Here is a 144,179-nt window from a genome sequence, read left to right as displayed (position 1 = left end):
GCACATATGTGGCCTCACACCCTTTGCGTATTCCCAGTGCCTATTGTCTAGTATTGTTGATAGGTAATGTTTAATCTTTGGCTCACCTTATTCCCCTCGTGTTACACATTTGTATATTTATGTCATCTATGTTTCTTTAACCTCTTCCAGCCCTGACGAAGTTCATTCCTTGAACGAAATGCATTGGCTGATGTATTTTAATAACCACATGGATTATCAAAAATAAATATTGATACAACGAAGATACTGATCAAGCTTCTTTATTGACGAAACACCTTCCAGGGAGTGCACCGCTCCACTCTCCTCACAGTTCTATTTTCCTGCTTGGCAGGTGGCATCCCACAACGGTGGGTGCAGGAGCTTATTGTGCACACCAACTACCATCTGATATTTGAAATACTACCTGGGGGAACAAAGAGAGGAATTGCAGCACTTGGAGTCCGCCGTTGCCTCTTTGAACACAAATAAGTATATTCTCTCAAGTTGAGATTGCAAAGTCCCCAAGCATTAATAAGCTTACATTGTTAAATAGTTTGAACAAAAAAGTTATGAACTTTGTGTGGTATAAAAGAGACTGACTTAATACATCTATAAAAGGATCAATAACTTGATTACAATCACCCACTAAGATGAAATTATCCTCCATATATCGTGTCATTTGCTGAGTAAGATGAGACCAAAAAGATGGATCTTCAACAGTGGGAGCAGAAATATTAAACAAAGTAATTGGAGCTTCCTAAATCATCAATGTATTATATAACAATCTCCCATCATCATCTGAATCCTGAGAGAGCAATTTAACAGAAAGTGATTTGTGACAAAGAGTTGTAACCCCTTTTAGTTTTCCATCTCCTGGTGAGTAAAATACTTCACCTACCCATCCCATTCTCAACTTTAAGGATTTGTTTACTGTAAGATGTGATTCCTGTAAAAGAACTATATCTACCGCAAGCTTTAACAAATGCATTAAAACACCTTCTCTCTCTTTATGAGAGAATTTAAACTTCTGACATTCCAAGAAAAAAATTTCAGACACAAAAATGTTACAGAAAAATAGAAAAAACATAATCTAGACAACCATGAAAGAAGCAAAATAAACTACACAACAACCAAAATGTTCACAGAAATAGTAATACATAGCTTGTACAGTAAGAAAAGTGAATATGGGTAAATAGATAGAAAAGTATAAAAACAAAAAAAAGTAGAGCAACAAAAGAAAAAGAAAGAGAAAAGACTGAAAATAAGAGGGAAAAACAAAAAGGAGAGAAGAAAAAAGGGCAAAACCTATCAGAAAATTCCAGAAAAAGATGGGGGGATGAGACCACATGGAACAGATGACACGTCCAAGCCCTATGGAACTGAGGGTGAGGAGGGACCGCAGCACATAGGATGAGGAAAAAAGGCAGGCACAATCATAAAAATCCTGTAAAGGAGGAACAAAGGCAGTTAGTAAAAAAGGAACTGCATCAATATATTCAGAAATAACATAACAAACAATTCTAAAATAGTCGTCATCACACTAAAGTTGAAAAGAAATCTAAGAAGCCAAGAACGGCTGTGAAAGTCCAATGAGAATAAATGGCCTGAGATGGAGATGCTCCAGAAGTTTCCATAGACTCTAATTTACAGGAATTGATGAAGCTCTTCAACCGGATCGGGTCATCATAAGTTGTGGTTTAATTTTTAAAAGTAATATTAAATAGGCAAGGATGAAAAAGACCATAAGGGGCTGCAAGAGATTTAAGATGAATGTTAAGAAATTCCTTTCATTTATTTGCTTTCCTTTTGGCATAGTCTTGGGAAAAATACAAAGTGTTACCCAACCATGAGATATGTTGAGTTGGGTTAACCGCTGCAAGAATTTTAAGCAAGTCAGTGTACTCCAGAAAGTACAATATAATTCCTCTTGGTCTCCCTGAATTAGAAGCAACAACAGGTTGGCAACCTATTCTATGAGCATTCTGGATATTAAGAGCTGTTTCTTCTGGTGAATTCAGCAACCAAGGGAGGAAGGATTTCAAGAAAGGGAGGGTCTCAGTGCCCTCTGTGACTGCAGGTAGTCTATAGATGTGAAGATTGTTTTTTATGTTTATATTTTCAAGATCCTCAACCTGTTTATGAAGTGAGGAGACTTGAGATTGAACTGTTTTGCCCTTGCCATCAGTAAGCCCAAGGGATGATACAATTTGCTCTACCACAGTTCGTATTTCATCTAGTGAAAATCAATTATTCGTAAGAAACTGCGGCTTAGTGTTGGTTTTTTCCATGTAGGGACGCAGAGCACATATCTACTCCAACAACAAATCCAAGGAGAAGTACTCTTTGGCGGGAAGGTGGATGTTTTTCCAGACAAATTGTGTAGGCCTTCCTTGTATCAAGAGGGACAGAACCCGAGCGAGAAGAGCTCTAGGACAAAAAGCTGAGGAGATTTCCATTTTTGAAAATTGTGAGTAAATAGCAGAATTTTTAATGAAGGAGTGCATAGAGTGTGATACAGGATCACCCTCTTTTTTCAGTCTACCCATTGAAAATGGAGCCAGGCAAGAGTGGAAACCCAAAGGCTGCAGCAAAACATAAGTAAATACTTCCAAATAAGAAAACCTTTGTAATGGTCAGCCAGCAGTATCACAAAATATAATTAGCTAGTTTTATTAGTTGTGGGGAACACATTGAAAAGCCAGGAAGAACCGCCAAGCCTGTAGGATATGCCATTAAGAAAAAAGAAGCAGCCAACTCTGCAAATTAGAGCAGAAGAAAACAATATTTGGCATGTAAATGGTCAAACTACCATTAGCACCTCCTCAGAGTTACCACTCCTCTATGAGCAGCTGTTTCATCCAAAAATAGCAGCCAGCAAGGAGGAAACTTGGTTCGCCAGTGCAAAGCAGGCTGCAGGCCAAGGTTTGCAGCCACAGAAAAAAATAGAGCTATGTCCTAGGGCACCAAGATATCTGCAAGTGAGGGCGCCTCTATGAAAGTGAAGAAAATTATGTTAGGCAGCCATTTGTCCGCGCCGTTCCGAGGAGAGTTACTCGAACACTACCATCTTCTGTGGGCATCAAGCCACTCCCCCACAGATATTCATTCTAAAGTAAGATAACAGTAATCTTTTTCTAAGCAATATTCGTCTGCCTTTTAGAGAACCTTGGTAAGTATCTTGGAATGAACTGTATTGTGGGGAAGTGATGGGGTTTATTGAAGAAAACATCTGAAATAAGAATATTCTCTGCAAGACTGTGGGCTCTGAAACCCTTGTAATACTTTACTCTGTCCTCGAGAAACAATACAATAAAAAAGTACTTCCTCCATAGATGACAAAACATAAAACCAAAGTACATCTCCACTTTGACCTATAAGGTGTAGTTCCATCCTAATTAATTTTGTTGCTCAACAGACGAGTGGCTTACCTGACAGTTAAAGATTACAATGACTACCACAGGGCCTCACATCCCCTGTTTTTTTATTCTCCTCACTCATTACAGTCCATATCTTCTTGACAAAGCAGCTTGGGGATGCAGCAGGCCGCTTTTCTATCACAGTGCTCAGCAGTACTGATAAACAAGCAAAAACACACATGCTTTGTTCTCATTACTAGGGGTGAGTGTAACTGGAATGATTCTCTCTAGAGTAGGTACTAATAATTATTGCTAAATTAATCTTAATTATACCTAATCATATGAGAAGCATAATCCAGCATTCAGCGCTATTTTCTTTGTACAAAGTGCACCTTTGCAGCCAAAATTGGCCTGAAGATATCTTTTGAGCTTAGAAAATAGCACTAAATGCTATAGGACATGAACGATTCAGAAAAGGGGGTGGTGATGAACAGAGTGTCTGAATTAAGCAGACCACTCTTACCCAGTCCAAAGATCAGGGCTTGATCCATCACCGTTTTTTAGCTCACTGCACCATCCCAGCTCAGAACCTGGCTATATGCAAATTAGTCTGTCCCTGGTCCAGTGAATCATGGGAACAGGGCAGACCAAACTACCAAGCCAATTCTTGTACTGGGAAGGAAACAAGCTTCCGGGGATCAGGATTCAAGCAAGCCGGGCCAAAGACGGCTGAAATGCCAGAAACTGGTCCCCGGTAACTTGTCTCCTTTCTGGTGAAGAATTGGCTTGGTAGTTTAGTCTGCCCTGTTCCCATGATGCACTGGGCCAGGGACAGACTGATTTGCATATAGCCAAGTTCTGAGCTGGGATGGTGCAGTGAGATGAATAACGGTGATGGATCAAGCCCTGATCTTTGGACTGGGTAAGAGTGGTCTGCTTAATTCAGACACTCTGTTCATCACCACCCCCTTTTCTGAATCGTTTTTGGCCACTATAGGTGTGGCAGGGTATACTCAGACATGAGTCCCTTTCTCACTGCACCATCAGGATTCAAGCAAGCCGGGCCGAAGACGGCTGAAATGCCAGAAACTGTCCCCGGTAGCTTGTCTCCTTTCTGGTGAAGAATTGGCTTGGTAGTTTAGTCTGCCCTGTTCCCATGATGCACTGGGCCAGGGACAGACTGATTTGCATATAGCCAAGTTCTGAGCAGGGATGGTGCAGTGAGATGAATAACGGTGATGGATCAAGCCCTGATCTTTGGACTCGGTAAGAGTGGTCTGCTTAATTCAGACACTCTGTTCATCACCACCCCCTTTTCTGAATCGTTTTTGGCCACTATAGGTGTGGCAGAGTATACTCAGACATGAGTCCCTTTCTCACTGCACCATCAGGATTCAAGCAAGCTGTGCCGAAGACGGCTGAAATGCCAGAAACCGATCCCCGGTAGCTTGTCTCCTTTCTGGTGAAGAATTGGCTTGGTAGTTTAGTCTGCCCTGTTCCCATGATGCACTGGGCCAGGGACAGACTGATTTGCATATAGCCAAGTTCTGAGCTGGGATGGTGCAGTGAGATAAATAACTTTGATGGATCAAGCCCTGATCTTTGGACTGGGTAAGAGTGGTCTGCTTAATTCAGACACTCTGTTCATCACCACCCCCTTTTCTGAATCGTTTTTGGCCACTATAGGTGTGGCAGGGTATACTCAGACATGAGTCGCTTTCTCACTGCACCATCAGGATTCAAGCAAGCCGGGCCGAAGGCGGCTGAAATGCCAGAAACCGGTCCCCTGTAGCTTGTCTCCTTTCTGGTGAAGAATTGGCTTGGTAGTTTAGTCTGCCCTGTTCCCATGATACACTGGGCCAGGGACAGACTGATTTGCATATAGCCAAGTTCTGAGCTGGGATGGTGCAGTGAGATAAATAACGGTGATGGATCAAGCCCTGATCTTTGGACTGGGTAAGAGTGGTCTGCTTAATTCAGACACTCTGTTCATCACCACCCCCTTTTCTGAATCGTTTTTGGCCACTATAGGTGTGGCAGGGTATACTCAGACATGAGTCCCTTTCTCACTGCACCATCAGGATTCAAGCAAGCCGGGCCGAAGACGGCTGAAATGCCAGAAACCAGTCCCCGGTAGCTTGTCTCCTTTCTGGTGAAGAATTGGCTTGGTAGTTTAGTCTGCCCTGTTCCCATGATGCACTGGGCCAGGGACAGACTGATTTGCATATAGCCACGTTCTGAGCTGGGATGGTGCAGTGAGATAAATAACGGTGATGGATCAAGCCCTGATCTTTGGACTGGGTAAGAGTGGTCTGCTTAATTCAGACACTCTGTTCATCACCACCCCCTTTTCTGAATCGTTTTTGGCCACTATAGGTGTGGCAGGGTATACTCAGACATGAGTCCCTTTCTCACTGCACCATCAGGATTCAAGCAAGCCGGGCCGAAGACGGCTGAAATGCCAGAAACCGGTCCCCGGTAGCTTGTCTCCTTTCTGGTGAAGAATTGGCTTGGTAGTTTAGTCTCCCCTGTTCCCATGATGCACTGGGCCAGGGACAGACTGATTTGCATATAGCCAAGTTCTGAGCTGGGATGGTGCAGTGAGATAAATAACGGTGATGGATCAAGCCCTGATCTTTGGACTGGGTAAGAGTGGTCTGCTTAATTCAGACACTCTGTTCATCACCACCCCCTTTTCTGAATAGGACATGAACAGCAGTAAGCAGCATCCTCTGGCTTTCTCTTACTTCATTGTTCCATTGCTCCTGTGGTAGCATTTTTTACCCAAATTACTCTTAAACATTCAAGCTAGCATAATGTCGTAATTTCCATAATTACTGAAATTACTCTGATTACCATGACATAATTAAAATTTCACCCAGGACTACTCCTTACTGGGTGTGAGATTGTGTGCATCAAAGCACCACCAGGTCAAGTGACATTTGGTTGTGCGTACAGCCACTTTCCGAAAAATGTATGCTAAATTGCTGCTTTATCTAAGATGCATCTATTACAGTGTTCTGTTTCTCCATCATTAACACGTTAATAGCTATTTTTTACAGTTTATGGTTCTCATCACTCATAGTTTATTATTAGAATATACATTTGAAAAATTGAAAAAGTATTGTAAATATTGAAAAGATAAGAGGTTTTCCATACTGTTGAACAGTGATCAAGGGCTGCTTCCCCATTTACATATTCTAAAGGCTCTTCTGCAAATATAAAGGGTTGCTACTGTTTTAATTAACTGGCATATCTTGAATTCAAATGTATCTTGCTGGTAGGGAGAACTTCGTTTCCAGTCAAAAAGGTATTGTTATGAGTCGGATATATCCAGTGAATTATATGTCACATTACTCCTTAAATTGAATACACAGAGTAGATTAAGTTATGCAGGGACAGACCTTGACCTATTTTTTTTACCAATCATGCAAATTGTAGTTTAGCCAGACATTGATTAAACTTTGCATTCCACAAATAAAGTCATTAAAATCTCCATTGCTGCTTCTTGTAAGCAGCTTATTGTGTATTGAGTTGGGGCCAATTGGTAAAGAAGAATTCCATTCTGCTCATGATTCAGAAGGTAACCATCTTTGTTCAAGAGTAGGAGAAGAATTCAATAAAGGATAAATACCTATCTAAGCAACTTCCGTTTTCCTCTATAGATTTCAATATAGATTTCAATTAGATAATGAATAGCAATATGGCAGAATATTTTGCATTGAACTAGGGCTCAAATATCAGTAGCATTTACATTTTCTCCCAAATGTAAAAAGATTTCTCAGTTGTTCCTGTTGCAGGTAATGCACTTGGGGCCTGATTGCAAGTTTAGATGCTATTTACCGCACCTGATAGATAAAAATACTACAATGTATGTTATTTTTTGGGTGCAATAAATGACACTTATTATGAGCTATTGATACAGACCAGGAATATAGTTCCTGCAGAAGTCTGGATCACACAGGGGATGATTCACAGATCAAATCTGAGATAAAATCCTAAATTTACTAATTTTGGTATTTACAGAAGGCATTTAGTAGTAGTAAAGTTAGGACTCCTAATTTTACTACTACTAAACTGAGACAAAATCCTAAACTTACTACTTTTCGTATTCACAGAAGGAATTTAGTAGTAGTAAAGTTAGGACTACTCTGGTCATTGTATTGCTTGAAGAAGTCGGTGAAATCTGGCTCTGGTTTGAGGTTTCTGTAACCTTCAGCGATCTTTTCGTAGAAGCAATTTGCAAGGTTGTTACAGAGATCCTGTGAAGGGGTAATGTTGTTGGTTTCAGCTCAAGGGTTGGAGAATTCTTTGAAGATGTTGAAGAGTGGTGTTTTTGGAGCTTGGTTTGATGCATGAGGCAAAGGACTTGTTTTTTATTTCTCTCAACTGTCTGTGGTACGGTTTGAGGGCTGTCTTGAAGGTGATCTTTTCGGTTGTGTCCTTGCTGGTGCAACATCTCTTTTCCAGTTGTTTACAGTGCGTTTTAGCAGATCTGAGGTCTTCAATGTATCAGCTAGCCTGTTTGGTGGGCCTTCTATGGGTGTAGCTGCTGATGGGAGTGACGCAGTTGTAGAATTTTCTGACGTTTTCGCTAGACCGTTGGATGCGATGGGGTGGGTGGTGTTGAAGGCATTGATCTATGTGTCTTAGAAGGCATTGTTCCAGATGCGGTGGGGGCATTGGCAGACTGAGTGAAGATTTGGTAATGTTGAAGTGATGTTGAAGTGGACAATGAAGTGGTCTGTCCTGTTAAGTTCTGTGGCGTGGCTGTACCTGATGCGGTCATTGGAATAGAAATAGGGTCTGGCATATGGCCTGCAAGGTGCATGGGGTTGTGGACAATTTGAGTGAGACTGATGTTGTTCAAGCTTTTGAGGAGGTTAGTATTGTTGATGTCATTGTGGTCATTCAGATGGAAGTTGAGGTAGCAGAGGAAAATTTAGTTGCTGGAGTGTGTGGCGAGGGGGTAACAAAATTGGCAATGAAGGTGCAAAAGTCTGGACGTGGTCCTGAAGGATGGCAGGTGAGGTTGCCCCTGATTGTGGTTTTGATGTCTGTTTGGAGTCGGAAGATGATATTTTCCATGGCTAGGGTGATGCTGTACTTTGTGGTGGTGCATTGGATGGATTCCTTGTGCATGATGGTGCAGACATGAGTCCCTTTCTCACTGCACCATCAGGATTCAAGCAAGCCGGGCCGAAGACGGCTGAAATGCCAGAAACCGGTCCCCAGTAGCTTGTCTACTTTCTGGTGAAGAATTGGCTTGGTAGTTTAGTCTCCCCTGTTCCCATGATGCACTGGGCCAGGGACAGACTGATTTGCATATAGCCAAGTTCTGAGCTGGGATGGTGCAGTGAGATAAATAACGGTGATGGATCAAGCCCTGATCTTTGGACTGGGTAAGAGTGGTCTGCTTAATTCAGACACTCTGTTCATCACCACCCCCTTTTCTGAATAGGACATGAACAGCAGTAAGCAGCATCCTCTGGCTTTCTCTTACTTCATTGTTCCATTGCTCCTGTGGTAGCATTTTTTACCCAAATTACTCTTAAACATTCAAGCTAGCATAATGTCGTAATTTCCATAATTACTGAAATTACTCTGATTACCATGACATAATTAAAATTTCACCCAGGACTACTCCTTACTGGGTGTGAGATTGTGTGCATCAAAGCACCACCAGGTCAAGTGACATTTGGTTGTGCGTACAGCCACTTTCCGAAAAATGTATGCTAAATTGCTGCTTTATCTAAGATGCATCTATTACAGTGTTCTGTTTCTCCATCATTAACACGTTAATAGCTATTTTTGACAGTTTATGGTTCTCATCACTCATAGTTTATTATTAGAATATACATTTGAAAAATTGAAAAAGTATTGTAAATATTGAAAAGATAAGAGGTTTTCCATACTGTTGAACAGTGATCAAGAGCTGCTTCCCCATTTACATATTCTAAAGGCTCTTCTGCAAATATAAAGGGTTGCTACTGTTTTAATTAACTGGCATATCTTGAATTCAAATGTATCTTGCTGATAGGGAGAACTTCGTTTCCAGTCAAAAAGGTATTGTTAAGAGTCGGATATATCCAGTGAATTATATGTCAGATTACTCCTTAAATTGAATACACAGAGTAGATTAAGTTATGCAGGGACAGACCTTGACCTATTTTTTTACCAATCATGCAAATTGTAGTTTAGCCAGCCATTGATTCAACTTTGCATTCCACAAATAAAGTCATTAAAATCTCCATTGCTGCTTCTTGTAAGCAGCTTATTGTGTATTGAGTTGGGGCCAATTGGTAAAGAAGAATTCCATTCTGCTCATGATTCAGAAGGTAACCATCTTTGTTCAAGAGTAGGAGAAGAATTCAATAAAGGATAAATACCTATCTAAGCAACTTCCGTTTTCCTCTATAGATTTCAATATAGATTTCAATTAGATAATGAATAGCAATATGGCAGAATATTTTGCATTGAACTAGGGCTCAAATATCAGTAGCATTTACATTTTCTCCCAAATGTAAAAAGATTTCTCAGTTGTTCCTGTTGCAGGTAATGCACTTGGGGCCTGATTGCAAGTTTAGATGCTATTTACCGCACCTGATAGATAAAAATACTACAATGTATGTTATTTTTTGGGTGCAATAAATGACACTTATTAGGAGCTATTGATACAGACCAGGAATATAGTTCCCGCAGAAGTCTGGATCACACAGGGGATGATTCACAGATCAAATCTGAGATAAAATCCTAAATTTACTAATTTTGGTATTTACAGAAGGCATTTAGTAGTAGTAAAGTTAGGACTCCTAATTTTACTACTACTAAACTGAGACAAAATCCTAAACTTACTACTTTTCGTATTCACAGAAGGAATTTAGTAGTAGTAAAGTTAGGACTACTCTGGTCATTGTATTGCTTGAAGAAGTCGGTGAAATCTGGCTCTGGTTTGAGGTTTCTGTAACCTTCAGCGATCTTTTCGTAGAAGCAATTTGCAAGGTTGTTACAGAGATCCTGTGAAGGGGTAATGTTGTTGGTTTCAGCTCAAGGGTTGGAGAATTCTTTGAAGATGTTGAAGAGTGGTGTTTTTGGAGCTTGGTTTGATGCATGAGGCAAAGGACTTGTTTTTTATTTCTCTCAACTGTCTGTGGTACGGTTTGAGGGCTGTCTTGAAGGTGATCTTTTCGGTTGTGTCCTTGCTGGTGCAACATCTCTTTTCCAGTTGTTTACAGTGCGTTTTAGCAGATCTGAGGTCTTCAATGTATCAGCTAGCCTGTTTGGTGGGCCTTCTATGGGTGTAGCTGCTGATGGGAGTGACGCAGTTGTAGAATTTTCTGACGTTTTCGCTAGACCGTTGGATGCGATGGGGTGGGTGGTGTTGAAGGCATTGATCTATGTGTCTTAGAAGGCATTGTTCCAGATGCGGTGGGGGCATTGGCAGACTGAGTGAAGATTTGGTAATGTTGAAGTGATGTTGAAGTGGACAATGAAGTGGTCTGTCCTGTTAAGTTCTGTGGCGTGGCTGTACCTGATGCAGTCATTGGAATAGAAATAGGGTCTGGCATATGGCCTGCAAGGTGCATGGGGTTGTGGACAATTTGAGTGAGACTGATGTTGTTCAAGCTTTTGAGGAGGTTAGTATTGTTGATGTCATTGTGGTCATTCAGATGGAAGTTGAGGTAGCAGAGGAAAATTTAGTTGCTGGAGTGTGTGGCGAGGGGGTAACAAAATTGGCAATGAAGGTGCAAAAGTCTGGACGTGGTCCTGAAGGATGGCAGGTGAGGTTGCCCCTGATTGTGGTTTTGATATCTGTTTGGAGTCGGAAGATGATATTTTCCATGGCTAGGGTGATGCTGTACTTTGTGGTGGTGCATTGGATGGATTCCTTGTGCATGATGGTGATCCCCTGCCAGGGTTGATGATGTGATTGTGGTGAGTGATCTTGTATCCTTCAGCTATGGCAGTGGCGATGTCAGGCACAGAAGTGAGCTTGAGCCAGGTTCTATTGTTGGAGAGAACGTCGAGGGTGTGAGGGTAGAGATGAGGTCACAAATCTTGATGGTGTGTTTGCATGGTGAACGTGTGTTGGGAAGGGTGTATGCAAGTTAGTGTTTTTGTTCAGGTGGTGTCTTGAATATGTTCCGGGTGGGGCTAGTAGGAGGCCTGGTGTATGAGCAGAGGCAGGGGATGTGGCAATGGGTGCAGTTTTGTCTTTGGTGCACCTTTGGTACACTAGCTGGATCCGACTGGAACAAGCAGGAACTGGAGATCAGGTCAAACAGCAAGCTAGATAACCAGGTGCCTACTAGTGCGGCCATGATGAAGCCTGCATTAAGTAGATCCTTGGGTGGGTAGTGCTTCTGTTGGCGAGAAGAACAGAGAGTGGGGAAGCCCAAGTGGCAAAACCAAAACCAGGCCGCATCAGTTTCACTGGATCAAGCTTGAACAAGCAGGAACTGGAGGCCACAGGCAAGTGGCAGACTAGTCATCCAGGTGATAATGTATTCTACAGGCCTCCATTATGCTGTTTCACTTTCCCACATGTAAAACACAAGTTACAAACATGCATCACTTACACCTGGGATGTTAGCACTAATAGTTGGATAAACACATAGAAGCAGAACTTCACATGAATGGTCCAATAGGCCACCACTCCAGTGACACAGACAAAAAGGTCTGAAACAGCTTTGGATTCACAACTAATCCCTTGACAAGGACAGTAGTCCACTGTCTATCAAAGAGTTTAAATTTGGATTGCCTCTCCAGGTCCCTGGACAGGTCCATGACCATTGTCATGTCAACAAAAGACCTAAACGTCTGCATGCACAGTAGATTAGTGTGACACCAAGACCAAAATCAGAGTATAAGATGCACGCTATTGGGCACTCAGGAATCATGACTGAACACCATAGCGGGAATATTTTAATCCCTTACACCATATGTTGCATCATTTTTGCTAATAGGGAGCAAGCATGTGCATACATCTTTGATCTATACAATGCATTTATGACTATTTTCAAAAGGGAGAGTGGAGCAAAATAGGAGTTACCTCCATTAATATTTTTAAACCCTGTTAAACCTTTGACACATCCAAATACTTCTTAAATAAAACGTTTCTTGAATTCTTTTGAAACCCTCCTGTATTAGGAAGCCATGTCTAATGGTGGACACACTAACCTTCATGCTTCTTCCATAGTCCACCTTCTGGTATCACCGATAACATAACATGTATCATCCACGTAGTGGCCCCATTCTATTATTTCCCACACTGGATAGATATATATTTGTTCCATCAAGCACTTTCATTGGCAAATCAGTGATCGGATATTATATACAATGTTACTAGAAGAGCTAGTAAAGGATTTTTAGTCCAAATTACCGAGATTATGAGTTTTAAGGAGATTATCGTCAGGTCAAACCTGATATTTGTCAAGTAAAAATGTCCACTATTACCACATACAAATTGACATGTTACCCCCTCAAACTTGTGCTCTGGTGATCTGTGCTGTACCTGATAAATTTCGACTCTGCAGGCGAGGATTTATCTGCTGCAATAAATATTACAATGCAAACAAAGGGGGAGAGAGAGGTCAGGTTCAATGTGTACTCCTGTCTTGTGTAAATAACCAAAAGAATTCCACTTGTGATTAGAGTGACTGTCCTATCGATGGTATAAATGATGATTTAGAGAAAACAATGAGTTTTCTTAAAATAATCCTCACCCACCAAAGTGCCCCATGGTGGCATGCTTCATCATCGGGTTCTTCCCGCCTCGCTGCGGGACAGGGCATCCTACAACCGACGGAGACATGGGAGCAGTTTTTAGGGTGTTGACTATGAGGGGATAGGAGTGGGAGGGGCAAGCAAGTGTGTATTTTTACAAAGTACCTGGCTTTGTGGAGTCTAAATTTGATTAAGTCCTGTAGCTAGTACTATTAAAAAGGGGTGAATGGAGACTCACACTATGATGGTTGTTATCTCCTGGTCTACATGTTTGAAGCCTAACCCCTAAGGCTTATGGCTTATGGCAAGGTGAAGGTCACAGAGGTCACAGAGGTCGAAAGCCCGCCTAATCCCAGTGGCAAAAGAAGTACTGTCTTCTGTTGCTGAGACAGGGGGAGAAACCAACCCAGTATCTGGTGAGGTGTATGGCCCACTTGTAAGTCCATGTATCAGTTGTCATGATCATAGGGTAAGACAAACTCTACCCCATCCCCAACATTGTCATCTACATTATGGTTTGTTTTGGGCTGAGTCAAAAAAACTGATGTAGATTTGTGGAATAGGGTCTGAGTTTGGTGGATTGAGTATAGGGTGAGGCATATCAAGATCTTGATGTAGTCTTGATCAAAACAAAACCAGCTCAGAGTAGGATACCACTATGGGTTGCAGTTCCTCCTCTGGTGTTGGTGGTATTTTGTGCTGGAGACAACATTTAAGGGGCTAGCACACCTTTTTTGCGCGAAGACCGGCCACCAACCGCCCAGAGGGGGCCAGTGGAGTGAGCAGCCATCTTGCGGGTAGAAAAGGGTGTCTGGCTAGTTGTGGGAGCATTTCGGATGACAAAAAAGAGTGTGTCAGTGTGCTTGTGCAGTACTAGAAATCTCCTGAGGCGGAAAGTTTGGAGCTGTGTATTTTAAATCTTGGTATTGCCTAATTTGCACTGTTTGCACTATATTTTTTTTTAAATCGTCACTTTTTTAAAACATCTAGATTTGTCAGTCGGGTCAAAGTTTCCCCCCCCACTTATCATACTCAGCCGATCGAGGCGCTGGGCGGTGAGAAGACACGATTACCCCAGAGGCGTCAGGTGGAGCGAGCAGCCATCTTGCGGGTAGAGAAGGGTGTCAGGCTAGTTGTGGGAGCATTTCGGATGACATAAAGTGAGAGTGTCAGTCCCCACATTCAGCCAATGCACACAGCAGGCGTGCCGAAGGCGTGCCAAAAGCAAGCCAAAGGCAAGCCCGTCTGCGCCCGTCCGCGCCCAACCGACCCCAGAGGCCACAAACCCTGCCCAAATTGAGGTAAATATTCCCCTTACCTCCCGTATATCTTACTCAGGCAATGCCTTACGGAGGTTCCATAAGAGGAAGTCAGATAATCAACAAAACCACCTGTGTTGTCAGCAGAAATTCCCTAGTATACTTGAGGGCCCAGTGCCTTGCAGTTATTGTCAATTTCAAGGTGGTCTGATGATAGCAGATCCTGAGATTAGGGATAACTTAATAGTGCAAGACATTACTGAAGTGCATATTATGTAATGTGAAATACCTAGCGAAGCATCCCTTTGAAATCTGAGAAATGATCTTATCACACACCCCGGACATATGCTTTTTTACTGAAACATGGTTAAATCCCACTAACTATCCAATGATTGAGATGGCTATTCCCGAGAAGTACACCTTTTTACATCTGGATAGGGAGGGTAAGACAGGTGGCGGAATAGCGATAGCTTTTAAAAATCATCTTTCAATAAATTGGATTACCACACTAAGAAATGAAAGTATGGAACTAGGAATCTTTAAGATTACAACGTCATCTACAGACACTTGGAATGGAGCTTTACTCTATCGCCCCCCGTGTTTAAAGACCGATTTTGCAGACAAATTGACAGAATTAATTGCCATGTACGTTCTTGCTGCAAATAAATTCCTCCTATTGGGGTATTTTAACTTTCACAGGGAAAACCTAATGAGCCAAGAGGTGAATAAACTCATGTTCACTTTTGATATGATTGGCCTGACCCAAAGAGTGACTGGTCCAACTCATCTCACTGGGCATATGTTAGATCTAATCTTTTCTAACATCGACCATTGAACCTGCAACCCGCCAGAGCTTCTCACATGGTTAGACCATGCTATGATTAGGTTTGTCATCAAATTGCCTTGCCCTAAGACCTCAATCTTAAGTTCAGGAAAGAAACAAATAATGCATAGGCCCTGGCGCAATCTTTCAGTCGAAGCCTTTGAAGAGGTTTTTCAATCAAAATTGGGGAAAATGAAGATGAGAAACGATTTGACGCTGGAGGTTTTTAACAAAGCGTTCGTCACCGGCTTGGATGCGGTGATCCCAAAAAGAAGTTTAGTTCTGTCCCAAAGCCGTCCATCTGCCCCCTGATATACCAGCGATCTTAGGACGGAAAAGTCCAAATGCAGGAGACTGGAGAGAGTTTGGCGCGACAGTAAAGAGCCTCAAGATAGAATGCAGTATAAACAAACGCTGGCCACTTATCATCTAAACCTAAAATCGGCAAGACGCCAATTTATCATTAACCAAATCAGAGATGCCACTAATGCCCCGAAAGCCCTTTTCAACAAAGTAAAATAATTTGTTTCTCCCCAAGCTTGCAGGCAATCTCCCATTGAAACGAAAGACTTTTGTAACCAGCTAGCGAGTTACTTCCAAGAAATGATCATTAGAAACTACGCTAACTTTCCATCTAAAATTGCGCAAGATCTTGATATCTCCAGCAGAAAAATGGATCTTGAAAAAATGTCAGGAAGTACTTTGGACTGTTTTGAACCAATTACCCTTGAGGAAGTCTGTAAAGCACTTGCCTCAGCAAAATCAGGCTCACCTACTGATCTCTGTCAACCTAAGACAATGGCTCTCTTAGCTACCTGTTGTGTACCAGCTATTCTCCAATTGTATAACTCATCTATAAAATCTGGGAATATTCCAAGAATATGGAAGGAAGCTTTTGTGCGTCCTTTTCTTAAGAAACTAACAGCAGACCCACGAGAACTCGATAACTATCGTCCTATTTCCTTATTTCCTCTATTGGGCAAGGTGCTGGAAATCATAATCAATAAACAACTAAGTCAATATCTGGACCTAAATTAAATTCTTGATCTATCTCAATCAGGGTTCCGACAGGGTTATGGTACTGAGACTGCTATTTTAGCAGTTACAGACTCACTCATGCAGGAAATAGATAAAGGGGGATCAGTAATATTGATATTGCTAGATCTCTCCTCAGCATTTGATACCATCTCACATGAAGAGCTAGCGGAGAGACTTGACTCCTGTGGTATCCAGGGAACAGCCTTGAAATGGTTGCAAAACTTTATGTCTGGTAGAACACAAACAATCATACTTGGACCACACCGGTCAGATTCAATCAGCTTAGACAGAGGCGTGCCTCGGGGTTCCTGCATAAGCCCGACACTTTTAATATTTATATGGCTCCATTAGCAAGGATAGTGGAACAGTTAGGCTTCAAGATCATCCCATATGCTGATGATACTCAGCTTATGTTCTCGGTTGATACTGATTTAGTAGCAGAGAAAGCACAGTTTGCCATAGGAATGCTTGAGATCTCCAGTTGGATGACACAGAATTGTCTCCAGCTGAATCCCAGCAAAGCCGAGTTAATGCTAATGGGAAAAGCCACAACTAGCTGGTCTGATGACTGGTGGCCCGCCCAATTGGGACTAGCCCCTGTTCCAACTCAATGTTTCAAACATTTAGGTCTAAAAGAGAACCAGTCTCTATCTATGAAAGACCACATTCCCACCACGACTATCTCCTGCTATTGTAGCCTGCGCGTGCTTCGCAAAATCCTCCCCTTTATGCCTAACATCCATCGCAAAACCCTAGTCCAGGCTATGGTTATCATCCGCCAGGACTTTGACAATGCCCTGTTGGCAGGTGTAGAGAGAGACCCTGCTAAGAAAACTACAGAAGATTCAAAATACTGCGGCTAGGATTGTATTGAATCGCCCAGTGGGTGCGTCATCGGCCACCTTATTGTGAGAGCTCCATTGGTTATCAGTGAAAAAGAGATCGTTCTTCAAGATTTGTTGTCTCACATATATTGCGCTTAATGGAGGAGGTCTCAAATACCTGCAAAAGAGACTCATTAAACACGTACCAAACAGAAACCTTAGGTCGGGGGCTCAGGGTCTTTTACAAGTACCGCGTATAAGGTTGAGTCGCACTGGAGGAAAATCTTTCTCATATCTAGCGCCAAGATATTGAATGAGCTGCCAGATGCCCTTCATAAAATCGCTATTTATAGCACATTTAGGAAACAGCTAAAGGCCTTCCTATTCTAGTCTCTCTTGTTTTTTCTAATTTCAGGAAAATTTCTAGTCAAGCGCCAAGATGCCCCCGGGTGAGTCGTGTGCTATAGCAATACCTATACCATAACATAACATAACAAGACCAAAGTGGTTTCATGGGACACGGATGGTACCAAGTGTACCAAGGGTGAACCAACTGAAGGCTCTTGTGGATCCTTGGGGCCCAAACAAATGCAAGACAATCCAGAAGCATGCCAAAGATGTGCAGTGTGGCTTCTTGAAAGGCTTTGACTTTTTGCAAAGTTCCTGATAGTCCCAAGAACTTGGGGTGCATCAGGTCCAATGATGGAACTGGTTCCTCTCTGTAAATAGAGCGAGACATAGAGCAACAGTGCTATCCTTGGGCCTTTTCTAAAGGGTGAGGGTGGCAGGAAGGGGCTGTGTCCCACTTGTGTTTCTTCTTTGACTTACCCGAAGACCTTGTTCATGAGGAAAACGTGTGGTGAAAATGACTTTGGGAGCGTGAGTTGGTCCACGTTCTCGAATTTGTCTTGTTGCTGGAACAGCAAGGAACCATCTTGTGTCTTGCCACAGAGAGCTATTGACTTTTGAATTCAGAAGCCTTGGAGTTGTGGGTAAAACTTGCACATTAGATGCACACCTCATGGGTTATCTGTCACAGACATCTGCCTGCAACAGTTCTTAAAAGACATAAACAGCTCATTGAGGGGGAGCATGTCCCTTCTGTACTCAAAAATTTGCAAGAACATCTCTTTATAGAGTGAAAAAAGAAGGACCAGAGCTCTGCATCTGTGTCTAAAGGACTAGAAAGAATGGAACTGATATCAGCAGCATCTACTGGCACGAAGGAGTGTTGCTTTTGCATTTCGCATCCGATTTAGGGATATTCACAAGGGGAGGAAACTGTGGTTAACAGTATTAATCAGAAGCTCTTCTTTTCAAAATAACTTTATGTGATGCAACAAGGAAAGATCATGCTATAAAACATGATGTGATGTTGTAAGGTCAAAGATCATCAACATATAATTTATGTCCCTTCTGCTACTCTGAACATTATGAGTATTTTTTGTCTTTGAGTAAAGCAGGCCTAAAAACAGCTGAAGTATTATTTAGTGCGCGTAATAAAGACAGTACTCTGAATCATCTGAAATAATAAATCTGGTGCAAATAAGTTTAAACGTTTTTCTGAAATTCATATAATATAAAGACAAATTAATTAGTCCTGGCTCGATACTTAATGCCAGACAACGAATTTGCAATGGCATTCACTCTCTAACTTCTAATGGGAGTTCATAGAATTTTCTAAATGAAACAAGCACGCGCCAAATAATAGGTCTCAGGTGTAAAAGGTGTCGGTAGCAGCTTTGCCATTGATTTTTGCCTATTGCAAATAAAAGCATGACACTCATGTGTAGCTGGTAATCTTGCAATGGTTTTTATTTTACATAAAAAAAAATCAAAATGATCACTGATGCATGACAGACATTTAAATTACTGGTCTAACATGGTGGATAGGTATCTTAGAACAGGTAATGAAAATGTTAAAAACTGCATGTAAAGGGGCAAAAGGAGGAAGCAAGCAGTTGTTAGCATGTGCAACATTCGGGCTGTAAGAAATTGGGTTCCTGGGTGAGGGAGGTGAAACGCTACTCACAATCCTTTTCATGGTAAAGTCACAATCAAATCTCAAGTTAACCTCTGCTCAATCCATTGGAGCCTGGTACAGAGCAAATAGGCGTAACTCAGAGGCAAAGTGGAAAGTATTTATGCAGCTCTTCAAACAGTTCTAAAGGGAAAACACAACAAAAGAAACATTCCACATCAAATAGACTATTGGTTAATAAATAATTTAAGACCAAAACACCAAAAACCAACCAGTAGATTCAGAGATGTCCAATTTTTAAGATTTAAGTGAAAATAGTGTGAAAAGGCCCAAAGTGCAAACTGTGAATACGTGGTCCTTCTTGACCAGGACAAAGTCTCAAATTCAGATCAGCTGACTATAGGGCCCCAATTTAGGCTAGCTTAATCCTTGTTTGCAAAGAGTTGTGGAGTTGCACGTTGAGGATACACCGCAAAGCCAAGGCAATAGAAGTCGCGGGTCGGAGATGCGTTGCACAACTTTGGTTCCGAGGGGCTGCAAAGCTGCACCACAAATACCTGCATTGTTGTCCAGGAGGCTATCGGCGAGGGCCTGAGTCAGGGATGTGTCACACACTGCGGGATTTGATGAGGCTGCAGGCTGCAAGGGTGATACAAAGTCCTTGTGCTGGGAAAGTTTGTGCAGCAGAGGCGATGAGTCGGTTCTGCATGAGGCTGCACCGCGCTGCAGGGAAAATGCATCACTTCTACTGATAGGCTGGTAAGGCACCTTCAGGCTCACTTGCAAGGGTCTAGGACTGGGGTGGCACTACTTGGCAGGGTAGTACTCATTGATGGTAGAGTCTAGGTGATGAGTTCAAGGTTGTGGGAAGCCTATGTCTCTGAGACTTCTGATCAGGAGGCCTGCCAATTTGCCCTTGGAGTCACTCTGGAGTACTGTGTTTAGAGAAGCAAGTCCAGTTCTTCCCACGTAGGCAAGAGGACAGCAGGGCAGCAGGGCATCATGTCCTTCAGAAAAGCAGCCCAGCTGAGTGGTAGTCCTTTCAGAAAAACAGTAGTCCTTCTTCCTGGCAGAGTCCGTGGGTCAAGGAGAACACTGAAGTGTTGGTGTCTGATGTCAAAAACTTCCAGGAGTTTCTATCACACAGATGTGCTTAGAACTTCCTACTTTTCTGCCCTGGCCCTAGATTGTCTGGCTAACAATAAACGAATGCCAAACTCTTTGTTAGTGTTCAAGCAGGGCCTTTGTGATGTGTAAGTATGTTGGATGACAGCTATTTCCCTTGTTAACTCAGAGTGGCCCAGTATTGAGCATAAAATCAAACTTTTCTATTAACGAGGGGTTTTCATTACAATCCTTTAGACACCAAACTCGCCCTGTCTACCTACTCCAATTGGAAGTTACAGCCTAATAAATGAAATAAGATAACATCAATGTTATCCTGTGTGAGAGATAGGAATTGGAATAGTAAAAAAACAAATGTAGGTGTTTTTCACTACCAGATCTTTTAAAATGTAATGCATCCTGCCATTGGGATGTGCAGGCCCCACCTTAGGAGGGACGTATATGTATTAAAAAGGAAGATTTGAGCCTGGAAAGAGGGATATCATGCCAGGTCCAGATGGCATTTTAAAACTGCACACACAGGCTACAATGACAGTCCTGAGACTTGTTAAAAATGGCTACTTAAGGGGGTGGCGTAATCAGTGCTTGCAGGCCCACTAGTATCATTTACAAGGGGTACCTCTCTAGTAGGGAGTTATAAATAGATGCAATATGCCAATTGGGTATAAGCTAATACCGCCATGTTTTAAGGAGAGAACATAAACACTTAAGCACTGGTTAGCAGTGGTAAAGTGAGCAGTCCTAAGACCAGCAAAATTAAAATGAGCAAAATAGGAGGGATGAAGGCAAAAAGATTGGAGGAAGACAACCCTCCAACTGACAGGTCTAAAACTTGCCCCCAGCAGGAGTTGGACAGGGGGCCGGGCAGGGAGGATCAAGCAGCTGAGGGGGAGTGAAAAGAGAGTGCGTAGAGAAGGCAGAGGAAAAAGCAGGGGGAGACAAAGAAAACACATGCATTCAAAGAAGTGCAAATACAAAATAAGTATTGGATAGAATTAAACAGCTCTTCTAATAAGAACTCTATGAGGCCAATATGAGTTTACACTATAGAAACACAAAATATGGATGAAAGCCATCAAACCAAAAGCGGATAATTATGTTAGACAAAAAAGCCTAATCTAACCCTGAGCAAGGGCCTGACCAAAAGCCCACTATAAGTATATGCTTTGTACTAGAAACAATTGTTCTTCTAAAACTGACTGTAGCTGAGATCCAAAAAGGTCATACAAAAAATCACACTATCGTATGTACGGTGCAGAGTAGTAATATCGACATAGAATTATCGTCTGACATTAATATCTCCGCAGAAATATAGAGTGGAACAAATATCGACAACAAAAATATAGTTTCACCAGAATATCGACAGACAGGTAAGTAATATCGATAACAATAATATAGTTGTAATAAATATTGTTTACAAAAATATAGTTTACAAAAATATCGATTTATTAATAATGTTATGTATTTTAGTGTTTTAAATGAGAATTGTAAGTTATTTTATTATATTTTTTGGAATTGTATTAGTTATCAATGTTTATTATGTTTAATTTTGTGTTATTACTTCCGTAGCGGGTTGTGGGTTTATAGGGGAATAGGGTGGGAAGTAATTTAATTATATAAAATTAATTGAATAATTCAAGTGTTAAGTAATTAATAAAAGTGTAATAATTAGTTGTTAATTAATTTCAATTAGTCCATTATTAATTATTAATGTTAGTTGTTTAATTAATTTTAGGTGTATGTTGGTGAGTTGATATGTGTAAATGGTGTGAAGGGTGGTAAATAATTAATGTATTATTGATTAATTAATAAATATTTTTTTATTAATTACCATTAATTAATTAGTAAATATTATTTGTAAATGTGTTATTAAATGTAGGTGCATGTTGTGGTGTTTTTAAGTGTATATGGTTGAAAGCTGGTAATTAATTAATTAATTAATAATAAAAAATAATAATTTTATTTAATGAATTAGTAAATATTAAATGTAATTGTGTAATTAATTTTAGGTGTGTGTGGTGGATGTTATGGTATTAATAATTCTGTAATTGATTAATTTTTATTATCTTTGTTAATAATAATATATTTAAATGTATATAATATTTATGTTTATATTGGAAATAAAATTTACCGAAAATGATGGTAGTTAGTTTTTTTATTGTTTTGTGTTCCAGCGCTTTCCTTACTATTGTGCTCACTTTAGTGGAAATAGTCTTTTTTACCCCTACACTATCCAGAGCTTTCCCTACTGTTGCACCCTTTGGAGTGGGAATAGTAATTTTTACCCCTACGCTATCCAACGTTTTCCCTACTGTTGCACTCTCTGGAGTAGGAATAGTAATTTTTACTCCTACGCTATCCAACGCTTTCACTACTGGTGCACTCACTGGAGTGGGAATAGTAATTTTTACCCCTACGCTATCCAACGCTTTCCATACTGTTGCACCCTCTGGAGTGGGAATAGTAAATTTTACTCCTACGCTATCCAATGATTTCCCTATTGTTGCACCCTTTGGAGTGGGAATAGTAATTTCTACCCCTACGCTATCCAACGCTTTCCCTACTGTTGCACTCTCTGGAGTGGGAATAGTAATTTTTACTCCTACGCTATCCAACGCTTTCCCTACTGTTGCACCCTTTGGAGTGGGAATAGTAATTTTTACCCCTACGCTATCCAGAGCTTTCCCTACTGTTGCACCCTTTGGAGTGGGAATAGTAATTTTTACCCCTACGCTATCCAACGCTTTCCCTACTGTTGCACCCTTTGGAGTGGGAATAGTAATTTTTACCCCTACGCTATCCAATGCTTTCCCTACTGTTGCACCCTCTGGAGTGGGAATAGTAATTTTTACCCCTTCGCTATCAAATGTGTTCACTACTAATGTTTGTATTTTGTTATAAAATGTATGTATTATTATTTTTTTATATTTTAATGTGTTAATTAAATATAGTATATTATTTTGTATTCAAAATGTTTTATATATGTGTTTATTTCACTTTTTATATATTCATTAAAGTTTATAATTAAATAAAGATAATAAGATAATGTAAATAGGAAAATATATGTATATGTACACATTTATTGTTTTTATATTCATTAAATTAAGTTTATGTGTTATAATTATTAAAAATATAAATGTTAAATAATTTATTTTGTTAATAATATTAATATTAATTAATTATTTAATGTAAGTTATAATATTTTTCAAAGTCGATAATATTTACATCGATATTTATTACAATGATATTTTAGAGTCGATATTGTTTTGCTTACCTGTTTAAGTATAGGGATTTGATATTTATGTAGTCGATATTTTTACATCTATATTTTTGTAAACTATATTTTTGTTGTCGATATTTGAACATGAAACTGTATGTACACTACATTTGGTGAAAATGGGAAAGAAAAACTGAAAAGAATGGGAAAAGCGAGCCAGAACTATTGTGATATGTTCAACAGATAGTGCTGCCTAAGATACGCCATCAGAATCAAAGCATCACATAATACTGAAGCCCTTTAGGTTAATATAGAAACAAAGGCTGTCAAAATGTGTCCTGTTAGAGGATGGTAATTGTTTAGGATGAGTAAAGCCTCCTTGGTATTTGTAACAGACGCTTTAAATTATGCTTCAGATGAACTCTTCTTATCATCTTTTTTAACAAGTGAAAATATACCTGACTAGTGAAAAGCGAACTTACAGGAAGCAAAAGAAAAGCAAACATCATCTGGCACAAACCCTCCTCAACCTTGCAAACCCTTCACACTTGAGAACAGAAATCAGATTACGAAAAAGACACAAGAAAATATATAAGGAAGCGTGTAAGTCAAATTCTTAGGCACACTCTCTCCAATTGCTTCCTATGAGCCACAAAAACCTACATGAGGTTTTTAAGATGGAGCATTTATCCTTTCTGACCTCGCAATCTTGGAATCAGCTAACTTCAAATTCAATGTAGCTTGAACTAGAAGAACTAGAGAAGACCAAAAATGCATTGTTCGCTACCTGGAGGACTTCTCAAAGGATTCAAATCAAATTAATAAAGCCATTCCTCAATGCAACAAATACCAAACATTAGAAAACCCAAAGAGCTCAAAATCAAAGTAAAACCAACAGCTCTCTCCCATTTCCCAAACAAGCTAAACTAAAGGAAGTAACATTTCTCTATCTCGATTCAAGTAATAGATAGAAATTACAGCTGAAAGCACAGAAGAGCGCTATGAAAGCAGAGAAAATTAAAAGCCTGAATTAAAATGGTCAGTAGAGAAAAGGGAAAAAATGCTCACTTCTTTACAGAAGATTTTACTCAATATAAATATGTCTATAAAAGTGCATGAGGAACCTTGAAAAGATGTGAAACACATTAGTCAAAAAGCTTAAAGGGGTAGACCAGAAGTTAGTCACATTTTACAACATCTGACAGAAGCAGAAGAAAGAATGGATTGTATGGGAACCGATTTTGAAATATACCAGAAAACAAACACGAACGAAATCAAAACATTTCAATGCAAATCAGAAGACTTTACAAATAGAACTATGCAATTGAATGTAAGATTTCCAGGACTCATTAAAGAACATGAAGCTAGTAAAAATCTTGGACATTTCTTATCCAAATAATCAAATTAGTAGTAGTTAAAGAAGGGGTTTAAATGTGTTGAAGTCAAGATAATCCCCACAGATCATGCTTTAATACCAATAAAGATTACAGTACTAGTCCAAAGAAAAACATATTATAATATATTCTTTTGGGAGCTAGACATGTGCATTTGTAAGTCAGGCGCAACAGGATCCTACTGTAACCGTATTAAGAGTCTTTTTTTCTTAATTTATTATACGCCCTACAGTCAATATATGTTTATGGGAAATTTTTAGGGTACATTTAAGAGTTGTTATAAAACCAAACTCTGCTTTCTCAAGGAAGCACAAGCATTTTAAAACACTCACGTTAGAAATTAGAATTAGTTTCAACATATAATTTATTAAGGGACAATTCTGTCTCAGTGCATATCAAAGAAGTGGAAAGTTCACACTTAGGTGTTTGTGAGATTTGGTTAAGAAATCAGATTTTGATGGTGAGACTATGTTCCAGAATGTGCTTGAAGAAGATAATAACAACGGAATACCCTCGGCTTGGAACATCAAGAAGCTACAAATACCTAATAAAATACGCTAGATAAGAGACCCAGAGACTAGAGATGCAGAACAAGAATCTTATACAATAACCACCATTTTTTAAAGCGTCTGTCAAAATCTCAATTTGATTAGAAAACTCTTTATTTCTGTAAAATACGATAGAAGAGATAAACATTTAAAAACATTAAACATTTCAATTTAAAAAGGGAGCCGGCCCATGTATAGTCAGAAACAGATACAATTAAAGATAAAATGGTCAGTTACCTTATAGAATTCCAGCATCATGATGTTCACTTATTATAAAAATTGAAAAACAGGCGATAGGTTACATGGGGTCAACAGTTATGATATATTTCTTCCTTGCGTACCATCTACAGAGTAAAAATCTGGAGACAGCAAACATTGCTAATGGTGTCAAATTAGTCTGAATAATTCTACAAGGCTCCAGATGTCCAGGGATTCCTCCACATCTGCATGTTGGGATTATCCATTTCGCCCTAGCTCTACTATATGCCTGACAGAAAAACAGCATGTGTATTACAGTTTCCTTATAATTGCCACACCTTGGTCAGCTTGCAGCAGCAGGGTCTATTGTTTTGGCCCATCTTGAGATGAATGTGCAAAGTGACAAACTCCTGTATCTAAAGTGCATATACACTTTCCTGGCCAAAGTTGGCTCAATGTCATCTAAAAAAGGATTGATTCTGTATGTGTCCTTAGTCATTAAAAAGATATCTGTTAATTTACCCAAAGTCGATGAGGTTAGTAATACTTTTTGTCTATGAGAGCTAAATCAGGACTTTTATTCTCTGGCTGAAATGGTACAACAGCTAGTATCCGGATAATCCCACAATTTAGATAAACCAAATTAATTGAGAGAAGTCCTAATGAAATTTAGCCATAGTATTTCATTCTCAGCAGGATATCTGAGAATATCCTCAAGACACTTGCAATAGTATATTAGTTCTGTCGTAGCCCAGACTTTTCTCCCGAATGTCAGGGGTCTAACAGCTGCATTTTACCATGATTGATCCGAGGCCGGTATCCAGTATTAGGGGAATCAAAGGGGTACTAGCGGTAGGTTTAAGACCTCCCTCAATGATTTATTTTCCATAAGCTCAAGGGTTTTGAGATTTTTGTATCTCCATTACTCCGCTCCATTTAGCGCCACCCCCAGAGCCTGGCTAGTGTAGAGTTGCACTACTGGAGAGAATGGTTTATAATGAAGTCCCAGAAGTATCTTTTGCAGCCCTCTCATTTATTGCTCTAATTTGATGCTTTGTTTGCTAATGCGGTGCACCCATTCCATCGTTCCACTGACGTTGACACCAAAATATTAAAACAATTGGACCTGTTCTATAGGAACCCCATTTCATGTTAGTGTCGAGTGGCATTGGTTAAAGACCATGGGCCTCATTTATGAAAAGTGACGCATCCTTGCGCAAACGCAAGGATGCGTCACTTTTCCGTACGACACGCTGCGTCAGAAACTTGCGGCGCGGATGCGTCATATCTACGGAATGACGCACCGTGCCGCAAGCGGAGGTGCAAGGCGGGGAAAAGTCACGCAGACGCGGCCGTCCTGACGTAGCGAAAAGACACGCAAGTGTGGGAAAAATGCCGTAAGTCGCATTTGCGGAACGACGCAAGTGTACGCATCGCTGCGTCACTATTACGTTGCGTCAGAATCCGGAAAACGCCAAAAACACGCGCATCTATCACCTAATTCTCCCGCAAATGGAAAAAATTGCCACCATGGAGCCTGAAGGACAGAGCAGCAGCCAAGGAAACCTTCCACATGGCAGCCAGGATGCCCAGCCTGCAACACAGGGAGAAACTCTTGGAAAGAGGAAGCGCAAAACAAATTTCAGTGCTGAGGAGAACGATACACTGATAAGTGAGGTAACAGACCACCAGCACCAGCTGTTTGCCAGTTCCAAATCGCCACTAGCCAAAAAAGAGGCCATTTGGCAGGACATATTGACCAAGGTGAACAGTGTGGGCCAATCTAGGCGGACAGTCATTGACCTAAAAAAACGGTGGAATGATATCAAGCGCCGCACTAAAGAAAAAATGGCCAAAAACCGGAAAGACTCTGGGCTTACAGGAGGAGGCAGCCCATCACAACAAGAAGAGCTGGATGACCTTGAGGAGCGGGTTGCAGCGGTCATCCCAGAGGAGTTGGTCGTTGGAATCCCAGGGCAGGACAGTGCACTGCATGAGGAACTGGAAGAGACACAGGAAGACACACAGGGTAAGTCCCTACAAGGGGAAATGTGCAAATAAGGTAATGTTGTGCTGTGCATAAAGTAAGGTGGCTGGTTCAATTACTGACGTGTTGTGGAAAGAGAAATCATGTAATGTCATGAACTGTGCAGGGTCTACAAAAAGTATTGTACCACGGACATGCACATGTTACATTTGGGAAACAGCTACCCCTGTGTAAGTAAACATATATGTCCAAAGTGAAGTCCCAGCCCACTGCTGCACCTGACAAGTGCCACACGCAGGTGCAAAGATATAACTATCCTCCTGAAAAGAAAATCACACAACATCCTGCAACAGACCGAGTGTCACACTTGTATGACTTGGACTGCTACCACTGTGCTGGCAGGATGTTATTTTGTTCATGTAGTGGTGCCACAATGTGCCACACCCACAATAATAGGCCACAGACAGCCATGTAACATAGTACAACATATCATGTCATTGCATCATTCCCACATTAAAGTGTCAGAAAGCGCACTTCCAGGGCTGTTGCTAAGGGTATACCCAGAAACATCTATGTCCAATTGACAATGTACAATAGGAACATCAAAATGTAACTATCATGCTGCGCAACAAAGATATGCATACACAGGGTCTGTGTAAGGCATGCACAACCTGAATTAAAACGTAATCTCCCCTCCATGATAAAACCAACATATCTCTTTTGCATTCAAGTGGACACATAGAAAGGTTAAAAATCTTTTCATGACTGCATCATGCACGAATGTGTCCCTTCCATGCACACAAACACTGATCCCCTGCACAGCTGGACCCCCTGCAACATGGTGCAAGTCTGCCTGGGTTGGCGCATGCCAAGCATTGTGTACCTGTGTTGTTGTGAAGGACAGGTGTGCTGCTGAGTATGGCCATGGGCCTGGTCACGATAATGTAGTTGTTGTAGTACATGGTCAACCTTGGCACATTAGAGTGCCTGCTCATTCTGAGTGTACCAGTGTATGGGTTAACAATGCCTCTTTGATGATTGTCGTGCTGCCACATGCAGGTGACACAGAAGTTGTCAGTGACAGTGATGGTGATGTTTGTAGCAGAGTTATGTCCTGGCAGGTGAGGTGGCATACAGGGTTGAAGGTGAGGAGGTACCTGACATTGTATTCTTGCAGTGTTCAAGAGGAATAAACCTTTGTTCACAGTGTGTACCTGAGGCAGTCAAATGCAAACAGCGTACAGTATGGTAGCCGTTGTGTCATGCGATGACCATTTCAATGTATGCTGCACAATGTCAACTATGCAATGCATGTGTTCAAAAATAATATATCCAAATTCTACTTCTTTGTGACCCCAATTATGTTGTGATATAAGTACTACATGTGGTAATGTGTGTCACTATGTTAAAAAAATAAATATTTACAAATGTGAAAGAGTAATAAAAATGTTGTGCATTTATGTGTCAAACAATAACAATTGGTTGTGTCATGGGGGACATATGTCTGAACTATTATTTGGATAGGTGTACATCATGAGAAATATGGGGTAACATCACAGATTATGAACCAATGCTGTGTACTTAATTTTTGGCTATGAAAAATGGTGTGTGCAGCACTCACTAATCTGACTCCATTGTGTGTGTTGTGGTTGTTCATAAAGGTATTGAATGCTTCAGGTCTGGGTGTGTGGTGACAAGGAAACTCAATCCATGTACTCACTGAACTTTGAACAGTGTATTTAAAGTCTCCGCTGTGAAACACCTACTCTACAGTTGCAACATGCCTAGTATGAACAATGAATGAAATGGAATGTCATGACACGGCATGTTTTGGTATAATGTATGTGCCTTTTTGTACAAGAGTGTCACACCTGTTGTCCATGGGGGCACAGTGTCAAACATTGGCAATTGTGGAGGGAGAGCTGTGAGTTAACAAATGCAGGACAGAACAATCAATGTCTCATTGCTGCAGGGATGTGTGTGTGAGTGTGTGCAGCAAAACATATAGAGGCCCATTCACAGAATGAACTCAAGACTCAATTCTAATCTTACTACTATATTGTAATTCACAGAATGCACTTACTACTTTTTCACATTCACAGAATGAACTTAATACTTTTGGCATTCACAGAAGTAACGATTTTGCCTAAAGTGTCTCTGAAGACAGACTTAAGATAGAGTAAAGGCAAAATCCTAACTCCTGTGAATACCAAAAGTACAACGTTCATCATGTGAATGCCCAAAGTAGTAAGTGTATTCTATCAACACCAAAAATGTATCAAGTTTACTATTGAGTTTCAAGTTTGTTTTGTAAATCTGGAATACATTGAGGGAAGTCACGCCTCAAAGATGTGTCCCAGTTCTCTGCAGCCTATGCAACCCTGCCTTTGTGTCACGTTAAAGGAATCAGCCAGCCAGGCTCACTACTCTGAGTCAATCACAATGCTGTGAAGTGCTGGTGTTACTTGTAATAGTAAGTGGGACAATACATGCTGGAATGTTGGCCATGTTTGCCATGGAGCCTGAAATGCAGCCTGTATACCAAACATGGAAGTGGGTATTACTGCTCTGGTCATCATGGGTGGTACCTGAGTCACCTTGGCAATATGCACATGAGCCACATTATGTAAGATGCCCCCTACCCACCCTCCCATGCCATGATGACACATAGCATTATCACATCAGTCACTCATCCCTTGGGTCTCCATAATAAGTCATTTCAGTTCTCTTATCTGAGCCCACAATCCACATATGGTCTATGAACTACCACTAAGGCCACCACCCCTGTGTTCATGTGTTCGGTCATCAATGAATATTGTAAGTCACAATTAGCCTACTCAATGTCAGCTGCTGTGCAAGCCCACAGCAGACGGATGTACATGGTGTGCTGAAGCCACGCCTATGGGAAGTCTGAATGTGCCCATCTGGGTCTCAAATGCAATAATTTTCAACAGCATCTGATATACAGTCATTCACTGATGCAGCTCAGCCAGCCTCCATGCACTCATAGATGGAAAACATTTGAGAATGACAACAGGCCTTTCCAAACATGACCCACATACATTGCACATGCCTACACTGCTAACAAACCTCTAACACCACCCTGGTGTCAAACACAGCCTACACCAACGTTACTGCAAGTGAAAGTCACACCTGGATACACAACTGTGCATACCACACCTCCACCCTCTAAAAGCCTAACAAACAGCACTACAGGGACACGGCATGGTAGAGCACTGATCTCTAAGAAGCAAGAGGCACCAGCAGATACCTTGGTAAGAAATGTATAAACACCAAGACACCTGAAATGTAAAACACATACATGGCCCCAATGAGGGAGAACCACAAATAAAAAATCCTACATAATGGAAAGTCCTGCCAACTACTCAAGGTCCTGCATTTATACAACCTATGCTGCAAAGCCACAGACATCACCCTGGCACTACAGACCTGTGATAAGTGTCCAACAAAGTTCACCATAAACAACAACAATTTCAATACAATAACTTTCCCGTACACATGAGATGCCACAGGCAGCACCACCCACACCTCTCACAACACAACAGCCATACTACCATACCCACCGGGACACCAGTCACAGCTCAATGCACACCCTCAAACATGAGATACAGCCACCTGTGGGATCAGTACAGCCCTGTCCTCATTATATCAACAACAGCACCAAGATCACCATATTCACAGCCACAGGTGACATCTCCACCCTCCGGGACCAGGAGCTGTGATTGTGCTCCAACACAGACTAACAGCACACAGATTTGCCACACTACATGATGCAGGATTCTAAGGAACATTGCTTAACTGGGTCACTCACCCCACCAAGAGGTTCAAGGATCAGACTGACAACCTTCGCCTTCAAATGCACGTTATTCCAATGCTGAATGCAAGAGGGACCATCTATGTGTCTGACCCCTGTCAACATCAACAGGGCTGCCTCAGCACCATTACTAACCAAATACAGCCTCAACATTGTATCCATTGCTGATGACAGACTACTCATACTCTCTCACACCTAAGACTACACCAACTAAACACATGAAAAACAGTGAGGAATGCAGTACGTCCCAGTCTGCATCAACCACAGCTGCATGTAATCAAAATCAGAGAATACCGAATTCTGTGTCCTTGGAACAACTCCTTCAGCATGTGAAAACACATGTTGCATCTACCACTCTGATGGGAAGGGGCTGCCACTAACGCTCAAAGAGATACGTCTTGATGAGTCCTCTGAATGGGAGTAGGTCCTGGGTGTGCCGTAGATGGCCTGGGAGTGCAAGGTCTTGGCGGTGAGGTAGGACAGGGAACTGCTGCTGGAGATTGGTCATACGATGCGGTGGACAGCGGTGAGGGGGAGGCTGGTAGAGTGGACGTGGCATGTGGGGGTGTAGAAGCTGAGTCTGCTGCACATGTAGGGTGGTCCGGCCTAATGGAGTGCATTGTGTGTCTGGTTGTGGAGCTTCAAGCTGATCCACTTGCTGATGGGGAACCAGTGTAGGTCTCACATTTGGGGGATGATGTTGCTGCGGTGGGGGACGTTGACAATCAATGAGCCGTAAGTGCATTGGATGTGTTGCAGTAGTAGTAGGTCTTTTTCAGGGAATCCTGCCTACAGTGCATTGCAGTAGTCCAGTCTGCTGGTGCTCAGGGCCTGTGTCACAGTTATTTTTGTCTGGGGTGGGGATCCACTTGTGGATCCTGCATAGCATGTGGAGGCAGTTGTAGCATGAGGGGAAGATGGCGTTGACCTGCTCAGACATGGAGAGGGAGGAGTACTGGAAGTATTGTAAGTTGCGTGTATGGTCAGTGAGTGTTGTTGCTGTTCCCAGTGTGGTTGCCCGACAGGAGTTGTCCCAGGCCCAGGGTGTGGGTCCAAGGATGATGACCTGTGTCATCTCCAAGTACAGTTTCACACTGCTGCTCCTCATCCAGTTGGTGAGGGACTTCATTTCCACGTGGAGGTTTGTTCATGGTGTGTGTGGGTCCCTGGTGATGGAGTGCAAAATGCCACATGCACTTCCTACTGTGCTGGAATGTGTCCCCAATACACACCAACTAAACAGACATCAGGACATGCACTCAAGTAGAATGTTGCAAGTGTGCAAGCACTGTCTGCCCATGTGCCATGTTTTTTTGTAAAGTTCGTATCCATCAAATGATTAATGCCATGTCACTTTTTGTACACATGAGTGATGATGTGTCGCTTGAACTTTGACATGTTGAAACACAGCAAAGTCAAAAACGGTAGATGACTCTAAATTGTGCATTTGTACACCACATGTCAGACATGATCATAAACATACATCTATTTTTGATTTCTGGCCATGGTACACCTACTCTGGAGCTGGAAGCCATGTTTGAAACGGACAATGAGGGTGGTTAAAGTGTAACAAGTATGGGCCCAGAAATCATCCAGGACATAATACAATCACTACAAACTCCCTCTCCACCCACAAGAAGGCAAAGCAGCCCAGTGGAATCTCTGGTTGGCCAACAGGGAAGCACTCCTATGCCACCTCCCACAACATCTGTGCCTCACCAGTCGCCAAACACACTAAATACATTTGAACAGCGTGTAGTGGATGTGCAGAGTCAGTTGGCACAGGAGGTGCGTAAGGGCATTGAGAGCATGGCAGGGACCCTAGAGGGAGTGCTCCGGTGCCTAACCTCAAATACTGCCAGTGCGGAAACTGGTAGCACCACTGAAGCACCACCACGCACTTTGTTTGACGCCATGACAGAAATTTCCGAAGTCATGCAGCAGAGGCACAGACAAATGCCCACCACAAGTGCCAGCTCTGAAGTGGCCAACACTCTGAAGGAAATACAGGACACCCTCAAACAAATGACAGCCAAACAGGATGAATACCTCACAAAATTGGCTGACTATCAACGAGATGTGACAGCTGTGCTTGAGAGCCAGCAAATAATGCTGAATGCATTTATGCGGTACCTGATGGGCATCGAACATGTTCCAGGTCCAACACCATCAACATCTGCAGTCCATGAAGTGGCTATGCCTACTGTGTCGACTGCCCCACTGGTCACACCATCAGCTGTGACAAACCCATCTGATGAAGATGAATCTGAAGAATTCCCAGTCCTCCGCAGAACAATGCGTTAGAAGCACATATTGTCAGTGTTATATCTTTGTAATGATGTAATGTTCTATGGTCTCTGTGCTCACAGGATTCCAGAGTGTGGAATCCAGGGGGCAGTACACAGATGAACAGTTACTGTGAGAGTTGGTCCTTGGATCTCCCTGGTGTTGTTACTTTGAATAAACTACATTTTCTTCTACAATCCACTGTACTTCAAGTCATTGCAGTCAGGAGTCGGATTTTCCTTCACGAGCAATTGTTGTCATCACAAACTACATGTTCCACAAACCCTGTGATCTGGGTGGAGTATGTAAGGGTGGAACCTACGGAGAAAGACGTAGGATTATTTTTGTACCTGACCCGTAGGTGGAGTAGGAGGTTCATCCTTGGGAGTGCTTGTTCCTTGTGTTTCCTTGTCTTGGTCCTCTCTCCTGCTCCATGACAAACAGCATCAAGAGGTCCCTCCTAGACGCCACAGCAAAATCCACACAATCCTCAAAGTCGGTCACACTGCCAATCCATAGACAATATACATTGCTTCATTTCCAGAAACAATGTTCCACAACACACTAGCTGCCACACTCCACTATGGCATGCGGCAAGGTAATACACCACACTGGATTGTCTCCTCCCTTGCAGACCAGAGCAGATGATTCTGCATAACACATTTCACAGTACAACACACAGAGTACTGATGCTGAGTCTCTCAGTGACTGTCCATCAGTACCTTTGTCTACTATGTGTACATGGCCCCACTTGCTGAGAACATCAGTGGACATGGACTCTGCATAGTACCCTACGCCTAATACACCCAGCTCTGCCTCTCCCTCACCAAGGTACACAACATCACAGGACACAACTAACCACAATGGATGCAAGATGTGCCAACAAGTATGTGCCTCAGCTGGACAAATCTCCATTTGTTGTCAAAAGAGGACATCACCCTCACAACAACCACTACCACATGGGACTATACCTGGGGGTACCCTGGGCTGGATAAACAGTTCACCACTCATATGTCTAACACAAACTATACATTGTACAGAACACATCCCTCACCCTGTCAGTATGGATACTAGTAGTATCCTCACCATAGTACTTCACCCTCTGCAAACTGTGCAAGAGCATCAAAATTATTGTCAACTGATGCATTGATTAGACCTGCCACACATCCATCATCATCATCCGGTTCAATGTTAATGCCCTCAATATCAGTATCAAAAATACCCTCCGGACAAAATTGATTAACGTCCAGACAACCGTAGGTAGACGTTCCCAGTGGCTCCAATGATTATACCACTACCGCCAGCACATACAGGAGCACTACTGCATCCACACCCATACAGATATACTGACACTAAAGGAGTTCACACACGCCTACACAGTCAGCCACAACCCTGGGCAAGCAAACCTCTACCAATGAATCTGCTTCTAGGCCCACAAGACATACGTCTGCAATACAGACCTAGCCATGGTCACATTTCCCTGCATCTACATAGCCAGCTTGTGAACCAGCTTTCTTTTCCACTTGCAGGAAAGACGTGGGTCATACTGGCCCTCAGCATTGTGAAACACTGCAAACATTGAGCTACAGTCTCAATACCAGGTGGCCCAATTAATGACGGCCATTGTGCCATCTGACCCTCACTTATTGTGACGTTGTGTGACGCCTAACCCTGCCTAATAGTCATCATCCATTACCAAGGCACATGGTCATGCGATAATGCAGCATGCATCAAATCTGACCCTTACACGCCTTGTTCTGCGTTACAGGCACGTGCAATGGGTGTTGCTGGGTGCCTTGCCAACAACATCCATTTGCTTTTCACACTGGCCCAGATGTAATAGGAACATGAAATGGTAAGCTCTGTCCAGAAATACACTGACCCAAGGCAGGCTTCACGAAGGCTCAATGTTGAGAATTATGAAGAAGTCTACTTGTCTCACCTTTATCACACAATGCAGTACATATTGTAAGAGGAAGAGCCCGTTGTGATGATTGATTAACTGAGAGGTGTCCGTTCATGTACAAGTCTGATAGTCCCCGCAAGGCAGACACACTTGCCCCATTGTGCAAAGGTGACTGCGTTAGCGAAGAACAGGACATTGTACAACAGTGATGGTGAGAACAACAGGACTGCGCTGTATCTTGCAGACATGGCACGGTCCTGCCCTCCCTCCTGCAAAAGGGTAGCACAACTGTAAGGGCTGCTGTGCTCCACTATGGCGAAACTTAATGAAAGAGGTCCCACAATCTTTACACATGATTGTTGTTCACATGGGCTCACCTGAGACGCATTAGCTAAAGTCCCTCAAGGGTGAGTATTGGCCTGTATGAATTAGTGATAGTGTAAGAACAACTGGCTTAGAATAGCCAACATGTAATGGTAATCTCAGATATGAGATCATTGTTGACATTCCTTGTCCAGCAAGGATAACGCTCACCCAGAGCTTATTTCACAACTTCATATGCCTACAAGTCAGAGTCATTGTGAAATAAAAATATGATTTATTTGCAAAAAAAGTTCACACTAAATAAAATCTATGCTAAACTACACTACACTTATCAAAACTATAAATCACATCCTACACTAAGCTAATCTAAGGCGCTAACATCTACACTTATCTTGTCTAACTTATCCTATACCTACCTCACACATACTACACAACACACAGATGACCCCCCACCCCCTATTCAACAATCACACATCAGGCACACATACACTTAATCTAAACACATACTAATTAACCTATCTAACTAAACAAGGATATATTTTTTTAATTTTTATAAACATTTAACATACACTATACATCAACCCCCCACCCACTCCTAATAACTTAACACTTATCCTAACACTATTCCTAAGTACTAAAACTATCCTAAAAACTATCTGACTACTTTAACATTTAAACAAGAACAAGGTCCGTAACTTGACAGGTGGTACACCATGTCATCAACAACAACCACAGTTCTTCAATGTCTTTATTCCTGCTCGTCCATTTTGAGCAATGGTGGCCTTCAGGTCAGCAACCATGGACAGCAGGGTGGCCAGCTGCAGCTGCATGCCCGCAACCTTTAAAGTCAACTCCTTTTGGCCCTTTTCAAAAGTGTCCATTTTGGCCTCTATTTTGTCTATCTTGGCCATCAGGAGCACACCGTCTATATCTGCCTGCGCACAAGCCTGTTTAGGTGGGGCTACTGCAGCTCCACCTGTCATTGTCCCAAGGGCCTGTGCAATGTTGGTTCCTGATTTAGGATGAGTGCTTGTCACTGGGCTCAGATTAGAGGCATGTCCAGATGTGGAACAACCTGCTGATCCTGCAGATTGACTGTCCATTTGGGGGTCTACATCTACATGTGAGCCAGTTGCTGGTCCTGAGTCAATGTGTGACCTTTTCCCCTTTTGCTTCCTGCTCCGCATGTTGCATGGGAAAGTGGGAGTTGGTAATCTCCAGGCTCCTTCAGCACGTAATGCATCATGTCGGCGTCCCATCTGTCTGAATGCACGACCAACATTGCGTATGTGTCTGTATCTTTCCAGACGGATGCGATAATGCCTCTCCTCCTCTTGTGACATGTTGTCTGTAATGGAGCAATGACATCCACATCAGTCTGCACTTACACATTGACACCTGTACACATGCACATTATGCGATCTTCAGAACATTTTGGCAAGGGCCTATCGTTAACAGGGCATCTATTTCAAAGCATGGGGTCATCATCATCGATTGTCATACACAGGGATGCTAAGTGATGTTGCGTAATACCTAAGATGATAATCACTGTAGATGACATGTAAGGCATCAATACATATGAGATGGTACATTCAAATGCATTTGTCCTGGGCATGAACCCAATGCCCCCCATTCACATATGCAAGCTCCTTCTCAACATGATGCAAGAGCATCTGTGTGCAGGCAAGTTTTCTCTAGGCATTGTAATTTGACACTTCATACGCAGATACAAAGCAAGGTATATGGACCATCAGCCCTGTATGCTGCACAAGGCAACACACATGTGAAAAGCACCATGTAAACAAAACATGGGCACATTAGCATTGTATTGGAAGGAGAAACACAGGTGTGCACTGCAATAGATTTGGAGACTGACTCCTATCATGTGACTCTTGTACATGGGGTGCTGCTTGGGAGTAAATATGTGGTGTGTTTTCACACAAGGCAACACACACTGCACAACACTTCCATGGTAGACGCTTCTTGACAGGGGACAACATATAGACAGCATTAAGGGCTGGTATGTGGATTGACTATGCATGATCATTGATGCAATGCACATTTAAGCACATGTACATCATACCATATCAACTACTGATGTCAATAGGGAATTGTGCCGGTGACCCTTTCAGTAGCATAGGTAAGTGCATGATTGTTGTGCTAATTAATGATGGACTTGCAGCACTCTTCCATCCCTATAACAATGGCAAGTACTGACACACGTGGGGCACAAGGAAATCGAACTTGTAGGAGGAATATCTATGTACTACTACAATGAGCATGTCTCATGTAGCCATGGTATGAATACACTGACTGTCACGTACCCCAAGGGTCCTTGCTCAGGACAACAGTCTTCGACATCTCCATGAGCACACTTGCCACCATTGCATGCACACACCACCACAACATAATATCCAATGCCAATGACACCCATCTGGTACTGTGCCTCACCCAAGACCCAGCCACAACCAAACACAACCAACATGAAGGAAAGATAGCCACTGCAGAATGGAAGAAGGTCAGTCAGCAGATACTGTAGACACACAATACAGAGGTTATCAGCCGTGGCTAATCAACTAGCGCCAGGGACGCCGCCTATTGGTCCACAACAATGGTCACTGCAACAACACCCACGGACCATACACCCCACTTGGGATTCTTCCAGGTCTACTCACTCACAACTAACAAACAAGTGGACATCATGTCATCCTTCTGAATTTTCACCCTGCGCATGCTCCAATAGATATTCAGGTGGATCACCATGGGAACGTGTGAGACGGTCACCCAGGCCATCATCGACACCCAACTGTACAAGGGGAATGCCCCATACACAGGAATCAATGCCAGACTTCACTTAGAACTACTACCCATAGTGAAAGCATCGGCACAACTCTTCTACGACATCCGTCACCACTGCAGCATTTCTACAGGCCATAATGACCAACACTGGATCACCGTCAACACAAGGATCACGTTGAGGCTCCTCACACACACACACACACACACACACATACATGACATGGGCCCAGAATGACTCCTCAAGGGGCTCTTGTTCTCTGATCCTACCGGCCACCTCTGCTCCACCAGCCTCCCACTAGCCACCATACCAAGGATTGACTGCTCCACCACTGGAGGTAGATCACCCTCCTACCTGGCCACAAAGACATGAAACACCCTTGGGGCACAACTACGACAGACCAGGACCATCTTACCTTCATTTAATAACTGAAGACCTAACTATTTCATGAGTAGCAGCACACCCCCTCCCTTCAGTGACTTGAGACCCTAACACCTGAGTATGGTGCTCTATGGAGGGCTAGATGTATTGTTTGAATGTGGTCTATTTTTGTGTGATGTATACTTACAGCAGCACAATAAGTGTTACTGTGTTCCATGCACACTGTAACACCTCATACATGTGACCCTAATATTTGTGTTCATGCATTTCCACATGGTGCCATTGAGTCGTTGACACTTCCATGCACATGTGATGTGTAAACAGGATGCATGCAAGAATGATGCATTTCGACTGTCTGCATACATGTCATGCATGAGGAGACATTGTAAGCATACAGACAAAGATAGTAATGATTTCACACTCACCAGTGGCCTTAGGATCCTTGAAGGACTCCACCTCTTCCCTTGTGTATGGTGGTGGCCCACCTACAAGTGAAAGACAATATACCAGAATGTCAGCGTATGCAGCATATTTCCACACAGTACAGACATTACATGAGAGTCAGTTGTATCCTCAAGATTGGCTTTCGTGCGTCCCATGAGTCAACGTAAATCAGACAACAGTCTATGGCTAACTGATTCACATGTGAAGCACACTCTTGCACTGCATGTATTACACACATGTGATCCCTTGTTTGTGTTGTCACATTGAGATGGCATTTGCTAAAAATCTGCACACTAGGTCCATTGAGAAAATATGTTATTGTCATGTAGATGAATGTGATTGTGCTTTGAAGAATGTATTTCAACCGTATGGGATACCTTCCTGTACGTCAATGGTCAAACTGCATACACATGTGTTGTTGTGTGCTGCACAATGCAGCTGCACACAGGGAAATATGACATACATGGATACATTTAAACTTCACTCCCTGTGGCGCCTCACTTACACCTCCCCAGGGCAGGCATGTGCTTTTTGCGCTGCCTCACACTCGTACATCTCTGGCCTTATCTTCATAGGGCTTGCGCCGCCAGAGCGTAACTTTAACACATGTTAATGAGTGTTGCTGCGGCGCCAGAAGCCTTCATTACAGAGGCCCCTGGTGCATTGACTAAGGTCCATGGATGTTGGTGTGAAGATGGCAAAGAACACACATTGCATGCCCTTTTGACACATAACAATGCATTGAAAGTGCTGACCTTTATCATGCATGATTATGCCTCAATGAGCGGCATAGTCCAGCATGGTGAAGATCAATCTTGCTTGTGCGTTACCACTACGTCAGTAGAGGCCATGTGTATCATGCCTTTTGTGAATTGCTAAGTCTGACAATTGCAGGATTTTGCCGTTGGAGCATTTCAAACTGACTACGTCCATGGCTTAGGATGTATGACACATTTTGCATTTACGGAATTTGAACATTTTTGTGAACCACAATTTGCCATAGCATGTTGGTACTTGCAAATTTGCTATTAGTTAAGTGCTATGGGCCTCATTTATGACTTTTTGCCGTAGGGAAGCGCAGCAGGCCTTCCTGCTGCGCTTCCCTATGGCAAAAGAAAAGGGCAGAAATGCGCCATATCTATTAGATACGGCGCATTCCTGTCCTTTTCCCCTGCGCCGGTGCACAATGTGCTGCCTGCGCCAGCACAGGCACCCTTGCACAATGGTGCAAGGGTGGCTGCGTTGCGGGGAAGATCATTTTTGTACAGGAAGGTAAACCTTTCAGTACAAAAATAAGCACAAGAGCCTTTTCCTCTTTCTATGTGTGCTGCAGAATGCAGCACACATGGAAAAAGGAAATACGAGGAGAAATAATGACATTTCTCCCAGTTGCGCCTCCCTTACGCCTCCCCTGGGGAGGCGTAAGCTTTTGGCACTGCTTCAGAGTTACGATTTCTGGTACATGTGGGGCAGTGTCAAAAGGGCATGGTTGTTGCTGGGAACGCCCCCAGCAACACCCATTGCACGCCCCTTTAACACAGAACACTGCGTTAAAGGGACTGATATCTATCAGGCAGCAGTACGCCACCAAAACTGGCGTACTGCTGCCTGATAAATACCACGCAGGCTTCTGCGCCACGGAACTTCATGAAAAGTGATTTTTCGATGGCGCAAGGGGCCTCATAAATGATGCCCTATGTATGAATTATTTTTGTGTATCAAATTATGTTTCAGATGTAGCTAATTGACAACAACCTGTATTTGATGGTAAGTAGCTATTTTAGGTAAATATGCTCCATTGCACATTTTTGAAGGTGCCAGGTGATGCACACACATGGCCATAGTGCATGTATGTGCACCATATGCACACACATCATTTTGATGGGTCCAGCAGGGTTTTATTGAGAAACACCTGCACCCTTTGGAGAAATCACAATGGCTGATTTGCTATTACAGTATTTATTGAAAAGTGATTCCTATGTCCCTCCTGGGCCATGGGAATGAATTTTGATTGATCCCTTACTTACATATTAGACAATGCAAAGTAGCAACTATGGGAGATTATCGAATTCCTACAAAGTAGTGATTTTTCTTTATACATACCATTTTGCAAAGAAAAAAAACAATTACATTAGAACCTACATTTATTTGTTTAGAAAGGGTTTGTTGATAGATATGGCCCTATGTCTGACTTTACAGGGGCACAAGGGGATCATCAGTGAGGCCCCTGTGGTTTGACATTTGGTTTGCTTTACCTTAGGATACCGTTGTTAATACATGAAATAAATATATATTGACTTACCAATTGTTCCATCAACCTCAATGCCAAGGTGGTCCAGGAGATCCTGCTCACGGTTTATGAGATCTGCCCACTGGTGTTTGTACTGTCTGAGGGTCCGGTCCACTCCAAACATTCTCAACATCTGGTACCGGACCCTCTCCCACCTGAGCTTCCTTTCTTGGGTTGGGTAACCCTGCACTACCCTGCCTCCACTCCCAATCATATTTGGGAGGTAGTGGAGTATCAGCCACAGTAGCCCCCCATACTCCTTCTCACTTAGGTTCCTAGACCTGGGTGGCATTGTGACAAAGCACAAGCCACGCTGTGTAAATGCCACAAATAAAATTTTGCTGGCACAGAAATCCAAAAAATACACAATTTCTCCACTTAACAGTACACTACTCCCCCTATTACTAACTATGTAACAACCCCTAAACAGAACACTAATCCCCCTATAAAAAAAGTTTTAAAACCCCTAAACAGACAGACACCCCTTGACACACAAGACACAGTTAGACAATACACAACACTACAGCCACTATTTGGACACACTTACCAAGACACACACTGTAAAACAACTGCAGGACAGGACAAAACTCTCAAGCACTTTCCAAACACACTCCTACACCTCTCAGAGACTACAAAGGAGTGCAATAGAAAGTGAAAGTATCATATAACTTCTTGTTTGTGAGCAGGGCAGGCTGGGAGGCTGGGTACATCATTTCCTGTTGCGATGCGACTCGTTTCCGCAAATGCGTCATTTTTTGACATGCGAATATAACCGATTTCTGTCGCATCGATATTTTAAGCATGGTACACTGATAATACATTTTCCCTTACGGTGCGACCAGTTATCGTGGGAGCGTCATTATTGTGATGCGACCAAATCATTATTGTGTTGCATCGTTATTTGAAGCATGGGTGACTGATGCCATATTTTTCCATGAAGGTGCGACCAGTTGCAGTAGAAGCATCACTATTGGCATGCGACTGAAACCTATTTATGTCGCATCGCTGATTAGACGCCGGGTACAGTGATGACATATTTTCCATTATGGTGCGACCTGTTATCGTGGGAGCGTCATTATTGTGATGCGACCAAATCATTATTGTGTCACATCGTTATTTGAAGCATGGGTGACTGATGCCATATTTTTCCATGAAGGTGCGACCAGTTGCAGTAGAAGCGTCACTATTGGCATGCGACTGAAACCTATTTATGTCACATCGCTGATTAGACGCCGGGTACAGTGATGACATATTTTCCATTACGGTGCGACCTGTTATCATGGGAGCGTCATTATTGTGATGCGACCAAATCATTATTGTGTCGCATCGTTATTTGAAGCATGGGTGACTGATGCCATATTTTTCCATGAAGGTGCGACCAGTTGCAGTAGAAGCGTCACTATTGGCATGCGACTGAAACCTATTTATGTCGCATCGCTGATTAGACGACGGGTACAGTGATGACATATTTTCCATTACGGTACGACCTGTTATCGTGGGAGCGTCATTATTGTGATGCGACCAAATCATTATTGTGTCGCATCGTTATTTGAAGCATGGGTGACTGATGCCATATTTTTCCATGAAGGTGCGACCAGTTGCAGTAGAAGCGTCACTATTGGTATGCGACTGAAACCTATTTATGTCGCATCGCTGATTAGACGCAGGGTACAGTGATGACATATTTTCCATTACGGTGCGACCTGTTATCATGGGAGCGTCATTATTGTGATGCTACCAAATCATTATTGTGTCGCATAGTTATTTGAAGCATGGGTGACTGATGCCATATTTTTTCATGAAGGTGCGACCAGTTGCAGTAGAAGCGTCACTATTGGCATGCGACTGAAACCTATTTATGTTGCATCGCTGATTAGACGCAGGGTACAGTGATGACATATTTTCCATTACGGTGCAACCTGTTATCGTGGGAGCGTCATTATTGTGATGCGACCAAATCATTATTGTGTCGCATAGTTATTTGAAGCATGGGTGACTGATGCCATATTTTTCCATGAAGGTGCGACCAGTTGCAGTAGGAGCGTCACTATTGGCATGCGACTGAAACCTATTTATGTCGCATCGCTGATTAGACGCAGGGTACAGTGATGACATATTTCCCCTTACAGTGCGAGCAGTTATCGTCAAAGCCGCATTATTGTCATGTGACCAAATCATTATTACGTGGCATTGTAAATTTGAAGCATGGCTGAGTGATGATATATTTTCTCCTCAAGGTGTGACCACTTTGACTAGATGCAACATTATTGTCATGTGTCACAATATTCAGTAATGGGGCATTGATTTTTTTATCTGTCAATGTTGTTGCATATATTAGATGCTGTTTTTTTGATGTTGGGCAAAAGATGCATGTTTACGCTTAGCATGGAAGTGTCTCAACAGGGACAAACCATGTTAGCCTGCAGAAAATGTGTGTTTCAATATTCAGCTGAGTCAGACTAAGACATATGTTGACCATAGTCACTTTTGGGCCTTGTGTTATGTCACTTTTGTGCCTAGAGTCAGCAAAGCATGGGTCAGTTTCAGACTTATGCAGACCTAACGTCTCCCATCTCCCTCCTTTCTCAACATTAATGTAGGACCATGTTACCCGATGTCTATCACACTACATCGAATCCTCCTGTCACATGGAGCCCAATCAAGGCGGCTTCAGACCTGCCCACTCAACAGAAGCAGTTATCTTGCCACTCTTGTACACACTCAGGGGCAACGCGGACGCAGGGTCCCCCCAAGCCCTCTTACTCCTGGACCTGTCGTCCGCATTCAACACGGTGGACCATAACATCCTTCTCCACCTTGGAAGACATGCAGGCATCCAGGGACCCACTCTTGAGTGTGTCGAGTCCTTCCTAACTGGAAGGACTGAAATGGTCCGCCTGGGACCCTATAGTGTAACAAATACCCCCACGTCCTGTGGAGTCCCATAGGGCTCCTCCCATTCAACACTCCTGTTGGGCGCTGATCCATTCTGTACAGAAATGGGACCTTATTGTGTATTACTACGCTGACGACTTACAGATCATCCTCCCGCTCAATTCACCTCCTGCCATCAAGACGTTCCAAGCTGTCATGATCCACATCCAATTATGGATGTACCAGTACCTATTGAAGCTTGACCCCGTTAAAACAGAGCTCATCCTCCGTGGACTCAGTCATGGCCACTGTGGCCCTCAGTTCTGCCCTCAGAGCTAGGTTCCCCCCCAGCCCTGGTAAAATCAGTCAAGGGTCTGGGAGTCATCATTGAGGCTGAACTCTCCCTCAGGCCACAAGTGGGTGCGCTACTTTCTTCCTCTATGTACCAGGTCCGGAAGATCGTTACAGTCAGTCACTTACTCCCTCCCACCGCACTTACCCAAGTGGTGTTCTCACTCGTGCTCTCACCCCTGGACTTCTGTGAGTCCATCATGTACGGTCTCCCACGATCCCTGCCACACCGCCTCCAAGTTGTCCAGATTCAAGCAGCCCGTCTAATTCACATTACACCCAGATGGCAATCAGCCAAACCTCTACTCCACAGTCTTCACTGGCTCACAATAGACCAGAGGGCATCTTTTAAGGTGACCTGTCTCACATTCTAAGCCCTCCACTGGTCCCGCTCCACGTTTCTCAATTATCTTATCTGCCCTCACCGCACAACAAAAACACTCATATCAGCTCACCGTCATCTGGTAGTCACGCCCAATACTAAAACCCAGAATTTTGGTGGTTGCACATTTTGTCATCTGCCTCCTGGGCTTTGGGATCTCCTTTCTCTCTCCTTCAAATCCTCCCCTTCCCTTCTGGACTTGTGGTAATCGCTTAACACACACCTTTTCCCTTCCATGTGCTAACTCTCGGCCACTCACGCTTCCTTCCTCACTCACTCTGTCTTATGGCGCCAGCAAGCCTATGGTCTCTGTGCACTCTATGAATTTCACCTATGAGAAGGTTACATCAGATAACGTTGCTTTTCTGCTTTGAGTCAGAAATGCATGGCTCAGATTCTGACGTTGTCAGACCTATCGTCACTTATGTGCGTGGAGTCAGGAATGCATGGGTCAGATACTGAGGTAGGCAGACCCAACGTCACTTTTGTGTGTTGAATCATGAATGAGGTTCTGAAGTATGATACACTAACTTCATTTATGTGCCTACCACATTTGTTTATTTGTGCAAACTTGTGTGAGCACTGAAGGCTACTTTTTGATGGATGGTCAGATTTTGACGCACACCCACTGTGTAACATGTTGATGATTGTAATTTTTGACATATTACTTATTTACTTTCATCATGACTTTACAACATACAAGTACTTTGTTGTTATTTTTCCTGCTGTGTGATTTCATTATGTGGACTCCTCTTCACCAGTGCTTTATTAAATGTCTGCACCACAACATATGGATGCTAAATGTTGCTTTTTGACAATTGTGAATGTACAACCTAATTTATGACGTATTTGCGTATAATATTACTGCATGCATTCCTGCGGCACTTCCCTACAGCAAGCAAATAGGGTGTGAAGGTGGTGTGTCTATGACATATGGGAGATTCATGTGCTTTTGATGTGTGCTGACGCGCAATGGGCGGCCTGCATACCTGCAGTATGTTTGCTGTGTTGCATGGAGGAATACTTTTGTACAGGAAGGGTCACCTTCATACACATGTGCATTCATACCCTGCACACCGAGACACATGCACTATGGTGCCAGGGTACCTGTGTTGGCCAGACACTGGTGAGTGTCCGCATTGCAGGTGAAATTGCAAGCCAGTACAATGTAAATGGATGTGTGGGCTGATGTATGTCTGATGTCAGCCTCCAGACATGAGAGTAAGTGTAATGTATGAACTCCACATATGAGATTGTCATGCAAATTGCAGTGTGAATTATTGTCAAATAATCATGCACAAGGTACATAAGGTTGTGTGAAGTATTTTTATTTGTGCAAACACAAATGTAGATGCATGATGCGGATGTTATTAGTGACATTCTTAAAAAAAATTGCGCACTATCTGAGCACGTCTACGGATGCCTGCTGCTGTGCTTGGATTTACAGGAGCATGGCCATCCTCCTGGTCATCCTGTGGCATTTCTGCATTCAAATCTGGATCATCGTCCCAGGGAACACGTGTGAGAACACAAATATTGTGCAGTATTGCACAGGCCAAAATAATTTTGCACACTGTCTCTGGTGAATAGAGCATGCGTCCACCAGACTTGTCCAGGCGCCGAAACCTGGCCTTGAGCAGGCCAAATGTTCTTTCCACAATGTTCCTGGTCCGGCTATGTGCTTGATTGTATGCAACTTCCTGTGGTGTCTGCGGGTTTCCATACGGTGTCATCACCCACGGCTGAATGCCATACCCCTGGTCAGCTGTAATAGAATAAATGAGAAGGTACAATGAAAAGTTTGATATGGTTGGGGTAAAGTAGAGGCCATATGTTGTGGGTAATATTTCATTTGTCAGTGTCCATTGGGCATGGATGTTGCAGATAACACACCCAGGGACTCACATGCAAGACACCTTTGCAACATAGTTCTGCTGTGCAATCGACACATATTTGGAAGAGACAGGTAGAGTAGGCAAACCACTGATATTAACAGCATATCATTCCATAACATAAATTTATTTCTTAAAGTAGATAAGTATGAAGTCCCCCTATGCATTTTGGCCAGGAGGCCCTTTGTCATGGAGCGTTCATATCCACGCATTGCAAGGACCGTTACTCGGCTGTTCTAAGACCGGTGTTCTGTTATGCTGGTCTTGGAACAGCCAAGTAGCAGTCCTTGCTACGCGTTGCTATGAACGCTCCTTGACAAAGGGGCTTGTAGAAAAGTATTTTTGCTATGGATTGATATGCTGTTGATATCATCGATAACCCATTCACTTGAATACTTGTGAATTAAAAACAGAACTTGTATTACAACTTCTTTGGATCATTTTCATGATCATGTACGGAGTGCCTCGCCAAGGGAATGTATTTGCAGTGGTTTGTGTACACTACCTGTCTTGCACTTTTGTTGCTTTGACGGAAGCACCACCCTTGGGAGCACCCTCAGCTGAACAAGATTCTACATACTTCTTTTACTACCGCTGTGCACCACCCACATCCTTTTGTATTTTCTCAAATTTGGAAGGACATGCATTGACTCCCTATATGCCTCTACATGACTGTGGGCCTCATTTATGAGGGACTTGCACCACTGGTGCGTGACCTTTTGCCATTTTAGTTTTGAGGCACCAGCAGTGCATGACCGTCATTAATTATGGCCCTTCTATTAATGTCTATGTATAGGCTATTACATGGGTACTCACAAACTTTATATCGGGGCCAAATTTACAGTGTGGCTTGTGGCCGAGGGCCGCAGTGGTGGGGCTGGGGTCAGTGGGGGAGTGGCCGGGGCTAGAGCCACAAATACAAACTGACCATGAGGTTGGACACAGGCCGCAGCGACAGACGCCTTTGTCTACTGAGCGACCAGACCTGGCATACACATCCCTCACACTCACTCTCTCACACTCACTCACTCACTCACTCACTCACTCACTCACTCACTCACTCACTCTGTCTGTTTCCCTTCCTCTCTCTCTCTCCCTCTGTCTGTCTCCCTCCCTCTCTCTCCCTCTGTATGTCTCCCTCCCTCTCTCTCCCTCTGTGTCCCTCTGTCTGTCTGTCTCCCTCCCTCTCTCTCCCTCTCTCCCACTCTGTCTGTCTGTCTGTCTCCCTCCCTCCTCTCTCTCCATCTGTCTCACTCTGTCTGTCTCTCTCCCTCCCTCTCTCGACCTCTGTGTCTCTCCCTCTGTCTGCCTCCCTCTCTGTCACTCTCCCTCTCTGTCTCTCTCTGTCTCCTTCCCTTTCTGTCTCCTCCTCTCTGTCTCCTTCTCTCTGTCTGTCCCTGTCTGTGTCTGGGCCTGTCTCTGTCTGGCCCTCCTCCCCCTCCCTCTGTCTCTCTGTCCTTGTGTCTATCTCTGTCTGTCTCTGCCGCTATCTGTCTATGTATGTCTGTTTCTGCCCCCATCTGTCTCTGCCCCCATCTGTCTCTGCCCCCATCTGTCTCTGCCCCCATCTGTCTCTGCCCCCATCTGTCTCTGCCCCCATCTGTCTCTGCCCCCTTCTGTCTCTGCCCCCTTCTGTCTCTGCCCCAATATGTCTCTGCACCCATGTGTCTCTGCCCCCATGTGTCTCTGCCCCTATCTGTCTCTGCCCCTATCTGTCTCTGCCTCTGTCAGTCTGTCCCTGTCTCTGCCTTTCTCTAGCCCTGCCCCTATCTGTCTCTCACACTATCTGTCTCTGACACTCTGCCCCTATCTGCCCCTCCCTCTATCTGCCTCTGCCTCTATCTGTCTCTGACACTCTGCCCCTGTCTGCCCCTGTCTGCCCCTGTCTGCCCCTGCCCCTGTCTGCCCCTGCCCCTGTCTGCCTCTGCCCCTGTCTGTCTCTGCCCCTTCTGTCTCTCGGGTAGTGCACACATACTGTGTCTACACGTCCCCGTCACCATCCCAGAGACAGCCTCCCCCCCTGTAATGTACAAGCCAGCTAGTTTTCTTTCAGAATTTGCTGCTTTGTAGGGTCTGTGTCCCACCACTTGTCACATCATGGCACCCCCAGCAGTGAGGCCAACGCCCCCTTGGCGCCAGTCAGCGGAGTATTTAACGGCTCTTTGCAAGACCATTTAATTGTTAATGAGACCTTGTTGATTTTGATCTCTTCTTAGCGCCCCTGCATCTCCACCCTATGCCTGAAATCACCCGGCCCCCATAAATCAACAACCGGTGGTGTTTGCAGACACTTTTGAATAAATTTAAATTTAACAGAGGTACATGTCTGCAAGGTCCGCGGGCCGCACAGGAAGGCTTGCCGGACCGCAGTGGAAGGCTTGCCGGGCCGCTGACGGCCCGCCGGCCGTACTATGGGTACCTGTGTGCTAGTACAACATTATTACATCCTGAACCTCATTTATGCATCATTACAGCAATATTAGCAGCATGGTAGCATGGATGGTGCATTGTATCATACTCTTTTGCTTACCTACAAGTAGTCCATTTCCATACTGGCCATTCTTGAAACGATCATTTATGATGCAGTTCCTGAAGATCAACGCATCATGGACACTGCCAGGGTATTTTGCCAGCACATTAGTAAATAGTCCACGGTGATCCACGATGGCCTGTACATTAATTGAATAGGTGTGTTTCCGATTTTTGTACAAATGTGCAGTTGCTGCCGGAGGAACTAATTGCACATGCGTACAGTCCATGGCACCCAGCACATGGGGTAAGCCTGCTATGGCATAAAATCCTTGCTTTATCTCCATCTGCTCTTGTGCATTGTTGGGAAAATGGAGGTAGCGGGGTGTGAGATGGATGATGGCATCCAGGACAGTTGGCAGGAATGATGAAAAAGCTGGCTGGGATATTCCTGCCAGTTTGGCGACTGTTGTCTGAAAGGAGCCCAACGCTAGCATGTGCAACACAGCCAGGAGCTTTGCCTGTGGCAGTATGTTTGTAGGCCTGTTGCTTCCTACCTCTAGCCTTGGTCCAATGAGTCCCAGTAGATGTTCAATGGTCTCCTTCTTCAGGCGGAATAGAGTTATGACCTCCTCATCCCTGATGCCTCTCAGGACGCTCCTTGGACGGAATAACCGCTCCTTTCTGCGGCGTTGCCTTGGGGGTGGGGGTGGATTTTGTGGTGCAGGGGGTTGTGGTGGTATTCCTGCAGCTAGTTGTCTCCGTCTGGCAGCTACTCTCAGCATAACGACCTCCATGGTGTGGGTATGGTTGCAGCAAAGTTCAATGGCCTCCTCTCCTCTCTCCTCTCCTCTCGCTATGTGCCGATGCATCATTTCCTGCGCGTCCGTTTTGTAGGCGCACCAATTCCGACGCATCCGCAACGCTGCGCCATTTCCGTCGCGGATGCGTCAAAAGCGGGAAAGTTAGTAAATGCGGATGCGTCACTTTTGCGCAAATTTTTCCGCGGTTACGCCCACATTGCATACATTATTATTTGCGCGTCGCAGGGCATTCTGACGCAGTGGGTTTTGTGGCGCAGTGAGTTAAAAGTGACGCATCGCTGGAGATGCGTCACTTCATTAATATGGCGCATGCGGTGCGCCGAAGATGCGTCATTATTTTTGACGCATCTTCGGCGCAAGCTGTTCATAAATAAGGGCCCATATACTTAGTCTTTGACACGTTAACTTGTGGCCCCATATTTAGACAGAACCTTCTTAACTGGTTCAGTATTTTCTCAATCCCCATCGGCGACTTGGCCAAAAGAAAAATGTTGTTTGCAAATGTGAGTGGGGGAAACCTCATCTTTGCAAGTTGAGTGCATCAATATCACATTCAGTTAAATAACCAACCAGATCATTTAAATACAACACAAATAGAGAGGGGGCAAGCACACACCCTGGCCACACGCCTTTATTCACAGAATGGGGTTCTATAAGTTCACTTACCACTCTGAAACTGGGCAAAATTAGACTCATGGAGTCTCTCTCTAGTTCTACATATGTAGTCTGGTACTCTCATCTCGGCAAAGACCCTCCATGGACTGGCCTTCGGCACCATATCAAAAGCAGCTCTGAGATACACAAATACAGCGTAAAGTCTTCCTTTATTAAATGTTAACATTATTAAAAAAGTAACTGGAGTTTGGTCTATGGTTGATGTGTTCATTCGAAAGCCATCCTGAAAGGGGCATAAGGCTTCTTGGTCATCTAGCCAAGGTTGTACCTGAAGAAGAATAACCCTATTGAAGATTTTTTTTGTGGTATCTATTAGGCTAATTAGCCTATAATTTGCTGGGTCTAAAGGACTTCCTTTTTTATGAATTAGGATAATTTCTGCTCCAGCCCAGGAGTGTGGTACCTGTAGACCTTTTAAAATGGTGTTAAATATCGGAGTACGGTAGGGTCCCCATATTTTTATCTCTGGCAAAAATACATCTGCCAGGATTTTTTCTGGAACTGGGGCTGTCAAAATCTATATTACGAAATCTTGTAGCCTTCTGAGAAAGAAGTCAGATCTTTTCTTGCTATAGCGAAACCTAATAAATTAATCTCTGAAGAAAATAGAAAGTTATTATCATCAAAAGCTTATGAAGAAGTTAAAGAAGCTATATGTTTACTTCCATCTTCAAAAGCTTCATGGGATGACAGTTTGCCCACTGAGAAATATAAAGTTTATGCAGACACTGAATCCCATATTTTACACTGGTTTTCATAAAATTCGACTATTTTGTCCAACATCTAGGGCCTTTAAAAAGGGAAATTAAGATTCTTGTAAGACCTGGGACAGATTCAAAGCAAAGTGGATCCTACAGACGCATCATTTTTTTAAACTTGGATTATAAAATATTTATGAAAAAATTAGTAAGAAGATTGGGGAGCTAATTGGGAATTTTATGTTACCAAATTAAAGTGGCTTCATACTCTCCCCCCTTCTTCCCTCTAATATTCATTATGTCTGTGAAGCAATGGATATAGCTGAGACCGAAGCAATGCTAATGGTCTTATGGTTTTTGGGTGTAGAAACATTTGACCTTTCCTATATAAGTTGCCCTGGTGAATTGCATAGGCTACTTGCATCTCTGATCTCAAGCTTATCTAATAAGAAATGATGTCTTGGGTGGACAAATATTCGTTCGATATGAAAATATAACTTTATGCTTATAATGTTGTTTTGATTCTTTCTCTAGATTTTGACACTATTAGGTATGATTTTAGGTTCTTGAAAGACTTCCAAGATTTTGCGATATAATGTAAATAAAGCGCAAATCAAAGAAGAGCCGATTAATTACCCAAAATCAGAATTTAATAAGATATTGAATGGGCAGTTCAAATGGCTGGCTTGCTGATTCATGCAGATTAAATTATGCTTCATTACTGAGAAACGTAGATAACGATCTTCGGACCCTGAGGTATATTTCACTTTCTCGGCTAAAGTGGCTAAATCTGATAAAAATGACATTTTTGTTAAGGTGTCAATTTTTCGCAATGTTAACCATGCAGCCTTGATACACTTTATAAACAAACTCAATAGTTTAGTCACCGCATTTATCTGCTGGGCAAAACCTCATGTATTATGTTTTTGTGATACTTTAACAAACCTTGAATTGTATTTCATATCCTAAGCAGTAAGATAGCTATTCAAAATCTGAGCAATCCTTATTTTTAAAATGCAATGAATCTATAGTGGACACTTATGGGACCTGGAAAGCACACATGGGTTAAGAAATGTAGGATTATTAGTGAATACTTCGTATATCTCAATAGGATTACCCCAGGTCACCCCCAGATCACACTACCTTATGTAGCCTTTAAGGTCAATACTGTTGGAAAAAACAACACCTATCCTCAATGTAATAATTGGAAAGCATTATATTTTAGAATCTGCCTATTCTAAAGAATTTGCTTTTGAAACACATGGCTGAAATCAACACTGAAAATGTGGTTCCATAGCTTTTTAGGAAATTAACATAGGTCTTGTGATTCTCTTAGATATATCTCATGCATGAGCATGGAACACAAGAGCCCAATTAAATATTTTTCTTGAATGTAGTGGTAAATGTCATTCATGGATAAAAAAAAGAAATCTGGCCTCTATCTGCACATAAACCCACTGCCATGGACATTGTCAGCCTTATTGCTATCACAGATGCAAAACACTACCACCTGCTTTCGACCTGGGACCAGCTCACCACGTAAAACACCATGCCATCATGGACTCAGGAGTAGCTATCCCCACTGCATTTACAAATTGGGAAGCAAGTCTATAAGTAGCAAACTCACCACCATCTTCAATGAATCCATCGCAACTGACTCTTTCCCTGTTGAATGGAAACACACTGAAGACAAATCCTTTCTCAAGAAAGCATCCAACGCCCCCAGCAAACGCAAGAACTTCCATCCAACTCATAGAACACCTGAATAATAAAAGTCTTCTGGACATCACCCAGTCTTTGATCGAGAGGCACTGCCACATCTGAATTTAAGGAGACACCCTCAGATTGATCACCTCCTTCCTCACCGAAAAACCCCAGAGAATCTGCCTTTCTCCCTTCACAAGACCATCATTTGCAGCACCCCTTCCGGCTAATTCCTCAGCCCCACCCGGTTTAACACCTAAATGACTCGCCTGGCCAATATCGTCAGAAACCCATTGACTGAACATAATGTCAATGCTGATGACATCCAGTTTATCCTCTCACTTTCAGAAGAGCCCTCCACCACTAGGGCCAACTTCCACAGGTGCATGGCGAACATCACTGAATGGATAAGAGACAACTGCCTAAAACCCAACACAGACAAGACCGAGGTACTAATCTTCGGGAACAACAACTCCCTGTCGAACGACTCTTGGTGGCTTTCTGAACTAGGACTTTCACCCAAGCCAAAAGACCATGCCCGCAACCTCGGCATCACCCTGGACAGCAAGCTCGCAATGAGTAACCAGATCAATGCAATTTCCTCCTCCTGCTTCCTCACTCTTTGCATGCTCCACAAGATCTTCAAATGGCTCTAGGTCAACACCAGGCACTAGTCACCAGCCACCATGGCTAAGGAAATGTACTCCAGGCAAGTACCACCTCACACCTCCTGAAGAGACTGCCGATCATTCATACCTCCCCAAGCAGACCCATATCACCCCCCACCTCAGGAAGCTCCAGTGGCTCCCCATCCAGAAGAGATGTTGCTTCCAGATGCTGACCTATGCATACAAGGCCCTCCACAAACTAGAACCAGGATACATGAACCCCCAACTGAACTTTTACCAACCCGCCAGACACCTGTGCTCTTCCTCCCTTCATCTTGCTTAAATCCCTTTCATTCATCTAAGCTACAGTAGAGATTGTTCCTTCTCCTAGCTTGAGGCCAGGTCCTGAAACGACCTCCCTGTTCACCTTCAGACCTCATCTTCTCTGAGGGAATTCAGGAGAGGACTCAAGATCTGATTGTTCAGCTGAGCCTTCTCAGCAAGACTGGTAATGCCTGGGTACCCTTGAGGGTGGTAAACTGTGCTATACAATTCCTGTTTGATTGATAAACAATGCTGTCCTCTAATTTGCCTCTGGAAAATAGCTATGGAGGATCTAAGAATTGTTTTTCCTTTAAAATAGCCCCCAACATTTGAGGATATTACAAAACATATATTTGTGACACTGCAGATACTAAATTAACTGGCTGTAAAGGAGATCAATCAATCAATCAATCAATCAGTGACACTTATAAAGCGCGCTACATACCCGTAGGGTCTCAAGGCGCTGGGGAGGGGGGGTGCCGCTACTGCTCGAACAGCCAGGTCTTCAGCTTCTTCCTGAAGGAGAGGTGGTCTTGGGTTAGGCGCAGGTCGGACGGGAGGGAGTTCCAGGTCTTGGCGGCCAGGTAGGAGAAGGACCTTCCTCCTGTAGTCGCTCTTCGGATGCGGGGGACGGCGGCGAGGGCGTGGTTGGCTGATCGGAGGTGGCGTTTGGGAGCGTAGAAGTTGACTCGGCTGTTGAGGTAGCTCGGGCCTTGGTCGTGTAGGGCTTTGTGTGCGTGGGTGAGGAGGCGGAAGGTGATTCTCTTGTTGATGGGGAGCCAGTGAAGGTCTCTCAGATGTCCGGAGATGTGGCTGGACCGTGGGATGTCGCGGATGAGTCTGGCTGAGGCGTTTTGGATCCGCTGGAGTCTCTTCTGGAGCTTGGCGGTGGTCCCGGCGTAGAGGGCGTTGCCGTAGTCCAGTCGGCTGGTGACGAGGGCCTGGGTGACGGTCTTCCTGGTCTCTGAGGGGATCCACCAGAAGATCTTCCGTAGCATGCGTAGGATGTTGAAGCAAGCCGAGGAGACGCTGTTGACTTGTCTGGTCATGGAGAGGGAGGAGTCCAGGATGAAGCCCAGGTTTCGTGCATGGTCTGTCGGTTTGGGTGCGGTGCCCAGGGCGGGAGGCCACCAGGAGTCGTCCCAGGCGGAGGGTGAAGAGCCCAGGATGAGGACCTCCGTCTTGTCCGAGTTCAGTTTCAGGCGGCTGGTCGTCATCCACTCGGCTACCTCTTTCATCCCTTCGTGCAGGTTGGCTCTGGCGGCGGCGGGGTTGTTGGTCAGGGAGAGGATCAGCTGGGTGTCGTCGGCGTAGGAAATGATGCTGAGGTGGTGTTTGCGTACGATGGCCGCGAGGGGGCTCATGTAGACGTTGAAGAGGGTGGGGCTCAGTGATGATCCTTGGGGGACGCCGCAGATGACTTCGGAGGCCTCTGACTTGTACGGTGGTAGGCGGACTCGCTGTGTTCTTCCGTCGAGGAAGGAGATGATCCATTCCAGCGCCTTGTCCCGGATTCCGATGTTGCTGAGGCGCCGTATTAGGGTGCGGTGGCAGACCGTGTCGAATGCCGCGGAGAGGTCTAGGAGGATGAGGGCCGCTGTTTCTCCATTGTCCATCAGGGCTCGGATGTCATCGGTGGCGGCGATGAGGGCGGTCTCGGTGCTGTGTTTGGCTCGGAAGCCGGACTGTGAGGGGTCGAGGGATCCGTTCGTCTCGAGGAAGGCGGCCATCTGCTTGTTGACGGTCTTCTCGATGACTTTGGCTGGAAACGGGAGAAGCGAGATGGGGCGGTAGTTCTTGAGGTCGGTGGGGTCCGCTGTTGGTTTCTTGAGTAGAGCGCTGAGTTCGGCGTGTTTCCAGCTTTCGGGGAAGATGGCGGTGTCGAAGGATGTGTTGATGATGTCTCGCAGGTGGGGTGCGATGACAGCGTCGGCCTTGTTGAAGACGTGGTGAGGGCAGGGGTCGGTTGGTGATCCGGAGTGGATGGAGTTCATCGTGCGGATGGTGTCTTCTGTGCTGATCGGGGTCCAGGCGTGGAGGGTGGTGGTGGGGGGGGGTGGCAGGTCGGTCGTGGTGTGCGTTGGTTGGTTGTTGAAGCTGCTGTGTATGTCCGTGATCTTGTTGTGGAAGTATGAGGCGAGGGAGTTGCAGAGGTCTTGCGATGGGGTGATGTCGTTGTTTCCTGCGCTGGGGTTGGAAAGCTCTTTCACGATGTTGAAGAGTTCCTTGCTGTTGTGTGCGTTGTTGTCCAGCCGGTCCTTGAATGCTGTTCTCTTGGCGGCGCGGATCAGCTGGTGGTGTTTCCGGGTGGCCAGTTTGTAGGAGGTCCTGTTGTCCGGTGTCGGGTCCCTTTTCCAGACTTTCTCGAGGGCTCGGCAGTTCTTCTTGGAGCTCTTGAGTTCGTCGGTGAACCATGGGGCCTTCTTGCTGCCGGGTCTGCTGGGCGGGGTCCTCAGCGGGGCGAGTTCGTCCGCGCAGTTGCTGATCCACTTCGTGATGTTGTCGGCGGCCTGGCTGGGGTTCGCTGAGCTGGCAGGAGGGTGTTGGCTCAGGGAGGTGGCTAGCTGGTCTGCTGTGATCTTGTTCCAGCTTCTGCGGGCGGCCTGTTGCTGGTGTTGGTGGGTCGTCGTTCTCTTGAAGGTGAAGTGGATGCAGCTGTGGTCCGTCCATTGAAGCTCTGTGGCGTGGCTGAAGTTGATGTCTGTGCTGGATGAGAAGACGGCGTCGAGTGTGTGTCCGGCGAGGTGGGTGGGGGTGGACACCAGTTGCTTGAGTCCCAGGTTGGCGAGGTTGTCGAGCAGGGTGCTGGTGTTGTGGTCGTTGTTGTTCTCCAGGTGGAAGTTCAGGTCCCCCAGGAGGATGTAGTCAGCGGAGGGGAGGGCATGCGGGCTGACGAAGTCGGCGATGTCCTCGCTGAATTGCGTGCGTGGTCCAGGGGGTCGGTAGATCAGGGTGCCTCTGAGGGTGGTGTTCGGGTTGGTGTGGATCTGGAAATGCAGGTATTCGGCGCTGGTCAGGGTGTTGTCGGTGCTGGTCGTGAGACGGATGGTGTCCCTGTGGATGATGGCGATGCCTCCTCCCATCTGGTTGGCGTTGCGGTCCCTCCGGACGATCTTGTAGCCCTCTGGGATGGCGATGGCGATGTCGGGAGCCGAAGAGGCGTTCATCCAGGTCTCCGTGAGGAAGGCAACGTCAGGGGCTGTGGCGTCCAGGAGGTTCCAGAGTTCGATGGCGTGTCTGTGGACGGAGCGGGTGTTGAGCAGGATGCACTTGAGGTGGGTGCTGCTGGAGTTCGACTTGGCGGGTGCTGGTGCGGGGCTGGTCCGGATGCAGGAGAACTTGCAGGCGTGGCAGCTGAAAGGTCCGTGGGTGTGTCGTGGTGTGGCTTGATGGCATTCAGGGAGTCGGCCGGAGTTGAGAGCGATGAGGGTGGCGGCGGAGTACGTCAGGCGGGTCGGTCGGGGTCTTCGTGGGCCAGGGGTCCTGGCGCTGGTCGCGATCCGGTCGCGGACGGGCTTACCTTTGGCGCGCCTTCGGCGCACAAACGGCGCGCCCGCTGCGCGTGACCGCTGCGCGTTCGCACGGTCGCCATTTAAGGCGAAGTGCGCGGGTGGGCGGAGCAGCTGGGAGGCGGGAGCGGGGAGGGTACAGAAGAAAAAGGGGCGGGGCTAATGGCGGTGGCGGGAAGCGGGAGCGGGGAGGGAGAGCGGCGAGGTAGGCGGGCAAGGAGGAAGGAGGCAGGCAAAAACGAGGAGAAAACGTCACAGAGAAAGCAGGCACTAATACAGGACAAAACGGGGCCAAAACAGTGGAAACACGATCTCGGGCACACAAGGAAAAACAAGCACAATTTACAGACAAAACGGCCAAAAAACGAAGAGAAACGTCACAGAGAAAGCAGGCACTAATACAGGACAAAACGGGGCAAAAACAGTGGAAACACGATCTCGGGCACACAAGGAAAGCAAGCACAAATTACAGACAAAACGGCCAAAACCAAAGGGGAGCGCTCAGGGCAGCAGCGAGGACGGCGCTGATGCAGAGGCAGGCACTGGGGGCACACGCAGCAGCTGGTGGCCGTGCGGCGCGGGGGTGTCCCACAAGTGTGAGATCACAAAAAGAAGTGCTGCCCTGGAGTTCACATTGGTCTAGTCAGTCACCCATGCTTGAATGTTCCTTTTACAAATCTGACACTCCTTTCAAGCCTCCCTGAAAGAGGATAACATTAATGAAATGTTGGGCCTAGATCATTTATTAGCGGACTCTCTTGAGAGAAGTAGAAATTGAATAGGTTTCATCAAACAACTTCACCAAAATATGATCACCTGTAGTTCTCTGTGATTTGCAGATCTAATGGCCCATCAAACTTTTGCCAACTTTATGGGTGGCCGGTTTTGCTTTTTTATGCCACAGCAGATGGCCACGCACCCTTAAGGTAACAGTGAAACATTATTTTCACAGCCATAAAAGCAAGACTAATATTTGTGTCAGGAAACTCCGCCTTTATATAAATTACAGTCAGCCAATAATGCACATAACAGAATTGCATAAGCACTGTGATCCTCTTTGTCCATAGTATATGTAGCAAGAATCCAGTCTTCTTGTAGTTAAAGTACACTGTTCTATAGATCTTTGAGGGATGGTGCCAGGACAGATGTTATTTGCCCTCTACCCTTGCTAGGATAATACAACTGTCTATTAAGTCTGTAGCGGGACTAGAGTTTCCACCCCAAACACCTGCGGGACAACTTACCATATGGTCAATTTCTGCGTCTCCGCAGGAATTGCACAGAGATCAGCAATTTCAAAATTCAATCCAAAGATCTCAAGAAAAAATTAGAGGAACGCCAATATCCAAAAAGAATCATCGACCAGGCCTATAAAAGAGCAAAGAACAATTGCAGAGAATCCAAAAAGAAGAAGAACGAAGACCAATCTTTGTTACTACATTTAACACGAGTTCCAATCAGGTGACTAAGATCATCAATAAGAATTGGAGAATCTTGAACAGTGGTAATCTCCAACTGCCAAAACCTATTTTTTCGCACAAAAAAGCACAGAGCATCCGAGACATGCTGGTCCACACCAGACCAAGAACTGCCCACAGCAATCAAGCAAAAAATTTGAACTTCGTGCACGGTCACCACCCCTGTGGAAACTGCAAGGTATGTTGTTTGACCAAAAAAAGCACTACAATTACATTCAATGATGGATTGTATGGGAACAAAGAAGCTTTAGCAACTGCAACAGCTCGAATGTCATATACCTGATAAAATGTCCATGTAATATGGAGTATGTAGGAATGACCAGTAGGGCCGTCAAGACGAGGATAGGGGAGCATAAGAGCACAGTCAAATGTAAAGAATCCAGTACGAAACTAACCAACCACTTCTTGGAAATGGGCCACAAAGCGGAAGAAATGTCATGGACAATAATCAAATTGGTTGCCAGAGAAGAACAACTCCTAGAAAAAGAACAAAGATGGGTGTTCAGAATTAAATCTAATAAAAAAAAACGGCCTAAATGATGATATACCCTGGGGTCGACTATGATACAACAATGAACATAAATGACTTCCTTTTTCTCTGGAAGGAACCAACCATTTCACAATACCTATCCGTATAAGCAATAACCCTGCTCAGGTTTTTCATGGAATACTACCATTCTTCCAACAACTGAAAAAAAAAAATCCCCAGTAGTGGTTATTGTAACGAACAGACAAAGACAAAAATACTACTTTCATCCCAACCAGGAAGTGTTCCAAAAACAAGCGGCCATCTTGGGTTAGCATACTAGTGGTTGAACAACAATGCAGCGCCGATGACACTGCAAAACAGCATGCATAAAATGATGAGAGCGAGGTGAAGCTGATGTTCTCCTCGGAGCGGCACGGGGGTAGGACTAAAGCACTGTCGATCAGCGGTTAAGTAAGTAAATCGACTGTGAACAACAGCTAAGTGCACCAGATCTTCACAAGGAATAAGGTAAAATATGCTTCCATGAACAATGCCGTCTAACAAGAGGATGCGGCTCTATTTATCCTTTTAGTTGACCGCATTGAAAAACCCTCGTTTCTGCCGGCTCATGAGGCACGCAATCAGAACTGGGAAAGTATGTATATATTGTATATATTTACGCTCCTTCCTTACCATTCACCACTTGCAATCGCAACTCGATCAACGAGTAAACCGATCGCAAAACATTTATCAACAAAACACCGATACTCTGATATAAACGGGTGTCTGTCTTTTTATGTGAGTCACTGTTGTACGTGTGTCATGTCGAGATCATATGTGTGTTTTTTCTACAAAAGAAAGCTCCACACTCAGGAGAAAATTTGGTAGTAACCTTTTTCTTAAATGCTGCCGAGAAATGCATGCGTTTAAAATTCAATGACAAGGTCAAACTAACCATGTGCTACAAATGTATATTTTCATTCTGTTATATACTTTTTTCCTTTTCTCTTTCAGAGACCATTGCATCTTTTTTCATCTTTTTAAGCTTCACACCGGGCCAACTCATGCCCTGAAGCACAAACTGACAGCTTTTTTTTGCTATCGGTTTGTAGGACTCTAGGCAAAATGTTAGAACTGAGTACCTCCTAGTAGGGACCATCAGAGGTCCTGATGATCAGACAGTAGGGGACTGTCTGTGAAACATGTCAACCTTGTAGGTGCCAACAGCCCTACCTCACAACCCCTTTTTAACATTCCCAGCCAGGGAAGCGAATACAATTATTTTTTCCACTAGCCAGGGAATTTTTAAATTTTTAATCATATCACAAGGTCCCTACACCTCACTACCTCCACTGTCACTGCACTAACACATAGTCATTCACCACAAAATAAAGTGCTCCCGCGTAGCTCGTAGGTCGTAGTACGCCCCGCCCCGTAGAGGGACGGGAAGACCCCCATGATGAAGCATGACACTAAGGGATTCTTAGTGTGTGAGGGGTATTTTAAAAGCACATAGGGCCCGATGTAGGTCGGTCGGTAACGGCCGAAAATCGGTATTTTCGGCCGTTACCGACCGGTATACCTGAAATGGTATGTAGGGGCACAATTTTACAGAATCGGTAAATTTACCGATTCGGTAAATTTACAGATTCTGTAAAATACCGAATCGGTATTTTTACCGATTCGGTAATTCTCTGATGTAGGTGGGACTCTTCAGAGTCCCAGGAGCCTTAACGAATCGGTATTTTACCATCAAATCCAATTTGATGGTAAAATACCGATTCAGGTGTGCATGCACATGTGTGCATGCACACCTATGCCATGTGACAGGCAGACCTGCCCTTAGGGCAGGTATGCCTGCCACATGGCACCCGTGCCTGTTTTCAGGGTGCCAGAGGGTGTCAAAGTGACACCCCCTGCACCCTTGTGTGAATCGGTATTTACCGATTCTGTAAATACCGAATCGGTAATGCCCATTCATTCCTATGGGCTTTGAAGCCCATAGGAACGAATGGGCATTACCGATTCTGTATTCTGCATTACCGATTCTGTATTTACAGAATCGGTAAATACCGATTGTTAAAGATTCGGTATTTCAACATCTGGATATACCTACATATCCACACTTTAGATTTACCGATTTTTAATTACCGAATCGGTAAAATTCGATAATTAAAAAAACGGTAAATCAAATTTACCTACATCTGGTTCATAGTGCCTTCATCCCACTGGTCTGATGAAGAGCCACACTCTACATTGCCTTTAATAAAAAACTGAGAAAAATCCTAAAATTTAACACTTTTTGTTTATACATATAATATTAATATTACATTCTGATTGTAACATCACTAGTCACTTGTAGTAATACAATTGCATAACAACGATGCTTTAATAATTAATTGCGATTGTGTTGTGGCTTCAGAATGCTTCCTGCCAAATAAAAATATACAGTAAAAAACAGAATCCTAAACAAAGGACTTAACATTTCCTTAAACAAGTATATATTAGGCACACTCTGTAGGTGATCGTCTTTTTTATTTTTTTTCTCTAAAATCCAGAATCATTAGCAGTTTATGTTCGAAAGTTTGCTTATACCACTACTGGAATTACAAAGGGATAGTTTTAGATCATTCTCACTTCTTGTAACCAATATAGCCTAAAACACAAAAGTAGCTTTGATACTGACTTACATTCACTTTGCATAAGAATGGGTATTTTCAAGAATCACCAAGCTAATCACTGCTATGTTAAGAAAGGTCATGTGATTGGAAGATGCAAGGAACCAATGATTTAATTGACATTTGGAAAGAGGGTAATGGTTAGAGATATAATATAAGTAATAACATAATCCATAATGTATGTAAAATTATTTTTCAAGTTGCCTATGTTCTTTGACTCCTTCCTTTATTTGGTAACAGATCTTCTACATAATTGAATAACATACCTAAGGAGAATGTATCCCAAGTATTTTGTCTGCGAGGAAGCAATCCCGGAACAGCTGAGAGGTAAAGCTGGCTCACATGACTATTTACCTCAACTGCAGTCCCGCTATTGATACCTTCGAAATCCAGTATAGGTGCACCGGAATTGCAAATGTGGTGCAATCTGTCACTTAGTAAGGAATAAGAATTAGGTGCCCTTGTGAAGGCATAACATGATGCAATGCTTGTGGGTGAACGTCCACCTCCTATAGAGCCATTTTTAATGGAAAAATAATTCAAATTTCACTGCAGAAATGTCTCTCACACTCTCCCTACTCTCCCACAGGGCATTACAATGTGTACAAAAAACATAACTTTCATTGTAGGCCCTCAATACCTTTTAATGTTTGCAGAAAATATCTAGAACAACTGGATAGTTTCAAAGATGTTCGGGATGACCAGAAGGATAATCTAGATCCCCACAGATGACATTTCTTATAAAAAAGGCAAAGCTGGGAGGAACTCAGATATACAGTGTTAGAGCAGTTAAATAAGCTTAAAAACAGATTTTTGCAATTCCTTTCTTAAATCAATATCAATGTATCTACCGATATTTTATTTGCTAAGTTTCTACTTTTATATATTGGCATAGAGAGTAATACTGATGCTACGGACAGAGGTGCATTCGTAGTTTCCCATGTACCATATTCTCAGGCGTTTGCATTTTAAGCAGTAGTTTTACTATACTAATCTTATTCCTGATTGTTAAATATTTAAAACACACATTTTTCTCTTTTGGATTTCGTGAACATTTTTCTGTCAACTCAAATTACCACCTAAAGACAAAATGTGACATCGCTCATGGTCAGGTTCATAAATGCAAATTACTCATGCATGTTACTTTTCAAATATTGTATATTTAAAAAGCTCTTTTAATAGGATTTTCTCTGTGGGAAGACTCCATGAAAATCCTACTGCATTATATGAATTTGGAAGTCTTATATAAGTGGATTAAAAACTGTTAAATCACAACAAGTAATACTGACGAAAATGTAGTTTGACATGACTGACATACCACTCTACATACAGTAGAGTTGTATATTGGAATTCAAAAGCAAGGCATATGTTTGCGATTCAATTGCTTTAAATCTTTTTCCTAAGAACGTCTGCTAAAAAGTTATTCCTACTCATGCCATAAAAGTTAAAATCTTAAATGTAATTACTAATGCACAATCAGTTAACTTAATGCTGCATTAACACCAAGAAATGAAAACCGTGTGCTGCTAAGGGTGCACCACATAAAAATGATTTCAAGTAATGTTCTAGGTTCGACACTGAGGAAAACACTGTCACTCAACCCTTAGTTCCGTAAAAACATAAATAATGTTCATCTATACTATTCAAAAGAAAGCAATGATCATATCTAATTTTTCTGGTTGATATCTATGTCGTTTCTCATGCCTAGGTAGATCTATCTAGAAAAAAAGAAAATAATAAAATGTGTGGATTGCTAAATGTAGGTAACTGGAGTTAGACAGAAAGCTAAGCTTTCGCCCAATCCCAGAATGTCAAAGGAAAAATAAAGGCACAAATAGACGCACACAAAAGATGCAAAATTACACAAAATCTTTTTTCCCAATTCACTTTCCAGTGCAAAACGTGTTAAACACTGGAAATTCACTTGGAAAATGTATCTCCACGGTGGACACCACTAACTAACCCTAATGAGATGCAGAGTGGGCGTTCCCGTGCAAAAACACAGGAAAAAAACACAGCACCACATTCACAATGACCTGCCAGACCTGTGAAGCGAAGCAAAAACAAGCGATTAGCTGCAGTAGCAACAGGGAATTATCACCTGCCTTCTGCTGGTCTTAAGCAGGACAACTACCTGCAACATGAAAGGGAGCCCAGCCAAGAGCCACACCTGAAGACCCACAGATGCCATGGAGACAATGATCATGCAACACGGATACCCATGAGGGTCACAACACTCCCCGCAAACACCCCAGGCCCCCCCAGGCCTCCTCCCCCCGGACATACAATTACCTTTCATGACACAAGAGCCACAACAAATGCAGGGTGACGTACAGTGACAAAGTAAATACAAACATGTGTGGCCAGAAGAATGAGAAACAGTCACACAGCAGAGAAGTAACAACCAAAAACATTAATAAAACACAACACAAAACAGCAATGTGGAAGACTCCTGTCAGGTCCGCCTGGGACAATCTCGACAACACTGCATGGAAGATAAAGCCCAAAATCAGGACGTGTATCATGCACACATCAAAGAAGCGAGAGACAGAGAAACAGAGATGGAAAGTGACCCAGAGAGAGAGGAAAGGGAGAGAGAGAAAGAGAGGGAAGGGAGAGAGTGGGAGAGAGAGAAGGGAGAGAGAGAGAAACCGCCGCCCCTGCGCACACATGCCCCACTGCTCACCTGCTGCCACCGGTGTGTCCATCAGTAGGCACACCGCATGTCTGTGCAAGCTCCAGGCCCCTGCATGCCACCATGGCATGATCCACATCATGGGGGTCCACCCCGAAGCCTAGCATGTCCCACACATGATGCCGAGTCCTGAATCACCAATGGTGGAGACCATTTTAGTGCACACATCATCACCACAGGCTGCACACCCACTCAGCAATTACGTGTGCCACAAACCCTGTGCAATGCCAGTTAGCACCACGTGGTGTCAGCCGCAAGGCCTCGGGTGCCACTAACCCTTTGCCACGTCATTCAGTGCTATATGGTGGTAGGCCTGTGTCAGCCGCAAGGCCTCGGAGGCCACCAATCCTATGTACAGCAAATTATGGGCCCTTTATGATTGAGCACCATGGAGCGTCTGTCATTCAGTCACCACTGGCAGAGGGAAATGTGACATTGTCGGCCCCTATATTTGCAGGGCCACATGGCCTGTGACGCCTGTGCCAGATGGGTGTGGTGTGTGCAGACCTGCCCTCAGGGAGTGGCTGTTACATGCTGAAAACTAGACCAATGACCTGCACACCACCAGCGAGTACATCTGCGAGAGGTAGCTATGTGGCCCCCCTCTGAGCATCAGTGGATTGGTCTGGCCTGGCGTACCCCAGACCAGCTCAGGGCTTGCAACAATTACTCAGGGGCTCTGGGCACGGTTCAGTCCATGTCTGGACAAGGAAGTGACTAATGCGTGTGTCCTTGTTGTAGTGTCCACGGCACCCGGGACACAATAGGCATTGCAGCACATGGTGACAGGCATCCCACTAGATGAGCATCATTGACGTAAGGGAAATCACTGTCCCCACTTCCATCCACACATTCATGCCAGAATGATGAATGACATGACACAGCAGTGCGTTACTAGAAGTTTATTGCACATCCAGTGGACTGTCGCAGCTGGAGTGGTACAGTGCCAAGCCAAGCACACCATACAATATGGGCCCATGGAGGGCCAGCCAGAGTACATCCTCGGATGACAGGTAGTGCAGAAGAGGAAGAAAACAGTCCTTAGTCTGGTCACTGTGTCATTGGTCATCAAACAGGATATGGCAGTCCATGTCGTGGTCCAAGTTGAGTGCAGCGGAGTGTATCAGTGGGGTCAGTGGAGGCATGAGGCCATGTGTGACACCAAGCAGAAACAGGTCAGGTGGTGGAGAGGATGCTACTGCCTCCTTCTGACAACAATCCCATCCACGTCCTCGTCCCCGTATGTGTGCTCTCTCACACCTGTGGGTGCTGCAGTACTGGCTGTGGCACTGTGCGCCACTGACACATCAGGGGCCAGAGGTGGATTGTCGGCCGCACTGTGTGGCAGTGGCACATCAGGTGCGGGAGTGGATACTCCTGCCGCATTGTGAGGCACAGACACACCAGGGGCGGAGATGTAGAAGGTGTAGGGGCAGCAGCATTCATGAGCACCACGCTGTGTGGCAGTAATGCCATGATGAGGATCTACAGGGCATGGTAGATCCCAGCTACATTTTGCTTATGTGCATGACACCAAGTGCTCTTTGGTGTGTGAGGGGTATTTAAGCAAACACCATGTGCGTCCAACCAAGGTAGGAAACACACTTCTTTGACACAGTGAGACACTCTGTCAAGAGAACCCTCCTTAGAGGTGGATCCTTATGTTTTGTTCTTGTTCTTCTCTCCACGTCATGACTCCAGCAATGTCAGTCAGGGCTCCTTGGAGACCATGGAGCGGGCCGTGGGTGTCCGTTAGGGACTGGAGCTGGTCCCTGATGGGACTTAGACACCCATGGATGGTGTCCATTTTGGCAGTCATGAGGCCGAACCCCACACGTACATGTCCATCTCCCTCATGCCCTTCAATACAGGGTGTTGGAAGGCCATGGTTTGTTCCTGGGGATCTTGGGAGAGTGCCGGGGCTGTGGGTGCCTGCTGCTGGTGCTTTGGGTAGTGGGTAGGGTCTCCTCGATGTAGCTGTGCTGCCCTGATCCTGGAGGAGAGTTGCGGATGATGTCCATAATGTTTTGGAGGGTTCAGCTGTCGATGCTGGCAGTGTCCTCCTCGTCATCAGTGAAGAGTGGCTGGGACTGCTCTGCAGGGGTTGTTGACAGTGCCCCTGCAATGTGAAGGTGAGACGGTGTATTATAATGTGTCCACATTGTGTGTCCATGGTGACAGTGTGTGGATCAGGGCATTACCCAAAGTCATTTAGGGTGTGAACTGTGCTCTGCTTGATTGTGCATGTATGCCATTGTGGCCCTTTCCACCCGTCCCCCTAGTACCTGGTGGTCACTCACCTTGTTGTGGTTGTGTTGTGTCCTGTCAAGCAGTGCCCAGTTGCCCGACTCTGGCCACAGTCTCCACACTTATTACTGTCGACACCAGCTCCTCCATGTCATCCAGCATGAGCTGTGGTGCTTGGGTGTTGGTCAGTTTGTGTTTGGGTTTTTCCCCACTTTTATAGTGATTTTTCCCGCCTGCTATGTGTGTATTGCAGGCCTGGTGCTGCTTATTGCTGATTTCCTCATTGCTCTTTGACCCATCGCATGTTTTTTCGCTTTGAGGTTTGTTTTTTTATCGCCGTTGAGGTGGATGTATCGTGGACAGGGCCGCGGTTTCGGCACACTGTTGCATGCTACTGCCTTGTTGTGAATTCCACATTTTTTTTAAGTTTCAAGAACAAAATTTTATTAAAAGAAGTTCAGATAAGGTAAGCATAACATATCATAAAAACATGTTACATAAAAATGAATTCAAATATTCTTAAAGAAAAGAAATAAGTATAAAGCATCACAAAAGAGAATAGAATGAAGGTATACAGAAGAGAGAAAAGGAAGAGAAAAAGAAAAGAGAGAAGGAAAGAAAAAGAAAAATGCAATATGCTATATGCACGACTAATAACTATAACAAAATACAGCTGAGAAGGTATATACTATACATAACAGTCACAATGAAAACACATGTAATTCAGAAATGCAAATATAAAGTAACAACATGTATTAAATTTAAACAATATGGAACATCAAGGCATCCTCACGGAGGCTTAGAAACTTCTTGATGCAAAGGAGAAATAGGCAAAGAATGTCTGGCACTATCATCAAACAAGGTGGTAACAGGTGCCCATAACATTTTTCGTTTCGTCACCATGGACAATGGATAAACAAAAGTCGTATCTAATCTGTGATTATAACGGACTGCATACCACCAGGCCTGATAAGATATTTTGGTAAAGTCTTTCCAATTTTTTGTAATTTGTTGAAAAGCAACTGCTAACAATAGATCTATAATTCTGGTACCCATATTGCAGTGTTTCCAAATAGGAGAGACACTCCCCAGGAAAATGTGCGAGACGGAAAAGGGGTGTGTGGAGAGAAAAAAATTGTTATTCTGGGACCATACTTGCGTCCAAAAGGTGCGCACTAAGGAGCATTCAAAAAGCATGTGAAAAAGATCTGCTCTGGGCTTAGTACACGACCAGCATGAGTCCGTGACAGCTAGAAATAGATTGCTTAGAGTAATAGGGGAAAATAATAGGCAATTATAAATATAAAATAAAGTCTTAGTTGCGCTGGCGGCTCTAGAAGATTTGCGTAGTTTAAGCCAAATTTTATCCCAGAGAGCAGTAGTCCAAGAAACTTGTAACTCTCTTTCCCAAGTCTCCTCCGTTTGTGTTTTAAGCCTAGGTGAGGGGGAGGATAAAAGAGCAGCCTCAATTTTGGAAGCCTTGGCACGTTTGAGGAGTAAAGAGTGCAAAGAAGGCATACTGGAGGGTATTAGATAAACAGGAGAAGGAGAAGTGAGATAGGTATTCTGAGCATCTTGAAAAGCAGAAATTAACAAGGAATATTTGGCTCGAAAGGAAGAAGGAAAATTAAACAAAGAAGTAGCCGAAGAGAAGAAAAGGGGCCGACCATGGTTATATAATTGCTGAACCCATATAAGACCACGTGATCTCCATGCCTTCCAAAAAATGGGCTTCTTATTTATCAAGATAGAACCAATATGCCAAATGGGTTGATCGAAAAAGGAAGTGATAGGGAGAGTAGGAAGAAGTTTAGATGTATGTTTGATAATAGGAGTAACTACACCTTGTGGTTTGCGAGAGAACATAAGATACTCTTGAAAAAGAAAGGGAGAGATGAAATATTCCTCTAGATCTAACCAAAGAGGAGAGGAAGCATTAATACCCAAAAGCCACCTGGAGATGTGGTGTAACAAAAAAAGATTTATGGTACAAAGAGAAGTTGGGAAAATTCACCCCCCCCCTCTGATTTGGGTTGAGATAGTTTGTTCAAGGACATGCAAGATTTTTTGTGCCCCCACAAGAAGGCCGAAAGGATAGAATTACTTTTCTTAAAATATTTGGAAGGAATGGACAAAGGGATGTTGGAAACGGTAAAAATAGGGGATAGCATCATCTTAATCGTATCTAGCCTCCCCCACCAGGATAAATAAAGAGGATGCCATTTAGAAGTAAGGGTGAGAATCTTTTGAATACAATCCTCTAAACAGCAAACAACTGTGCCGTTAAGGGATGCCGTAAAATTAAGCCCCAAATATTTAATGGAAGAAGAATTCCAAGTAAAGCCTGAAGCAGTAAAGTCATTTTTAAGAGTAAATTTCGTTAAGGGCAATATTTCACATTTGTCCCTATTTAATTTATATCCGGAGACAAAAGAAAAGGAATCTACCTCAGTCAGGAATGCGGGAAGGGAGGAGCTAGGTTGTGAGAGAAATAAAAGGACATCATCTGCATACGCTGCCATCTTAATATGAGACTTTTGGAAAGTGAATCCATGAATATGAGAATTTTGGCGAATTTTTAATAGGAAAGGTTCTAGGGCGAGATCGAACAAAAAAGGGGAAAGAGGGCAGCACTGACGAACTCCTCTCTTAAGGGAAAAATAATAAGAGAGACATCATTCCACGAAATTTCCGCCCTAGGGCTAGAATATAAGAGTGAGATGAATGTAGATATTTTTGGACCGAAACCGAACCACTTCAAGGTGTGAAAAATGTACTTCCATTCAACTCTATCAAAAGCTTTCTCACCATCAAGAGCAATAGCTGCGAGAGACTGAGATGAGCGAGAAGATTTAGAAATGATGTTGAAAAATAATCTAGTATTGTCTGCAAGATATCTACCCTTGACGAAGCAGATTAATCTTTTCCCAGAAGATCAGGCAAGTGAGATTCCAACCGCATAGCCAGTGCTTTCGAGAAAATCTTATAATCAATATTCACCAATGAAATTGGCCGATAATTTTTACAATACTGCGGGTCTTTACCTGGTTTAGGGAGAATGCAAACGAGAGCATCTGCAAAAATACCTGAAGCAGATTCAGACTCAAGAAAATTAGAGATTAAGGAATGCAATTTGGGGATAAGCATTTGCGAAAAGTGAGAAAAGAATTCAACAGTGAACCCATCAGGTCCCGGCGCCTTCCCGTGTTTCAAAGACTGCAAATCTCGCAAGAGTTCCGCCTGTGTTATATCAGATTCCAGTGTAGAAAGATCAGGGGGCGAAACAAAAGGAGAGTGAATTAGAGAGAGATATTGGAAGATAGATTCTGCAGATGAGGGTGGATTCAGAAGAATAAAGAGATTCATAAAAATGTTGAAATTCCTGTAAGGTTTGATTATCTTTATGCTTAAGGGAACCATCCTTACCATGAATAGTATCTATGTTAACCTGATTTTGTTTGGCTTTTAAATAATTAGCTAACAATTTACCTGCTCTATTTTGGCCCCCATAGAACTTTGCACTGGATTTTAGTAAATAATTAGAGGCACTATTGGTGGTATCCTGGTTAAATTTAAGCTTGGTAGCAATAGGTTCATGCAAACAGTCTTTGGATTTGGAAGTATAATAGGAATGCTCAAGACGTTTAATTTTGGACAAAAGATCTTTGGTAGATTGTTGTGCTATCTTGCGCTTGCGCGAAACAAATTGAATTATAAAGTCCCTGGCCGACGCTTTAGAAGCATCCCAAACGACCAGAAATTGAATCTCGTCAGATTGATTCAACAAGAAGAAATCATGAAAAAAAGAGGTAAAGGATGAAACAAAGACAGGATCAAGGAGAAGGGAATTATTAAAACGCCATTTCTTAGTAGAGTTGGGCTTGCAAAGAACATCTAATGACATTGAAACTGGAGCATGATCAGAAATCAGAATAGATCCAATTTCAGAGGAAATGAGGGATTGAGACAAATGATGTGAGATAAAAAAGAAATCCAATCTTGATTGAGTATGATGCTATGGGGAAAAAAATAGAAAACTCACGTAAGGTAGGATGACACAACCTCCAGGCATCAAGTAGTTTAAATTGATGAACGAGCTGTGTGAAGGATTTATGCGATTTATGGGGAATGTATGCGGTAGAGGATTGTCTATCCAGGAATGGATCGAAAACCTTATTACAGTCGCCAGCTAGAATGAAATTGTCAGTGTAATGTTGTCTAACATGTGGTACTAAGGAAGACCAAAAGAGTGCATCGCCAGTAACTGGGGCATAAACATTTAAAATAGATATGGGAACTCCATCCATGGTAAAGTACCCATCTACCCAAATGATCATTACAACTTGTGAGTTCTTTAATAACAAGGGGATTACGAAACAAAATCATTACCCAATTACGTTTGCCATCACCCGGGGAAAAGTGAACCTCTGCCACCCAGTCTCTTTTCAATTTGACTGACTCAGCAGCAGAAAGGTGAGATTCCTGTATACAAGCTATGTCAGCATGAAGTTTAGCTAAATGGGACAATACTCTTTGCCTTTTAATTGGTGAGTGAAGGCCCTTAACATTCCATGAAACAATTGCCAACGGCATATCAGAACCAGAAGGAGATACATCCTAAAAATCCAACTATAACATTTGTAAGTGAAAGGTAAAATAGTCATGCAAGTAAAAAACAGACAATAGGAGATCGAAAACTGTATTATAATTAGCAATATTAAACAAAAGGTATAACATAATAGAAATAGAAATACTCTCATTGGAGAAAAGAGGTAATAGTGAGACTGAAGAAAAGAGCAAACAAAAAAAGAAAAAAGAACTGTAGAAGAGAACTTAGAGTGAAGCAAAGAAGGGAATGAAAAAAAGCGATAAAAAAAGACGAAAGAAAGCAGAAATAAGCGGACATAGTAAATCAGGAAAAGAAGAAAAAAAATTAGTAAAGCAGTGTCCAGTAAGTAGGAGGGGGTGTAGAAATGTGAGATGAAAATAAAAAAAGGATCTCATGGACAGGGAACCTAAGAGAAGGAAACCCCCCCCCCAGAAGACATAAAACACCAGGAAAAAAGGAAGGAGAAAAAACTTACAGAACATCTCAAACAAAACAAAGCAAAGGGTGGGAGGGTGGAAGACACGTGAACAATGGGGCGACAACAACTCAGAAGGGAAGACGAAGGAAGGGAGGGGACCCAACAGACGTCATGAACATAGGGAAGGACCCAGCCAAGTCGGGAAAGAATCTGTACGAGAAAAAAAAAAATATATATATATATATATATATATATATATATATATATATAGACAGAATAAGAGAGTGAACATAATGGCAATTAACATAACAAACAACAAGCCACCATCTTAATAACAACAGCAGACCAAGAAGACTGTACCATTACAGTGATAGAGGATTACTTAGAACTGGAGGCAAACAAAGTCTCCATCTTCTCGCTAGAATGTGAATAAAGAAAGCTCTTCAACTTCAGGGGATCATCATAAGTGGTAGTCTTATTGTTGATAGTAACCTTGAAAAGGCAGGGATGGAACAAGCCGTATTGTGCTCCCAAGGAACGCAACTGGGGACGAAGAGATAAGAACTCCTTATTTCGGTCGGCTGGTGTTTTGGCGTAGTCCTGTGAAATAAATAGAGGATGGCCCGACCATGTAATGCAATTCATTGCTTTTGTCGCAGCTAAGACTTTAAGTTGGTCAGTATATTCAAGAAAATACATGATCACACCTCTTGGTTTTCTCGGTCCAGCCGCAGATGAGGGCAAACCTCTGAGTGAGCACAGGCAATGTGCCCGTTGAATATTCAAATTAGTATCATCCGGCAAGTGGAGAAGCTTTGGTAAGAAGGATTTGAAGTAGGCAATGGGATCAGACCCCTCCAAACCTTCCTCAAGGCCGTAAAGGCGTAGGTTGTTCCGCCTACTCCTATTCTCTAAATTCTCGATCTGTTTGTGTAAAATTGAGACTTGTGCACACACTGGATCAACCTTAGCAATAGAGGACTCCATGGAAGCAACACTCTGTTCGAGTGTGGTAATCCTTTCATCTACTGATAGCCATTTGTCAGAAAGCTGTTGCACGGTGGACTTAGTCTCCTCAATAAAAGGACGCAGTGCCCGTATTTCCTCCAGAAGTAAGTCAATGGTAGTAGAAGAAGACGTCTGTGAAGGAGGTGAAGGAGGATCTTTTTTTAATCTTTTAATCGTACCTTTTTTAGGAGCAGGGAGTGACACATTTGAAGATGACGCACCCTTGGCAGGTGTGGTATCAGGTAAATCCTCTATGGCCAGACACTGATAGCGAGAACCTGTATGTCCGAAAATCTTCGTAGCAGAAGTGGGCTTACGCAAATCTTTGTATAATCTCCCCATACATAAAATGCATCAGTTCAACTATTAATGTAATAACAATTTATGAGCAGGAGATCAGTGGAGCAATTAAAGGCACAAAAGATATAGAAGAGTCAACCGAACATTCAAATCATGTTAAACAGTATCCCCTCTAAACCCACATTAGGCAAGTAGAACGCATGTCCTAGGCAGATACAAAAATAAATGCAAGAGAATAAATATCTGCAATCCTGTGCCTCATAAAATCGAAATACAACTATATACTTGCATAAGGTCAAGAGGCATACAAAAACCACCTACTAATAAAGATGTTAGGACTTTATATGTAAGGAAAGGTGGCTGACTAAAAAGATCAGAAAAAGAATAGCAGGCAACAAAACTAAATATTAATAGGCATATAGCACAATGAAAGTAACAATGAAACCCGGTGCTCAAAGCCCTAATAATAAATACATTTTGTCAAGAAGCTATGCAGAGCACATGAAATAAATGTAGCAAAAATAATGAGAAACATGCTACTAATACACTGCCTAGGGCATTAAGAAGATAATTCCATAGCAAAAGCCCTAAAAATGAACAATATAAGAGCAAGGGAAACAGTATGAGCGCAAACGTGGCTCTGGAACTAAAAGTCCAATAAGATATGAAGTGTGCAATGTTCCTGAAGCGTATTCCTAAAGGAGAATTATTAATGAGTTCAGACACTTCATGAGGCAGTTCAAAGGGCACTTGTGTGTGTGGAGAAATCACCGCCTCGCTAGAGCGGGAATGCAGGCTGAGGTGACGCAGTTCATTTAACTGACAAAAGCGAGCAAAGCTGGAGATAGCAACTCATAATTCACCCAAATATGTGGGGCAGGCAAAAAAAAAACAGCTTGCAGCGCACAATAACTTCATCAGGAAAGTATTTCCCTTGGAAGGCAGGCAGTCGCGTTGGAGACTTTCACCGCTAGGAGCAGACCTCCATCAGTGGTAATGCGTAATGGCAGCTGCGGCCCCTCTGGACGGTTAGTCACTCACTTTGCATGCCAGGAGCACAAAGACAATGAATGGCACTCCAGGAAGGACATCAGACGACACCCCTCATCTTCGGCCGGCCTCTCAGTCAGGTCCATAACGGAAAGTCGCCAATGGTGCGCCGTCAGGTCTCCCGTCACCCGCGCTTCCCGAGGAGAGCTACGGGAACGCCGCCATCTGCATCGGGCGTTAGCCACGCCCCGTGAATTCCACATTAACACAGGGTTTTTTTTCCCTCGATCGTCTGCGATGTGTAAAGTTGCGTAAGCTTTTTTGGTGAAGTTTAGCACACGTTCTTGTGAATATACCCCCTAGGGTTACCTGGGGAGTCCCAGATCGGGCTACTTTAATGTGATATGAATGCTTAAGTATTGTCTGACACCTAACCACAGTTGGGCCTATCATTTCAATCGAATGTTTTTAGAATACTTTGGAGCTGCTAATTTATGAAGAAAATTGTCAGTGCACATATCTTTTAACACAGCTTGCCACAGTAAGACCATTTTTGATCTATATTATTGGGAGATAAACACTCGTCATTTTTTAAGCTGGCACTCCCAACAGTATAGTTGAATGGGTAAGTAGACATAATATTGAGTTTTTAATTTCGACTAGATATAATATCGACTATACATAATATAGACTACAAAAATATCGACTACAAAAATGTAATATCGACTAGAATAGCAATAATATCGATTCAAAAATATAGAATGGACATAATATCGACTAGACAGAATATAGACAACAAAAAAATCTAATTTAAGGTAAGTTAATATTAATGTTTAATTTTTGTGTAATATAATTCTGTAGCGGGTTGTGGGTTTATAGGGGAATAGGGTGGGAAGTAATTTAATTACAATTATTTAAATATGTTATTTAATTAATTGGTTTTTATTTAAAATTAATTGTTAATAATTATTAATTGCTAATTAATTAACATATAATTGGTGATTAATTTTAATTGATTAATTGATAAATATATTATTTTTAGTAAATGATTTTCAGTAACGGGTTGTGGGTTTATAGGGGAATAGGGTGGGAAGTAATTTAAATATAATTAATGAAATATGTACATTAATTAAAAGTTATTTATTTAGATTTAATTGTTCAGTAATTATGAATTGGTAATCAATTACAATATAATAGGTAAATACATTTAAATGATTAATTGATACATATGTTAATTAAATTAATTTAATTTTGTAGTGGGTTGTGTGTCTATAGAGGAATAGTTTTGGAATTACTTTAATTGTAAGTAATTACATTGTTTTAAAAAAAATATTGAGTATATTTGTAAAATAATTTTTAATTTTTAATTAATTGAATGTTGATAGGTAAATTATTAGTATTAGTAGGTAATTTATATTATTAAATAATTTGTATTTTACAATTTAATAGATTATTTAATATAATTTACACATTTCTAAAATATTGAAAATATTTTGTAATAGATTTTACTATTTATGTTATTTATATTTATATAAGAAGTATTTACTTTCCCTACTGTTGCACTCACTGGAGTTGGAATAGTAAATTTAACCCCTACGCTATCCAACACTTCCCCATCTGTTACACTCTCTGGAGTTGGAATAGTACATTTTACCCCTACGCTATCCAACGCTTATCCTACTGTTACACTCTCTGGAGTTGGAATAGTAAATTTTACCCCTACACTATCCAATGCTTACCCTACTGTTACACTCACTGAAATTGGAATAGTAATTTAAACCCTTACTCTATCCATTGCTTTCCCTACTGTTGCACTCACTGGAGTGGGAATAGTAATTTTTACCCTTACGCTATCCAACTCTTTCACTACTGTTGCACTCTCTAGAGTGGTAATAGTAATTTTTACCCCTATGCTATCCAATGCTTTCCCTACTGTTGCACTCTCTGGAGTTGGAATAGTAATTTTTACCCTTACGGTATCCAATGCTTTCCCTACTGTTGCACTCATTGGAGTTGGAATAGTAAATTTAACCCCTATGCTATCCAAAGCTTCCCCTACTGTTACACTCACTGGAGTTGGAATAGTAAATTTTACCCCTAAGCTATCCAATGCTTACCCTACTGTTACACTCACTGGAGTTGGAATAGTAAATTTTACCCAAACGCTATCCAACGCTTACCCTACTGTTGCACTCACTGGAGTTGGAATAGTAATTTTAACCCCTACGCTATCTAACGCTTTCCCTACTGTTGCACTCACTGGAGTTGGAATAGTAATTTTATCCCCTACGCTATCCAACGCTTTCTCTACTGTTACACTCTCTGGAGTTGGAATAGTAATTTAAACCCCTATGCTATCCAACGCTTACCCTACTGTTACACTCTCTGGAGTTGGAATAGTAAATTTTACCCCTAATCTATCCAACGCTTACCCTACTGTTACACTCATTGGAGTTGGAATAGTAATTTTTACCCTTACGCTATTAATATTTTTTTGTTTTAAGTTACATTAATTTTTCTTAATTTTACGTTTATTTAAGTATTTTAAATATGTTTATAATAATTTAATTTACTGTTATATCACTTTTAAGTTACTTTTAACATACTTAAAAAATTAGATATTTTGACATTCTATATTTTTTACACTCGATAGTTTGGAGTCGATGTTTTTGTACTTACCTTTTTGAAGATAGGAAGTCGATATTCTGTCAGTCGATATTTTATCCTCGATATTTTGGCATCTCGATATTTTGTCTGTAGATATTCTGTCAGTGATCCAGTTGAATGTCCGCCAACACTAAATCCCCTTTTTAAAGGCTCTTTCTGTAATACTTCCAAAACACTCTTATGGCTTTTGATGTTCATATAAATCTACTGGTTTTACCATAAAGTGTATTCATCAATTTCTTATCAACTTTGTATGTCATATATTTGGAGGGAAAAACAATTTTGACAGAATAGCCCACTTAGAGACTGATTACGATGGCAGTGGGACCACCACCGCCAGGCCATTGGTGGCAGTTTGACTAACATCTGCCCCTGCAGGATCGCCTGCTGCATTACGATGGTGGGTCGATTGTGGGCTGGCAGAGAATCCATCCGCCATGCATAGGACGTGCTCAAGGAGCCTGTCGCACCATTAAAGGGACTGCAATCCCTACAATTGTGGTGGTGCCTGCTCAGACCCCCCCTTAGGTATTACAATGTCCCTTTCTGCCTGTCCTTTCCTGATGGTTCACCACCATGAAAATACAGGCAGTGATTTGGGGGGGCCCTAGCAGGCCCCTCTTTCCCTCTGGTCCTCTGCTATAGGTCCTGGGGACACATATGATGACCCTACACATCCCTGCACCATGTGGCAGGCACCCCATGGTGCATCCACCTAGTGCAGGGATTTTTCAAAAGTGTATATTTTGGACTGAGGCATGTGTTGCAGCCTGCAGTACATGCCGCAATACAAAATATACAGATTGTGAATGCCTTGAAGGTGACAGCTAGTTGGGAGGTCCTGCTACCTCCACGGTGTAGGTTGGATGAAAGTCCGAATGGCATCGTAATCAGGCCCTGAATGCAGTTCACATTAACATAATTCTTAGTGGGTGAGTTTGCCATATTCCCTTCACTGTTTTATTCAAATTTCTTTTTTTAAATTTCATTAATATTTTGTCTTCTTCTGATTCCAAAGTATCGACTTTAATTGCATAAACAACTAGAATTGCACTTCAAAATCCATGGTAATATTTCAGATTTGTAATCATTTACCAAAAAGCAATTCCAAGATGTCAAAGGTCTATGGCCATACTGAATGTGGAGTCTGAGGCTAAGGTACAAGAGTAATCCTAGTGTCCTCTCACATCTAACTCTAAAAGCCAGTTAGGAGCAGGCACTGTACCCACAGCAAATCCAGAGACGGAAGTCTGATATGACTAAATCAGGGTCCTTCCACAACCAGAGCAGGGACATACAGGAATTGTCTTGGCATCCTGTTTGCTTCATTTAAAGGGTGCATACATTTTTACATATACTTCACACAGACCCGCCATGCAGGATTTGACAATGTGGTGTCAACAGAATGGCAACAGAAAAACTTTTAGTAAAACAGAACGTAATCATTTCTTCTTCCTCGGTTCAATAATCTCTTTGACTATTGTACATATTTTGCTGGGAATCCCATCTGAAGTAGCTTCTTGTTCTCTCCAATGTCCTAATTGCTTCGTCTATTACCTTTTCTGAAATGTCATGAATTAAATGTTGACACTTGATGTATTCAGCGCATCTGATAATTATTGGATATGTTAAATACCTTCTAACTTGTAATTCCAACCCGTGTGTAGAAAGGGGTTTATGCACGGGAGTATGTAGAACAGCACCATAGCCACTAATATATGGTTCTGATTCTGCTTCCCCTGTGCTGCTGCAGTTTTGGCTGCCTTGCAACCACGCACAAACCCTAACCTTAGTGCAAGGATTGAGTGATGTGAAGCATAGATTTTGTACTGAACAGTGTTAGAAATACACCCTTTTTGGCCTGTTCACCCTCATTCGTTGGTGCTGAATGGAACTGGTGGTACGGCTACATGACCAACAACTTCTACCGTGACAGACACCACGGAAGTTCCTTTTTTAGAGCAAGGCTCCGCACAAATAGAAGACACAGGAGGGGACAAAGACGCTCCAAAAACAAGAAGCGTAACCAAAGAGAAAGAGAAGAAAAAACAGAAGAACACCTAGGGATTAATATCTCCAACCACAGATTGACAAACCAAGAACTCAAAGTATTGCAGAAAGGGACTTCCTTCGTCCCAACCACTCAAACAAACTCACTAGAACTAGAGGTCATCTTCTTTAAGCTGATGAGAAAAGTAAGGTTGCGTCATTACTTTGACAATGTTGTTCCGAAATCACACACTCAAGAACCTGATCAATTGCAAGGTCTACGACCCAAAAGTGCATTCATGGCTCCCTTGAGCCATAAGACTCTAGATCTATTTGAAACGATGGTTAAACAAGATCTAATCAAAATTAAATGTGAAAATAAAGGAAAGAAGAATATGACCAATAAAGATCTAAGCACACTGAAAAACCTTGCCAACAATCCCAACATCACCTACGTGAAAGCAGACAAAGGCGGAGGCCTTGTCGTAATGAACACTATCATGTATCAGAACAAAGTCATAGAACATTTGTCTGACAACAACACGTATGCCCCTTTGGGACAGAATCCTACACAGGAATATGTGAATAAACTTACGGACATTGTCTCTAAAGCCAAGGACAACGGGGTTATCATTGAAAGAACTAGGAGTTTTTTGATCAAATCCAACCCAAGCAATCCTATCTTCTACATGATGCCTAAGGTGCATAAGAACTTGTTAGATCCACCTTTACGCCCCATCGTTTCCACAAAAAACAGCATACATGAACCTATAGGTCAATTTATTGACAAGTACATGCAACCCACTGTACAGCATAAGGCAACCTATATCAGAGACACCACTGACTTTTTAACAAGACTCAGCATGCAACAAATTGAGCCTAACGAGCAAATATTGCTTTGTACAGCTGATGTTAAGGCTGTATATACCTCAATTCCTCATGATGCAGGAATCAAAGCGATGGAGGAGGCCATTCTCACTACAAACTTCAAACTACCTCTTCAAACTTTTTTGATGGAACTCATCATATTCACTCTATATCATAGCTATTTCAAAGTCGATAACACCTGGTACCAACAGCTGGTTGGAACGTCTATGGGCAATTGCGCTGCCCCAGTGTATGCCAAAATTGTTATGAAATCCTATGAAGAACAAAATATATTGAATAACCCGACTTGGATCACCAACTTGAAAATGCTTGTTCGCTATATAGATGACATTTTTATCCTATGGAATTGGTACTAAAGAATCTCTGGAAAGAGCACTAACAGAATTGAACACCAAAAATGACAGGATACAACTTACCTGGGAAATATCGGATAAAACCATCACCTTTATGGATATACGGATTAATCTACACCCAGATGGGATAGAGACTGAGATGTATCGCAAAGAAACTGACAGGAATAATACCTTGCACTTCCAAAGCTTTCACCAAGATCCTTAAAAACAGCATTCACCTACATCACAAATGATGAGGGTGAAGAGAATCATGTCTGACCCAGATAAAGCGAATATAAAACTTAAGGAAATGGGCGACAGATTTCGAAACAGAGGCTATCCAGAGACGGTGATAAGTCAATCGATGCAAAAAGTAAATATTACCCAGAGAACATATCTATTGAAAATACGCATCAGAGACAAAGAAAATAGAACGATTATTGTGTCCAAATACTCTACAGTGAGTTACAAGTTTAAGAAAATAATTAAAAATCACTGGAAAATACTGAAATCTGAACCAGACTTCTAAAACGCTTTTGATCAACAACCCATTTTTGCCTTCACAAGGGGCAGAAATCTTGGAGAATTACTTAAGACTAAAACTAAGTCAGAAGAAACATTTCGCGGTACCAAACCCTGTCTACAATGTGTCATTTTAACAACATAATCAGAGGAAATTATCTAACCCACCCCATGAAAGGACACAAAATCAAACTTCATGTTAATGCCACTTGTGATACAGCTAATGCTATCTATATGTTGAAATGCCCATGCGGAAAGGCATATGTTGGTAAGACCACACGCAAGATCAAAACAAGACTGCGTGAACACAAATCCAACATTAGAACTGGTAATGTTAAATCATGTGTAGCCATGCATTTCAAAGAAGCACATCATAACGTATCTCAGTTACAATTCCTGATTTTAGAAGTCATTGAAAAGAAGGAAGGGCGAGATAATAACTCCATTTTGCTACAAAGGGAGAATAATTGGATGTATTTGCTTAATTCTCACATACCATTTGGTCTTAATGACCGGACAGAATTTACTTGTTATCTTTAATCGTTGTTTTTCTCGACTTCAGCCTTGTACCTAAAATGTAGTATGTGTGGTTTTTTATCTCCATTCACACATATTATTTTATTTCATTTTATTTTATTTTACTTTGTTTCAATTCTATGCACTTTGTTCCTGTTTATTTCAATTCACAACTTTACGAAATACTGCTTCACATTCTCGAACTTTAGACACTGCTATTTCTATTTCTTTCTATCGAAGTTAGGATTGGCTGGTTCCCGATCACGTGATCGGGAAGCATACCAATCCACACACGGGTAACTGAATTTGTCTGTATCCTTTTTGACTTGAATACATCTATTGCCGGTCTATTGCGACTGCTTGATACCATCTCAGAGACCCTGCTTCTCGGTACGAGTTCGCCGTAGAGACGCTGCGCGTCCCACTAGTAAGTGTTTCAATGCCGAAACAAGGAGCTTTCCGACATGTATGCTTGTATACAGATTGATCTGATTATATTTACGTTGTTTTTGTTTCAGTTTGAACTGTTGTGTCAAACGAATATTTGATGAGATATCCATCGTCACTTTTGATCCATGTGAGTGCCCGATGGCAGTTGTTTTTTTCATATCATGGCACACAGTCACTTTGTTTTTTTCTTCACTAAGTCACCCAGCATGAATTATTATTGTTTGTTCTTACGTTTTTTATGCTATGTGTAACACTCGCTTGTATTTTGATTATATCGTGATTACACCTTGTTTCAGCCTACTGTCCCTGATGAAGGGCACTGCCCGAAATGCATTGGACGGATGAAATTAATATGATGAATTTAAATTGATTCTGATGACTTCTGAAGTAAATAATTTCATTGGAATACATGAACTTTCGACTGGGTTGTCGATTATTTCAACATTAAGGAATCCTGGTTGAACCCAGGAAATTATTGAGAAGTACGCCTGGGGATGCTTTCAATGTTGCACTTGTGAGCACCACTTTCTTTATGAATTACATTTTGACAAGCATAAGTGTAACAACACTTGATGTATTCCGTGCATTTGATAATTATTGGATATGTTAAATACCTTCTAACTTGTAATTCCAACCCATGTGTAGAAAGGGGTTTATGCACGGCAGTATGTACAACAGCACCATAGCCACTAATATATGGTTCTGATTCTGCTTCCCCCGTGCTGCTGCAGTTTTGACTGCCTTGCAACCATGCACAAACCCTAACCTTAGTGCAAGGATTTATGTGATGTGAAGCATAGATTTTGTACTGAACAGTATTAGAAATACACCCTTTTTGGCCTGTTCACCCTCATTTGTTGGTGCTGAATGGAACTGGTGGTAACTAACCCTGACTGTGTCCTGGGCTCTGCTAGTCCGGCCCAGGGCTAGTGCCATTTTAAACACAAACACAAAGATTAGATCAGATTAGATTAGAATATTTATAAAGTGCATGGCTGCCTCATACATTGAGGTACACTTATAATTGGCATGAATATCTTGTAAATCCCTATTATATAATAGGGCATGTCAGTTTAGAGGCCAGCAGCCTTTGGTGCACTTGCATGTGTGCTTTTAAAAGCAGTCCTGTGTAACAGAACTGCTTTTAAATATAAAATTCACTGCAAACCTGACTTTGGTGGTATGGGCAGTGTGAATTAATAACCAAAATCGATGTTGCCTATTAGGATTTGCACAGGTCTCCCTTCTGTGTTCTAGGGTTTTAGAGTCCTGTAAATATGAGCTGAGGCTTCATAAAAGAGCAAAGTGCACATTTCATTGTTTTTTCCTTGAAGAAAGTTGGCCTCTTAGGTTAACATAGCAATGTGTTATGGACATATAAATATTGTTAGGAGAGTGTACAAAAGATCATTCAAAGGCTGAACAGAATGGTATTGATAAATCCAGCAACTTAGCATTGTTGAATTGATTATAACGTGTACAGAAAAGAAGTTATACATTTGCATCAAATTTTATGGATTCTTCTATCCTCCTACTTACTTACCATAGACCTTCTGAGTTGCTCAGCAAATAGATGATGATATAAAAGAAGGCATACTGTCTAATACTTACGTTTGTAGATTTGAAGCCCATTGAATTAATCTCGTCTCTAACTGAGTAATGAAAAAACTATATCAACATTTTTCTGAGTTTCTTTTAATTCAGGCTCATTTATGAATTGGCCGAACATCAGATTCTAAGCTTTTGTGAGTAGCTCTTTTGAAGACTCTTTTATGCAAAGGATTTGTAGCAAATCTTTTGAAGTCTTTTGATTGTTTACCCATTCTGGAACATTTAATTTCCTCTAGCTATTTTACTGTGCATGATTTTCAATAATTTTTGTTTGTTGATATTATTGTATTTTTCATTTTTCATTTGATATTCTACTTAATGTTGATTCAACAGCTTGTTCGAATTCTCTACAGAGTGTTCCAGTGGTTATGTTCTATCTAATATATCATCTAGATCTTTTCAAATGCACAGCATGCTACTTTTATATGTTTCTGATGAAATTCTGAAATTTCAAACAAGGGTTTTATCTTCTTTGTGAGTTTCTGCTAACATATTCCCACAGTCTTATCTTCTGGTGCAGTGCCAGCCACTCAGACTCCCCAATCGTCACATTGGAATGACTGCTGATTGCTCTTTTGTGTAATTTGTTGTCAATTCTCTGTATCTTTGTGTGAAAAAGGGTCATATTCAATGGGCAGTCCTTCAAATCTATTTGCAGTTACAATTGTGGGAGTACTAAGTGTCTTTTTAAGTGGAGGGCTTTAAGTCACATAAACATCTCCATTAACTCCTTTCTGACTGATAAATCCTGCACCTGGCAGGCATTCCATGCTAACACTAATCCAAAAATCTTAGATAAGGACTGTTCCTTTTATTCAATTTTTACTCTTCTGGCTTCTTTTAAATAAACTTTTCCTTTTCCTGGATCCCCGGAGATCATCTTTCAGTTGTCAGAGAAAAACATTAAAAAAGCATTGGAGTGAAGGATTTTGCTTCTTCATGGAACAGTTTCTCTGTTTCCAACCTTCTTGTCCCTTTTATTTTTAAATTATTTTATTGGGGTTAATTTTTTATTACAGCTGCTATTTTTTGTTGTGAGTCTATCTGCTCCCAGTTGAAGTTGACCCCTCTCACACTCTAACTCTCTTGTGATCTCTTTTTCACCTGGGTCACACCCTCACCCCCCCCCCCCCGCTGTCTGGTGAATTTTACTGCTGAGAATGTATAATAAATATACATTGGTTGGGTATTTTTGGGTGATAGATTAGTATAGGCAGATTTTGTAGACTTAATTGATGGGTATGGTGTTTTAACATTTAATTGTGCAAAGTGACTGACTGAACTAGTAATGGATTTCAGCTTCTCGTCTCAGGGTGTTCACAGCCCCTGTAATCAGTGTCTATGCTGTGGAGCTCCAAATGGTCATCTGACATCTGTTTCTTTAGCCCATTCTTGCAAAATACTGATGCATTTGGCTTACCATGAATGGGACTCACTGTATATGACTTAGAGGCATGCATATGACTTAGACACAGCCTCAGAACTGAAACCGATCTTGGTGTCATTGTAAAGCTAAGTCGCATTTCAGGTCCTGAGTTGCATGGCTTGGCTGACTTTTTTAATTAGTACCCAGAGCCCAGAGGAAGTATTCAAAAGATATCAGCGGGTTCTTTATGCATAGGTCATTATGCATACCAAAGGCCATGACCCTGCACCCAAATCACTTTGTTCATGTCACTTGCTTTGTGCAGCAGGTTTTACAGGAACAGATAAATCTATAGGAATTGGTGAAAAAAGTTCTTCAGGCATGTGGCCCAAATGAAGGATGTGCATGAAGACCACAAGAGTACCCAGAACAGTGTTTAGATTGTGAAAATTAAAATTGCATTGACCGTGCAGGGGATCCATCCACTGACCCAGAAGACCCAAAGATTTAACAGCTAATCTCCCTACTCCCTTACCTAGAAAGGTCCTTTGGGCAAATGATCAACCAGCACCTCACCCAACACCTAGAACACCACAACATCCTGCATTCCTCCCAGTCCAGATTTTGAGCCAACCACAGCACTGAGACAGCACTGTTCCCAACCACCGATGATATCTGGACTATCCTAGACTGCAGAGAAATTTCAGTACTCAACCTCCTGGATCTGTCAGCTGCCTTCAATACCGTCTACCACCACATCCTGATAAATGGACTTCCCCACATAGGAATCCAAGGAGAAGTACTCAAATGGATTGCCTCATACCTCACTGGTAGAACCCAGAAGACTTGCTTCCCACCTTCCACCTCGGAACCAAAGTAAATCATCTGCAGAGTACCCCAAGGATGGTCCCTATACCACACCCTCTTCAACACCTACATGACCCCCTGTCTGACACTTTAAGATCACATGGGCTTAACAACATCTTCTACACCGACAACACCCAGCTTAAAGAGCCCAAAGACTCCTCCACCACCAGAGCCAACTTCCACAGGTGTAAGTTAATCCTTGCTGACTTGATGAAGGGCAACGGTCTCAAACTCAACACGGACAAGTACTCATCTTTAGAAACAATACTTCACCATGGAATGATGCATGCTGGGCTGCAGAACAAGGCTCACTCCCCACCCCTTGAGACCATGCCAACAAGCTTGACATCCTCCTGGACAGCAAGTTATCCATGAAAAGGCAAGTCAGCACAATCTTTTCTCCTGCTTCTAACCTCTTTTCATGCTCCACAAAATGTAAAGGTGGCTCCCAATGAACACCAGAAAGACTGTCATGCAGGCCCTGTCACCAACAGAATTGACTAGCGAAACACACGTTACATAGGAATCTCCGCACACCTCCATAAGGGACTTCAGACAATCCAAAACTCAGCAGCGAGACTTATCCTCGACCTCTTCAAAAGGACCCATCTCAAACCCCACCTCAAGAATCTACACTGGCTTCCGATCCAGAGGAGATGCCAGTTCAAGATGTTGACCCACTCTTACAAAGCATTGCACAATGAAGGACCAGAATGCATCAACAAGTGCCTGACCTTCCACCAGTCGACCAGGCAACTCAGATCTAGCTTTCTCTTCCTCGCAGATTCTCCCCGGATCCACATATCCAACAGTGGAAGTCCTTCTTTTTCACACCAGGTGGCCACAGGATGGAACAAACTTCCCCTGCAATATTGTCCTTCTTCAAAAACCAAATATGGACCTGCTTCATTTAATTTAGTTTCTCTCATTAACACCAACCTAAAGATCCTGGTGACCTTACTTGTCACTCACTTGAAAAGGTTTATCCCATTCTTAATACACAGGTCACAGGTGGGCTTTGTACCAAAGTGCCCATCTTTCAATTCAATTCAAAATATCTTTATTCGATTGGTGTGTGCAATCATAAAAGTACAAGTTAAAAATTACAAATTACAATATAAAAAAAGAATTAAAAAATACAATAATTCATTGGATTCATAAATAAGACATTAACAATTTTAAAAAGGAATTACTATTTTTTAAAGTGCAATTATGTAGTCATACGTTTCCTGATGATCGTTACATTCCTTAGGTACAAGGTCGTTGTTGCTACAGATACAGGATTATCTAACGCTTGCATACTAATCATCGCCGCACGGCAATGACGAAATCCTAATACTCTTAAAAATGACAATAAAACATTTTTCCTCATTTCATGATACAATTTACAAAATAGAAATACATGTATGGTACTCTGTGAGGAGACATTATCACAGGGACAGCATGGTAGATCGTGCGTCCAGTTATTGATCGTAGGAAAACTGACCAATCTGTGAAAGATATTACATCTAAAGCGTGAGAGTAAGAAACACTCATAGCTATTAGTTACATAGATTAGATAGGGCTGAATCTTAGAAGTTACTAAAACCAATTGGTGCTGCTGAACAGAGGGTTTTAAGACCTCCGCAGCAACCCGGTGGGAATCTAAGAGGGCCAAACACTGCTTCTTCAAATCTTTTCGTGAAGTTTCTGAGATATCTGTGGGATTCGAGAAGTATTCCTCTCTCCCAATATCTTTCAAGAAGTTAAAAACATACTTCACCCAAGGTATTTTTGTAGCACCATCCAATTTCAAAATGTCTGTTAAAACATCTCTGTTTAAATGTGTTGCCTCTTGACTCCAGAGTCTGTGCCACAGCAGCACTGGCTCTATTTTAATCAGGTCTGAGATATAACACAGGCCTAATTCAGAGTGACAGTTGAAATTGGAGGAGCTTTTGGGGAGTGCCAATATATATTTTAAAAAGGAGTTTTCGGCAACCTGAATAGGTGAAGAATTTGCAAAACCCCAGACCCCACTACCATAGGTAGCACCTGCTACACATTTGGCTTTGTATATTTTTATCAATTCTACAGGGGGTCTGGTCCCTAATTTACTTGAGAAGATTTTGAGAGCAGTGGTTGATCTAGTAAGCCCAAGTTTTTTCGCAGAGACAGCTTGGGACCACGTCTCATTTTGGGCAAAAAGAATCCCCAGATAAGAAAATTGTTTAGCGAAATCAAGCTTCTGTCCCGCTATAAAAATTGGCCTCTTAGATTTAATTTGTCTGCCACAACACATTGTGAAAGTCTTTGAGGTATTGACTTTCAGGCCTAGCTCATTCATGAAGCGGCAGAAGCTATCAACCACCCGCTGTAAGCCCACTTGAGTACGTGACATGAGTACAGCGTCGTCAGCGTACAAAAGTGCTGGTATTGGACGACCACCTACAAATGGGGGATCCAAACTATCTTTGCACAAGGCATCTTCCAATCCATTGATATATAAGTTAAAAAGGAAGGGAGCCAGGACACATCCCTGCCTGACCCCACTCCTGATTGGTATTTGGTCTGTGCACTCTCCCCTAAGGCCGTAGTGGACGGGGGCCGACGCGTTACTATAAAAACGTTTAAGATAATAAATAATTTTTGAATCAACCCCAAGGTTTTCTAATATCAACCACAGTTTAGAATGTACCACACAATCAAACGCGGCCGAGAGATCCACAAAGGTCAAAAACAAGTTGCATTGTTTAGCCTTCGTGTATTTCCCGACCAGCATCATCAAATTCAGGCCCTGTTCTACTGTCCCCAAACCAGAACGGAAGCCATACTGAAGATCAAACAGAACGGAGTTTGCCTCCGCCCAATCCAGAAGTCGGTCCAGGATGACTCTACCCGCTATTTTAGTAAAGGAGTCCAGTAAGGAAATGGGCCTACAACAATCTGGATCCTGTCTGTTTCACTTTTTGTAAATCGGGACAATAACAGATTCCACCCAAGTGGGGAGGAAATCAGCGACACAACTGGCGTTAAGCACCTGGACCAGAAGGGGCGCCCACAAAGATGGAATACTTTTAAATAAATCTATGGGAACCCCGTCTGGGCAAGGTTCCTTAGCACCCTTACTTCTACTCAGGGCCTTTTCAACCTCCTCAAGAGTAAAGAAGAGTTCATTACTCAAGGGGTAGTCAAGAGGGGAAGTCAGAGGCCCCGTATGCTCTTCGCCATCATGTTCTCCTCCCTCATATACTCTCAAAAAGTGAATGACCCAGTCTGTTTCAGGTATTGCTATATCTATTTTTGGCCCCACCTCCTCACTTGGAAAGGCCCGCACTATCATTTCTTTTGGAGGCTAAATGAAGAGCCTCCCAGGCTTCCGACCTCAGAGTATTTTTCCTATCTCTAATTGCCATTTTATAATCAGTCCTGAGTCTGCAGATGTCCTCTACAGACTTAGGTTTGTTATGCAACGCCTTTTTTAGGGCTGTATAAGCCCTAGTGCATCTGGAATCAAACCAGCCTCCCTCCTTCTTCTGATTCTTCGATTGCCTAGTAAGGGAGTTTTTAATTTCGTTTGAAATAACAGAAAAAGAAGCAAGACAAGTTTCAGGTGGTGAATCTATCTCTAAACATGTAACTATTTCTGAGAAACATTTTTCAACCACCATGTTGGTTATCTCTGCCTCATTTATCATAGCCCATTTAAGGGTATAACCATTAGTCTTACCAATTGCTAAATCGGTGACCAGACTGTTACTAACCCCATCACTAAACAATAATGATGGAGTAGGCAGCAGAATAGACACATGAAGCGGAAAATGGTCACTCAGTATATATCATAAACATTAAAAGAATGTATTCTATTCCCACAGTTGTTTGTAGAGCAACCTCTTCCATTAAATGTTGGGGCTAATATAGGGGCAGAGATACACATTTTGTTTGCAAATCCAAAATCAAAATTAGCTAGCAAGATGTTAAATTGTTCCCCTAAGAGATCATGTTTAAAATGGAAACGTCCCTCACCATCATCTCGTGCTACACCGCACCTGTTATCCTTAGTCAATTCGCACAAATTACTATTAAAATCTCCCAGCATAATCAACATCAATTTGTGCTTGGAAAGTTTTCCCTGGGTAAACAACGCTTTAGTCAATTTCCTTAAAACATTTGTGATATCATCACAAGGGATATTATTAAATATATTAACAACAACAATTGGGATGTCACGAGTCTGATGGAGAACCAACATTTGAAAATAAATGTCTTTGAAGGTTCAATAATTTTCTCAAGCGCTAATCTATTTGATAGGTAAACACTCAAGCCATCTTTCGGCCTCCCATGAGGAATAGCTACAGCTGGAGTACAGAAAGTTCTGTAACCTAACAAGTGCACTGGTTCAAGACTCCATGTTTCTTGTATCACCCCCTCTGAGATAAAAAAAAATCACCAATCTGTGCAACCCCCCTTGATGCCCAGTCTGCCATTGTTGAGTCTGCAAATACCGCTGGAGGGAATGACCTATTTTTATACAATCTAATGTATCTATTATATCTCCCCAGCTTTGACTTCTTCAAGAAAGAATTCCAAATCTTGACAGCAGCAGCAACCGTCTTGAACCTTGTTCTTTTAACATATCCAAATTCAATACAATTTAAAAAACAGTCTCCCACTTCTGCTCCTAGGACAGCTGTGTACACTTCCGAAGATGAGCTGGTGGCTCTTTGATCAATATTATCCCCTCCTATTAACCCCTGCATATATTGTAAGTCTGCTGCCATATAATAAAGTCTAAAATCTGGAGGGCCCCACCCACCCCTCTATCTCAGGAGGGAAATAAACCTGTAAGCCCTACGTGTCTTACCCTGCGCCCAAATGAACCTATTTAGAATTGCCTCCAATGCTTTGAACCAGCTAGCTTAAAAAAATAAAGGGATAGATCTAAAAAAATAAAGAAACTTGGGGAGAATCAACATCTTAATTACATTAGTACAGCCCACCAGTGACAAATGTAAGTTGTTCATCCTTTCTAAGTCTGCTTTTACCCGTGTCATTAATGGCGCCATATTATTTCCTACAACAACATCCAGATTTGCCGATATTACCACCCTCAAATATACCGCTGACACAACAACCCTAGTGTCATTACATTTAGAGTATCTATTTTCCACGATCTGTGTCTTTGAGCTATTGAGGCTGTATCCAGAAACCTGTCCAAAACGTTGAGCCTCCTCTCCCACCTCCCTAATACCAGCTGCATGGTTGGGTGTCAGAATGGCCACATCATCAGTGTATGCCAGAGTTTTTATCAAACAGCCAATAATATTCATTGCCGGAATCATTAGATTTCTTTCTAATCTGCGCAGGTACGGATCCAAATAAAGCACAAACAACAGGGGGGATGAAGGACAGCCCTGTCTGGTCCCTCTGCTGATCTTAACTGCTGCCGAGTGCCCCCTATTGACCCTGATCCTGGCCGTCGGGTCTTTATATAAAGTCTGTATGGTCTTTATGAAACCCCCACCTATACCACTCCGCCTCATGACCGACCATAAGTAGGCCAAGGAGACCCTATCAAACGCCTTCTCTGCGTCTAAAAACAGTGGGGCCATAGGGTCTCCCAGGGTACCTGCTGCATTGAACATAGTAATCACCTGCCTGACGTGCTGCGTCGTGCCTTTTCCTGGAATAAACCCATGCTGGGAGGGACTTACCAAACACTCAACAACCCGTGATGACCTTTTGGCGAGCATTTTAGAATAGACTTTTACATCGGCATTCGTTAGTGTAATCGGCCGATATGAGCCTGGTGCCGTTAGAGGTTTACCCTTTTTAGCTATCACAATTATGTCCGCACCTCCCCACATTGTCCTCAATGTCGACGCATCTCAGGTACTTTTCAGTGGGCCAAGGCTAGTTCCTGCATCCAGCATGCGCTCCATCGCGGTCAGCCTGAACTTTTGGATTCACCCCACTCTAATGCTACTAGATATCCCTGGTTGGAGCTTTACGATTTTAAGCACTAAATTTGCATTTATTCTTTAAAAGTTCATAATTCCAGTTATGCTTATTGGGTTTTTGTTGTTTTGGTCTTGTTTTGTTCATAAAATATAGGCAATTTTTCTAAAATGGTGTGGAGTCGTTTGTGTGGAGTTTTCACTGCGTTGCTTTATAAAGTGTTGCACAAATACTGCTAAGCTGACAGAGAATGAGCAAAGGCCAATTTATGTTGTGTATTGATTTACTGTGACTAGTATTGTGGCTAATGCTTGGACAGGGTGCATACCTTTACCAACCAGAAACCCGAATTCCAACAGGCATCCTCACAATGAAAGCGGAAAAGGAAAATCCTGTTCTGAGAAAAACTATACCTACATAGGATGCACCAGCTAATGAAGACCCATGCATATCCTCATAACACAGCTCCAATTTGGCATAATAAAGCCATCTAAATGGAATTCAAACAGTTGCTCAATTATAAACCGAGGCTGGCATCAAATCCTTCCCAGAACTCCTCAGCAAATTTAATCTAGAGACATATCATCAGTGGCACTTCACCTAAAGAAAAATCTGCCTCCAAAGTGCTAAATTATCATTTGACATCCTTGTTATCCAAATCTGTGGTTCAGGATTATTTGAGGAGATGGTGTACTTACGAGGGGGTCATTTCTAGGATGTGCTCTGCATTGCTAGACAATCTTTGAGTCTCATGTCAATGGCCTGCTTCTGTAGGTGTTCTACCAATGCCATCGGACAAGGTAGAGAACCTGGGCTTCCTTGTGGATGAATCTCTATCCATAAAGCCACAAGTAGGTAAAGTGACAGCCATCTGCCTTGCAGTGGTAAAATGGCTTAAAAAGATTCTGTGGCTCTGTGCATAGGACTGAGATTCAAAGTTCTTAGCATCTCCAGACTTGATTACAGCAACATGCTGTATTTGGGTAATGACAAAGCTACTATCTGTCAACTACAGCTAGTGCAGAACTCTGCTGCTAGGCTTCTTTATCAGTTTCCCCCATTTGCCTCAGTCTCTTATCTCTTTCATGATCTGCACTGGAATACTATCTTGAAACGCATCAAGTGTAAAACTCTATGCTATTTGTTTAATGCAAAAACCGGAGGTGGTCAGGGCTGGACTGGCAATTGCGGGCACCGGCAATCCCCCGGTGCGCCGCACAGGTGGGGGGCGGTTTTGGGCCCCTGGGGGCCATTTTTGTTGCAGGGCCGTTTTTGTAGCATAGCTGCAAAATCTGCCCTGCAACAAAATCAGCCACAAACTGGCCCCGGCAAAGAGCTCGCCGGCACCTCCAACCCCCGAGTGGGGAGGGGGCCGGCTGGACACTTTGCCATGGCTGGTTGTAGTTCCCAGTCCGGCCCTGGAGGTGGTCCTCAATACATTTTGGATTTGGTTTGCCCATACCATCCATCTTGATCTCTGAGGTCTTCTCAACAGGTCCTGTTTACTGTACTCAGGTTCCATTTGTCCGACATGACGGGATGCTCTTTTCCTTATATTGGCTCAAAACTTTTGATCTCCCTGTGTGTCCTTTCCTGCTTTTCACAGGGGTCTGAGGACTTGGCTTTTCTAACTTGCTCACTTAGGCCTCTGCATGCTTTCCTCCTACCATGCGCTGGGAATCCCCTTGGGGTAGCTGTATGGACTATAAGTTCTTAATAATAATATTAATAATAATAATATACATGTGCAACACCTTTGGAAACTCCTTTAAGCCATATGGCAGAGACGGCTCAGAAATGAATACTCTGACTGAGACGGGTACAAAATCAGGGAGACTCATAACAAGGGTCTCCACGAAGCCAATTTCTTCAAACTGCTATACGATTTGATCTAGTCTCCATACAACCTATAGGTATCTACCTTGGCACCTTCAGCAGCTTGCTGGAGATGTGATCATCCAGTTGGTGTTATATTGTGGGCAAACTGACAAATGCAAACCATATGTAAAGTATGGAATGGAAATGTGTTCACTTGCGGTAAGGCTGGGTGGGTGCACCAAGGTATCGCCCTCTGATCATGGGCATTGATACTGACAAGTTTGCAATTTGTTCCTCTAATAGGGAGTAACGTCCCATCTGTGGACTCTCAGGAAGAAGTTAATGACTTTAAATCTTGGCAATTTAGTTATCCAAAGAAATATATTTCAATGTGAAACGAAAGGTCCTTCAAACATTCACCTTCATGAGTTTTCCTTATTCAACAATTAATGATAGTTACTTTAAAGGCATATCATGTGGTGCCATCAAATGATTTCATGCAAATAATTTGGGTATGTCCTAATCCCAATGAATTTTGGGCATGGCCCTTCCAGAGGTTTATATCATGCCAGTTTCTTGTTCACATTTCCATAATCACTTCACTTGCATGAAAGAGGTTTTGATTCATTGTACAGATCCAGGCTACAGTTGACAATTCTCCTCACCCAGGCCCCTTACCTTACTTAACACTTCACAACCATCACAGTTTCTATTATGTTAATCTCAGGTTTATATACACCTAATTCCCTGGAAGATGTTCAATTTGGTGTATATTTATCTCATTGTACATTTCCAGAGGCATTACGCTCCATTTAAATATGGCACTCATACATTCATGCACAAGTCCTCTTTCTATTTCACAATGAATCACTATAAACATACATTCATCGCAACCACAGTACGTGCTGCTTTAGAGACCCCTGATGCACACATCCCTGGTGCAGTGAGTACAGACCATTTTAGGATGACAATATGACACAAGCATTTTAGCTTGGTTCATAAGATCTTTGATGCTTTGAGGCTCGCCACACTAATTTCACAAGTACGATTGGTCTAACACGCTTCGGCAATACCTTGGTACTGTTCAGAAGGCAGTGCATATTAAGCACCCACACATCCAAAGATGCGTAGAATTAATTTCGTTTCCCATCTATTTTTCTCGGTTTCATTCTTAGTGACTTGCATTATGGGCAGTACTCAGTGAGCATGCTGTACGGTTTCAGGCTCGTCATTTCATACGCTCCTAGTTCTTTAATTTTCACATATTTGAACTAAGATCGGTGCACAGAGAGCAGGGTTAATGTCTCACTACTTCACATCATTTGGCACTCTATTTTTACCATTTGCACCAGTACTAATGTACCCAACTGGCTATACCTTTTTACGAGGTCTTTAGATAGACACTTGAGCACTTGTTATTCTGGAGTGTGTCTAAGCACATCTCAAGTTTGAGTCCCAGTTCCTTGTTTTCTCTTTTATTCTTCCTTTTTACCTCTACTCTTCTTCCATGTTTCTTCAGTTTCAGGAGTTATCAAGACAGCGCCAGGACACCGTACGGTAACAGTGCGCTTTACAAGTGTCAAAAATAAATAAATAAATAAATAAATAAATAAATAAATAAATGTCACCATTTGTATGATTATCAAAGAAAGTTCCATTTCAGCCCCATTTTGATTTGTTGTTTACCATTCTTTAGGAACACCATTTCCCTAAGTAATGGCCATGCCCGAAATGTATCGGAATTATGAGATACCCAAATTAATTGCATTAAATCATGTGATGACATCACATTATTTGCCTTCAAACCAATATCATTTATTGTTGAATAAAGAAACATCATTAATTTGAATGTTTGAAGGACCCATCATATGCCATTGAAATATATTTCTTTAGATTACCAAGTTACCATGATTTAAAGTAATTAACATCTTTATGAGAGTGCCCAAAGGGGACGTTACTCCCTACCAGGGTAACATATTGCATACTTATCATCCAGTTGGAGACAGTTTACACTTGATTTCTTCATGTCCCTCTCTGCAAACATTTTGGTGGCAAGTCAAAAACACTATCACCTCCACCAACGATCTTGACATGCAACACTTAAGGGCATTGATCTATCTTCACAATTCTGTTGTGTAGCTCCTAGTAATCAGTAGGATCTGTGCATTTGTGGACAACATAAACCTTGGATGAGGGGTCTAGAACAATTCTGTGCACCCCCATAATATATGTTGGCCTAGAGACTATCTAGCTCACAGTGCCACCATTAACCCCCATCACCATACTGAACAGGGAAAAAATGGTTTCTGGCAAGCACTGAACATGACAGCCCAGACTCCTCAGGATCATGGTAACAGATCTAAAAAAACGTTTGCTCAGTCACTACTTCACTCCTGTCCTCTAAGAAATATACAGAGAATACACAATGGGACATTCTTCAATACATTTATTGAACCAACGTTATAATTGTATAGAGATCATGTGCTGCAATGCTCAATAAACAGACGCAAATGAAAGTGATTACAATCACCAAAATAGTAAATATACAGTATTGTTTCACTTCGGTGCTAAGAACAGTGCATATATGCAGACATCTAAAACAATATATTAATCAGCTGTACTACTATTGATCAATCCCTACCATAGGCCTAGGGTGTGTTTGTGTGAGTGTATAGCCAAGAATCCCCAAGGGGCGATCCAACCTCATTACCTGGCAGACAGAATGTAGGACCCCCTCATCTTAGTCACAAACTGGACACCCCTCACGGAGTTGTTAGGCAGCTGCTTGGTGAAGCATGCAGGGACCTCTTGATGTCAGCATAAGTTTCTCCTCTGCTAATCCCCAGAAATGGCTATTTATTGATAACAAAAAGCATCCTTGTGATGTTTATACACATTAGCATTGTTATGGGTTTGCAGATAGCCCTATCACCCCTTGGATGAATATAAAATGACATTGTACCACTTGAAAGGCATTGTACTCAGGGCTCAACTCATCATGATAATAATGCACGAAACGTGTAAGCCAAGCTGTTTCAGAGAAACGAATAGAACATTGTCATGCATGCAAATATGTGTGCAAGGTTATTGTAAAATGTTATTGTGCAGAAAGATGGCAATGTAAGAACATGTGCAGTGTTGCCTAACTCAGGTACATGACATTACACTTAATACACTTGAAAAAGTGGATCTTGATCATCACACAAAACATTGTCAGTGGCCACAATTGCTATCCTTCACCGATAAACACAATGAATACTTCTCCCTGTCTGACTGCCTGTAACAAACTCACATGAGCAGATTACTTATCGTCTTCGGGGTCAACTTACTATATTTAAACGGATATGGTCACCCTTTGTTCTGAGGAGTCCCTCTTCTTCTCCCTAAGTTCATTGTACAGTACTGCTTTTAATTATCCTTTTCTGGGGTTCTTTATATCTTTCTCCGTCTTTCTCCTCTCTTTTACTTCCTGTAATTGTTGTCATCTTGCTAACGTTGGGATGGCAGGTGCATGGCAGTCTGTTTAAGTGTTTGAATGAGCATTTGGCTCTGTAGGCCACTCATGTTGCCTAATGTATGGTATGTTGGGTGCTGTTCTCTATGTTAGTCATTGGTGATTATCTGTGAGGAATCCGATTGATTTGGATGGTATATATATATATAATGGACTTCCTGAGACATGCTTTAATACATTCCTGGACCTGTGGATTTTACAGAGTAAGGACCGTCTTGTCCCCCAGAGGGCTACCCTGCTGCTTGTGGCCTGTCTTGTTCCCCAGAGTAATGAACTGCTGCTTGAGGCCCCCTTGTTCCTCAGAAGACTGCTGTGCTGTCTGAGTGGACTGCCATGCTGCATGATACTTGCCCCATTTCTCAGTGGACTGCCGGCCGCTTGAGGCCTGCACTACTCTCTGAGAAAGAAGACTAGACCTGCTCCATTTATCCCTGGCTACCCGAGTGACTCCAATGGTCATTTGACTGTCCTCCTGGTCAGGGGCACAACAGGCTCCATTTCTCCTAGGGAATATCCTTTGATCTTTTATTGTCCCTATTACCACAAATAAGGAGGGTCCATTATTTATTTTTTGCATTTCTGCCCCTTCTGTTACAGGAAAAACAGTGTTAATGAGTGTGCCCCACAGCCCTGCATGTTCTTATCGGGCCGTGGCCTCCAGTATCTTACCTCCTAGACTCTTGTGAGAGTATACAAGATTTGGAGCATGTTATTTGACAGGTCATCTTGACTGCGACTGCTTTAAAAATCATGGGCCTCATTTATGAATAGTGACGCATCGCTGAGTGAAAACAGCGATGCGTCACTTTTCACTCCTTACGACATTCCTGATGCGTCATATTTAATGTATGACGCATCATGTCGCAAGGAGTTACAGATACGTCAGTATTCAGTATTTCTGACGTATCTGTAAGCGCAAAAGTGACGCATTGCTGGAGTGTGTCACAAAAGTGACGCAACTCCAGCAATGCGTCCTTTCACATGGGGAAAGCCCCATGTGAAAGGGCTTGTGTCAGTCTTACACTAGCTGTGAGGCACGCGCAAGATTTTGGCGCAACATTGTCCAAAAAGTGACGCAGTGAAATCTCATAGATTTCACTGCGTCACTATTACGAGGCTTTTTGCGGGGGAACGCCCCCTCTGCATACATTATACCTGACGCAGGTATAATGTGGCGCAGGGGTTTAAAAAGTGACGCATCTACCTAGATGTGTCACTTTTTAAATATGGCGCAACGAGGCGCATTTTTTACACCGCTGGTGCGTCACAAAAAGTGACGCACTGGCGGCGCAAAACTGACGCAAGGCCTTCATAAATAAGGCCCCATGTCCCAGCCATGATGCAGTTGTTTACTACTTCGTTGAGGCAATAAGGAAGGACTTATCATTGCCCTGGAACTTACACTATGCAAGACGTAGTCTTCTGAATTGATATCTTCTTTTTTTCTTGGTTGGCCCCTGAAACACAACTTGCAAAGCAAAACGGCCGGACACCCAATTTGACTCCAAATTATTCAACGCTTTTTCAAACAAAAGCTGTGATCAACGACATTAAGTCTCAATTAAAGATGCTGAGCAATGCTTGTCCAATAAAGGCATTGCTTCTGTCTCGCCGGAGCAAAGATATTGTAATGCATGAAATATTTAAATAACCTTTATAGCGGGTTAAAACAAACATACTTGCCTCGTATGCACATTATAAAATGGATCGCATTTTTAAATGGAGACTTTTAAAACATACATAAAAATTCTATAATGCTGTATAAATAAATTGGTAGTGGTGCGATAAATTTGCAAGTTTGCATTTTGACATATAATTTCTGTTCGGCATGTTTGCATGCAAAGCTAAATCAGTAATGCTCCGTTAGGTTACCATTGCTGAAGAATAATTTTCTGTAAATCAGAGTATCAGTATAATATCGCCCAGCTTACATTGTATATATCTTTCTTTAAATTGGAATGATGCTAACTCATTAGTTCTGTCTACCTTTCCTAATGAGGACCCCGTCCGAATATTGAATTTCGGAGTGAAAACGTCGATGTGTTGAGATTACGATTATCCTGTGTAGATGCCGGGTGGCGGCCTCTACATCCCATATAATTGAAATGTTTATACTGTTGCTCACTTTTAAATATATTTCATAGGTACTGATCGGCAAAAAATAACAAATATACACTCGCAGATTTACATTTTCTGTAGAGTGTAGATTTTCGGAAGTCATAATAAATTACACGAATTCCCAATCAAAGCTGCACCAAGGGCAGGTTTCCATGTGGATCCTTAGAAAATGATTTTCCGATCGGGATCCAGTTCCCATTGTGCGTCGTTTTCTGTAGCTGAGAAATCCGTACACAGAGAAATTTAAGGGCCTCATTTATGAGGCTGTCCGTCACTTTTACGCCGCCAGTGCGTCACTTTTTGTGACGCACCAGTGGCATAAAAAATGTGCCTTGTTGCGCCATATATACAAAGTGACGCATCTAGGTAGATGCGTCATTTTGTAAAACCCTGCGACACATTATACCTGCGCCAGGTATAATGTATGCAAAGGTGATGTTTTGATGCAAGAAAGGGTCATGGAAGTGCCGCAGTGAAATCTATAAGATTTCACTGCGCCACTTCTAGGACACAAATGCGTCAATTTCTTAAGCCTACTTCACAGCAGGCGTAGGACTGACGCAGGCCCTTTCACATGGGGCTTGCCCCATGTGAAAGGGCACATTGCTGAAGTTGTGTCACTTTTGTGACACACTCCAGCAATGCGTCACATTTGCGCCATACAGATACGTCAGAAATACTGACGTATCTGTAACTCTTTCCGCCATGATGCGTCATACTGTAAATATGATGCATCATTGGTGTCGCAAGGAGGGCCCAGTGAAAAGTGACGCATCGCTGTTTTCACACAGCGATGCGTCACTTTTCATAAATGAGGCCCTAAATCCTTAATCAATAGACTTTTTTTTCTCCAGGGGGAAAACATTTTGCTGATAAACATATTTCACTAACACCGCTCGAAACCCGGGGGTGCGCCATTCCTCGTCCCACGCGAGTATGCGCATTTACACCAACACTATGCTGGAGTACACATCTGACGGACCCTTTCTGGCTGAACTAATGAATGACAGGAGTTTGTGATTGCCCACCAATGTTAGTCTCTTTAGGTGTTCATAAACCACCTCCAGGAGACGATTTCCTTGCGAGGGGGATGTGGTTGTACTCCTTCTGGGCCCGTTGCCCTTATTTATCCCCCCTCACCCTATCTGGCTTACCCAATGATTGGGGGGGCGGGAGCTCACCCTGGGAAGACCAATCCTGGTCACCCCCCTTCTAGCAGATATGTAAATGGGGGCAGTGGCTCCACGCCCTCGGACGGTATTTGACCCAAGCCCCCATCGGCCCGGGTTACAACATACAAGGATAACCACACCTTGGAACTCACAGGAAGCCGCGGCTCCCCTGCCTCAAAATGCCAGGAAAGGAAAAATAAAATGGTAATTAACCCTTTTTCCTTTCCTGCAGTGTTTTGGGGCCTATGCCAGCGGGGTAATTTGCACAGGGGGAATTGTAGTGCACTGTAATATGTGCGCATGACGGTTTGACGGTTTGGCCAGCCAAACCGCCATGTGCCCTGAAGCTCTCTACAACCCCAGCTTCATTGCCGGGTCCGGCTCCTAGTCTCCCTCCCAATCCTGATACAGCTCTCATTCATGAGAGCAGCATCAGCGTTGGCCACAGGGTAGACTCTGAGCCTGTGCCTGCAAGGAGAGGCGCAGAAGAGCATGATGCAGCCAGCCGCAAGTACGATTTAAAAAAATATATTAATTATTTTATTTTGTTCCAGGAACCCATTTGGCCACTCCTACCAAATACCGCCCACCACTGCTTTCAGGATATCTCATATTCTCCTCCCCTTGAGCGGTAGTTACTGGTGCTGAAAATTGTCATTCGTGATGCAGATTTTCACATGTGTAATTGGGCTTTAGACTGCCAGTAATTCCTTTATGAGGTGTAAGTAAGGTACATTTTGTTATAAACGTATTTTTATTTATTTGGTTTACTTTTACCCGTTTGATGCACCACTCCCTAGATCACCAGCTAAAGCACCAACAGGGCTTCTACTCTATCCCCTAAAATTGTTACCAATCACAGTAAGACAATCATGTCATCATGTCAACTACTGATTTCTGGCAAGGGCCTTCTTGCACAATGATTATATTACTACTAATATCTAAAAGTTGATTAGCTGTGATAATTGGGAATTCTGTCTTTTTTATGTATATTGAGGGCCTCAGGTATGGCATTTTTTTGTAGGGCAGTATAGCAAGGCACCTTGCTGCACATCCTTATGCCAAAGGGAAAGGGCAGGAATCCATAGTATTAAAGATGTTCCCCTCGTTAAGCCTCACCTCGGGAGGCATAGGGATTTGGCACTTCACTATGATTTACATCACTTTGTAAGTCAGGGGCAGCATCAAATTCCAAGGGTGTTGTGTGGTAAAACCCACCGCAATGCCCATGGAACGCCTCTCGGGCACAGAGTAAGGTGAAGCAGTGAATTGCTCTCTGTCGCCTTAATCATGATTTATATGGTCACTCAAAGCCACGGAGGGTTGCTTTGCGTGGCTTCATAAATATGTATGAGAGCCCTACAACACTCATGTACCACTTTATGTGGTGCAAATCAGATGCAGGGCTCTGATAAATAATCCCCGGAGGTCCCAAATGGAACACCAGTTCGCCCTGCCCTTCTTAAGACAATTGAATCTCAGCTTGACAAACATTGCCACCCTGTAACTGCTTTGAAATGACTGTAATCATGGGTATTTGGGCTAACTCTTAGATACTGTACTGTGTTGGCTATTTGCTACATCCTCAGGGCTAATAGAAAATAAATCAGGTGGGTCTCACAGACCCCCGTGCGCAGGGGAACAACACCTTCCCAGGGCTATCATATTTGTAATGGTGCTGGCCTCTCGCACCCCCGTAGAACCCAGGGACCACCACCTCCCCAGGGCCAAATCCTGTTTTAAAAAAGGGAGCGGGGCTGTGCCGCCCTCCTCCTGGCCCATTTTTCATCATGGAGACCACAACCTCCCTGGGGCAGGCCCTTAAACCACAGAGGAGGTGGGCCACGTGCCCCCCTCTTGGAGCTATAGAAGGCCCTGGGGAACTCCACCTCCGCTATGTTCTGGGGTGCCCTCCCCTGGGACATAGCTGTTTGATGTGGCTTGGTGGTTGTTGCTCCCGACAAGCGCACAGCAAATGCTCCACTTCCAGCAAACAAGAGCTCTGAAATGCTATTGCTTGCTGGCAGCAGAGCAGAATTGCTTTCATACACAGGTAGCTGCATTTGTAGCAGCTCCCTATGTCTGAAAGCAATGCCTGCTCCAACACGAGAAGGGGAGTTGGCAGGGACCATGAGGCTCCTCCCATTGTCCCGGAGGAAGAGCAGAAGAGGGGAATGAAAGGTCAGAAAGGAGTGGAAAGAGGCAGAATAAAGGTCAGCAACAATCAGAAAGAGGTCATATAAAGGTGAGAAATGAGCAGAGAGAGGCAAACTAAAGATCAGAAATGACCAGAAAGAGGCAGCCAAAAGGTCAGCAATGAGCAGAAAGAAGCAAAATAAAGGTCATCAACGAGCAGAAAGAGGAAAACTGAAGGAGAGAAATTAACCAAAAGAGTTTGAATAAAGGCCAGAAATGAACAGCAAGTGGCAAAATCAACATCAGAAATTAGCAGCAAGAGGCACAATGATGGTTAGAAACAAACAGAAATAAAAAAAAACTAATGTCAGCAACGAGTAGAAAGAGGCAAAATAGAGGTAAAATAAATTAGCAACAAGAGGCAGAATAAAGGTAAGCAAAGAGCAGAAAGAGTCAAAATAAAGGTCAGCAATGAGCAGAAAAAGGCAAAATAGAGGCCAGGAACCAGAACAAAGAAGCTGAATAAAAGTAAGAAAGAGGCAAAACAGAGACCAGCAATTAACAGAAAGAGGCAAAAGAAAGCCCAGCAATGAACAGAAAGAGGCAATGTAGAGGGCAGAAACAGAATTAAAGTGAGAAATGAGCCAAAAGAGATTGAACAAAAGTCAGAACCAAAAGAAAGAGGCAAAATAGAGGTCAGAATCGAGCAGCAAGAGGCGGAATGAAGGTTAGTAACGAGAATAATAGAGGCACAATAAAGATCAGAAAAGAGCGGAAAGAGGCAAAATAAAGGTCAGAAGTGAGCTTGTTAAGAATTGCCTCATCGGAGCCCCGCCCTTTCTCAACCACTCTGCAGAGGGGCCTCCTGGAGAAGTTCATCCCCTACCGTATCGTTGTGATAACTAAGGGGCTGATTACGATGACCAGGAGACCTCCACCACCAGGCTGCGGGTGGTGGTCTCACCACCGTCGTAAGCATGTTTTCGTCCCACCACATTTGATTGGTGGGCAGAAGGGTGGCAGTTGGAGTGACCGCCGCCATGGATCCGACAGGCTCAAGGAGCCCATCGGACCATCGGAGGACACTCCAATCCCTACAATGGTGGCGGTGCCTGTCAGGCCCCACAGTAGAGATTATGATGTACCTCCCAACCAGCCATTTCATGGCGGGTTACCCGCCATGAAAAGGCTTCCAGAAAGGGAAATTTGGGGCCCATAGCTGGCCCCACTTTCCTCCTAGCTCTCAGTCCTGGGTTTTAGGGGCCACCCATGGTGCCCCCTTACATATCTATGCACTATGTGGCAGGCACAGCATGGTGCCTGCCACATAGTGCAGGCATAAACATATTGTGCATTTTTCGGACTGTGTCATGTGCTGCAACCAGCAGCACATGCTGCATTACAAAAAAATACACTTGCAATCGCTTTTCAGATAGTTGCACTATAGTTTAGGGTGCAGGACTGTTGACAAATTTTCAAATGGTATCATCTCCAGTACAATGGCGGTCGAACATAAGTCCGACCACTATTGTAATCAGTCCCTAAATCCCCCACAGCCGGATTGCTGATATGTCATCAGAGGCCCGTCCCTTTTCTGAACCATTCTGCACAGGGACCTCCTGGCATACTACTGGTTGGGGAATGAAGTCCCCCTCGCTGCTCAGGGTCGTTGGGGATCAAGTACCCCTAATATTTCGACAAGTAAGTTGGCCACAGCCGGATTGCTAGGATGTTGGAGACATAAAGATTCACACACTCACTTACACACTAATACACATACTCACAGACCTACTCAGTCTCTCTTGCACCCAGTCACAGACCACTCAGGCACACACTCATAGACCCACCCGGACACTCATAGGTCACTGACAGAATATCGGCTCTTAAAATATACCCTTACCATTTACTATAGAGCTTAACAAATGTTAGAAATAAACTTAATTTAAAAAGTTAAACACACATATATAGTTAATATATTATCTACTGGGGGTCGCCAGTAGATAGTTATAGTTAGGACCTAGTTTCCATAGAAAAAGCGTTTTTTCTTTTCCCAATAACTTTGGCTCCGGTTGACGAATCTTTGCGGAAATTTCAAAACTAGTGGGGCTCAAGTCTTGAAAATTTTGGAGTAACTCACCAAGCGGGGGCCGAGAAAAAAGAGGGGGTCCCAAAATGTGTTTTATCTATGTTATTTTCAATAGGAAACTTTAGACACGGCTACAGCCCGAACTGCTGATCGGAATTACACCAAATTTGGCAAAAAGGTAGTGCTTGGTTCAGAAAGTGTCCTTTTATTAAATGGTGTAAATCCGTTCAGTAGTTGCTGAGAAAATCCCCAAATGAAAGTTTCGATATCTAGATGCGCGGTGGATCCACGGACCCTCCGACCACGAGCTTTATTCTAATTGGCTGTCAACACTCCAAACCAGGAAGTGTTGGCAGCCATCTTGTGACTCAGTAGAACTGAGTCACAAGAAAAGAGAAAACAAATGCAAAAAACAAGAAAAGAGGGCAGGGTAGAAACCCCCTGACCCCCTAGGCCTGCTCAGGGGGTCCCACAAGTACCCCTAGAGTCCCAAATTGTTTTTTCTTTTTAAAAATCGCCCAAGTTTGCGATTGGTGCGTGAATCCGGCTGAGAAAATAAAAAAAGCCCCCAGGTGGGCCAGGTCCCGGGGCACTGAAAAAATGTGTGGAGGGGCCCCAATCACTCCCACAATGTTCCGGGACCGCCACCCCCAGGGCTTAGATTAATTATTAGCAGAGGCACACAGCCCCCCACTGTCACGGGGAACACCACCCCCTGGGGCTTTAAAAGAATTAATAATAAATATGTGGGGTGGCTCAAGCTCCCCCACACACCCGAGGAACACTACCTCCCCGGGGCACTGAGATACAAATGTGGGGGTCCGTTACAGACCCCAAAGCCCCAGGGACAACCACCTCCCTGGGGCTGTGTACTAGGTGGGAGGGGGGCCCATGCTGCTCCCCTCCTGGAGCCCTTGGTGGCCCTGGGGAGCACCACCCCCAAGGCATGCTCTGCTGTTTGCTATGACAGGGCTGGAGCTTACAAAAAATTCAAATCACTTTACTTTTCCACAAGCGGAGCTGCATGTCAGCAGCTCTCCTTGTGAAAAAGCCATGCTGGCTCCTGCAGGAGGCGGGGAGTCAGCGGGACCGTGGAGGACTTGGGGCTCCCCCCAAGGCCTGCTCCTGCAGTGTCCTGGGACACTGCTGTTTGCTATGACAGGGCTGGAGCTTACAAAATTCAAATCACATTGCTTTTCCACAAGCTGAGCTGCATGTCAGCAGCTCTCCTTGTAGAAAAGCCATGCTGGCACCTGCAGGAGGTGGGGAGTCAGTGGGACCGTGGAGGAATAGGGGCTCCCCCCATTGTCCCCAACAAAGACAACAGGCACCCCTCCTCTTTGTATATTAATTAATTTGAAAAAACGGATAGGCCTGGCCCTGGGGAATGGGGTCCCGGGCCATATTTGGCTTGAAGATGGGGGCCACATGGCCTCCTCCCACCAAACAAAATTTAAAAGGATGGCCAGGGAGCTGCGTTGCAGAGAGGTGTTCAGAGACCACACCCCTTTTTACACCTCTCTGCAACGCAGCTCTGTGGCACTTACTGGAGGTACCTGGTGGGCTAGTTGCCCCTCAGGGACCCTCAGGACTCAATTTTCAGTCCGGCTTCATCCAAAACTGCAGCGCTGAAACAGTCCTGCTGCAAGTGATTGATGACATGCTGCGGATACTCGATTGTCTTCTAATTCTCCTTGACCTTTTTACAGCCTTTGACACTGTTAATCACAACACTCCGTAACAGAGAATGGGCATGAAGGGCACTGTGCTTAAATGGTTTGCTTCCTTCCTCTCTGATAGATCCCAAATGATCAAAATAGTGAACAGTCTTTCATCTCCTTTAGCGGTAGGTAGGTCAAGGTGTTCCTCAAGGCTCTATACATTGTTGAATCTCTATTTAGAACCACTGGGAAATCTCCTAAGTAAATCCGGGATTCATTATCATCTCCATGCAGACGACACTCAAATCTACCTCAAGGTTGCCTCCACTCACGATCTCTCCATCCTAAGCTCTACTCTCGACGCCATTCAAAACTGGATGTCAACTCATCAACTGATTCTGAATCCCTCCAAAACTGAATTCCTCCTACTCTTCTCCTCACTTTCTCTTCCACCGGTTCAATCATGGATGGATCAGATGAATCTACTTAACAATAAACCAATCATTGTCGACAGCACAAAATCCCTTGGTCATACTCAACACAAAAACTCAATCTAATCTCCCACATCAATTCCATTGCAAAGTCTGCTCGATACCAAGTGCGCCTTCTTTGGGGAATTTGGCGCTTCTTCCGGGAGCAAGACCTTAAAACCCTGGTACAATAGCTGGTCCTCTCCATACTGGACCACTGCAATTCTCTTCTTACTGGCCTCCCCAAATCCCACCTGTCCCCCCTTAAATCTGTTCTCCATTCAGCAGCTAGTTTCATTTATGGGGCCAAAAGAAGCGATCACATCACACCCATGTTATCCCCCCTCCGCTGGCTACTGCCTGTATCACCCACAAAGCCTTGCACTCCTCCTCTCCTCGCTACCTGGCGTATAAACTGAAACTCTCTGGAGGCTCTAGACCATCACGTAATGCAGACAATGTACTGCTTGAACCTCCCACTTTCAAGAAGGAAAGATCGATGGCCCAATCCCTTTTAGGCAACGCAGTGAGAATCTGGAACTCACTTCCACCTCAGCTCCGGACCACCATCTCGCCCCAAGCCTTCAAAACGGACCTCAAAGTTCTCCTCTTTCAAAGACACTTCCAAATGTAATTCATGCAATCTCTATTATCTGAAGGAAGATCCATTATAGAAAACTCTGCCCTCCATGACTATGGCAGTTCCTTCCCAGTGTGTTCTCGTGGTTTGAGTGTCTGCCATTTATTGCAGTATTATCCTTCTACCTGTGTTTGGTACTCTTTTGTAACATGCACACGTCACTTTTCTCTGGTAACACACTGTTTGCTATCGCTTACATTTTATTTGCTTCAGATATGCCACCATTGCCTATGTAACCTTTGTTCTTATGTTTTGAGTGTCTGCCATTTATTGCATTAGTATACCTCTACTTGTACTTTGTACGCATTTGTAACTTGCACACATGCCACTTTTTCCTCCTGTAATGTACCGTTTGCTACCTCTTGTATTTTGTTTGCTCACAATTGTCACCTTTGCCTCATGTAACTTAACGTTTGCTTTTGTAATTTGTTCTCATGTAATTTTCTCCTCATGTATCATTACTGTTCCTATTGTGAAGCGCTCTGACACCTTCGAGTAAAGTCCACACTATATAAAAAAACATAAAATAAAAAATAAAAAAGGGGAATTAACCCCCCAATTTACAACGCGCCACGGAGGCGTGTTTGGACAGTGGTGCAGGGAGGGGCGGGGCCAGACATAACAAGTGTGCAAATGCACCCTCTGGCACATTGTAAATTGGGGGATTAGACCCCCTTCAATCCTGATGGTCCCTGGGGCAAACAAGCCCACTAGGTACCTCCAGAATGTGCCAGGGAGCTGAGTTGCAGGGAGGTGTTCAGAGGACACAAGTCTTTTTACACCTCTCTGCAACGCAGCTCTGTGGCTTTTACTGGAGGTAGCTGGTGGGCTAGTTGGCCACCAGGGACCCTCAGGACTGAAGGGGAATGAATCCCCAATCTACAAAGCGCCAGGGGGTGCATTTGGATGGTGATGGTGGGAGGGGGTGTGGCCTGACATAGCAAGTGTGCAAACGCACCCCTGGAACATTTTAAGTTGGGGGATTAAGTCCCCTTGGATCCTGAGGGTCCCTGGGGGCCAACTAGACCACCAGGTACCACCAGTAAGCACCAGGGAGCTGCATTGCAGAGAGGCGGTCGAAGGCCACGCCCCCTCTTACACCACTCTGCAAGACAACTCTGTGGTGCTTACTAGAGGTAGCTGGTGGGCTAGTTGGCCCCCAGGGAACCTCAGGACTGAAGGGGACTTTATCTCTCAATTTACAATGCACCAGGGGGTGCATTTGCACAGTGGTGCAGGGAGGCGGCGTGGCGTGGCATGATGTGAAAAGTGTGCAAACGCACCCCTTGGCGCATTTTAAGTTGGGGAATCAAGTCCCCATGAATCCTGAGGGTCCCTGGTGCCAACTAGCCCACCTGGTATGTCCAGTAAGCGCCACAGAGTTGCGTTGCAGAGGTCTAAAAAGGGACGTGGCCTCTGACCACCTCTCTGCAACGCAGGTCTGTGATGCTTCCTGGAGGTACCTGGTGGGCGAGTTGGCCCTCAGGGACCCTCAGGATTCATGGAGAATTAATCCTCCATTTTAAAACCATCAGTGGTGAAGGGAGGTAGCGGAGCATGATGTGACATGTGTGTACTCATGCAATCACTCCCTCTCCTTGCAGCACTCTAATCATTATAGTCCCTACCCATGAACTCATGCAAAGGCCCATGCACTAACTCATGCATTGCTACAATACCCTGAGCAGCACCCATGCAGTCCAGCCATCTCTCTGTCACTACCCATGCACTCCTCCAATCACCCAGGGTGCACCATGCACTTATCCAATCACTTGGCCAAAACCCAGGCACTTTTAAATTCACCATGCACTGTCCTTGCAGTACTCTAATCATTCAGTAACTACTCATGTACTCATGCAACGACCCAGGCACTAACTCATGGCAAATACAGAGGAGGTCATGCTAATTACAGGGGTACCCCAACATATAGTGTTCCATAGTGTATGTTGGTATTTTTACTGTATTCTAAGTGTCTTTTAGCATAGCACTGGCTCCAGTCCTGGTTGTTCAGAGTCAGTTACCACCAGTACCCATCAGTAAAAAGTTGGGGGCACAGGAGGACTTTCTGCTCCTCTGTTGGTTCTTTCTGCACATCTCTTGTTTCTTCCTGCACTTTTCTTCGTCTTTCCGGACTTCTGTTGCCACTTTCTGCATTTGTCTTGCTTCCTTCTGCCATTTTCTTCCTCTTTCTACACATGTCCTAACTTTGTAGCATTTAAAAAAACATTGAAATTCACTGAAAAAAACATAGGTTTCAGGCAAGTTATAGTTAGAAATTAGCATTTAAAAAACCATTGAAATTCAATGAAAAAACTAAGCCTGGGCGGGCAACTTCGCTACGCCCATGAAGTGGGCGTAGTGTTGCCTACTTCGCCCTTTGCAGAGTAGGAGAAGCAGGCAACACTACGCCCACTTCGTGGGCGTAGCGAAGTTGCACGCCACCCGCCTCCCTCCCGCCCTCCCTAAATGCTTCCATTAATATATAAAAGCATTATAAAACCACTTACCTTGTCCTGCCTCGTCCCCGGGGCTCCCGCTCGTCATTGCGCCGCCGGCGCGCGCGTCTTGGATGCTGATGCGCATGCGCATTTCTCAGAAGAAATTGTGTGATCTGTCCACTTACAGCAAAAACAAACACCTTCAAACATGGCAGCTATGAGCAGACACTTGAATTTTTCTCTAACTGTAATACACGCAATGTTGTGTATTGCATTTGGTGTCCATGTGGCTTGCCTTACATCGGACAGACTCAGCAACCGGTGAAGGCCAGGATAGGGCAACATCGCAGCCGCATGAGAAAATCAGTTATGACTGCACCCCTTGTGGCTCATTTCAAAGAAAAGAACCATTCAGTAGATGAGATGAGATGGCAGGTCCTAGATATTGCAACAGTGCCTGAGAGAGACGGTGATATTGCACAAATATTACAACACCGCGAATGGCATTGGATTGATAAAATCAATTCAATTAATGAGGGGTTGAATTCCGCTGATGAATGGAGGGGATTTGTATCTACTCTCACGACCTAAATAGATACGTTATATGTCACATGTTGTAAACCTTGAATTTAAGATGGAAACCTATGTTTCTGTATACATCATTTGTGGTTGTTTTAACTCTTCAATTGCAGGAGGGGCGCACTATAATGTTAATGTTTCTATGAATTATGTTGTACTTTGTGATCTACTTCAGGATCTTTAACCTTGTGTTATGATACTGCCTTTGAAAATTGTTTTTTGTTAACATCTATCGTATGTTTTATATTGGAACAGCAAGAGGATCTACATATTGCCTCTATACGGGGATTTTACAATATGTTGAGTATTATGCTGATCACATCCAAATATCCATATCGGATAATCTTCGCAGACCAAAATTGTAAACATTGCACCAGAGTGCCACTTCACGAGGATGGAGCTGTCGACTCTCCTTGTGATGGCTGCGCACGTATTACACGCATTACGTTATAACCGTGATGACGTCTTGCGGCACCACACAAAGAAACTTTCTGACGATACAGACAATTGGACGGATGCGATTGAGCTCACATAATCGGTGAGCAGGTAGGATCTATACCTCAAACTAGTGATAGATACTAATATATTTACCAGTATTTGGACAACAATTTAATTAAGGGGCACTCTCCTTGACAGGCATTTTCCTGGCTTTCCCTCGCACTGACGGCATCGACCACCACATTCAATCTAGGACTACCACTGATTTCTACCACTACAGTGGTAAGTTACGATATCTGGCTAAGTCTCAGTCTGTTTTCACTGTGCATCCTTAATATCCGGACGTCTGCTTTACTATTTATTCTTCTGTTTGCTTTTCGACAGTGCCCGGCAGGGTTCACTGTAAGTAAATTAAATATACTTTTTTCACGCATGGGTTGCGTTATGGAATGAAACACATTGCAAGGTATATTCCTTTATTACAAGTCTGTGAATAATTATTATTCAATGCGACTACACACATAGTTATACATCCTCACTGACTGTTTCCTCCTTTTAGATGTCCCCCACTGTCCAGTCCTGACGAGACCCCTATTTCACGGGTCGAAACGCCGTCGACGCCATAGGAAATGAACTATACAACACAGTGTCTATGATTGTAGATAGCCACTGATTAATAACTGTTTCTATCATTGTTCTTGGTCAATTTCCTTCCTTTTGTAAATATTCACAGCTGAAACTTTTATATACCACTTACTGTTACACGTTTTCTTTGTTTCGCTCACAATATCACTTGGGACACATTGCACCTTTTTTATACTGTGTGTACGTCGCAGATACAATTGCAGTATTACCTGTTTTTTTTAAATACAAAGAAATTGTTACAAACTGGTACAAGTGTGCTTCTCTCTTTGCTATCCTCCCTCTAATAATTGAATTGCTATTGAGCTTTGTACTTATTAAGTATTGTACAAGTAATATTCCACAGGAACCATTGTTTTCTGGATAAACGCATTACCCTGGTTCCTTTGTGAGTAGGGTCTCCCTTGTTCTCCTTTTCGTTTGCCATGGCCGGGTGGGAGCATGTTTCCCGCCCTGCCATATCAAACTCTGCTTTGCTTAGTTGAAGCCAGAGCAGGGAAACCTGCTCCCACTCCAATGAAGCAAAGCAGATGATTTCTTTTGAGCAAGGGGAGCTGCATGTCAGCCGCTCCCCTTGCTCAAAATCAATGCCGGCTCCCACAGGAGGTGGGAAGCCGGCGGGACCGTGGGGGCATAGGGGCTCCCCCAAAATCCTCAACAGAGAGGCCAGGCCCCGGGGGTTGGGGTCCCTGGGGCCAGAAGTGGCCTGGGAGGGGGGCCTTGCGGCCCCCCTCCCCTGTAAAAAAAATCAGAAAGGCTGGCCATGGGGCAGGGCCAAACTTTGTCTGGAAAATACCTTTTTCATTTTTGCCACGACACATGCAGGCAACTGATTGGAACGGCGATGGGCACCTGCTTTGCCCCCAGCTAAACGAATCTTCACATGGGCTGGTGGGGGGAGCAGGTGCTCAGAGCCAACTTCGAGGTAGAATAGAGGGATACCATCAAAGTCTTGTGTTAATTTATTGATGATCTTTTTATTATTTGGAAGGGTTCGGTGGAGAGTGCTAATGATTTTATAACTGCCATTAATGGTAATGTACTCAATTTAGCGCTCACCAAAACCATCAGTGATACTACTGTACACTTTTTAGATTTGGAAGTTTTTATTCAAATGATACTTTATACACACACAAACATTTAGAAAAGCTACAGCAGGGAACACCATTCTGCATTCTGAAAGCTTCCACCCGAAAAATCTAAAATTAAGTATTCCATATGTGGAACAACTGAGTATGAAAAGGAACTGCAGTGAGGGGAACTCGTTAGGTTCAGCACAAGTAGAATTGACAGGAAGATTCAAGGGAAGAGGGTACAGTGAAGCAGTTTTATGTCAAGCACTAGCAAAAGTGGAGGAAAAGCCCCAACAACAGATCTTAACAGAGAAAAAAGAAAAGAAAGAAATGAAGAAGGCCTCTGTTCAGGATATTTGAATGATAACTGGGTACAGTGCCCATCATGTAAGGGTGAGAGACTGCATAAGTAGGCACTGGCACCTGGTTAAATCGCACCCTATTCTGAGTAATTAAGTCTTCCATAAACCCATGCTTACATATGGAAGGGCTTGCTCCATGAGGCAAGAGCTGGTTAATAGCAGTCTTGAGATAGTGGAGAGTGGTAGCTGGATAAAGCCAATCCAAGCTTCACCAAATGCTTAAAATGCAAATCTTGCAAACCAAGGGTAAACATGAAAGATGTAAATTGACCCATTATTGAAAAACCATGGAAGATTCTTCGTTTCCTGAATTTCAAGAGTGACCATGTGGTCTATGTGTTGCAATGTACATGCCCCTTTACTTATGTATTCATTTATATAGCGCCTGCACCACAGCCGGAGGGGTATCTTTGTGCTTGTGAACAGACATGAAGGTGCTAGTACTGTGTAAGGTGTCTAGAACAAAAATGTTTTCAGGGACTTTCTAAAACAAAGATGGTCCGAGCACAGCCTAAGTGTAATAGGGAGCGAATTCTAGTTCTGAGGGGTGAGATACGAGAAAGCTTTCCCTCTTGTCCTGAACTTATTAAGCCTGGGAACTTTGAGAAGGTATTTAGAGCTATATCAAAGGTTTCTAAGGAGAGTATATTGGCTAAGCTTCTCCGCAAGATATGCTGGACCATTACCAAGACCGCCTTCTGAATGATGCAGCAAGTCTTGAATTTCATTTGTTTGAGCACCGGAAGCCAATGCAACTGACGCAACAGTGGATTTGAAGATGATCTGTAGGGGCTGTTCAGAAACAACTGTGCCACTGTATTTTGGACTACCTGTAAATGGTCTAACGAGGCCTCGTTAGCCGAGATCAATAAAGCATTACTGTAGTCGAGTCAAGTCAGAACTAACATCTGAATAAGAGTCTTCCGGGTATGGCCTCGGAGGAAAGGAAATAATCCATGTGGGAAGCACTATCCACATAGCTCACATTAGAATTTTGCAGCACTTTAGGGCTGTCAAAAATAAAGACCCGTCATACCCTGTTGCAAGGCATATGAATGAAGTACATGGGGGCAAAGTGGAAGACCTGGCATACTACATAGTGGTGGAGAGAGAAACAAATCTAATAAAACTTGAGTCCTTGTGCATTTTGATGTTTGACTGTAAAACCCCGAAGATGCATATCAATGTAAGCCTTTCTCCCTTAATCACAAGCAGTTCTTGTAATGGGTACGTTATTGTAGGAAATATGAAGTTAGGATGTAGTATGAACTCTAAGCTGGCTGGTTTTATATTTTTATATTTGTTAGACAACACTTTGTACCAAAGTGTAAAATCTTTGGTTGATTGTACCACTAGGGAAACAAATACCACAGATGAAGATATGTCTGAGTGTTGGTGGTATAGCAGTGTGTCAGTAGAATTTGGGAGCGTTAAGCAAAGATCAACAAAAACCTTTTTATCGGTTATTAAAAGGAATATCTGCTGTAAAAGCAAGCACTTTAATATATGCCATTTTGCACAGTTATTATTGAGTTATCTACTAAAGAAACTGTATCTACACGATAGAACAGTTGTATACCATATTGCATGTGCATGTTATCCAAACCGAAATATTTTCACAAATCTAAGAAATTAGAACATGCTGCTATTTTAAAAATGTGTAACCTATGTGCACTGGCACTTTATTCTTAAACAATTTGCATACATTTGCACAATGATATATTTTTTGAGACAACAGCTCAAGGCAGCTAAATCAATAGAGAGGAAAAATACCCCATATATGTCCTTGCACTTTATTTGGAGCATGACGTTTTGCACTAGGTAATAAGATCAAATATGCTGCTAATTTTGAGTTTGTCCTTCATGTGCACTTGCACTTTATTTTCAAAATGATTTGCACTAAGCATTGGCACGTTAGTGTCACTATACTGTGTGACATTTAAGCAGTTGGTGGTTCATGGCATCATGTAGCAATGTTGCGGCACACAAATTCACTTAGCCAAAACAAATATTTAGGATATAAATTGAACAGCATAGCAATAGTAAGATTACCCCTTTACAGCAAGGTCCTGATGGTAGCAGGGTTGCATATTCTTAATATCCAAGCCAGGCTCCTAAAGACACACGTAATGAGTCACCTCTGGCATCCATTCAAAACACTGTGGTACAATAAAGTTTTTGTCAAAGAATGTACGAATGTAGACAGAGCCATTCTGATGCAAGCAAAAGGAAAATAAAAAAATAAAAAAATTAAGTTTAAATAAATATATGTCTGTATGAGAGGCATGTTAAAATCAAGAATGACTTTTATACAGGGATATTGCACAAAATAAGCAATTAAGGATAACACTAAAAAAAAGAAATCAGACACACAAGTAGGATGTTGTCTATGTTTGTTAACATGTGATGTCAGCGAGTGAGCAAGGCAGGGGATCCTGCTGAAATGCTTTATAGCCCTTCATGAATAAATAATTAATGGAAACTGACCTTGGGTTTGCTGTGTCGTCTTTCTGGTCGAGAATGTGGAGGCCGGAAGTGGTAACGGTTTATATATATATATAATATATATATATATATATATATATATATATATATATATATATATATATATATATATATATATATATATAAATATTACCTACTGGCGGTCGCCAGTAGGTGTATATAGTTAGGATTTTTTCTCCATGGGATTTTTGAAAAATCTATGTCTAATAACTTTGGCGTTTGTGGACGGAATTGGCTGAAATTTTCAGGAAAATTGAACATTTTGTTTCTGAGCAGCCCCTGACAATTTGGTGGGTTTCATCAAGGGGGGCCGAGAAAAAAGGGGGGTCCCAAAACGCGTTTTTCCCATGTTAATTTCCATAGGGCGGTTGGCCTCACTTTTAGCTCGAACGGCTGAATGGATTTGCACGAAACTTGGCAAAATTGTAGGGACTGTTAGCCCGATGTGCCTTTGCTAGGTCTCAATATATGTGCTCCAGTGGATTTTGAGTAATTTAGGTTAAAAAAAAGATATATATCTGGGCGGAGCCTAACCACACATCTGATCTGATTGGCTGTCAGCACTTCATCCAAGAAGTGTTGGCAGCCATCTTGGGACCAATATACATGATAGCACCTCATTAAAAAGCATTGTAGTTAATAGAGGGTTTTAGGACTTTAGTTACATTATAAATCATTTGTTGATGGTACCATACTCGTTTTAGGAATTGTGGTGGGTTCTAAGGTGATTTTACCATGTGAAAAAACCTTCTGCTGTGATATCATGAATATTGTTTGAAAGAAAACAAATATCTCATGATTTTCCCACAGTGGTTTGGAAGGGGATCTATAAGCTAAACTGAAAGCATATTTTCTGTAAATTCACATTATCTTTCTCAGTCATGTGAAAATGAAGTCTGACATTCTCAGTAAAACATGTACATCCAACAAGGACAGAGACTGTCAGTTGATTCCTTTGTGTTCTACTGCAGCCTCCTAGAGTGTTCTAAAGAACAACTAGAGCGCTAACAGTCCTACTTATTACAAAGGTATGGCAAACCTGAAGCCATCTTGATTGGAATAAAGTGGTAACTCTTAAAACATTTAATTTAAAAAGAAACAACATGAGGGGGTATATTTTGCCATAGAAAGTATGATTAGTGCTGCAGAATGAAAAATTAGGGCACATTTTGAGTGACTTCTCAAATCCTTTTCTATTTCATTAAAACATTCTGACATGCAGTCTCCCAAAATGGCCACCAGAGACAAAAGAGCCCAAATGTAGCCCAAATACCACCCAGATGTAGCCCAAGTATAGCCCAATGACAGAATGTCCCAGAGTGTTCTAAAGAACAACTAGAGCGCTAACAGTCCTACTTATTACAAAGGTATGGCACACCTGAAGCCATCTTGATTGGAATAAAGTGTTAACTCTTAAAACATTTAATTTAAAAAGAAACAACATGAGGGGGTATATTTTGCCATAGAAAGTATGATTAGTGCTGCAGAATGAAAAATTAGGGCACATTTTGAGTGACTTCTCAAATCCTTTTCTATTTCATTAAAACATTCTGACATGCAGTCTCCCAAAATGGCCACCAGAGACAAAAGAGCCCAAATGTAGCCCAAATATCACCCAGATGTAGCCCAAGTATAGCCCAATGACAGAATGTCCCAGAGTGTTCTAAAGAACAACTAGAGCGCTAACAGTCCTACTTATTACAAAGGTATAGCACACCTGGAGCCATCGTGATGGGAATAAAGTGGTAACTCTTAAAACATTTAATTTAAAAAGGAACAAAATGAGGGGGTATATTATGCAATAGAAGGTATTATTAGTGCTGCAGAAAGAAAAATTAGGGCACATTTTGAGTGACTTTTCAAATCCTCTTCTATTTCATTAAAAAATTCTGACATGCAATCTCCCAAAATGGCCACCAGAGACAAAAGAGCCCAAATGTAGCCCAAATATCACCCAGATGTAGCCCAAGTATAGCCCAATGACAGAATGTCCCAGAGTGTTCTAAAGAATAACTAGAGCGCTAACAGTCCTACTTATTACAAAGGTATGGCACACCTGAAGCCATCTTGATTGGAATAAAGTGGTAACTCTTAAAACATTTAACTTAAAAAGGAACAAAATGAGGGGGTATATTTTGCCATATGAATTATGATTAGTGCTGCAGAAAGAAAAATTAGGGCACATTTTGAGTGACTTCTCAAACCCTCTTCAATTTCATTAAAAAATTCTGACATACAGTCTCCCAAGATGGCCAGAAAGAGACAAAAGAGCCTAAATGTAGCCCAAATATCACCCAGATGTACCCCAAGTATAGCCCAATGACAGAATGTCCCAGAGTGTTCTAAAGAACAACTAGAGCGCTAACAGTCTTACTTATGACAAAAGTATGGCACACCAGAAGCCATCTTGATTGGAATGAAGTGGTAAGTCTGAAAACACTCAATTTAAAAAGGAACAACATGAGGGGGTTAATTTTGCCATAGAAAGTATGATTAGTGCTTCAGAAAGAAAAATTAGGGATCATTTTGAGTGACTTCTCAAATCCTCTTCTATTTCATTAAAAAAATTCTGACATGCAGACTGAAACATGCACTTTGAATACCAGCAGCAGACGTCCCTGGTGAGCAGTAGCTTTACTACAGTGATCTAATGTGCAACTAGAGTGCTAACATTCAGAATTTATGGCAAATGTGTGACACATCTGAATGCCTTCTTGATGGAACCAAAGTAAACAAGCATTGAAAATGCAATAGATCTCGCCCTCGTTTAAGTTAAAGCCATTCTGTTTGTAATGAGGTGGCTTTTTAGCTTTGCTTTTATTAGTGTTTTTTCAACTTTCATGTAAATAACATGCATCTGTATGCATATAAGTATATGTATGCATGCATTTATGTTTGTATTTATATAGATATACAGATGATATATGTTTATATATGTATGTATATATATATATTCACTGAAAAAATCATAGGCTATAGACCATATATAGTTAGGAATTAGCATTTACAAAACCTTGAAAATTCACTGAAAAAACCATAGGTCATAGACCATATATAGTTAGGAATTAGCATTTACAAAACCTTGAAAATTCACTGAAAAAACCATAGGTTATAGACCATATATAGTTAGGAATTCGCATTTACAAAACCTTATTTTACTCACACAAAACCATTGAAATTCCATATATAGTTAGTTGCACTAACTATATATCGCGCACCCGCAATCCACTGCTGATGATGTCACATATTACATCATTCATGACATGGTCAGTGACATCACTGATGACATCACTGATGACATCTCAAATGACATCACTGATGACAACATCCAGTGACTGTATGTTTCTGTAAAGTTAAAATATGTCTTACATATTGAAGAATGAGTGGATGTATAAGTGTCTGGATGAAGGATTTAGTAGGTGCATGACTGACTGTATGAGTGAGTGATTAAATGTGTCTCACTGAGTGCATGGGTTAGTGACTAAACTGTCTTAATTTGTGCATCATTATGTCTGTTGTTCTGTAAACTGTTGCATGTGTTGATAAGTAGCTATATGAGTAACTATATGGGTTATTGATTGGTTGCCCAAGTATTTGTATGGGAGACTGAGTGTGTGTGTGGGTGGCTGGGAGGTGTATGACTCTGTGCATAGATGTGTGAGCAGTTGATTCACTAGATGTATGGTTTCAAAAGTGCATGTGGAAACAGCTGTATGGGAGGTTGACTGTGTGCATGAGTGTATTGGTGAGTGAATGGATATCTCAGTGCTACATGTCAAAGTAAGTACATATGTAAAACACAGTACATGTGAGAGTTGACATATATAAATAACTGTGCATAAGAGCCAGTGAATGTGTGAGTGGCTGTATGGATCATTGTGAACTTGTATCAGGGATTGTATAAGAGAGTAAATATGTGTTAGTATATGTTTGAATAAGTAAAGTTTGTATAACTGTATAGTTGAGGAAATGGAGGTGTGATTGATTCTTTGCATGACTGACTAGGTGTGTGAGTAACTCCATGGATGAGTGACAGTCTGTGAGTGTCTGTTTACACTGATTGTATCTAAGGTTATATTAGAGTCTGAAGAGGTTCATCGTATTATCACATGAATGATATCATCAGTGATGTGATCAGTAATGTCAAATAAGATGTCATTAGTGATGTCATCAGTGATGTCATTTGAGATGTCATCAGTGATGTCATTTGAGATGTCATCAGTGATGTCATCAGTGATGTCACTGACCATGTCATGAATGATGTAATATGTGACATCATCAGCAGTGGATTGCGGGTGCGCGATATATAGTTAGTGCAACTAACTATATATGGAATTTCAATGGTTTTGTGTGAGTAATATAAGGTTTTGTAAATGCGAATTCCTAACTATATATGGTCTATAACCTATGTTTTTTTCAGTGAATATATATATATATATATATATATAACCTACTGGCAGTCGCCAGTAGGCCAGTAGGTAGCTATAGTTAGGACCTAGTTTCCATAGGAAATCCACACCATTCTATTTGGAATAACTTTGTCGCTGGTGGACGAATCTTCGATCTTCGTGAATTTCTCCAAGAAAATGGCCTGCTCTGTTCCGCTCCTTCCCTGAAAATTTGGGGGTGATTCATCAAGTGGGGTCGAGAAAAAAGGGGGGCCCAAAACGTGTTTTTTCCATGCAATTTTTCATAGGGACCTTTAGCCAGGGCTACAGCCTGAACGGATGAATGGAATTACACAAAATTTGGCAGCAAGGTAGAGTTCTGTTCGCAGATTGTGCTTTTTGTTAAATGGTGTAAATATGTTCAGTAGTTTCTGAGAACATTGCAAGTAAAATCATAGCGATATCTAGAGTCGGAGTTCAGCACGCATAAAGAAATCTGTTCAATTACGAGCGCGAGCTGCATGCTGATTGGCAGTGAACTGTCTGTCAACACTCGAAACCAGGAAGTGTTGGCGGCCATCTTGTGCTTTTCCAGAACCGAGTCACAAGAAAACAGTAAAACAAAGTTGAGAAATAAGGGAAGGGGGTAGGTTAGAGACATTCTGACCCTCTAGGCTTGCTCAGGGGGTCGTACATTTTTATTTTATTTTTTTAAAGAAAAATTGCGGTGTGCGCGTATGGAAATATGTACAATTACGAGCAGGAGCTGCATGCTGATTGGCTGTTAATAGCACAAAAATCCAACACGCCAACAATCCATACAGACATCACATAAACACCTGGAGGAGGTACATCGATGATGTGCTTGTTTTTATGGCAGGGTAACCAAGAATCTGTGTCAGAGTTCATGGATTGGCTGAATCTGCAGAACCGTTTCCTAAAATTCACTCATACAGTTTCAAGGGAGATATTGGTATTCCTTGACCGTAACATTTTTCCCAGGGATGGCAAGCTGCATACCAATACCCACTTCAAACCAACCGCAAGGAATTGTCTCCTCTGCTATGACAGCTTCCATCCACGGCATTTACGAACCAATTTACCGTATGGACAATTTGTGCTGTTCAGATGGAACTGTACCGAAATCCAAGATTACAAGGCACAAGCACAGGACTTGAAAGACAAACTACAGAGAAGGCAGTACCCTAAGAGGATCATCAACAATGCCATGAAGAGGGCGAGAAACAACAACTGGGAAGCTTTACTAGAAAACAAAATCCAGACCAATCAGGTAGCCACCAGACCGATCTGAGTCACTACTTACAGCTCCCAAACTAATGAAGTGTCTAAACTCCTAAACAAACATTGGCGCATCCCGACGAGTGGCAGTCTAGACATTGAAAAACCTCTATTTGCCCACAAACGAGGCAAAAATCTCAAGGACATGCTGGTACATACACGCCCGAAACAACAACAACAACTACACCCCCCACAACTTGGTCTAGGAGAACACTACCCATGTGGTAATTGTGCAAGCTGCCACCTCACTCAGAAGAGTAAACATTTGACCTTTGCCAATGGTACCAAATGGGAGCAACGAAAGCTAACAAACTGTAACAGCAAGAATGTAATTTACATGATTACCTGCCCTTGTAAATTGGAATACATTGGTATGACCAAAAGACCAGTAAAGGTGCGAATTGGTGAGCACAAGAGCAACATACGGTGCAAAAAGACAACAACGAAAATGGCCACGCATTTCTTGGAAAATGAACATTGTGTCAACGACATTAAATGGACAGTAGTTGAACAGCTACCTTCTGAACAAGAACTCTTTGAGAAGGAACAAAGATGGGTTTTTAGACTTGGGACTAGCACTGCTGGCCTTAATGACAATATTCCCTGGGGTCAGTTAACTTAGACAATCTTCCTTGGGATTCCCTACTGCCCCCTCGGATAGTGTTTTTGGACCACTGGAGATACTAGCTGAGTGGATACAGATACATTGCTATGAACATTGTCTGGCTTTTTTCTCAGAGATTCCCTACTGCCCCCTCGGATAGTGTTTTTGGACCACTGGAGATACCAGCTTAATGTAACCAGATACATGGTCATGAACACTGTCTGACCTTTCTCTCTGAAATATCACTGAAATCTGCCGCATTTTGTTTTTCGAAATAGCAACTATTTTTCACGACGAAGAAAAAGGTAGTCCATTGTGTTTAAACATCGTACGCACACAGCCAAAATAACAGTAGCAGCATTTTGATAGGCACATGCCGAAACGCATGCGCCTTTCAGTAACACTGCCCTCCCAAGCAGCAGTCAGGAAGATGACACTACCACGATGAAAACAAATGCGCTCATAAAGCTGAAAAAAATGCGTACATGTGCGCATGCGCGAACCGAACACGCCTACTCAACGAGTCGCGAGCAGAACTGGCGAAAATCCTTATATAAGCATAAGGAAACACCAATTAACTAATCGCGCAATTAACTCAACCTCGGGGAAGGATATAAAAACCCGGTCCTTAGACTCCTTCTGGCATTATCACAGGAGCCACGAAGGGATCGATCGGGAGGAATTTCCTTGCTGAAATCATGAGTAACAAGGGGTAAAGCGCGACTAGTGTCTCCACGACGTGGATGTAAGTAAAATGGGTATCTGAATATCCTTTTTTCCAAACAGGTGCTAAATAGCAAACCAGATCCTGACGTTTGTCTCATGAAGCCTTTTCATCCACTTCAAAACAGTATGTAGTGAAAACTTAAAAGCATGAAGCATTTCTTTTTACAGGGGCACGATACAACCTTGCTCATACTGTTTTACCACAAATGGTGTTACGCTCTGAAACCACGCTAAACACCATAACTACAATACAAAAGTGTGTGTTTTATGTTTTTTGTCAGTGAGTCTAGTTTGTCTTTATTTTGTATCCCACTATAGGCACAATTGGCACCTATATTAATAGTCTTGACCACAAGTTCTCACCTGTAACCACTGGTCTTTTTGCCTATGGATGTTGAGAAGTTGACTACCAGAAAAAAAAAATTGTCTTCTTTTCTTTTACAGGTTGACTAAAAAACAACGTTTTGCTAGGTACATTGTTTTACCTGCGCTGTATTAACGTGAGTAAGGTGGGGATTTGTGTACCCCGTCCAGAAGAAGGGGTTTTTACACCGAAACATGTTGACGCACACAGAGAGGAGGTAACGCACATTGTCTGCATGGCAACCTCTCACATCCTAATTTTAACAGCACCAGCCCGGGGGCTTATTAAATATTTTGTAGTCACCCCAAGAGCAAGGTCCTTTTTAACCTTCACTTAGTTCTAAACCCCACCATACACTCACATAAAAACAACCCCTCATCCGCACCACACATAGTCTATCAAGTGCTCCCACGAACCCGTGGGTCACAGCACGCCGTACCCGTAGAGGGGTACGATGACCCCGATGATGAAGCATAACACCAAGGGGCCTGTTGGTGTGTGAGGGGACCTAAAAACAAGGAGGGTGTTCCCCATTGTGGAGGATACACCCAATGCACGAGGAGTGGATTCTATTTGTTTATTTACATTTGTTTATTTTCTCTCTCTCTCCCGCTTTGTTGTTGACTGTTAATACTCCAAACCAGGAAGTGTTGGCAGCCATGTTGTCGGGAGAGCAGAGTCAGAAGAAAACAGTAAAATAAAGTTAAGAAATAAGGAAACAGGGCAGGGTAGAAACATTCTGAGCCTATAGTCTTGGTCAGGGGGTGGTACATGGAACTTTAGGCTCAATTTTTATTAAAAAAAAAATATTAAAAAATGGCAGGGTACTCGTGCAGTAGTTGTACGCAGTGGAAAAGTTGAAAAAAAAGTAGAAGTCTGTTTTATTTATTAGGTCCCGGGGCGAAATTGCGGGGGCAATTTTTCTGCATAATGGGGGCTTGTAAGGTGCCCCAAGCAATGGGGAACGGAACTCCTCTGGTTTTATTTTGAAGTATGCGGGGGGATTATGGTCGTACTCCCAGCAGTCTCAGTGAGAGGCACCCCTCGGGTCTTTTAAAAAAAACACATATGTTTTGAGGTCTCTCTCTCTCCCCGTACAAGTCACGCTGAACGCCACATTTCTGGGGCAGTGATATGCAAAATGACCTTCCAGCTCCAGGTACCTGCATTGTGTGGAGTTTTTTTATTAATGTGGGAGGGTGGGCTTGATAATACGTCCTTGTTAATTCCCATAGAAGCCTATGTTTTGGTGTTAACATGGGCTTCTATGGGAAATAACAAGGCCATATTATCATGGTCATTATCGCTGTTTTATCGGCAGTTTCTTGCCAATAAAATGGCGATAATTGTAACACCGGTCCTTGATAATATGTACCTAAGTTTAGTGGTAAAAAAAAGAGCAATGGACCATATTATCAACAAAAGGCGCTACATTATCATCGCTTTTATCGGCAGGAAACTGCTGATAAAGTGGACGATAATGGGCTTGATAATATGCCCTTGTGAATAACCATAAGAGCACAGGTTAACACCGAACCTGGGGTGCTATGGGAAGTTGTAAGGGCCTATTATCAAGCCCATTATCTCCGCTTTATGGCCAGTTTCCTGTCGATAAAAGCGGCGATAATGTATCGTCTTTTGTTGATGATATGCTCGTTCATTTATTTGATAGTATGTAAAGGTTTCCTCTTTGGTTGGTGTAGCAGTTGTACTCTCTTCGCATGCTCAGCGTCATTTCGAAGCCCACGTTTTCTTTTTCTTCAAGTTCAACAAGCAAACCTTTCTTTATATCAGTTAGTAAATTTGTCGCTTTCTTTTTCCGGTTCATGTGTGTCATCCGCTGCTGTACTTTTGTACAGTATTAATAGTCATATTCTATGGGAAATGACAAGGCCGTATTATGAAGCTCATTATCGCCATTTTATCGGCAGTTCCTGCCAATAAAATGGCGATCATTTTAACACCGGTCTTTGATAATATGCACCTAAGTTTACTGGTCAAAAGAAGAGCAATGAGCCATATTATCAACGAAAGGAGATACATTATCGCCGCTTTTATTGGTAGGAAACTGCTGATAAAGCAGCAATAATGGGTTTGATAATATGCCCTTGTGAATAACCATAGGAGCCGAGGTTAACACCAGAACCTGGGCTGCTATGGGAAGTTACAAGGGCATATTATCAAGCACATTATTGCCGCTTTATAGGCAGTTTCTTGTTGATAAAAGCGGCGATAATGTAAGAGTTGTACTGTCTGTGCCTGCTCAGCGTAGTTTCGAAGCCCACATTTTCTTTTTCTTCAAGTTTAACAAGCAAACCTTTCTTTATATCAGTTAGTAAATCTGTTGCTTTCTTTCCCCGTTTTGTGTGTCATCCGCTGCTGTACTTTTGTACAGTATTAATAGTCACATTTTTTATATATTTATTTGAAAGGTAGTGCAGAGGAGCCAAACGTTGAATACGTACTTGGTCCACCGCCATTTTAGTAGAACTCAGTAGTTTTCAATCCTAGTCTTCACTATCTTACTATAGTATTTCAACATTATTTTTATTGTGGGCCGTCATACCCCTCCCTCACAAAATAAAAGAAGTATGAAGTTTTATTAACTTGTATTAAACAATAAATATAAACAAAACTCAATTATAACTATATTAGAACTGGAAAAATAACTTAAACAATGTTATGAACAAATTGTGAAATGGATTCCAAAAGGTGTCCGATTGTTAATCTGCAAAAGAAAAAAGAATATTAGGGTTTAGAAATATGTAGATGTGAGTAAATGAGCTGAAGCATTACGGGGCATATTATCAAGAATGGTGAAAAAATTATTGCTGTTTCAGCGGCAGGAAACTGCAGCAAAAGCGGCGATAATGGGCTTGATAATATGCTGTTGTGAATTCCCATAGCAGTGCAGGTTCTGGTGTTAACCTGGGTTACTATGGGAATTTACAAAGGCATATTATCAAGCTCATTATCGCCGCTTTAGCAGCAGTTTCTTGCCGCTGAAACAGCGATATTTTTATCGCCGTTCTTGATACTATGCCCCTACAAGTTTTGGTAACTCTACGGTTTTACGTGTGCATTGTGACTCGTACATTCCAGTTCTGTTATAGTGCTGCGTTCAAGTGGTGTCTATATGGAAGTGCCTAGTGCGTTACTGACGCCCGTTATGGCGACTTATTTCTAATGCATTCCTGTGAAGGCTTTGTAGATCTAGGCCTTTGTGCTTACCGGTGTATAAACCTTGCGGGTAATCATTTTAGGCAGTTCGTGTCACAACTTATTCTGAACAATTCTTCTACACATCTACACGTCGAAGACAGCAGTGTCTAAGTTTAAGAGAGAAAGAGAAATGATGTCACAGAGAGTGAGAGAGAGAAAGAGAGAGAAAACAACACTAAAACTGTGTTGCAGAGTCTGGAGTTGAGATTTTTGACTTGTGTCAATTTACTCATGTTAAAAGTGACTCAAAAGTGGCGTAATAAGGTTGTGGATCTGTTTGTCAGACTGTTGTAACCTATCTGTTGTCATTACTCGGTGATAATTATAGATCAAACCCATTATAGCCACTTTAGGTGCAGTTTGCTGCCGATAACGTGTGATAATTTTGTTGCCAAGGCTTGATAGTATTGAGGTTCCGTGACAATTGTAAGTGGTGTTTTCGACTCGTACGAATATGGTCGAGTCTAGTATCTATGAACCGCAAATGACGAGTTTAGTAGGTGTGCGCAGTTTCGCTGTGCTAACTTAAACCGTTCGTTTGTTATGTGGGTTTCTCATCTGTACCCACGGGTTCCATCTTAGATACGGCATCCATTTTGTCTCTTGCCCTCAAGTAGCCAGCGAACGGATGCTGTCCGCTTCGCGACCCTGGGACTCCCAAGATATTTGCGGAAGACACATGTTCTTTGAAAGTGTCTTTATGACAAGGGGGTTGCTGCTGTAAGGCAGATGACGCCGCTCGAGGCTCATCTTACCGTACGGGCTTATTGTCTCAGCCGTGCATCTCATTAGGCACGTCCCTTTGATGCCTGTATCTCGTGCTTCTCGATACCTCCCCTTTTTTTACACCCTTTCCGATCTCCCTACTGTCCCCTCTGCACCTGTCTTTGTTCCTATTTCGATCTACTTTACTGCTGATTGGAATTTGCTAATGGTGGGAAGATGGGTTTTTACAGTTGGGACCCGCCAAATGTTTCCGCACTTATGATCCGGACCTTGTGTGTTTCAAAGTGATCTAAGCGACCCCTCTGAGAGCGACTTGTGGGAACCAGGTTGTAAACTATTGTGTATCATGTTATCCTATGGGTAAAAACTGTATAAAAGGAGCGATCCACAAATACAATTTGAAGCAGTCTCCCCGAACTACACTCGATGTACTTCCTGTGACTTCTGTGTTCCCTGCAGTAAATAAACCTTGACTCTTTGACGCCGAAGGAAGTGTCCCGTGTCTCTGTGACTTGTACGCCGGAGCAGGTTACCCACGAAGGTTTCAGGTGTTGTGCCCTGGCACCGCTGGGTCCAAAAGAACCCAGTCCTTCAGTTGGCGCCCAACGTGGGGCTGCATCAGTGGTACCGGTCCAAGCCCGACGATCGTGAGGAACTTCGTGTGAAATCTCCGAGGGAAGGTGCACCCCGCTTCATCGATCCTGTTGTCGAAATAAGTGGCCCGAAGACTTTTCCCGCGAAGATTCCCGCCTCCTAACGGCTGTGACGGACTGCTGCCCTGACTGTAGACCTGTTTTGGCGCCTGGCGTAGACCTTGGTATAGCGAGACGATTGACGGGCCTTCCTGAGGACGCCATTGATCTTTGAGTTAAGTATTTGTGGGTCGCTCCCAGAGTTCTTTGTTGTAAACACTTTAGCGAGTGTTTTTGTTGTAGACGCTTTAGCGGGTGTCTTTGTTGTACACGCTGTGTGAGTGTTTTTGTCGGTGACACTTTGCTAGCGTACTTTGTTGTTGTTGTATTTGTTTGACGACTGCAGCCGCCAAAAACCGAGGGTTTTGTTCTTTGCTGGGACTTGGTAAATCCCGAAATCCCGTAACCCTTGAAGTTTGTGAAACTCGGCTAGTGTGCAAGATGCCTGGTCGCAGTACTTTGTTCAGTTGCTTTAGACCTTGTGGTGCGGAGTCCCTGCTGGAGGATTCGTGTCCGATACCTCCGGTTGGAACTCCTACTTATGATTTATATAGCAAACATGGGCTAGGCCCGATTGCTTTTAACGATTATTGGGTTAAATATACCAAGAAAGACGGCGATCTTCGTTGGCCATCTCACGGTAGCTTCGAAGCGTCGATCTTAGATAATTTGGAAATAAAGTTGTTCGAACGTAAATCTAGGCCGGCCATGTTTGATGCCTTTCGGTTCTGGCGCAAAGAAGCCCGACAGAAAGAGATCAGACAAAATAAACGTAGTCAGCGAGATACTGTTGCTATTATAGTGAAGAAAGCTGAGCAGTTTCAGCGTGATAAGGAGGATAAGGATAAGGAAGTGTTTGAGAGATTACAGCGTATGTCCATAGACAAATGCTATCCTGCTTTGCCTACGGAGTCGGATAAGAAGGAAGAGGCAGTTGAGGATTCTTTAATGTCTTATCTTATGAAGTCGCCACCTCCGTACGTACAGGGTACCGCAGCTCCTGTGGTCCCTGCCGTACCTGTTCTTCCACCTGTTATTCCTCCACCAGTTCCTCAACCTGCACCCGCTCTTCCGCCTGTTCCTGCTCCTTTGCCTATTTCTATTCCTACTGCTCCTCCGCTTCCACATACTCCTGTTCCCGCTACTGCTCCTGTGTTGTTAACCCCTGTTGCTGTTAATGTCTCTACTCCTTCTCTTGTTAGTCCTGTGTCTTATTCTTCTCCCTCTACTCGTAATCGTGATTCTCCCCTTGCGACAAACTTCTTTCAGTCGCTCGGACCTGTTTTTGGGCCTGCTGGTTCTGATGGTCCTCAGAGACGTAGCCAGCTTCCTGGTAATAGAGAACGTGTTGCGCTATACAATATGGCGATGGGTTGGATGATAAACCCTGTTAGAAATCCACCTCGTGTTGTCCTCGAAACGTTTGATCAATTCAACATACCAACTCAGAGATATGTGTTTGACGAAATGTGCAAGTTCCTTCATGATCAGATAGTGGCCAATGCGCCTGACGAGGTGCTGACCGCCCTGTCTGAACTTCGGCTTCAGTTCGCAACTGGACTGATAGTAGATACTAATGTCCGGCGTGCTGTTGAGCGGTTGCTATCTCTTCGTCCCGCTCCTATTCCTCATGCATTGTTCGTTGAGGACATTGAAAAACAAACCGAGTCTGGCCAATATCCTATGCGCGAAGTTCCGCCAGTTTGGATGCCAGGTAATCCTGGGGCAAACCCCCCGGTTCCGCCATTTTTCCAGAGGGTATGGATACACCTCCCATGGAAAAGATCGGAAGTATTACAGGTGAAGCAATCTTTGCCTGACCCTCGCAAAAATCCTGCAGGGTATTATAAGGAATTATCGCAGCTTGTGGATGCTACGGTAATGAATCTTGCCGATATCGACATGTTGTTCGGTAATGTCGTACCGCAACCGGTATGGGCGAAGATTCGTCAGGAGAATCACGCAAACGAACTAGGTGGTACTTGGGCGGCCATTGTAGCGGCAGATGGGTTGCAAGCTGGTGGCGCTAAGCCTGATCAGCTGATTGCTGCTCTTCCTCAGCGAATCATTGCATTAATGAAAACGCTTATGCCAGCTATGAGGGTAAATTGGGACAAGTTGTCAGCCTGTAAGCAGAAGAAAGATGAGAGTGTTTCCGATTTCTTTACGAGGTTTGAGGAAGCATTCATTGATCATAGTGGACAGGATATGGGTACTGAGGGTGGACAGAGGTTGTTTGTGGATAAGTTTGTGTCAAACTTATTGCCCGACTTGAGCAATAAATTAAGGAATTCAGAGAGTGCATGGGCCGTTTCTACCTCAGCTCAGATATTGGCTACGGCACAATATTACGAGAATAGAGAAAAAGAGGAAAATGACCGTGCTGATAAAAAGACGAAAGAGCTAAAAACTAAAGTGTTGTTACAACAAGCGTATCCGCCGCGTTCTAATCAGAATGCGCCTCAGCAGAATAGATCACAGTCGCAATCGAATCGATCGCAGTCGCGTAATGATTCTTCTTTCCAGAGATCTTCATTAGGGTACAACCAATGTGCTTATTGTAGACAGGAGGGACACATTAAATTCAATTGTCCTGCTTTAAATGACCGTAGTGGTGGTAATTCGTCTAGAGGAGGCCGTGGTGGTGCACAGCACGCATCGCGTGGTAGAGGTCGTGGTGCTCACAATGATCGCTCTGACCATTCACCAAATTCTAATAACTGTTTCGATCAACGTGGATCATCGCAAGGACGATCTGCGCAGTACAATGTAGATGATTATTACGTCGATCAGGGAACTGACGATAGTAATTACTAGGACAGCCAAAGACAAGGAGAGGGAGTGGTATCAGTTCCGGTTGATCAGAGAGGGCCTTACGTCGCAGTTGCTACATCGGGCGTCGTTGAGCCTTTTCTGTTGGACACTGGTGCAGCGAAAAGTTCTATCATCCATTCGAAACTCCCTGGCGCACCTTTGTCTGGCTTAACAAATGTTTCCGTTGGATTCTCTGGCGCCCCCGTTAGCAATCCAGTTTCGCGCCCTTTGCCCCTTAAAATTGGGCCTCGTGAGCTCGAAGCTCCATTGATTTTGTCTACTGGTTGTGGCGAAAATCTTTTGGGTCTGGATTTGCTCAAACGTTTGTATGCAACTTTGTATTGTTCTCCTGCGGGTGTAAAGCTTACGTTAGGAGAGAGGGTAGTCTCTCCCATGTACTTGTCTCTCGATAAGCTTCCACCGGAATTGAGTTCTCTTCCTGCATCTTTGTGGGCGACGGGTCCAAATGACGTGGGCCTACTTGATATCTCCCCTTACGTTGTTCAGTTGAAATCTAATGTGCGATTGCCACGTATTCCCCAATACCGTATCTCCCTTGATGGTGAACGAGCTTTGTTAGCGATCATTTATGATTTGATCGAGAAAGATGTCATTGAAGAGACTCGGGGAAACGTGTGCAATAGTCCTGTACTGCCCATTCTTAAACGTACTGATCCTACCAAACCGCCTGTTTATCGTTTTGTTATCGATTTACGGGAGGTAAATAAAATTGTGGTTCCTCAATTCCCTGTTGTGCCTGACATCACGGCGCTATTGACTCTGATTCCAGCTACTGCTTCATGGTTTTCGGTGATTGATTTGAAAAATGCGTTTTTCAGCATCCCGATTGCCGAAGAGAGTAGGGACCTTTTCGGTTTCTCTCTTGGTGGACGTAGCTTCCGGTTCAAACGCGCTCCTCAGGGCTACTGTGAAAGTCCATCGATTTACAGTCAAGCTTTGAAGGGTCAACTAGATGCGTTTAGGTTGCCGGTTGGTGCGGCTTTAATCCAATACGTCGACGACTTATTGGTGGCGGCTGATACTCAGGACATCTGCAAAATCGCTACAGTGTCGTTGCTGCAACATCTCTGTGAGTTACATCACAAGGTGTCACCTTCTAAACTCCAATATTGTTGTCAAGAAGTAACCTACCTAGGTCACTTATTGTCAAAGGAGGGAAGGAGATTGACCCCAGAGAGAATTGCAGCGATTGCGCGCATGGCTGTGCCACAAACCCAAAGAGATGTGCGTGCCTTTCTAGGTATCACGTCGTACTGCAGGCAGTGGATTCCTAATTTTTCATTGCTAGCGAAACCATTGGTGGCTCTTACGTGCAAGGATGTTTCGACTCCTTTACCATGGACGGAAGAATGTCAGAATAGTTTTTCTGAATTACGTGATTCATTGTGTTCGGCTCCTGTGTTAGGTACCCCTGATTACAGTAAACCGTTCACGTTATATGTTCACGAGAGGGAAGGTTGTGCTTTGAGTGTTCTAACACAACCTTTTGGTGGTAAGCAACGTCCATGTGCATATTTTTCCTCGACTTTAGACCCAGTAGCTAGAGCGTTGCCGAGTTGTTTGAGAGCAACTGCGGCAGCTGCGGTCTCCATCCGACAATCAGCAGGATTGGTCATGGATAATATGCTTACGGTGATGGTTCCGCATGCAGTCGATACTCTTTTGAATCGTACGAAAACTCAGCACTTGACGAGTGCGAGGTTATCTGGGTACGAATTGACGCTTTTGGCAAGCCACATTCAGATAAAACGTTGTAATGTCCTAAATCCGGCAACTTTGTTACCAATTAGTGCAGAGTCAGATGAAGTAGCAGAACATGACTGTTACTTGCGGACGGAAGAGGAAACAAAAGGTCGTGTGGACCTTAAAAACACCCCATTGGAAGACCCGGATGGCACCCTGTATGTGGATGGGTCATGTTTTAAGTTGCCAAATGGTGATGTGACTACTGCTTATGCTGTGGTGACATTGAATACTGTTGTTGAGACTGCGAGATTGAATCAGAATTCTGCCCAAGCTGCAGAGCTGATTGCTCTCACTAGAGCATGTGTATTAGCAAAAGGTAAACGTGTGAATGTGTACACCGATAGTCAGTATGCTTTCGGTGTAGCGCATAGTTTTGGACGGTTGTGGAGAGAGCGTGGTTTCTTGACGTCGCATGGCACGAAAATACAGCATGGCCAGCTTGTGAACGATCTTTTGGATGCATTGACTTTGCCTGCTCAAGTTGCAATTGTTAAGTGTAGTGCGCATTGTAAAGTGACGGATGATGTTGGTCGTGGTAATGCGTTTGCAGATGAGATTGCTAAGGAGACTGCTCGGAACCTTAGCACTCGAATGTATGTGACGAGTTCGGTTAGGTGGCCTACAGAATCAAGTATGTGTGAAAATACTATAGAGAGTGTGAAAGCAATTCAGAATGAGGCCACCGACACTGAAAAGATGAAGTGGAAAGAAAGTACGGGAAGGTTGGATGTGAATGGTTGCTGGATTGATTTGTCGGATCAGAAAAGATGGATGTTGCCTGATGCGTATGTACTGGCCGTTGTGCAAATGGCACATGGATTAGCACATATTAGCGCGAAAGGTATTTGCAAGTTGCTGGCTGATGTGTGGAAGAATGATGGAATTACTAAGTGTGCAGAACGTTTGGTGAAGAATTGTATGGTGTGTATAATGTACAATCCTGGCAAAGGAACCCCAACTCCTCCTGGCAGTTTTGCTCCTCCCTCGTATCCCTTTGAGGTGATCCAATTGGACTTCATCCATATGGAGCGATGCAATAACCTGAAATACGTTTTGGTTGTGGTTTGCGCATTCTCCCGATGGATTGAGGCCTATCCCCTCAAAGACAATACTGCTTTGTCTACTGCGAAAATCCTACTGAAGGAATACTTTCCTCGGTATGGAATGCCTAGAGTCGTGTGGTCAGATAACGGAAGTGAGTTTGTTGGAAGTGTGATGAAGAGTGTGTGTAAGGGCCTTGGAATCAATCAGAAATTCCATAGCGCCAATCATCCCCAGTCAGCTGGATTGGTTGAAGGGTACAATGGCACCCTTAAACTAAAATTAGCGAAGATTCAGGCTACGACTGGACTTTCGTGGCCTGATGCTTTGCCTCTAGCATTACTGTCAACTAGGGCGACTGTACACTCCCGAATAGGGCTTAGTCCCTATGAAATAGTGTTCGGCCGTCCTGCGAATGTGTGGGGGGTTCCTAGGCCAGGAATATTCTCTGATCTTGAGTTTCCGATGTTGATTGATTACTTACATGACTTGACTGCTAAACTGAGGTTAATTCATCAACAGGTGTACGACGCCTTGCCGACGCAGACGGAGGGTCCAGGCCACCAGCTCCAGCCCGGGAACTGGGTGGTTACTCGTAACTTCTCACGAAAAAACAATCTGGACCCCCGATTCACCGGACCTTACCAGGTGCTCCTGGCCACGAGGACTGCCGTTCGTCTTGAGGGGCGGAAAAATTGGGTACATGCTACCCATTGTAAGCGAGTCCCTATTCCTTTGCCGGCAGACCCGTGGATAAGGAAAGGCATTGCGTCAACAGAAACGGAAACATTGCCGGCGTTTGTACCTTTTAGCGACGCACAGCTTGTTGGAGAACCCTCAGCGCAGCAGAAAGCCACTGTTGAACATTTGTCAGCAAAAGACTCAAGACCAGATCAACGAACTGATCAGCAGGACGCTGTCTCTTCAACAGATCCTTTGTTCGACGAGCAGACACGTCCAGGGAAACATCGATATTCTTTGCGATCTCACACTAAGGACAAATAAAATTTTCTTGCTTTGCTGAAATTGATAACTGCAATATCCTCGTTTCCCATAATCAAATTTTGAACATTCGTATCATTGAAAATTGTTTTGTATATATATATATATATATCAAGCTTCTTCTTTATATCTTTTTCCTTCCACAGCTGAGAAATATTGTGCTAAATAAATACATATTGTGTATTGAGGGCCGTAGGGCCGCGCGCGTACTTCCTTCTGGACAGTAGGTCTTGACGCTAGGTTAACGACCGTCGGTTCCTAGGAACTCCTGGGGATTGACTATTGCTGCACAGAACGAAGTGCGTCAAGAAACGTTGCGGACGGTCGTAGGGAAATGGCATTTTCGAAGCTGAATGATTTGGAAGGAGCTCAGGCGTATAGAGTCAAGTTGCAGAAACTTAGTCGTACGAAATGTTTTGTATCCCAATTGTTTGTTTTGTTTTTGACTGCTTCTGCATTTTTGGCGGGTGGGGTGTATTACACTATGTCTTACTTTTTCCTTGTTACTCCTACTCCTACTCCTTACCCTAACCTTACTTCTACTGCTTCTCCTCATTCCTTTCATATGTTACCAGAACACGAACAGGCAAGACGTGTAGAATTCCGCAATAATTCCTTTATCCAGCTCCTCCATCAGCATCAGTTAGTGGTTAACACTACTAATTGTTGGGTGTGTGGGTTGATGCCACATACTACGGGTAAGGGAATTCCATATCTGGTGTTACCGTATAGTTCCCAAGGGTCAGCTCGAGCATTCCAAACAATGTTTCGAAGCGCACTGGGTTTCCACCCCACGCAAGAACAACGTTCCCCCAACTTTGGTCCTACCTCGTATCAGAGGCTGCTATCGATGGCTATAGAGGATATGGAAGATGAGATCCATGATCCTTTTCTTATCCCTAAAGAAGAGGTACAAGCCTATAGGGTCCTAAGTAGAGGGGAATATAGTATGTTCACTAATGAAAAGCAGCTTAAAAGCTCGTCTCCAATATGGGTCGTACCCCACACTGGTAATCTTTGTCTTGTGGGTCGTGGCTCGCAAGCCTCACTTGGAGCAAGTGCTTGCACTGAAAGTTACGTCCTGCCAATGTCCCCGTCCCCTGTGTTTCTGGCTGCCAAGGGTACATACTTTATCTGTCATGATCGTGCATACACATGGTTGCCCGCAGACTTCATGGGCTCATGTTTCGTTGCAAATCTGTTGCCTCCGACGTTTACTGTAGATGCCGATTATCATAAGACTAGAGTTGTACGAGGCGTAATTAGCGAAGAGGATACTGCCGGTCAAGAGGCAGGAGACTTTTTCAAGGGTTTCCTCCCGTTTTGGGGACCTATGGTTAATAGTAGGAACCTGAGACATTTGACTCGAGTGGTAGAATCGACAGCTAATATTACTGCCAGTGCCCTTGGTAATATCACCACAGAACTTCAGGCGGAGAGACTTATGACATTACAAAACCGTATGGTTTTAGATGTTGTCTTAGCAGATCGCGGTGGGGTATGTAAAGTGATCCATTCGAGCTGTTGCATTTTCATTCCAGATAATGCTCCTACTGTCTATCAAGCCATCTCGAAGTTGCATAAGATCTCCGAATCCATACACGTGGATGTAGGGGATTGGACGCTACTTGGTTGGTTTTGGGGCCTGATGTCGACTTGGGGTTGGAAGATTCTGACGATCATCGGGGTTGTGGTAGTGTTCCTGTTCACGTGTTGCCTTTGCGTGCAGTGTGGTCCTGCCTTATGTGGCCTCTGTGCTACAACGTGTATGAGACAACCATCTGTTACCAAGGGGACTCGATCGGACAGAGCTATGCTACAACGACATCTTGATGGTCTGATGAATATCGAATATGATTCCGACTAGTGCTTGCCTACATGAGGGCAAAAGGAGCGTCTGAGGTTCCGTGACAATTGTAAGTGGTGTTTTCGACTCGTACGAATATGGTCGAGTCTAGTATCTATGAACCGCAAATGACGAGTTTAGTAGGTGTGCGCAGTTTCGCTGTGCTAACTTAAACCGTTCGTTTGTTATGTGGGTTTCTCATCTGTACCCACGGGTTCCATCTTAGATACGGCATCCATTTTGTCTCTTGCCCTCAAGTAGCCAGCGAACGGATGCTGTCCGCTTCGCGACCCTGGGACTCCCAAGATATTTGCGGAAGACACATGTTCTTTGAAAGTGTCTTTATGACAAGGGGGTTGCTGCTGTAAGGCAGATGACGCCGCTCGAGGCTCATCTTACCGTACGGGCTTATTGTCTCAGCCGTGCATCTCATTAGGCACGTCCCTTTGATGCCTGTATCTCGTGCTTCTCGATACCTCCCCTTTTTTTACACCCTTTCCGATCTCCCTACTGTCCCCTCTGCACCTGTCTTTGTTCCTATTTCGATCTACTTTACTGCTGATTGGAATTTGCTAATGGTGGGAAGATGGGTTTTTACAGTTGGGACCCGCCAAATGTTTCCGCACTTATGATCCGGACCTTGTGTGTTTCAAAGTGATCTAAGCGACCCCTCTGAGAGCGACTTGTGGGAACCAGGTTGTAAACTATTGTGTATCATGTTATCCTATGGGTAAAAACTGTATAAAAGGAGCGATCCACAAATACAATTTGAAGCAGTCTCCCCGAACTACACTCGATGTACTTCCTGTGACTTCTGTGTTCCCTGCAGTAAATAAACCTTGACTCTTTGACGCCGAAGGAAGTGTCCCGTGTCTCTGTGACTTGTACGCCGGAGCAGGTTACCCACGAAGGTTTCAGGTGTTGTGCCCTGGCACCGCTGGGTCCAAAAGAACCCAGTCCTTCAGTATGGCCCTCTCTCGTTTCACAAATAAAGCTAACACTACAGTTTTACGAGTGCAGTGTACCTGGTAAATTTTACTTGTTATAGTGCTGCGTTCAAGTGGTGTCTATATGGAAGTGCCTACTGCGTTACTAACGCCCGTCATGCCGAATTATTTCTAATGCATTCTTATGAAGGATTTGTAGATCTAGGTCTCTGTGCTTACCGTTGTATAAACCTTGCGGCCAAACACATTAGAAAGTAGACTTCACAACTTAAGTTCAACAATTCTTCTACACGTTCAAGCAGACAGCAGTGTCTAAGTTTAAGAGAGAAAAAGAAATGATGTCACAGAGAGAGAGAGAGAGAGAGCGAGAGAGAGAGAGAGAGAAAACATTAAAACTCTGGGCCATAATATCAAGCCTGGGCGACAAAATTATTGTCACTTTACCGGCAGGAAAGTGTCGCTAAAGTGGCAATAATGGGTTTGATAATATGCTCTATGGAATTCCAATCGAAGCTCATGTTAGATGTCCTTCACATCTAACATGAGCTTCAATTGGAATTCTATAGAGCATATTATCAAACCATTATCGCCTCTTTCCTGCCGATAAAGTGGTGATAATTTTGTTGCCCAGGCTTGATAATATGGCCCTCTCTCGTTTCACAAATAAACCTGAAAAAACCATAGGTTTCACACACGTTATAGTTAGGAATCAGCATTTAAAAAACCATGCAAATTCTTTGAAAAATCATAGGTTTCACACGTTATACTTAGCTGAACATTTCTCTCATACAAAACCTTTGAAATTCCTCCGTTATAGTTGGCTCAGATAACTATAACTTGCGCGCTCGCAATGCGCTGCTGATGATGTCACATATTACATCACTCATGACATGGTCAGTGACATCACTGATGACATCACTGATGACATCATTGATGACATCTCATATAAAATCTCTGATGACATCACTGATGACATCATCAATGTGGCAGACCTCCTCTTACTGCAATATAACCTTTGATACACACGATCAAAAATAGAAACTAAAATTTTCAACAAAATGGAGATACCAATTACAGTTAGAACAACCTATTGAGTAATCCCAAAATCTTCATACACATCCACTCATTCACCAACAGTTCTATATAGTCACTCATACATGTACTCACTCATCATATGTACACATACACCTATATATCCTGTTATACACCGACACTCATCTATAGAGTTACTCACACACATACTCACACATGCAAATAAACTATCAAATATCCATTTACTTGCATATACAGCTATATACCCACCACTACACTAACTATTACAGAATTGTAGACATACTTACTCTCTTAAGCAATCACTTATAGTAACACATACTTATTTATACAGGAAGTCTTAGAATCTCTCCCTCTCAGACATGCTCACTTATATACATCAATACGCACATATACTAGTTTCAAACATATGTAGTTAGTCATAACGATACTATTCAGACAGTCATTCACTCACTAACACACGCATATATACACTCATCCACCCATACAGTCCTGCACACATGCTGTCTTCAAAACACATACAAACAGTGAGTCAGTCATTCATGCATCTGTGCGCTAAGTAAGTAAGTAATACTCCCCACCAAACTGTACAAACACTCATTTTGGTACTCAAAAAAACAACTAATAACCCATATACACACTCATGTAGCTACTCACCAACCCATGCAGCCATTTATATACAAAGTGAGACACTGATACAGATTTTTAAATATTTAAAGATAACATGCAGCTCCCCATGTGGAAAAGCAATCTGATTTAGATTTTGAAAGAGAGAACAGATTTCCTTGCTATGGGAGGGCGGGATGGACACCCCGGGACACTGCAGGTGCCGGCCCTCCCACAATACATAAAGCCCTGAGGAGTAGTGGTCCCTGGGGCTTTGGAGACCTTACAGCCCCTCCCAGACATGCTTTTTGTAGCCCCGGGTGGTAACGGGCCCTCAAGTGCTCCAGGAGGGGGGCCATGCAGTCCCCCTCCCACAATACATAAAGCACAAGGGGTGATGGTCCTTGCAGCTTTGAGGACCTTCGGCCCCTCCCCACACCATTTTGTTCTTTTTAGCCCCGGGGGTGATGATCCCCGAGGCAGGGGGGCCCCTTTGGGCCCCACATAAAATGTAATAATTTTGCACCCGGTATTTAACCCCCCTGGGCCTAATTATAATAAAAACTCCATTTTATTGTATTTATTTTACGGCACAGTCCGCGCACCCTACACGCACCTGCCGGGTTTAAAAAATAAAAGAAATTGTGGGCCCCGGGGGTCCTTCTGGGACCCCCTAAGCATGTCTAGAGGGTAAAATTATTTCTACCCTGCCCCCTTTCTCCGTTTTGCACACATATTCCACTGACTTCCTCAGCCTCGCTTCTACAGAGGCACAAAATGGCTGCCGACAGTTCCTGGTTTCAAATGCTGACAACCACTTGACAGCCAATTAGCATTTGGCGCGTGATCGGAAGAGTGCGCTTATGGTGCAATGACAAAAGGCACAAGTCAGAACTGCCTCTTTGCCAAATTTGGCGTAATTCCGTTCAGCCATTCGAGCTGTAGCTGTGGCTAAAGATCTTATGGGAAATTGCATGGGGAAAACACGTTTTGGGACCCCCCTTTTTTCTCAAGATAGGAGCGGATTAGAGCTTGCCAAAAGTTCAGAAAATATATATATACATATTCTACTACATATATATATATATCCAACAAAAGTTGCCTTTTGAATGAGGAGCCACACGACAGGATGTTCTGTAGCCAAGAATTCAATTATGAGGGTTTAACAACGAGGAACAACAGCCATGCCTCCCCTAAATGAAAGTCCAGCCAGCCGACGCGTTTCGTGGTTAACATTACTTCTTCGAAGGCAGAGAGACTAAAGGGGCAGCATTACAGCAGTTTTTAAAGCAACAAACCATCATAATAAGACTCCGCCTCCTGGGTGTCGCTACACCTGTAGTCCGACGGTCTTCGTAGTGCCCCGTATTACTACCGTGAGGTGCCATTATTGCGCCCCCAAATTAGTTCAATAAAACACCTCAGTCGTGCGGCTCCTCACTCGAAAGGCAACTTTTATTAGATACATATTTATATATATTTTACCTACTAGCAGTCGCCAGTAGGTAGTTATAGTTTCCATAGGAAATCCGCAACCTTCTATTCCCAGTAACTTTGGCGCCGATTGACGAATCTTCACGAAATTTTTAAAACGTATGGCCCGCTCCGGTCTGCTCCTATTCTGAAAGTTTCACGGTGATTCATCAAGCGGGGGCCGAGAAAAAAGGGGGTCCCAAAACGTGTTTTCCCCATGCAATTTTCAATAGGAATATTTAGCCACGGCTAAAGGCCGAACTGCTGAACGGAATTACTCCAAAATTGGCAAAGAGGTAGCCCTTGTTTCAGGCTCATGCCTTTTTGATAAATGGTATAAATCTGTTCAGTAATTGCTGAGAAAATCAAAAGTAAAACTACATATATATCTATGGCCGCAGTGGATCCGTGCACCCTGCGCACACCCTGCGTGCACCCTCCAGATCACAAGCTGAATGCTAATTGGCTGTCAACACTTCAAACCAGGAAGTGTTGGCCGCCATTTTGTGCCTCAGTAGAACAGAGACACAAGAAATCAGTGTAACAAGTGCATAAAACGTAAAAAGGGGGCAGGGTAGAAACTCCCTGAATCCCTAGGCCTGCTTAGGGGGTCCCACAAGGAACCCCAGGGCAAAAAAATACATGTTTTTGAAAGAAATCTGCAAAATCCGTGCAGGGTGCAGGGATCTTGCTGTGAAAAAAACGAAGCTCCTGCCACTCCCTTTGCACTCTTCTGGTGACCCGTTCAGCACCATGTACTAATCCATTCACTGCGCCAAAGCCTAAACACTTATAAATTTAGCCAGGCAGTTTCCTTGTAGTATTTTAATCATTTAGTCAGTACCCAAGTACTCATGCAATGACTCAAATCTTACCACATAGACTGCTTCAAAGCCCTATCCACTATGCATGTAGTCTTCTAACCACCAACACATTTGTCTATCACACCTTCCTATTCCCCAGTCAGTGTCCATGGACTCCAAGAAACATCCTGCCACTCCCTTTGCACTCCTCTAGTGACCCTTTCGGCACCATGTACTAATCCATTCACTGTGCCATAACCGAACAACTTATAAATTCCTCCAGGCAGTTTCTTTGCAGCGTACCAATCATTCAGTCACTATTCAAGTACACATGTACTGACTCAGGCCTTAGCACATAGATTGTTTCAAACACCTATCTTTTATGCAGCCATCCTCTAACCACCTACACTTTTGTTTTTCAAACCTTCAATTACCCAGTCAGTGTACATACACTTTTGCAAATACCCTGCCACTCATTTTGGACTCCTCTAGTGCCCCATTCAGTACCATGTACTGATCCATTTATTGTGCCAAAACCTAACCACATATAAATTCACACAGGCATTTTCCTTGCAGTATTCTAATCATGTAGTCATTACCCAAGTACTCATGAAATTACTCAGGCTTTACTACATAGACTGCTTCAAACCACTATCCACTATGCATGCAGTTTTCTAACCCCCTACACATTTGTCTTTCACAGCTTCAATTCCCCAAGTCGCTGTCCATAGACTCCAGCAAACACCCTGCCACTCCCTTTGCACTCCTCTAGTGTTCCATTCAGCGCCATGTACTAATCCATTCACTGCTCCATAACCCAACTACTTATAAATTCAACCAGGCAGTTTCCTTGCAGTATTCCAATCATTCAGTCAGTACTCAAGTACTCATGCAATGACTCAGGCCTTAGTACCTAGACTACTTCAAACACCTATCTAGTATGCAGGCAGTCTTCTAACCACCTACAAATTTGTTTTTTCCACCTTCAATTCCCCAGTCAGTGTCCATACACTATTGCAAAGACCCTGCCACTCATTTTGCACTCCTCTAGTGCCCCATTCAGTACCATGTACTGATCCATTTATTGTGCCAAAACCTAACCACTTATAAATTCACCCAGGCAGTTTCCTTGCAGTATTCTAATCATTTAGTCAGTACCCAAGTACTCAAGCAGTGACTCAGGCCTTACCACATAGACTTCTTCAAACCCCTATCCACTATGCATGCAATCTTCTAACCACCTACACATTTGACTTTCACACCTTCAATTCCCCAGTCAGTGTCCATACATTACAGCACACAGCGTGCCACTCCAGTTGCACTCCTCTAGTGACCTATTCAGTACCATGTAGCAATCCATTGATTGTGCCAAAACCTAACCACTTATAAATTCACTCAGGCAGTTTCCTTGCAATATTCTATCCACTTTGCATGCAGTCTTCTAACCACCTACACATTTGTCTTTCACAACTTCAATTCCCCAGTCAGTGTCCATACACTACGCCACTCACTTTGCACTCCTCTAGTAACTCATTTAGCACCATGTACTAATCCATTCACTGGGCCAAAACCAAACCACTTATAAATTCATCCAGGCAGTTTCCTTTCAGTATTCTAATCATTTAGATAGTACCTAAGTACTCATGCAATGACTCATGCCTTACCACATTGACTGCTTCAAACACCTATCCGCTATGCATGCAGTCTTCTAACCACCTACACATTTGTCTTTTACATCTTCAATTCCCCAGTAAGTGTCTTTAGATTCCAGAAAACATCCTGCCACTCCCTTTGCAGTCCTCTAGTGACCTTTTCAGCTCCCTGCACTAATCCATGCATTGTGCCAAAACATAACCAATTATAAATTCAAAAAGGCAGTTTCCTTGCAGTATTCTAATCATTCACTTAGTACCCAAGTACTCATGCAATGACTCAGGCCTTGCCACATAGACTGTTTCAAACACCTATCCACTATGCATGCAGTCCTCTAACCACCTACACATTTGTCGTTCACGCCTTCAATTCCCCAGTCAGTACCCATACACTCCAGCAAACATCCTGCCACTCCCTTTGCACTCCTCTAGTGACCCATTCAGCACCCTGTACTATTCCATTCACTGTACCATAACCCAACTACTTATAAATTCATCAGACAGTGTATTTGCAGTGTTCTAATCATTCAATCATTATTCAAGTACTCAAGCAATGATTCAGGCCGTAGCACATAGACTGCTTCAAACACCTATCCACTATGCATGCAGTCCTCTAACCACCTACACATTTATTTTTCTCACATTCAATTCCCCAGTCAGTGCCCATACACTGCAACAAACACCATGCCACTCCCTTTGCACTCCTCTAGTAACCCATTCAGCACCATGTACTAATCCAATCACTGCGCCAAAACCTAACCACTTTTAAATTCACCCAGGCAGTTTCATTGCAATATTCTAATCATTCACTCAGTACCCAAGTACTCATGCAATGACTCAGGCCTTACCACATAGACTGCTTCAAACCACTCTTCCACTATGCATGCAGTCTTCTAACCACAAACACATTTGTCTTTTACACCTTCAATTCCCCAGTCAGTGTCCATAGTCTCCGGGAAACATCCTGCCACTCCCTTTGAACTCTTCTAGTGACCCATGCACCACCATGTACTAATCCATTTACTGCACCAAAACGTAACCACTTATAAATTCACACAGGCAGTTTCCTTGCAGTATTCTAATCATTCACTCAGTACCCAAGTACTCATGCAATGACTCAGAACGTAGCCCATAGACAGCTTCAAACCCCTATCCACTATGCATGCAGTCCTCTAACCACCTACACATTTGTCTTTCAAACTTTTAATTCCCCAGTCAGTGTCCATACACTTCCAGCAAACACCCCGTCACTCTCCTGCACTCCTCCAGTGAGCCATTAAGCACCATGTACTAATACATTTACTAAGCCAAAACCCACCCACTTTTAAATTCACCCAGACACTCGCCTTGCAGTACTCTAATCATTCAGGGGCATATTACCAAGCAATTGCGATAATTATCGCTATTGCTTGGTTAGCGTGAAAAATGTATCGCCGAGCT

The sequence above is a fragment of the Lissotriton vulgaris genome, chromosome 8 (assembly GCF_964263255.1).
Source record: "Lissotriton vulgaris chromosome 8, aLisVul1.2, whole genome shotgun sequence".
NCBI classification, from domain to species: Eukaryota; Metazoa; Chordata; class Amphibia; order Caudata; family Salamandridae; genus Lissotriton; species Lissotriton vulgaris.
The sequence above is the reverse complement of the archived record's forward strand: the minus strand, read 5'-3'. Positions refer to the sequence as shown.